The sequence below is a fragment of the Vulpes vulpes genome, chromosome 12 (genome assembly GCF_048418805.1).
Source record: "Vulpes vulpes isolate BD-2025 chromosome 12, VulVul3, whole genome shotgun sequence".
NCBI classification, from domain to species: domain Eukaryota; kingdom Metazoa; phylum Chordata; class Mammalia; order Carnivora; family Canidae; genus Vulpes; species Vulpes vulpes.
Window position 1 is genome coordinate 57,254,821 of NC_132791.1, and position 121,896 is coordinate 57,376,716.

The 121,896-nt window shown below is 36.6% G+C and overlaps 1 protein-coding gene, 1 long non-coding RNA gene and 1 pseudogene across 3 annotated transcripts; 1 reads left to right on the forward strand and 2 right to left on the reverse strand.

Moving 5' to 3' along the window:
- Window positions 1–2,409: 2,409 nt before the first annotated feature.
- LOC140594587 (uncharacterized) lies at window positions 2,410–6,640 on the forward strand. The gene is made up of 2 exons (XR_011995587.1): window positions 2,410–2,713; window positions 6,089–6,640. It is a non-coding gene; the product is annotated as an uncharacterized lncRNA (long non-coding RNA).
- Window positions 6,641–10,317: 3,677 nt separating this feature from the next.
- Window positions 10,318–121,363, reverse strand: SLC12A2 (solute carrier family 12 member 2). 2 transcript variants are annotated; one of them, XM_025994980.2, is made up of 27 exons: window positions 120,451–121,363; window positions 94,099–94,218; window positions 92,658–92,733; window positions 92,279–92,374; window positions 74,261–74,400; window positions 72,215–72,325; window positions 70,275–70,383; window positions 67,615–67,742; window positions 67,434–67,518; window positions 64,048–64,199; window positions 58,171–58,278; window positions 56,807–56,930; window positions 55,637–55,738; window positions 47,662–47,817; window positions 46,251–46,350; window positions 40,933–41,044; window positions 39,217–39,357; window positions 31,644–31,750; window positions 27,917–27,996; window positions 24,859–24,984; window positions 21,997–22,044; window positions 20,442–20,564; window positions 18,957–19,068; window positions 16,436–16,522; window positions 14,984–15,119; window positions 14,646–14,713; window positions 10,318–13,218 (listed from the first exon to the last, which is right to left on the reverse strand). In XM_025994980.2, exons 1-27 carry the CDS (start codon window positions 121,207–121,209, stop codon window positions 13,083–13,085), a joined length of 3,642 nt encoding a protein of 1,213 aa, XP_025850765.2. In that variant the 5' UTR covers window positions 121,210–121,363; the 3' UTR covers window positions 10,318–13,082. The 2 variants fall into 2 exon arrangements, with proteins under 2 accessions (XP_025850765.2, XP_072584747.1); XM_072728646.1 differs by lacking the exon at window positions 21,997–22,044 and having other exon boundaries at window positions 120,451–121,325.
- LOC112917109 (ferritin heavy chain pseudogene) lies at window positions 34,588–35,381 on the reverse strand (annotated as a pseudogene).
- Window positions 121,364–121,896: the final 533 nt, after the last annotated feature.

Consider the following 121,896-nt stretch of genomic DNA (forward strand, 5'->3'; position numbering starts at 1 on the left):
AACATGGATGAACCCTGAAAATATTATGCTAAGGAAAGAACTTGGACACAAAATATTATATATTATATGATCCCATTCATAAGAAATATCCAAAATAGGCAATTCTACAGAGATAGAAAGAGGATTCATGGTTGCTTCACCATTAGCATTGGTACCTAGGGTCCATTCTAGTTCCCTAGGACTATGAGGGCTAAGGGCTTCACATCTGTGTCTCCCTCTGTCTTCCCCAGTGATCTGGACTGCCATGCCAAGAGAGGTTTGCTGACTTGTCTTTGGCCACAGGAAACCTCTGCCCAACTCAAGCCTGGCATGCAGCTTCCCTGTCTTGTGCCCTTGCACTGTAGGCTAGTTGCCACTTGCCCTTACTGTGCCCCTTTTCCTTGATGAGAGTTCATAATTTCCTTCTCTTCTTCTCTCATGTTGATGGAGCTGACCCATTCCTGGCTTTGGGGTTGATCACATGCCTCTAGACTGGCTAGTCAAAGTGATTGGTACAAAACCAACATGGTCCCAGATAGACCAATGGTAGACAGCCAGCCACAGGTATTGCTGGGCCTTTTGGGAGACAAGTGTGTTTTTTGTCTGAATTTGCTAAAGTGATTGTTATGGACTGACCGTCTGTGTCTCCCTCCAAATTTGTATGTTGAAGCCCTAGCTCCTAATATGAACTTAGGTATCACCCGATGCCCTCATTTGAAAAAAAACATTTTCCATGAAAGGAGCCCTCCCCATAGCTCATTTGAAAAAAAAAATTAAAAACTAGTCTATAAAGGCAGATATAAGGCAACTTGATATGAGGATCAAAGTGGATTTCGCATCGGGGTGCCTGGCTGGGTCAATCAGTGGAGCATACAACTCTTGATTTTTGGGGTTGTGAATCTGAGTCCCACATTGGGTGTAGATATTAAGAAATGAAATCTTTAAAAATATAGATTTCACAGAACTAGATGGGGAAGAAAATCCATTTGCTGTCATAATCTCCCTCAGCCTCACTTTATGTATTATCAGTAATGATGATTATGATGATTATTATGATTATGATTATGATGATTATGTATTAATTGGTTGTAAGAATCTTTTCACACTGTAAAAGTGTCTCAAATCATCACAATATATACTTTAAATATCTTGTAATTTTAGTTGTCAATTATATCTCAATAAAGCTGAAATTAAGAAAATAATCTCATAGAACTGTTTTCAAGTTTCAATATGAAAATGCAGCACCATTTATCAATGCAGAGATCAGAAGTGACACACACCACAGTCACATAAATCAGGTGAGTCATACCGATGTGAGAGGTTCCTGGACCTGAAACAAGGAACTTTCTCTGGAGTTTGACATCTCAAGAGAGAGGGAATTAAGTAGCAAACTCTCACCTCCTGTAGGAGTTCTCATTAGTGCAAAGCTCTGGAGTCCATCACGTTACAGTATGAACCGTGGCTACATCAGTTTTAGACCCTGGGCCACTGGGAACCTCAATTTTGCCTTCTGTAAAATGAGACTAGTCCTAGCCAAGCTGGAATATTCTAAAGTTCAATAATAATGTAAAATACCTGGCACCTAGTGTATTCAATTCATCTAGGTCTTACCCCTTCCCTTTCCCTCATTTTCATGGCAAGAATAGCCCTGGGGCTTCCGGCAACAATTCTACCCCAAATTATTTCCCCGGTAGCGGTTTGGTTAAGTCGAAATTGGACGTCCCTAAATTCCTCTGCCGGGGTCCATGCCACCCTGAGAAAAGCTAGACACTTTTTCTAATATTAGGGATGCAAAAATGTGCTAAAAGGAGAAGAAGCGGGATTCCCTGGGTGGCGCAGCGGTTTAGCGCCTGCCTTTGGCCCAGGGCGCGATCCTGGAGACCCGGGATCGAATCCCACGTCGGGCTCCCGGTGCATGGAGCCTGCTTCTCCCTCTGCCTGTGTCTCTGCCTCTCTCTCTCTGTGACTACCATAAATAAATAAAAATAAATCTTTAAAAAAAAAAAATAAAAGGAGAAGAAGCTCTTCTTCTCCTCGGTCAGTTCACGAGGGCAGGACCCGGGTCTTGCATCCTGAAAAGCCGAACAGAAGGCTCTGTTCAAGTCCCAGAAGTTGCTGTGCCCCCGGAGCCACAAGGGGGAGCCCCGCCTCGCGGGCCCCGCAGCCTGCGGATCTCCCCGGCGGCCCGCGCCCCCATAATACAACTCAAGTCAGAATCAGGAAGAAAGTCTGTTTTTAAAAGTAGAAAATATTTTCAGGCCACATTCTTCTCTTCAAAACACCCGCCCTCCCCAGTAGATAAAAGGGTGAATGAAGCTTGAGAAAAATGTCAAACCAGACAGAAGGGAATGAACGAGGCCGGGACTACAGGTGCAGCGGCCGCCAGAGGCCGCAGGAAAGGAGGCGGAGGGGCGGGGCCGAGTCGGTCCTGCGGCTCCTCCCTCGGGTCTGGCCGCCGTGCGCAGGGATCCCCGCTCTCCGCTGCGCACCCCAGAGGTGGCCGAACCCGAGTCACCTGTCCCGGAAAAGGACCGCGCAGGAGACTCGAGGTTTCACGTTACACGAGGAGAGAGAGGGGTTGTCTCCATTCGCGGCCTTCCGGGCGCAGAGCTTTCTCAAAACAGCGGACACCTGCGAGGCCGAAATGCTCACTCAGCCTCAAAGAACAAAAACCACCCAGGAGCGTTTAAAGGGCATTTACGATAACAGCCGGTGCCCGAACTTGGCGGAGCAGGTGACTAATCCCTTAAGCAAACACTTAGACACCTAGCTAAACCCCGGCTCCCTTTCCTCCGGGCTCGCCACGGTGTTCCTGCACCAGCCCTCCCCACCCCCCTGCCTCCGCCCACCCCCCTTCCTCCTCCCCCCCATTCTCTCTCTCCCCACCCCCTTTCTCCCCCTCCCCCCTTCTCCCTCTCCCCACCCCCCTTCTCGCTCTCCCCACTTCCTTCCTCCTCCTCCTCTCCCAACCCTTCCTTCCTCCTCCTGCCCCCTTCCTCCCTCCCTCTCCCCACCCCCTTCCTCCTCCTCACCCCCTTCCTCCCTCTCCCCACCCCCTTCCTCCCTCTCCCCACCCCCTTCCTCCTCCTCACCCCCTTCCTCCCTCTCCCCACCCCCTTCCTCCTCCTCACCCCCTTCCTCTCTCTCCTCACCCCCTTCCTCCTCCTCACCCCCCTTCCTCCCTTTCCCCACCCCCTCTTCCGTCTCCTCCTCCCCCCTCCTCCCCCCTCCTTCCCCCTCCCCTTCTTCCTCCTCCCCACCCCCCTTTCTTCGCCGCCGCTCTGAGGCTCAAGCCCCATGGGAGGGGCCCTTGAAAGACGACTTCAGGGAGGGCACCTGCCCCCCTCCTCTGCCCACCAGCTGCTCTCCCCGCTCCCTCCCCAGCTTCTGTCACCCTGATCCCTCCCCCGCTCAGTTCTTCTCCCCACTTCTGGTTCCACCCGCTCTCCCTATCCCTCCACCCCCACTCCACAGCCTCCACCTCCCCTCGACCACTTTCCACCTCCTTGCTGCCGACCACTGGCTCCCTTGCAGAATCTCTTTTTCTTCCAGCGCCCAGGCTCTTCCACCAGGTCTAGGCCAATCACCCCCGAGGCTGCGCAGCAAGTCTCAAGGTTCTGCTCACCTCCCCCAGGCTCAGCCTCTGAAATACTACGTGGCCTGGCCCATCTGGGCTTCAGTGTTAGGACCCCCTTAAGGGCTGGGTTCTTGGGCATGTGCTTTCTTCACCAGGTGATGGTTTCCAGGCTTCCTGGTCTCATGTCACCTGGAAGCACACTGTACCTAATTTTTCTCTGAGGTGGAAGTAAGGGTCCTTGGCAAGGACATCGCTTAAAATCTGGAAGCCTGTTCTGTTATGTAAAAAGGGGGATAATAATAGAAACTAGCTTATTGGAGATTTGGGGATTAAGTGAGATGACACATGGAAAATTTGCCAACTATTACTGTGAGGTCCTTCATGATAGGCACCCATACCCATTGGTTTCTTTGCATTCAGCTCAAACTTGGTAGACAGAAAAGGTATTGATGTGTAATTTTAAGTTCAGTAATAGCCAATAGTGGTGACCTTTTATTCCAGCAAATGTTTTTCTAGAGCATTTCCAAAAAAAAAAAAAAAACCTGCTTCACTTTTCTTGGATTTTGGCTTGCTTCGCAATTAGTTATTTACTACCACAGATGGCTGTGAATTCCTCTAGGACAGGGGCCATGTCCTATTCCTTTTTATGACCCTGGAACGGTACTTGGGATGGAGTAATTCAAATATTTGTAATATTAATTATTTGTCTTTAGAGGTCACTTATAGTCAGAAATGGTCCAATAGTCTAGGAGAGGAGATACAAAAGGGAGTATGAGAGGACCCCATCATACTGCCAGTGACTAGGCCCATTGCCCCACCATTCTGTGTGCATTTTCTTAACCAGAACGAGCGAGGAGGTGATCCATTAATACATTTTGGACAAGTGATTGACATACCTAGTAGAAAATCAGACCCTGTTTTTAAGCAAGTTGATTCTATTCATTTGCCCCATAAATATTTACTGACAACCTAGGAAGTGCCAGGCATTAGCTAAGTATTAGGGAGAAAACCACAAATAAGTATTCACTGAATCAATAACTACTTATTAAATGATTCTTTCTTCAAAAATAAATGACCCTTTCTTCAGATAATGATATCCTAATGATTAGCATGAAGGAAACACATTAACAAACAGAAACAGTAGTGATTTTAAGTTTGGCCTCAAGAACTCAAGCACACATGAAACATTTTACAGCAGGCAAATCATATTAGTGTGTGGTTGCTAAAACTGGAGAGCCCTAATCTATGTCACCAGTTCAGGAAGCTGCATTCACAAAAGGCTCCATGCCTTAATTTCATGTATCCACTTCCCTGTCATCATCAGGCTTCCCCTTTAAATAATTGATTTTTTTCATTGCTTCATTCATTTGAAGATCCTGTATTGAAACCCACTACCCTCAACTAAGATAAGGTACTGGAGATTTGAAAGTATTAAGGAAATTACTCAATCTAATTGGGAAATCGAATAACAATGGGACAGCCTCAGAGAACAAGTAGGAGGGCTATAGAAGGAATCTGACAATGGGTAAAGCAGGAAACCAAGCAGGTTTGGGAAAAGGTGTGGGTAGGGGATGAGATATTCAAATAGGAATTAAACATAAAATACTGGGATCTGGAAGTTGTGACAATTAGCTATTGAACCAACGAAATAAGGTACCAATAAAATCATTGGGACCAGAACCTTCTTTGGAGACAGTACTTAAATTATGTTCATTTCCTTCCATGGTTACTGTTTGAGCTTTCTACTTCTTACTGTGTTGATTTCAATAATCCTTCATTAAATTTCAATCCCTATGCATTGAATTTTGAATTTTTTTAGCGATTAAGTAGAGCATGCTTGTATAATTTCAAAATCTGTATATTTCATATATTCCTTTCCTTTTTTTTACATTTTTTTCTCATTTCTTGATTGGATTTCTGTTTCCTACAAGAGACACATTATTTGAATGCATTCCTCACTTCCATTAATTTTCTCAGTTGTTATGGCTGAAGAAACAAATGCGGAGATGCAATGTTCTGTGTTTTAATTCCCCCCTCCCATTAGAAATAACCTATATCACAGGGAATTTTTTTTCATAATGCTATAAAAGTACACCATAAGGTATTGACCTATGGAGATACTCATTCATTTCCAAAAGATACCACTATCTTGCACACAGCAAGGAAGGAAGTGTAGATAAAGGAAAAGTCATGTTCATACCTCCAACAGGCTTAAGTAATTCCAAACGTCAAAGTAACTCTTCTATTTGTAAAACCATGGCACAAAATTAGCTCCTTGGCAGAAAGCTGCGCACCGAGAGCTCAGGTTGCGCAGAGAGCTGACATGTTCTGTTGGATGAACCTGTACTAGAATAACTGAGAAACAAGAGCTAACTCTTGGACTCTGGGGCTCAAAGTCAACAGCCCCAAGATCAAGGGTTGCATGCTCTACTAACTGAGCCAGCCAGGTGCTCTTGAACTTTTAAAAAGTGACCTGGAAGTAAGTCATCAGTATAGCTCCATGAAAGGGATATGATTTTCTGTTTACTACAGGAGGCCATGTTTCTTCAGAGAAGTTCAGGAGGATAAAAGTACTGGAAGGCGCCCCTGGGAGAGGAAATGAAAATACTTTCCAGAGGCTGACCCAGTTTCCTATTCTGACTCCACTGCTCACCGTGATCACAGCTCCTCTAAGCCTCGCTCCTCAACTCTACCATGAGGATAATCATAGTTCCCACTCCAGAGGGGTGTGGTGAGAGTTAACTAAGGTAAAACATGCAAATAGGTAGCAAATGGGAGTCCTCTTTTCTCCCCCATTTTTCCTGAATTAGGAATAAGACAATACTCAACTCATCAAGGCACCGTGAGTGACTCCATCTTCTCCCTCAACACACAGGATAACCTGTCACTCAATCCCATTGATTTTTTTCCTCCCAAACATCTCAGATTACTGACTCTCTCCCATTTTAGTCTGGGGACTAGTATCTTCCCAAAGAGAAATTAATCCTGTACCATGCTTCTTAGATTTGTCGGACTTGGTATTCAAGGATAATAAGGTGGGGCTGTGGAGAATTTAATGCAACATAATAGAGAAAGTTAACCAGACTGATTTCAATTATTTTAGAAAAAGTATACTGTGCCTGTTTTGGTGAGGGAAGACTCTGCTGTTGCATTTCTAAATGGTTATTGCATTTCTAGATGGTGTAGGAAAAGCAGACACTTCTGTGACCTAGAGCCTACTAGCTGAGGTTTCTGCATTTTCCTGAGGGCCATGAAGACTCATTGTCAAGGAAAGGGAAGAGAAAAAAGAGCTGGTTCTCATTCTAGGGCTGGGGAGATCCTGCTTCGTGGTGTGAGTGGGAGTTCCAGAGAGATACAACCCTAAGGAGAAAAGACAAAACAGGTGCCAGAAATGGAGTTACCATGGACAAGGGGGTTAGGAATGCTCTGCCAAGTGCCCTCTGAACACACACTTTGAGTTGGGCATGGCTGTGTGACTACTGGGTTGGATACAAAGTGAGGAGAGAAGAGATACTAAGCATTTAGCTGTAGAGTGTTGGGAACCTAGTGAGGGTATTAGCATACTAGGTTTGGCCTGTTCAACTGTCCACCTTTGAATCAACTGCTCAGCCAAGTTAGCCCAGATCAGGAGCAGCAGCCAGCCTTGGCAGTGTGAACATCTGAAGCCCTTCCCTCATTTCCTGGGCCACATAAACCCCAGGCTCTAAGGGCAAACCCAAGGGAGAGTATAGTCTCTTCATATGACATATATGGAGTTATTCTTGCTACCAACATATTGCATTTCCACTCCAGTCATTGCCAAAATTGGGCTGTTTCTTTTATAGAAGGCACTGGGCACTCTGCGTGGTAACAGTATACCTGAAGAGTCAAGCCTAAAGAGGTGAACCAGAGAGATGGTAGAGAGACAGGGCTCTAAGGAGCTACTCTGAGTCTCTGCTTTCACAGCGTCCCTCAACTCAGCTCTCTTCCTGGACTTCCCTTTTTTGTTTGCCTGCTCTGGGTTCTATTCCTGCCACTGACAAACATTTAACTAATATAAAAGGAAAACTGTGAGGAATTTGGAAGAGAGGTCATTCCTTAACCTCACAGCCAGCATCAGGGGAGATGGAGACATGTATGCTGTGTGGAAGAAAGGTAGTGGGGCATGTGTAAAGGACAAAGGCAACCATCAAGAGGGGAGGGTCATCCTGAGAAGCAGTGGATGTCAAGGGAGGAATTTCACACAGAACAGGGATTTGGCAGGAGTACAGCGGGGTTTAACTCCAATTCTGAATCACACCACTGTTCTTGTGTTTCAATACATAATACACCTGTGCTTTGTTACTATCAATTTTCTGAAAAGAGCCCACGTGTGAAATTTGTCAAGAACACTGAACTCACAGGTGCATCAACAGTAAACAAAGGATTATGGTTACTGATGGGAAAGTTGCAGATTACCTGAAGGATGGAGGGTATACCTCTGAGACTGGTACCATGTAGCTAAGAGTTGCTTATTATGATTAAAAAAAAAAAAAAAAAAAACTTTTAAAATTCAGAGAAAATTTAATTCCCGTCCTCACAATCCACTGCTTCCCAGAGGGAAGTATGAGTGTTAAGTAAGAGTTTTAGCCATGAAGAGGCCAATCTTTCCCAATTCTCGAATCTTTCTTGGAGCCTAACTTTCCATGCTCCCCACACCCCCTTTTCCCAAATTATCCCTGTCATCTTTTAAATTTAACTAGTAAAGTTTCTTAGGAACTTGGGATTTTTCTAGACTTCCATTTTCTAGACTTCTGCAAAAATGTTGTGGGCTTAAAATAAAAATAGCCTGTGGCTTATGGATCATTCGGATAGCTCCTATAGCTCCCTTTTCAAATTGTGACTACCTCCTTAAAAAATGGCTTAATGGAGGCTAAAGGTATGTATCAAAGGACGAGTAGAATTATCTCTCACAGAAGTTGTTATAGGCCTCTATGTGTACTATATGTAAATCAAGAACACTGCTTGCTTCATTTCAAAACTTTTTTGATCTGTTACTAGAGATATGATGCATAAAACGACCCTGTAAACTGCTTCCTTTTAGACTGGGTAAGTGAACACTTCTAGCACAAGATCTCCATGTTTCTCCTTGCCCCCAACCTCAAAAGCTTCAGCAGTTATCTAATGACTGCTAATAAAATTTTTGACCAGGTCTGAGTCCTGAGCCTCTACATTTGCATTTGGTATCCACGGATCACTGATCCTACTCTGTGGATCAAAAAATCTATTTTCCTTTGCACTGTGATCAGAACATCTTGGTAATCAGCATTCATATCTGAGAAGAGTGGAACCAAGGGTATGTGGGGATGAGACATTTGTTTCTGGGGATGAGTTCCTGATTTAGGAGTATAGCAGGTTTGGGTAAACTTGCACATTAGAGGATGACAGATTCAGAGGCCTTCACATTTTCCCTAAAACAATACTTTCTAACTCTTGTCTAACACAAAATTCAACGGTAAATTCAAGAGTAAAAAATGGGCTCAAGTTCTTAATGCTCCCATTTAATAGTCTACTATTTATTTAATGCCTGTCACATGTGAAAGAGGTCTCTGACCACTATCTCCAGATTCCAAAAAGATCAACAAGACCCTTGGTCTTTAGGTATTTGAGTAGTATACAAAAACAAGGATGTCCAGTTGGTTAACCCAGCAACACAGATTCTGTGTATGTACTAAACAGTCCTTTCTGACAAGTGTTTCCCAGGACTTGTACCATCTTGACACAAACAGTTAAGTGTTAAACTACCACCTCTTTGCCCTGAACCTACATCCTGTTGACACATAGAATTGCATCAGAGGCATTTTTTTTTTCCTGGTGAATGAACAAAAAAATACCTGCTGGCTCAAAGGTGAACCGCATTCCTGGTTTGAAAACCGTTGGATGCTCTGATATTAGGAAATGGCACATTCACAGCTGCGTTTGAATTCTCTTTTAACTCCCCAAAAGAGTAACTAGCTTGAATGGATTTTGGAAAATAAGCAAGAAGCAAAGAACATGCAATGGACACTTACATTAGGTTTCAGATCTGTTAAGCCAGCCTGTAGCCAATCTATTTCTAACTGTAACTTGCATTACCTGAGCACACACGCATTGGCAATATGGGTGACTAGTTTGGAAATGGCCAACCTATCCCAGTGCTCTTCGTTATGGATCAGGCAGCAGTGACTGCATAATAAAGATATCCCTGGAGATGAAAGATCTGGGCTCTGGGCCAACATTCTTCACTGATGTGCCACATGACCTCGGGAAATTCCCTACATTGCTTCAAGTTGCTTTCCCAAGACTAAGAGAGAGAGAAAGTAACTGTCCTGCATATATTACACACTAACTATAATGTTCAAACGAGAAAGTGAAAATGTTTTATAAAATTATAAATAGGCATAGCCAAAAATCTTCTAAAGAAAGACAGGGACTATGGATCCATTTTAGTCCAGTTTCTTCATTCCTAAATGCATGATTTGACCCAAAATAAAGAATTAGATAAGTAAAATCAATTTTTTTTTTTTAAAGTCACAATGAGCAGTATCTTACATGGTTCAATCACACTGGTAAATGTCAACAATGATTATTTCAAAGGCTTAGGAATAATGAAGTTTCAAACAATTTTTCTAAGGTATGAATATTAAGATAAAAGCCACTAAAAAGCTCAGATATTGTGAAATAAGTTATATAAATGGGGTATATCACAAAGATATATTTATAAATATAAATTTACAAAACAAATAGAAGAATAGACATTTAGATAGTTTTAATGAAGCCACTTCCTTTATTGCAGTAACCTCTGTACAAAGCAGCAACTGCAATACTCAACGTTAAAACATTAGAAAAGCATTTGTGTGACAGTTATAGTACAGTATTATCAAAATATTACATTTTCAAACTTAGTAGATAAACATCCACCAGAGCTCAAATCTTTAAATTATTTCCATAGTCTTTAAAAATATGTCATGTCAGAAAGCATATAAAAAGAATGTAAAAGGAAACCTAAAATACAAATGAAATAATGTAACAAATAAATATTTGATTTAATTAACCATTAATCAGCTTAACACCACCATTCTCTCTAAACCCAATGAATATTTACCTATAGGAATAATGAACTGTCAAATGCCACTGCATATTTATTTCCAAGTTATCACCAATGATTAGAACGGAAAAAAATTGGCATTAAAATAATCAAATTCAGCATAAATAAAATAGACTAGAATAGCTTCAACGCTAGCTAGCATCTCTAAGAATTGTTGAAATTTATTAGAGTACTACAACAACCTTGAAAATTTTGACCTGGTGTCTAGTGGTAAGTGAAAGTAATGCATTTTTTTTAAAAGTGAAAAGCTTCTTACATTATTTCACAGACAATATTACCCTCCCCCCATTATGCATATTTAGATATATCTTATGTACTTTATACACATATGTATGATGCATGACATTTGGTTCCTGCAGTATAGATCACAATGATGGGTTCCTGAATGGGAAAAACTTAAAAAAAAAAAAAAATAAGTGTACCTGTGCACATTTCAAGATAGCAGCACTTAGTTCATGCCCTATTATCCATTTAAAAAGTTCAAACACGGTATTTTTTACTGAACAATATGACATTTCTACTGTCTTTCCCCCAAAACACTACAAAACCTGCAATAAATGGAACAATGCTGTGAGTTATAATGTAGAAAAAAAACCTGGAAAAACAATTACTTCATTTTAACACTCTGAATTCAAAATTGTTATCAGATCTCCACTTTTCTATTCATTTAGTTTATGCTCATGCAGCTAAAATACTGCACTATTGACAACAGTAGTGATTCTATAGATATCTATCAAGATTCATGAAAACCTGCATATATTCTTCACCACTGAAATTTATACCAACAAGCTCACTAAACAGTACTGTACGGGATGTGTTTTCCATTTCTCACTGAATGCTTAACTGTGTGAAGTTACATGCCCTTCAAATGATCACCTTTGTTCTCTGTGAACCCTGTATCTTTCAATCTAATTTTGAACTTATGTTTAATAAAACCAAAAAATGTTAGTCGAATGAATCTTGATCACTTTAAAATGCAAAAACCCAGCAACAAAAATGTCATTATATATACACACATGCATCTGTGTATGCATCTACACATACATACACACATACAGATGTGTAGACATATATCCCTTGAAATGTTTTTAGGAAATCCTTCCTTGAATAAAAAATGAAAAACTTCACATTAATAATTGTATATAAAGCTTTTAGTAACAGTACGTATGCACTGTCAAAATTGTACTAGTAGACTATGATGTCAAAACAGACATTCCAAAAGCACAAACTGGCAGTTTTTCTTAACACAAAAGTTTTAAAGTATTAAGAATGGATTAAATTCAAATGTTCAGAATAATCTGTTCAAACCTGAGTATATTAATTAAGACTAAGTGTACTTGACAATTGAATGAATTAAGCCTAAAAACATTTCACTAAGAAACCAGTGGTCCATTTAACCATTTGATGAAACATTAAATATTTTAATGATTTATAAAGGATGTGTATAGTGGAATTCCACATATTGTTTATTGAAATACTCTATTTAATGACATTGCTTTGTCTAATTTTCCTCAAGAAAAATCTTTTAGTATTTCTTAAAAGTCCCTAAAGATTTGAGGAAAACTATAAATTAGGACAGATGTCTCTTCTCACAGATACAAATGATTTTGAGGACTTTGCCTAAAGAATGTCAACAGGAGATTGTTCAGCATGGTATACAGAAGTACTGAACAAATCTTCAACCTTCCCCAAGACTTCAAATAAGAATACAAATAACAGCCAATTAGAGATTTTTAAAAAAAAGGTTTATTGGGTCTTTTTCCCCTAGATCTACATTTTATACATCCCATACAAACCAAACCTTGGGGTCACTTTTTGGTTACCATTTTTTTTGTTTTGTTTTTGCATTTTTCATTAACTTGCCCTAATTCTCACCTTTAGTATCTAACAGATACCTTTACAAAAGTAATAGAAAACATACAGTACTCAACACTAATTGGTCAATGGAAGAAGAAAAGCAGTGTCCATTTCATTTTAAGGTGGAAGAGACTAGAAACAAAAAGAACAGCTGAAGGCAAAATTTGACATTCTATAAATTTATAAAAGAGGATATATGGATGAAATTTGGTTAATTTCAGAAGGCACCTCAAGGCTAAAGGCTTTTTGTACTCCTTTCATCAATCACAAAATAACACACTTTTATTGCTATTCAAGTAGCAAAGAAAACATTACTCTCATGAACTTTAGTCCAACAACAAGGAATCATCATCATTCATTAAGATTGAAATACAGAACTGACTAAAACTGAAGTCTCCATACACATGTCAGTGGAGCAACTTCCTTCTGTGCTTTCAAATTAATGAAACAGTGAAAGAAAAGTCACAGTTCGCCATTGTGATGTTAATGTGTCATTGAAGATTTCAGTTACTTCACCAGGCACTCAAGTACCATCTGGAGGGCTTATCCACTGTACTGGGGCATTTAAGAATAGAAGGTAAGGACGCTCTGATGATTCCCACGGACTAAGAGAATTGGTGGTAGGTCTTTTGATAGAGCTTCTAACCATGCCATATAGAGAGCACTAGACACAGCACCTTTCCGTGCAACTGGGAGACTCCTGGTATCCAAAAGAGAAAAGAAATTAGGCAATGCATTTAAGTTGAGAAAAATAAAATGTAATAAAAATCATATATTGAGTCACTAGTAATAGTAACTAAGAAGTACAGTGGTTACACATTATTTTCGAGTGCAAATTTTAAACATTGGGGTAGCAAGGACTATACTCATATCACTATTCCCCTTTTTTCATGTTGGAAGAGAAGATTTTTAAAACTTCATAAGAATAGAAATGACTATTTCTATACACTGCAACATATTTGGTATCTAACATTAAACCTCCCCATTCCCTTCTTCAGTAAGGATAGAATTCTTCTAGGAGAAAGGGATGCTTCTACCTGAATTAAGAAAGCAGAAACTACACATGGATAAATGAGATTCAAATATAATTCTATGTATTAATTTTCAATTTTCAACTTCTCTCATCTTTCTGGGCTTTCATTTTTTATTTGTAGATAGTGGTAGTGGTAACCAGCTGCTCCATAGGGTGTTTTTCTCTAGATTTCTGTGTTTTAATGCATTCCATTACAGATATCTGATCATTAGCAGCAAAACTTGAAATTTTCCACTGTACTGTTTTTTATTAATCAAAGTAACAATCCTTTGGTATTACTTTATTTCATCATTTGCCATATTTTTGGAGGCCTGAGCTGGTTTTACCTGTTTAAGGACCCCAGTTCTATGATGGAGAAAATTTGGGTTCAAGTAATATCTAACTAATCTGATTTAGTGAATGAAAAGCCAAAGAACACCTATATTCAATGGAGTACAAAATGTCTGTATATAAAGTTTGTGTGTGGAAACTTAGGAGTACAGATTCAGACAGGAACCACTTTATAATTTGACCCCCTCCAAGATACCCCCCCCCCCCAAGATAATAATGGCATTGTTTCTGTAAGGATGTTGTCTGGGGTCCAAACTTTAAGATTTTTAAAAAAATTATTTTAAATACAGTCTACCCCCAACATGGGGTTTGAACTCATGACCCCAAGATCAAGATAAAGAGTTGGGTGTTCTAATTGACTGAGCCAGCCATGTGACCTGCACCTCACCCTGGGGTCCAAATTTTAACTTAAGGACCTTATCTTCCATATATGCTTAGTAGCTATGCTGTAGTATCCTTAAAGCCAAGGAATTTTTAAAAGGTGGGGAAAAGGATCGAGAAAAAATTCCAGAATAAACTATTATGATAAAGAATTACTTAGATTCATATAAGCTTAAGGTTAGAGTTTTTTCTTTCCTCCTACCTTAAATGATTTCTCCATATGCTTAAAGCAAAGTCTACTAACAAAAGTTTATTTTTTCTTCCTTATAACTGCTAAGTCATTACTAGGATTTATATGGGTATGTACTTCATATGGAAATTGATCCTAATTGCATTGTCATAAAATAAAGGCATAAGAAAATTTTAGTATAGACAGTACTTACATGACAATGATATTAGCTGTACTTGAATGTTCCTTTAATAATTCATTTAACCTGATCTGTCGATAGGTCTGAAATGAAACAGGACAAAGTCATTCCTGGACCAACTGAAAAGTGGAATCTAGTGTAGTTCATAGAACTATAAGTAAACAAAAAGAAACCAACATAATTTTGGCATAATAAAAATATTTATTCTTTAATTCACATACAGATCCAATTTAGAGGAGACTGAATTTTGGTTCCTCCCATAACAAGTGACAGTTTTTTGATACTTAGGTCTTATTTTTTAAAACATCAGTAGAAGGTTAAGGAACAGAAAGAAAGCAGAAAAGATAGAATACCTTGGTCTTATAAAGTTCAAGCTCATTGTCTGTTATTCGCCATGGTTCATCTTCTTTCATTTTATCTGCAATATCTTGTTCTTTGTCATCTTCATGAAGTCTGTACGGCTCAATCATTTCATCAAAAGCTACAATACTTAAAAAACAAAACAAAACCAGAAAGAATACTGACAATTAACCTCAGTTTGAATTCCTTTACACTAAGATCTTGAATGCTAACTTAGAACTTGAGAAGTTAGAGTTTTCCATCTATAATGCTCACCTCCATACCCTAATTTATAACCACCACTTTGGCAACTTATTCAGAAAACAGCAATCACTAGTTTCTCAAACTGCTAAGAAATTTATAACTGTATTCACAATAACAGAATTGCAATTTTAATTGCTAACACTGATGTCTCTGTATTTAACCCCTGCTCCAATGTCCAGCCCGCTCAATGTACATATATTTTCATCATCACAGTAGCTAAAATGATCCTTTGAGCAATACATCAAATTGTATTGCTCCTTTGCTCAAAGTATTCAAAAGCCTTCCTGGTTCAAGTAGCAGTGAATAAAAAGAGGATGAGGAGGAGGAGGAGGAGGAGGAGGAGGAGGAGGAGGAGTAGAAGAAAAGGTACTAGGATATTATGAAGAGAGGAGCAGGCATATCTAGAAGATTCAAGAAGATGCAGAACTAATCTCCAGATCCAAAATGACTTAATATGATAAAAGACAGAAAAAGAACAGCAACAACATTCTAATCCTCTGTGAATGTGAAAAATATTTTCCAGTATCAAGTCTCATACAAAGCTCCTGGTGTATATTATTTTATAAAATGAAACAAATCCTTCCCTGATAATAATAACCTTACAAAGTATGCTTTATTATCTATTTAAAATAAATTCTTTATATCAGCTTCATTATTTATTCAACATTTATTTGAAAATAATTAAAGTCATGCCTGGTAGTATAAATATGTTACTCATATAACATCCTCTGTGTATCATTTTCAGGTAGACTATTCCATGAGTATACATTTCTTTGACTCTTGAGAATTCTGAGTGCAACTATTATTATAGACAAATTCTTAATTCCCCTGTTTTAGTAATAAAGCAAAACAGTAAAAAGACATACATAACATGGAGTGGGATTGTGTGGTGGTAACGAATACAGGCATGAACAGTGGAAATTCAAAGAACCAGGGGGAATTTCTGTGGCATTAGCCTTTTCAGAAATCACTTGCAAAACAGTAATTGAATGAAACTGAAAATGGAAAGCCCTTTAGACTTACTTTGCTATCTGCTATAGGCATGCCAACTATCAGTGCCAGATTAAAAAAAAAGTTGACTTCACATGTAACTAACAAGCAGGCAATTAGTTGAAATTGAACGATCTGTTACTGGAATATCTGAGTAGGTCATCCATAAAAGGATCAGAAATCTATAAAGAGTAATTTATCTAACAACTTACTTTTCCTTCTTTGGTTTAGTGTTAATATCTCCTAAGACCATGATATCAGAGAAGTCTATCCGGAACTTACTAAGCAAAGTAGCCATCCTAAAACAAAAATGAATAACATTGAGATACATGAAAGCTGTAGATAAATATTTTTATTCTATTTCAGGCTGAATCAGTTTACCTGAAAAGCATGATTTATAGGAAAATTCTATCAGGTGCTAAACAAAGTCCATGTGAATTAATTTACATCGTACATTCAACTAAGTAGACATCTCAATTCCCTGAGTAAGAGACTCCTGTTATATTCTTTTACTTTCCCTGAATCTCTCCTTAGTCTCTTTCTTCTAATCTTTCCCTTAATCTCTTCCAATAACGGGTAGAACAAGACATTAATAATAAAAATTGATGTTAACTAGTTTTTAAATTTAATTTCTGTCACGAGAAGTGTGAGATATAAACCTTCAGTTACAGAATAAACAAGTCATGAGGATGAAAGGTACAGCACAGGGAAGATTGTCAAGGGTATTTTAATAATAGTGTATGGTGACAGATGGCAGCAACACCAGTGGTGAGCACAGCATAACGTACGGAAATACTGAATCACTATGTTGTACATCTGAAACTAATGTAACTCTGTATGTCAACTCTCCTTCACTAAAAACTTTTTTAGATAAATTATATTGGTTAGTATATGGGTTTCAGCAAAAACCAGTTAATATTTTAACTTTAATTATTTTTGGATTATTCTTCCATCCATGAAGAATGCCTATCTCAATGTCCAAACAGGACTTTTTAGGGCCAAACTAAAGCTGTAACAGATGGCAAATAAAGTTTACAGAATTTGTGAGGCAGGGACTGGGACAGACATGAAAAAGGAGCCTCAGTAAGCCTTTATTTTTCTGTAAAGAAATACCTTTCTGGAGGCATAGTTGGCAATGAAGCCTTGGTGGCAACAATAGTGAAGTAGAAACATACATATAGGAAAAGCAGTTAGCAAAACAGGATTCTATTTTTAATAAATTGAGTTTTCTAAATTAAGATATGAGAAAAGAGACAAGCTACAGTTTTAACTTTTTATTACTTTTATTTTTTTATTTTTAAAGATTTTATTTATTTTTTCACGTGAGACACAGAGAGAGAGAGAGGGGCAGAGACACAGGCAGAGGGAGAAGCAGGCTCCCCTGATGTGGGACTCGATCCCGGTTCTCCAGGATCATGCCTCAGGCTGAAGGCGCTAAACCGCTAAGCCACCAGGGCTGCCCCAGGTTTAACTTTTAAATTATTTCTTGCATACTTCACTATTTGCGATGAATCAACACCTAGTTGAATTCCAGTGTAAATCTGCCATGTGCCTGCTATGTGTCACAGGGCCCACAAAACTCAAATCTAAGACATTAAAATCAACATAAAACAAACCGCAGAACACAGTGAATGGTACCAAATATATTTTACTCAGGAAGGAAGGGTAACAACAAATGGGGAGACAAGGGTAAAAAAAAAAAAAAAGAAAAAAATCAGGGAAGGTGTTATGACAGTGATGCTGGACTGGAGAGGATGGAGTATTTTAACAGAGAAGGGAGCCAAGTGAAGAGCTATTTGTAGTAGAGATGAGGGTAGAGTAGGAAGGAGTACAAGTCTGAAATCACATGCATGTTTAGGACAGGTGCAGAATTGTAAAATGAAGTTAAGTACAAGTCATAGTTGGTATGGGTATGTAACAAAGCCCTTTATAAGTGGTAGAGGGAGCACAGACTTTTTATGATATGTAACAGAGAAGAAATTAAAAGTATTTTGGCAAAGGGATCCTATGATCAGAGATCTAGTTTCCAAACATGAACTCAGGAGCAGCATGTACAACATATGCTGAAAAGGTAAGAGATAAGACACAGGGTACTTAGTAAAGTGCTGAAGCCAGAACTAGAATGGTGACAGTATAGAGGAAATAAGACAATGGGTGACAAAGACATCCTGTGTTTCTGTTGTCTTCAAATCTACAAAATGTATCTCATATACGAATATGTAATTTTGGGGCACATCCCCTCTTCTTTTAAAAAAGGTGTTTAACATTTTGATGCTGTGAATTTTAATTATTTTTTTTTAATTTTTATTTATTTATGATAGTCACAGAGAGAGAGAGAAAGGCAGAGACACAGGCGGAGGAAGAAGCAGGCTCCATGCACCAGGAGCCTGATGTGGGATTCGATCCCGGGTCTCCAGGATCGCGCCCTGGGCCAAAGGCAGGCGCCAAACCGCTGCGCCACCCAGGGATCCCCAGATGCTGTAAATTTTAAATAATGACTTTCTAAAATGTCAAAATTTGAAAAAATAACAGGTATCTACAACTTAAATATGAAAACTAAATTAAAGAGCATTTTTTTTTAAGTAGAAAATTCAGCTTCAGTATGGAACAGGGCAACATAATTGACATCTTCTGGATTATCTCTTTTTCTATCATATATATAATGTAAATACACTGTAATAATGAAACATATATTGTAATAAGATAAATGTTCTTCAATTTAAATAGACTTACGCTCTCCGGTCATGGTCTATTCGATTTATTTTCCCACCAATGAATACTCTGATCTTACAGTCTTTCCACTTTTTCTTCGTAGTCAGAAGATAAGGTATCAATAAAGTCAAACCTGAATCATAAAAATACATAAAATTATTTACTAGATGCTAATTTCTCAATTAAAAACTTTTAATTCAATTTAATCTCTAAAAACATGTCCACTACAACTCAATATTACACAAAATTTTTCTTTCCATCCTTCCTTAATAGTTCAGTCACAAAGCCATGAGGTAGGCCTGAACAAAAAGAGCAAAGCCCAATAAAGTCAGGCTTTGCTTTGTGAAGTGGGGGACTCCTTGCAGAGTCAGGAGATCGATCTATCACATACAGGAGGAATGAGGAAATGAGAATATTCATTGAACCTAATGGGAGCCAAGTTTCTCACTGAAATGAGAAATACAAGAAGAAATACAAGAAGGACTGAGCCAAAGAGTGAATTGGAAGTGGTTTTCAGTCCATACCTACATGTATAAACATGTATAAACATTTCTCAGTACATTTTGAGAGAGCCTGGGAGCAGGGACACACTAATAGCAACAAGCATAGCTAATGCCATGATCATGGTTCCAAAATACTATTCTCCACTAAAAGCAGTCCAGGCTCCTTGGGTAGACAGTGACTCCATGGCTAGGGCAGGCAAAGTACAAATGAACACACCAATCAGCCTCCAGAGGATCTTGCTGGCCAAATATGGGAACAATATGAACATCTAAACAAATAATGAGAATGACAAATGGTCTCCCAATGAATACAATGGGAATCGATGAGTCTGCAAGGATAGAAATAATAAGACACTTCCTTACAATAAAATGCCAAGTAATAAATGAGGAAGAAATAACAGGACTGGAAAATCACCATTTGACAACTACAAACACACCACACTAACAGTAACAAACGGCAGAAATACCAACAGATGCTAAAGATGGTGGTAAAAGTTGCAGTAATGATAACACCAAGTACCTTCCCATCCCCTACTACGTGTAATTATACGAGAGGAAACAGTAATTTTTCATTTTAAAAATCTAGTAAAAACCACCTTTCTCAGTGGTCAAAGCTAACTTTACCAGTGGTGAGGCAAATCAACATCATGTGCCACCTGATGAGATTTAGACAGAAGAATAAGGCAACACTTCTGCGAGATTTCTACCAAAATTACATAACTTGAACAACTTCAAATCTAGTGACATTCTAAAAATGGTCAGTAATAATAATAGAAAAAGGGTCATGAGTTCAAGGAAGAACTGGGAAAATTCCAAAGTGAAGGACACTGAAGAAATAACAATTAAGGCTGACACCTGATTCTACAATCAATCCTGTTGCTCTGCAGAATGTTGGCAGAACTGGCAAGAGGGTCTATAGGTGAAGCATACATGCCATTTCTCAGTACTTTTCCCACAACTTCAGTATCTGTAAAATTGTTAAAAAGTGCATTTACAACCTTACCTCCATCATCAAAAAGCCACCAGACATCAATAGTATTCTTTCCTTGTTTTTTCTGAAACTGTGTACTAGCTTCAAGAAGCTTTTGGTCAGCTACATTTAAGGGGACAGCAGGGCCTTTGGATTCTAAAGGATTAAGCAGAAAAATCAGATGTAAGGGAAATAAATACTCAAGTCCTTTTTGCTGAATTCCTATAGTTTCCTAACCTTTGTGTATCTAAATATTTATAATGCAGACAGTTGTGTATGGAGTCCATCATAAGTGTTCAGGTGTTTAAAATTTAAATGTATTTTTAAAAATGGTTATAGATAAATAAATCTTTACAAGAGGTAAACTCATCCAAATTATCTTGCTTAATTTCTAATATTTTGAAGCATTCTGAGTGAAAGAATCATAAATACCCATGGTCATAACTGACTGCTAGATTTTAATTTTTGAGAAGCCATTTTAGGCTAACTGGACAAATTAAGTTTATGCCTCCTCCATAAACATATTTCTTTGTAATCTTATTCCTCAATAATTTAAAGATTAAAAAAATCTTAAACATAATGTTACCAGTAATATATAAGACAGAAGGAAGTGGAAGACAAATGAATACAATCTAACAATTATCACAGTGAAACCTCCAAGTCTAAAGAACACCCTCATCTTGACCTAACTTGTCCCCTTGGTATGTGATGCCCAAAGCTAAAGCCATATAACCACACATCTTTCTTTGAAGCACAGAAAGATGGTAGGAACTCCTTAGAAGGACATGACCTGCTGCAGATCTCAAGACCAAATATCAAGGGAGTTCCCATTTATATTCCCAAGAATAAAAAAAAAAAAAAAAAAAAAATCAGCACTGACTCTATGAGCAAGCAAATGACTATTATGAGACTCCTACACTAAATTCTTAAAAGAAGGAATCCATAGGCGGAAATCTGATCACTTCTGCAGGAGGTGTCATTCACTTCTCATGCTGCCATGATGCACGCAAACATGACGAATGATTTTGCATGATGACATAATATGGCTGCCAAACCACACTGCTCCGTAACTCTCACCTCTATCTCCTTCTCATAAAAGTCATGCACGGGGACATGACTGTGTATCTCCCAAACGCAGCAGGGCTGTGAGAAATATTGTAATTTTTGAAATGAAAAATATATTAGTATCAAAATTAAGGGCTTGGCTGGGTACAACTGATGGTAAAGAATGCAAGTGACACTGGCAAAGAGACCTATTTCAGTGTCTCTGCTCATCATCTAAACCATGCAGTTTAAATTTAAAAAAAAAAAAAAAAACTAGTATTAACATTCAGGGTTTGAATATTTCAGAAATGCTATGATAATGTAAAACAATTTGTCTTTGATATACTACCTTTCTCTGGGATGATTTAACTTTTTGGGGTTAACTAAAGTTGATCTTTTTCTAATCTGCATTCAACAAATAACTGTAACATCACCTTGCCACGGAAATAAAAACTAAGGTAAAAAAAATAAAATAGCAGAGTTGGAGTTAAAGAGTTAACAATATGAAAAAGGGGATTAAAATAAAATGATGAAAAATGCCTGCCTTTTTTCAACAGTGGTTGAGTTGGAGTCTTGCCATCCTCTTCCTCATCTAGATTATGTTTAAAAAACACAAAATATAAGTTAATTGCCTTTATATTAATAAAATAATGAAAATGTAAATAGAGCACATTTATAAACAAAGCACAGTACAAAGAGACAGTCTGTGAAAAATAATCAAGACTGAAGATAGATATTTGCTACACTGAGTGTGGAGGATTTTTAAAATCAAACATAGTTTTAGACCCCCTTCAAGAGGGCCACTGATTAACATTCCACCCTTAAATTTTATTCCTGTAAAACTGATAAAAACTTTAGTAGGATTTTTAAACTTTTAAATTTTCATACTTGAAATTGGTTGAAAAGTTTCTGAATGGCTTATAGAAGAGAAATATGACATTAAAACCTGACATTGCAGATAATACATATAGTTTAAACAGTGCCACTGCATCACTGTGCCAATGACTGAAAAGTAATTTTAGAAACATAATGGACATTTGGTATTGGTAAAAATTAATCACTTGAAATAATAGGGAATTTAATTAGAGACAGTCTTTTGGTTTATATAAAATACCAGGTTATACAGGTCTACACAAATTTATATATATATGTATATATATACACATATATATACATATATATAAAATATAAGCATATATATTTGTTTATGCATGTACATATGTATGTATGCCTGTACTGGTCCATCTATATTTAAATATTTGTACGTATTTTCTTGGGGTTACCAGTTTTCCTTCCTGGTTTCAGTTTTTTGATTCAGATAAACTTCTAGTAGTTGTCTGATGCACATACAACTCCCTACTTGGACAGGAAAGAGTACACTGCTCTTGAGTCAGTGGCTCCCAGGATTCCAGTATTACCTTTAACTCTTTTTTTCTGGCTGTATGAGCTTGAACTAGTTAACTCCTTTCTTTCCTCATTAGAAAAAAGGGTGAACAATAGATACCTACCTCTTAGGATCGTTATGCTTCAAGACTTAAAGCACTTAGCTCAGTGCCTAGCACAAAGTAAGTATTCAGAGGGTGCTCTTTTTGTCTCCTTGCATTCTGTGTGCCACAATAACCAAGACAGACATACCAAACATCTATGATTATGTAATAACTACACAAGAATGTTTATAATATTCTGAAGACTTTCCACATTGTATAAACTTTTCTATAGTTTCTATGCTAATTTTGGAAAAAAAAACTGGCTAGAGAGAAAATAAACAAAATAAAATTAACGCTATTTTTGAATACTAATTTCTTATGCCTGTGATGGAACAAGAAACATTTCAATGATTACATTTGATTTTATAGGATTAAATATTATTGTTCCTATAAAGTAGGTATTTGATACTATCTGTCTTTAATGATAGCAAAAATATACGGGCACACTGTGTATTCTTTGCAGAGCTCAAAAAATGTCAAGGAAATCCTGACACATAAAAATGACTTGCACTAAGGTATTTAAAGGTATTAAAGGTGTTTACATTTTTATAATAAAAAGGTGAGTAGTTTCCCATTCTGTAAAAATAATGACTTCACAAGATTGTGACATGCAGTAATGAGGTAACATATGGATAACACCTACTGCAACGTGGGAGGCACAGAGCAGATACTTGATGATTACTACTACTTAGCTTCCCATCATAGTTTTACCTATCAATTCCTAACAGATTCTGTAAAGAAAGGATCTGCTTTAGGAAAAAGAAAATGGCAGTAAAAATAAAAAGGATGAAATGAAAGTATGTGTACCATAAACTAAAAATAAATGCAGGAATATAAGAACAGTTACCAAATCTTTTAAAGAGTTTTGAGATGAAAAAGGAAAAAAAAATATAATCAATACAGCAAAGAACTTAAAGGGGAAATGGGTATCAACTAAGGCCTCAACTACCACTACTCTAAGCATACAAGTTAAGAAAGGAAAGAAATAAAAAGCAACAGCAACGCTTCTGCATAATCTGGAAAAGATCAATTTCATAAGACAAGATTTGTCCACAGTAATCAATTTCAGAAAAAGAATGGTTAATTCTTCGATAGGAATCAAAAAAGTATGATATGGTTTGATGATTTACAGTGCAGATTTTTCTTGTTGCGTGCCAGCTGGGGCTAGGACAGATGGAGATACTGGACTGAACAGAGGTAGGAGAGTGAGGGTGGGAGAGTAAGATTTGGAAGTCATCCCTCTTTGCATTTTATAACCATGACATAGATATATGGATGAAATTATCTGGAAGCCTCATGAAATTTGGAAACCTTTGTGTGGCCTAAACCACAAGAGCCACCAGGGATAATATGTCTGCAGTTACGGCCAAACAGTTTAGTAACCAAATACCAACAGCTCATTCCTTCAGAAAGACTAAAATTGCATTTGATTTTTTATTACATGATTTTACCTCAAGAACTCCAGGTGCAGTAGAGGTAAAAACTATTCTGAATATCTCAGCACATAAATAAAATCCCTGGTATTTAAATATCTTGACTTATAGAAAAATTAGGTAGATTAATTTTATCAATTTCATCCCTTTCAGCATTAACTTATACTCTATCACAGACTCTCAAATTACCATGTTTCTTTCCAAGTTCAGATTTAACTTATGCTTCCAATTAAATTGTTCAAAGTACAAATAAAAACATACAAGAACATATGAGTATATAACTGTCATGTTTTCTGTTCTACAATCTAGTTCAATACCTGAAAAACAACCAGTCATTTTATAGCCAGCCATTTTACCTAATCAACTAGAAATGAGCAGTACAAATTTGAGAAGGGATTACTTAATAAGACATATTATATAATAAAAACCATTTCTCCCCCAAATTAAACATTACCATGAATAACATCTCGTTTGAATAAAAATTACCTTTGTGTTTAACAGATTTTTCATCAGATGGTTTCGAAGTATCTAAATCTGATTTTTTACTATACTCCATACTTAGTACCACATCCTTGACACCAGGAGATTTCTCTTGTGAGGATAATAATTCTTCTATGGACATGAAAATAAACAAAATATGATCTCAACATTGTTTTAATCATTAATGAAAGCACTACAGTATATTAATTGACAATTCACACCAAAGTTTACTATGAAATAATAAGTTTACAATAAATGATTTCTTATGTTAACCTTTGTGATCATCTGTTTTGAAAGGACTATTCACTCAAATATCTGGAGTCACAGCCAACCATCAGATGTTTGAAGCAGGTGCTGGGGAATTCATAAGGAGTGAGATTCAAGGAACATTAAAAATGTGGCAGACCAAAGACTGATATATAAAATGTGAATGAACTCTAACCTCAAAGTCATTTACACGTAAAAATTGTAAAATGTGACTAATGTTCACATACATAATGTTCACATAAGATGACAGACAACAATGAAAAATTATACTCCTGACTATAGAGCTGAAACCAGGAGATAAGCTCATGGTAAAAGTATCAGTTCTTCATTTTTATTTTAATTTTTCTTTAAAGATTTTATTTGAGAGAGAGCAAGCACAAGTAGGGGGAGGGGCAGAGGGAGAGAATCTTTAAGCAGGCTCTCCACTGAGTATGGAGCCCAATGTGGGGTTCGATGTCAGGACTTTGAGGTCATGACCTGAGGCAAAGGCAGACACTCCAACTGAGCCACCCAGGCACCCCCATTTCTTCATTTTTAAAGCACTTTTCCCATTTTCTATCTGTTGGGAAGAAGTTAGTGAAAAGTTAACTTCTACCATAAAAATACACATCACAAGGACATATGAAAATGGACCATGGACACATAATCCTCATCAGTGATTTGTGTGTATGATAAGAAAGAACAAGAGGAACTACATGACCAGAGGTACCAACACTGTGCTAAGAACTTCAAAAGCTATGTCTTTACAACAACCCTTATGAAATAACTACAATTTGGGTTTTCTTTTTTAAGTTTAAGTAGTCTCTACATATAAGCGGGGCTCAAACTCATGACCCCAAGATCAAGCACTGTATACCCTTCAGACTGAGTCAGCCAGGCACCCCAGTGATCATGTTTGAAGAGATGAGGAAACAGAAGCTTGGAAGTCGGCAGATGTGCCCAGGCTACAGGACTATTGTACTAAGAGAAAAAGCTAGGATTTTTCAAAGGAGATCTGACTCCAAAGGCTGAGCTCTTAATCCTGTGCTGAACCAAATTCCTGCCTCCAAATCCTGATGATGAATAAACAAGACCTTCCAAACAATTTTCATAATGATTATAAACACACGAAAATTATTTTCTTAAAGTTCTGATCAATTGAAATCTCAGTAAATTACAGAATTATATATAATTTACTAGTCAAACTGTGATACTTTTGAGAGTAAAAGGGAACACTACTAATTATGCAGTGTTAACAGGTACCCTAAACCTCAATCACTGGTAGCACAAGAGAACTGAAACAGTGTTTTGCAAGGCCTACTCCAGAGGAAGAAAATGCATTTTCAGCAAGCCATACTTTTGTGTTACATGGATAAAGACCTCAAAGCATTCCTTTCAAAACTGCACAATACCCTTAAAATGGTGGGAGGAGGGGGAGGATTACAACTGTTTAAATACATAAACAGATGACAAAAGTTCATGATGGGCTTCTCAGCTATTTAGGCTTAGCTATTTTTGATGATTTAGTTAATTAATTGATAAGGGTAAAATATTAGGTATGCAATTTTCTTAAGCTTATATTTGTTAAACTACTAGGAAATCATTAGAGGGTATGGAATTTTCAACAGTTTTTATTAAGGTAGGCAGAAGTAACCAGTATACCTTAATTAGATTTTAAGCTTCATCTAAAAACATTTTTTAAAATGCTTTAAAAATCACATAGTCGGAGAAGAGATTAGTGAGTGTCAGGGGTTAGTGACAAGGGATAAAGAGTATGGTGGGGGCATAAAGGGGTAGCACAGGGAGAACTTTGTGGAGATGGAACAATTCTGTATCTTGATCATGGTGCTAATTACATGAATCCACCACATATGTGATATATGGCACAGAACTATACACATGTTCATGCATACATGTACACACCAGTGTAGGGAAAACTGGTGAGATCTGAATTAGGAAGGTAGATTGTTCCAATTTACCTGTGGTTATGACATAACCTGTGGTTATGACAAAAAATAACAGATACGCAAGATATTACCACTGGGAGAAATGGATGAAGGGTAGGTACATGGGACCTGTCTGTGATTTCTTTTGTAACTTCTTATGAATCTATAATTATTTCAAAATGAAAAAAAATGATTCATAATTCATTAGGTCTTATTTCAAGACAGAATAAATGATATCACCAAGTTTAGTTTTTCATTATTAGTGTAATTCTGTGTGAAAAAGTAAGACTTTCACGAACATGAAAATGTCTGATGATTTAGCAGTCATTAACATTTTATCCTCTATTTTATTTATCATCTGTTTTTACAAATTTGGCCAATCTAAAACCATAACTAATGCTTCTTTTTCTTAAATTTATGATTTATTTATTTTTTTAATTTTTAAATTTTTAAAAAGATTTTATTTATTTATTCATGAGAGACAGAGAGAGAGAGAGAGAGAGAGGCAGAGACACAGGCAGAGGGAGAAGCAGGATCCACACAGGGAGCTCAACGCGGGACTTGATCCCGGGACTCCAGGATCACGCCCTGGGCCGAAGGCAGGCACTAAACCACTGAGCCACCCAGGGATCCCCCTAAACTTAGGATTTAGATTGAATTTTATTCTCTTTATTAACAATCACCAGCCATCATCCAGGCTGGTACATACTAGTGGAGCCAAATAGATCTGATCTTCACATGCTATACAGTAAGTACATGACCTAGAACAGATGGTGAATGTTAAAGTTGAAGAATTTGTGAGAAGGACATACAATTTTCTAACAAAGTCACTTCTATTTTTAAAGTAAAAAACTTATTCAATCAAGATTTACCTTGTCCTTGAAGATGAGATATATCCAGACCCTCTTTTAAGCGGATAACCACTACTCCATATTGTATGTCAAAGGCGTCACTATAAGAGGGGGAAAAAAAAATCAAAATCACAAAAATTTTTATGTCCTCCTCTACAAAATGATGGCAATAAGAGATGACTTCTCTTTCAGCTTTAAATGTCTAGTTTTTAAAATATGCTTTTAAAGATACAGTGAGGCCCATATGATGTCAGTTTCCAATTTTATACCATTCCCTTTCCTTTTTTCTGTAATACACTCTTAAAAACCACTTACGTGTAGATCTTTATAGTACTGATACTCTACTTATATCAGCCATTTAAAGCAATGCCTGTACTAATATGCTATCAGAAACAAACTAAAATTATAGAAAAATAACATAGTTCTCCTACCATATTGTATTTAGGCTTATACCTTTAAAGCCAAGATAAACACATGAAGACAAAGAAAACAGATCCTACTGAGAATGGGAATGGGCTAGAGAGTATAAAGGGATCTCTTCTGAAAGAAGCCAGTGTATTTTTAAGTAATTCTTACATTTTACAAAAACAGTTTTAAAAGTAGTCTAAAGAATTTATATGCATTTGCAGGCATGTATTCGTATGTCCTTTCAACTTTTTAAAACACAAATGGCAGTATCCTATAACACAAAATACATTAAAACCTTAAAGACAACTCTAAAACCACACTTCAACACTGCAAATTTTGTTGAGACCTGAATCATGCAGATTCTTCTCAAATCTACTGAGAGATTACAAATTCCTAAACTTAGATTGTTCCCCAGGGTGGAACAGGCTTAACTTTTATCTTTCGTTATCATTTTTAATTATATAAGCAAAGAATATTCATTATATACAAAAAAGTGACATATAACCTACAGTTATATATAACAAAAAGAAAAGGCTAAAAGCCAAAGAAAATCAAATTTTGATTCCTCATGATGTACAGAAGATCACAGATCATTGTAAAAGGTCTTTTCTTGGAGTTTTTTTAAAATCATGGGGAGACAATTTTGGCCTCATTCCTATAATGAATTAATATTTAAAGACACTCATTAGAAAAAGAAATTAATGGATGAAACAAATACATTCACAAAAATAAATTAGAACATTAAGAGACTAAAATCAGAAAGAGAAAAAAAAAAGTAACAAAAAATAAATAAAAAGAATTCACTAAACAATCCATACAAGGGCCCATAATAATTTACCTCAGCCATTTTGAAAGACGTAACACTAGAGAAGAGTGGTGTAAGTATTTTAAAAATAGTTAATAAATCATAAGTGATTTAAAATCAATTCGATTACAGAAAAACCAGGGAATATAGCTTCCTGAGTTTACTTTGGATTAAAATAGTTAAATGTTTTTGCTATCAACTACAGGAATTTCTATAAGCTATATAATTCTCTAAGCTATAAAAATTAATTTAGAGTTTCAGACCCTACAAGCTGTAACTAGGCACAGTAAATAAAGTAAACCTCAATTGCTCAAAATATTTATAATCACAACCAAAACCAAGTGTCACAAGATAAAAGGACTGCTTTAAAACTGCCATCAATCTCTATGGCCCTGCCACGCAGAGAGCAGCATTTTACCTATCTTTTAATTGCCTGCTCTACAATACTTACAGGAATGCTTGACTCTCAGAGCAAACATTCACTTCAGTTTCTACAAGGTCAGAGCCAGAAAGACTCCTTTCTTTCAGCATTCCCATATGAGCAACAACAACTGTGTAAGAATTATTTGCAAAACGTCACTTTTTCTATTTTTTAAGATAATTATTCCACCTCATTGGTCTTGCATCTTGAGAAAAAAAAAAAAAAAGCATAGTCCATGGAGGAGGGCCCACATGACCTAATCTTTCTTTCACACTGTCCTTCCTTTCCTAATCCTCATATATACAAGAGTACACATGACAGAATTAGAAATTAAGGATGAAATCATGCTTACAAAAAAGTAATAATCCCAAAGTTAAAGAGCAGCCACAGCACCTGAAGAACCAGCGGAGCTTTAATTTTACTAAAAGCATTTAAGAATTACTCGGGAGAACTTATTCATCATATATACTTTACTAATCAATATAAGGAGATGTTTTAAAGGGTAAAGTATGACATCTGGTTATTCCTTCAAAGTTATTTCAAGGTAGCTATGAAAATAAAACTATCCTATGGGATAGGTAAGTATATATGGTTCCAACAGGAGTTCCAGTAAGGGAAATAACTCTAGTGAGTTAAAGGTAATCAGATCAAACTTCAGAGAAATAAGATTTGAATCTGGTCATAAGGGCTTCCTTGCCAAATATATATATATTTTTAAAAGGGCAACTATTTGTATATAAAGAAGGAATACTTTATTTTTTTATTTTTTTTATTTATTTTTTTTTTTTAAGAAGGAATACTTTATAAGAACAAATGAATAGTTCTATTTCATCAGCAGCTGGAAGAAGAAAAAACAATTATTCAATCAAGAATGGTGGTGTGGAGCCTCTGGCTGGCTCAGTGGGTAGAACATGTGGCTCTTGATATTAGGGTTATAAGTGGGATCCTGCGTAGGTGGAGAGATTTCTTAATTTAGAAGGAAAAAAAAAAGTAATGGTATGATGGCCTCTTAACTATCAAGAACAGAGAGTTACCAGAGGTGAGTTCCTGGAGGGATAGGAGAAAAGAGGTGATGGGATAAAGGAATACACTTATCATGATAAGAACTAATATACAGAATTATTGAATTACCATACTGTATACCTGAAACTAATATAACACTGCATGTTAACTATATTGGAATTAAAATTAAAAACTATGGTAATGTGAAAGGGAAACTTTATCCTTTATAAAAAACAGTATGAAAGAGATAAAGGGATCTGTTAAGCAAATCCCAGAATACCAGGAAAAGGAAGTACTTCAAAATTAAGGAAATGTGGCAAAAATAAGAAGTTTTATTCTCTTTATTAAATAACTGAGTTCCAAAAAGCATTTGTGGTGGATGAAACAAATACATTCACAAAAATAAATTAGAACATTAAGAGACTAAAATCAGAAAGAGAAAAAAAAAAGTAACAAAAAATAAATAAAAAGAATTCACTAAACAATCCATACAAGGGCAGGTGAAGTCATGTAAACCAACACTAAGCTCTGATATTCATTTGAACTACTACTAGGAAGTGAATAGCAGACTCAACAACTTACACTGAAGAGGGCTAAAAAGCAAAGTATTTAAGTACATTAAAAAAAGAAAAAGGAAATGTAAATGACCTAACGCATCAATCAAACATAACTGCAAAATCAATTTCAGAGGAGAGCAAACCAAAACCTGAGGGTGAGATCAGTGAAGAACTGTGTTCCTCAGCACCGGATATTATAATGACAAAACAGAAGGTGATGGGTCTGACACTGGTTAATCTACTCAGCTAGGATTACAGGACACGAGAAAGCTTCCTAACTTAAAAGAGAAGCCAGAGTATATAGCTGTGTGTTCATTTGCACGTGTGAATGTTTGAATGTATGAAGAGATACAGGAAGATCAATGAAGAATTTTTGCCACTAGCTCATCAATTTAAAACCCAGATAACCCCATCTGATTCTTTTTGTTCTTATGTTTCTATTAAGAAGAGATTACTAAGAAACAGTATAGTCCATTCACAAAACAGTACAGGCTTCACAAACCAGGGCAAGTTTTCATTTTCTGAGCCAAGCTACTGAATTAAAAGGATACTTACTGAAATATGTTTATGTACATATCCACATCCCTCATATCTGCTTGCAACCAATCTTTTTTAAATCCAAGGACAAGTGTGTTTGGCTTCATACGCCCAAGACCAGCAGCCTAAAATACAGGAAAAATACAACATTAAAGATATACTGTTCAGCAAAATATTTTTTAAAGGATCAAAACCTCCAAATGGACAGGCTATAAACATTTTTAAAATGTGCATCCTTATTAGCAAAGATTCTTGCGCATCTAATACATGCATGTTTTTAAATTATATATACTACATTACATGTACTAAACACATTTAGTCACACATTTATGTTGTGTCATTATGTTAGTCATTACATGACTAAACATAAAAATTGAAGATAAACACTTTAAAAATTCTAAATGAACATTTTTATACTCGTATGATTTACTAACATTTTCATAATTTTAGTAAGAAGAAGATAATAGAATATATCTAATCTTTCATAAAAATCATAATGATACAGTGGTATTCTTCAGTATGTATTGTGATAGCTATTAAAACCGAGAAGCAAAAGAGCAAATGGAAGACAAGCATTATTGGTTGCAGTTCTGAATTACATCAACATTAAATTTGACTTCATTCTACCAACCATGTGCAAATTTCTCCTGAAAAGTGGTTAATTTCCTTCCTCAGTTTTCCATTTTTTTGTGCAACTTCATTATGAATTGGAATTCAATATGCTTAACATATCCCCAAATCCAATGAATCTCTTCTAAGAGTAAAGCACACTCATTTTTGAACCCCATTATCTATTTACGAAGCCCTCTCAATGCCCCAAAGAAAAATTCTATAACCACCAAAGCAGTAATTACCCATTTCTTGTCTCCCTCCAGGTCCTGTTGACATTTAATATACTTCTGCTACTTGAATTTGCTTAACCTCGATGTTTCATGTAAGTATAATCATACAGTGTTCGTCCCTTGTGACTGGCTTATTTTATTTAGCATCATGTCTTTCAGGTTCATAGGCATTACAGCATGTATCAGAACTACATTCCTTTCTGTGGCTGAATGGTATTCCACTGTTTGTAAATACCACATTTTGTTTATTCATTTATCTGTTGATGGGAAACCTGCACTGTTTCTACCTTTTGGCTCCTGTGAGAAACGCTAAGAACACTGGCATACAAAAATAAGAATCTCTGTAATGCCCTGCACCAATATCTTTGTGTATATGTCAAGGAGTAGAATTGCTGGTCATATGTGGATTCCACATTCTGCTTTCTGAGGAACCACTGAACTGTTTCCCAGAGCATATTATGTTCCCATCAGCAATGCACAGGGCTCAATTTCTACACATCCTTAGCAACACTTTTTATTTTTTTTTATTTTTTATTTTTTTAGGGTAGGGCAGGGTTGTTTTAAATTATACATATCCTAGGAGTGAAAGAGTATCTCATTGTGATTTTGATATGCGTTTTCCTAATGATTAATGATATTGAGCATCTTTTCATGTGCTTATTAGCTATCTTAAGATGCTCCTTGGAGAAATGTTTACTCTCTTGCCAATTTTGAACTGGGTTGTCCTTTTCTCCGTTTTAGGAGTTCTATATATTCTGGATATTAAACTTGATCAGATGCATGATTTACAAATATTTTCTTCCATTCTGTAAGTTGTCTTTTCACTTTCTTGATGATGTCCTTCGATGCACAAAAGTTTTTAATTTTGATGATGTCCAGTTTATCTACTTTTTTCCTTTATTGTTCATGCTTTTGGTGTCATATCTAAGACTCCACTGCCATATCTAAGGTCATGAAAGTTTACCTTTATGTTTTCTTCTAAGACTTTTATGGTTTTAGCTCCTATATTGCTGATATATTTGGAGTCAATTTTTGTGCATGATGTGAGGTCACTTTTTTTTATTTTTTAAGGAAGCTCTACTCCCAATGTGTGGGCTCAAACTCATGACCCAGAGATCAAAAGCAACATGTTGTACTGACTGAGCCACGCACCCCCACAGACAAGTTTTTAAACATGACATACATAAATTATATTTTGCAGATTAAATTAATTCAAATATTTATTAATGGCTGACCATGGGCTACACACTGTCCTAAGGACTTGGGATAATTAGAAATATTCCTAAGCATATAAAGCTTAAATTCATTCTCAAAACATTCTTACTATGCACATGTTTCTTTCAAAAAATAAGATTTTTTTCCCATTCAATATTGAAAACAACTCTTTGCCTTGAAGGGACAGTTAAAAAATATTCATTATTATTATTATTTTTTACAATTATTAGGTATCAAGATGGCCACTAATCACAAAGTTTTTTAATTTTTTTGTAAAAGAAAAGCAAGAAACATCTTTAAGTTTTAGAGCTTTTTAAAGAGCTAAGCCACAAGAGTACCAGTAACTTCATGATGGTACATCACAAACTTCTGTTACCATCTTATAATTAAAAAGTTTTATAAATTGTATAAAATTAACAATAACATCCTGCTGCACTTCGTGCTGTTTTAACTTCATTATTTCAATAACTTTGCCTTGAATGACTGAGCAAAGAAATTTCAAATGTACCACTCATCCCTAAATCCTTTGTAAATTCTAATCAAAGTGGCTATTCAGTCAGAAGTAATGTTTTCAGTTTTCATAAAACATCATGTGTTTTAAAGAATAATTTATTACTGAAAATATATCTTCTCTGGAACAGATTTCTCTAATGGTTCATAAAAAAATCAGTTTTTCATGAAATTCCATAATTGAAACCAATTAGGCAAAATGCAATCCTTTGAAGCTTATCTCTAGTTTCTTTCTTTTCATTTGGGGGGGGGGGTGTTCCAAATTACTTTATTTGAAGGAATAGTACAAATGAAAGAAGTAGATGTTTTGGTACAACTTATAGAAAAGGTAAAGGTAACCCCAACATGCATGCACTGCCTCAGTGACCAGGGAAGTCACCCTTATGGCTACGGGAAGACAGCCTTAAGGCTTAGCTCTCACTATCACTGTTTCCCAAGGTATGCTTGTCAAAGAGATCTCTGCCATGCCAGATTCGGGAGCCCCCATCTTGCTCAGGTTGGTTACTGGTCACCCAATTCTTTGATGGATTTCACCTGCTCGTTCAGGTAATGAGTCTCAATGAAGTCACACAAGTGGGGGTCATTTTTATCAGTGGCCAGTTTGTGCAGTTCCAGTAGTGACTGATTCACGCTCTTTTCCAAGTGTAATGCACACTCCATTGCATTCAGCCTGTTCTCCCAATCGTCACAGTCTGGTGACTTCCTTTCCTGAAGGAAGATTCGACCACCTCCCACCTCGTTGGTTCTGCAGCTTCATCAGTTTCTCAGCATGTTCCCTCTCCTCAGGGGATTAGTGAAGAAAATATTTGGCAAAGTTCTTCAAAGCATCATCGCGACAAAGTAATAAGACATGGACAAGTAGACATAGGACGCGCAGAGCTCCAGGTTGATCTGGCGGTTGATGGCGGCCTCTGAGTCCTCCTGGTGGTAGTTTCTGGTGCACCTGTGAGGGGGACGTGGTCATCATGGCTGCAGCTGAGGAGAGGCAGTGGCGGTGCGGCGGTGGCAGTGGCGGCGCAGCGGTGGCAGCGGCCTTGGAGTGGTCGGAGAGCGCTGTGTGGAGACAGCAGAGGGCTGGCTCTGAGCGGCGGGCCCGGGTAGGGGCAACAAGTGGGGTTCCGTCCAAGCACTGTTGCAGCAGGAAACCTTGGCGACTCTCAGTGGAGACTGTCATCTCTAGTTTCAAATATTACTGTGTTATTTGTTTCTATGAAACGTTAGCAATATTTTCTGTGCATCTTTCACCAGAATTTGCTGATGAGTAATGTTTTGTTATATTTTTTCTGAGCATTAACGTGTTTTTACTGCAACAGAAAGAACCACTTACTTCCACAATGGTACAAAGCTTTCATTTTTGCCTTTCAGTGTTAAGTAAAAACATTTCCAAATATTATGGTTATCTATTGAAGTGCAGTTATGGGCTGCTGTGTGATATATTATTTTCAAAATCAATGAAAAATGGCCACCTGGGTGGATCAGTCATTGAGTGTCTACCTTCAGCTCAGGGTGTGATCCTGGGGTCCTGGGATGGAATCTTGCATCAAGCTCGCCCCGCAGGGAACTTTACTTCTCCATCTGCCCCTGTCTCTGCCTCTCTCTGTCTCTCGTAAATAAATAAAATCTTAAAAAGAAAAAAAAAAAAGTATCTACGAAAAAAAAAAAAAACTTGTAGTATTTTGGCTCCATGTCCTGGATGGTTAAAATGTTCAACTAATAGTTATGGCTAAAATTAGTCATTATCTCATGATTCAGTATCTATTTAGGACTTGGCTATCTGATCAGGACATAATTTATATTTCAAATATTCTTATTGTCAATGTTAAATTATTTTGATCTACTTATTTTAGAATAGTTTAAAGGAAATTACTGTTTACTTCAAAATGTAGCTGATGAGGGGGAAAACTGCCAGAAACTCTCAGCATATATTACAGAGTATAACTTGAGGCTATTTTGTTCCAGAAAAAGGTAGAGTCATATTTATAATGAGACTCTGAGATCCACTTGATTTATAGGCCATCATAATGTAATTTGTAATCTGATAATCTGAAATTTTAGTAAGAACAGTGAGTTTTTTGCTCTTTGAGATGAAGGTTTAAAATTGGACAATTAGGTGGCTCTTGCCATTAATAAAAAAAAAAAAGCAAAGAAAAGAAAAAACCAAATATATAAACAAGTCAGCATTGCTAATATGTCACTGCCAAAGGGCTCCTTAAACAAGCTACTGGTAATACTGCCTCTTTTTAAAATAGTGAATCTCAAATTTTATTGTGGAAGTTGGATATTTAAATGCTAATTTAATGATAAATGCTTATCATTGGTAACTAGATAAAAGAGGGAGAGAGAAGAGTCAGAGAATAAGGTACGGTAAAACCTAAGAGAACCATCTAAAAACAGCATCTCTGGAACTATAAGTCACTAGAGAAATCAACATACAAAAAACTATTTTGACAAAGATTATAAACCTCTAATAGACATACAGGCATTTGCCACTTTATGTAACAAGTTTCCAGAAGGTACAAAGGAAATACTTCCAGTGGCAATTTACACTAAGATGTCAGTGATTGATTCTATTTGTAAGTTTATTTTACACAGACAGCTGTCTGCAATTGCAATCTAGCAATCTAGTAGAATCTATGCCCCACACTGCTGAAATTGTCAGGACCCACTGGAGTGAGCATATTAGGTAGCGGAGGAGGGTGGTGAGGATAATGGACCCTAACTCTCAACAATATTGTTTTTATAACAGAAATCCTTAATGGCAGAGGTCCTCAAAATATAGCTGCTAGGTCACACCAGGAGCAGCAGCACCTTTAAAGTTTCAGAACTGCAAATCCCTCAAACTGACTCCAGACCTACTCAATCATTCCAAAGGTGGAACCCAGTGGTCTGTTTTAACAAGTTCACTAGATGATTCTGATGCACGCTGAAGTTTAGGAACCGCCGCTCTAAGGAAGTATTTTCCTTCATTTCCTATATAATATACATAATACAGAAATATTATAGAAATGCTTCTATAAATTATACTAAAGCAAATATTATTTACCCATTAGAAATAACATTATGACCAGAAGTAGAATTTTACTTGAAATAATAAGAATTTTGCATAGAAAAGTGAATAATCATGTAACCACTATCTAAAGAAAATAGACATTTCAAAAACCCTATGTTTCCTTCTCATGTTCTCTTTGTATTTGTACTACATATTCCATTATTTAGGCATACATATATATACATTTTTAATTTATATATATTTAAAATTTTATGGCATCTCCATATTGTCCTTATCATTTTAGCTTGCTACTTTTCCTTAATACTTTGTTTTTGAGGTTTATCCTTGTTGCTATGTAGAATTTCCTTTTATCACGAATTCCACTGCATGATTATACTATGATCTTTAAAACTTTAATTGATGGTTATTAAAGTTACTTCCCGTTCTTTGTCACTACTACAAGTAATGCTGCTCTGCAGGTTCATATAACTTTCTCTACACGTGTAAAAGTTTCTTTAAGGTACATACATAAGAATGGGATGTCCTAGAACACCCACACTTTCAAATTTGCAGGACACTGCCAGGTTGCTGGACCAAAGTGGTTGTCCCATTTAGGTTATTAAAGCAGTGCAAAGATTTCCAAGCACTCTTACTGTTCTTAATACTTGAAAGTGGCAGACCAAACTCTGGTCAGTCTAATGAGTATGAAATAAATGTGTATTGTGGTTTTGATTTTACTTTTGCCCTTTATGCTTCCTCTTCTTTTCCTATATTTTTGCTCCTTTCTTTCCTCTTACTGATTTCTTTACATACTCTGAGCTGTATTCTTTCACTAATAACATGTTGTCTCTTTCTGGTCTACGGTGTCTTTCGTTTTCCTGTTTTTTTCAGAAACAAAACATTCTAAATTTTAACTAAAGAATAATCTCTCTTCTTCTTAGTTCAACTTTCTTGGGTCTCATTTTAAAAAATCCTTCCCTAGCCAAAGTTATAAAATTATTCTGTATTTTCTTTTTTATAGTTTAAAAATTTGCCTTTCATGTTTGAGTCCTGAATCCATCTGGAAGTAGTTTTTGTGTAGTCTTTGTAAAGATCTATTATATATTTTTTTCACACAGATAATTAATTGGCCCATACCATCCTCTTAATGCTACCTCTATCATATATTAAATTTCCTATATGAGTGGCTCTATTTCTCCTCTCTGTTTTATTCCATTAACCTAATTACCACTACTTCAATACCACTATGTCTTAATTATAGTAGTTTATGATAAGGGCTTCTATCTGCCCAAAAAAGCCTACTTCCACCCCTTACTATTTATGAGGATCACCTAAGATATTCTTACCCTTGTGCTTGTCAAGTTTGAAAAACGTGAAACATCAAAACAGAATGGGCACAGATGATAGCACTCTGAGCCTCCCACTTCTGCTTCAACAAAGCAGGTCCACAATTAGCACAGTGACTGGGATTCTAGTTAAGCTTTCTTTTGAAGAAAGGAGTTCTTATAAAAATAAGATGTCAAACACTATCTCAACCCATTTATTTCTTCCCACAACCTTTAGGGCTGATTAAGAAAATTTTGGAGAAGTTGAGCAAAACTTCATAATGAAGAAGTGGCAGGGCTAGCATTTAAGTTCAAGACTAATTCCAAATCCCATGTGACTATTGTGTCATACACAAAACTGAAAGTGAAGTCTTAGTAAATAAATAGAAATACAGAAAGGAACTAGAATTTTTCAAGAATCAAATAAGGCCTGCCATTACTTACCACTTATAAAAAACCTCAGTGAGGTATAGCAGAAAATGAATGGGAAATATCTTAGTGAAATAGGTTAAGATAATTTCTAGATAGGTTCTCACCTGTTAGCCAACAGCACATCATTTTCTCTTTAGTTGCTTAAGCTCTCAAATTACATGTTAGTGGTAATAAATATATCTTAAAAGATAAGTCATTTCTATTAATATGAAGAATGACACCTAGAATGGCTTACACAAAACTCAAATTTTGTTACATGAAAGGTCTAACATATTTACCTGCATCAAATACTGTGCACCTTCTCTCAAATCATCTGCATGTACTGGAGCATAAAAAGCCTTCATCTTGTTTTTGATAAGCCACCGTTGATATTTGGCTTGATCAATAGACATCTCTTTCATGGCTTGTCTTCGAGGGCCCTTTTGGATAAAAATATGAATAATGCCTTTGACTAAAAGATAATGTACTCCCCATTTATGGAAATCACCCTGTTGTACGAGCTTCAACAAGGTGTTTCAACCTTGGGGATGAGAGAGAAGTATGACATTTCATTTTCAGGTCAATGAGTTCTTTCCAGTGTTAAAGATTATGACAAGATACGGTTGATGGAACCGTTAAGGCCCAGGGGGCAGCACTAAAAAGAGCAAGAAATACACAATGAAGTATCAATAGGAAATTTTCAATATACCAAGTAAATGATATCAATTAGAAATTACTGAAAATGGAGATCACATGGAGAAAGAGCAAGCCTTCTGTTTTTCTACAAAAAGTTTCCCAGCTTATTTTTCATTTGCCCCCAATGTCTGAGTTATTAATTCTCAGGAGCCTGAAAATACCACTTGAAATGCAAGTTTGCTGTAAAATATAAATGCATTTTTTTCTTCATACTTCTGCTAAATGGTAAAGAACAGAATTAAGGAAATGAGAGTTTTTCAACTTGCAATTCTATTTTGATCCTTGCAAGCAACACATGATATGTGTTATATGCAAATGTATAAAGCAAAAACCTAAAAGTAGGTTTAAAACTACACTTTAATTGTTCATGAAAAAGTAAAGGAAAACTACAATTTGTTTTTCCTGGTAGGAAAATTGTCCCACTTGTAATTTCTTGTGTTCAAAACTCCAACTTGAACTGATCAACTTGTAGACAAACTGAAAAACTCCACAGGTCCTAATGGGGGGCCTGGGGCCAGTGTCTCCATCTTCTCCACCAGACATGGCTTTGCCTTTGCTACTCCCAAGCAGAAGAGCAACTCTAGCAGGAGCTGAGACATAGGGCATCCAACACACACTTCTAACAAGATGAACAAAACAGTTTGGCAGTTTGGGACAAAAACTGATCTGACAAATACTCCCAATTTCTCAGGTATAACAGGTGACCCATCATCTAGCAATTCTTTTCAATAGCCAGGATGGCTAAAAACAGAAAACTGCTTTTGTTTGAAAAGTTTACCACTATTTTTTATAATGTTAGTACTCATGGTTAAAACATAAGTGAACAGGTAATTAGCAGTGTTTAAACTTGGAACTTCAGTATTCACTCTGCTCTTCTCATATATAGGGTACTAGATATTTACCATGATTTAGCTACCTCCTCCAAACTCTTTTTTCTTCTTGTAGTAAAAGTTTCCAGTGTGCTCAGAACATTATGAAAAATATTAGTAAGAAAATACACATACTGTATTTCATTTAGACTCTTCAGTTATCAAGAAGCTTTTCTTGGACAAACCACTTTATAAGAGAAGAATAGTTTGGTAAAATCTCATATAAATAAGAAAAACAAAACTCTAAATTATAAAATATTTTCTAAAATGAGGTTTTGAGACAGTTTAGAGGCAAAAAATAGTTTGAAGAAAATAACTAACTTCAAAAAAACCCCCAAACTCAACAGATTTATCTTGTCAAATTGTTTTAGACCAGGAAAGCACAAGTTACAAATTATATACACAGAGCAAAAAAATGTTTTAATATAAAAAACAATACAAAACACTTACCATATGTACATGACTACAGATCATCAAACCAACATTTTTTGTGAAATCATGAACAAGATGAAGTAAAGCTGGGCGTGAGTTTGGAGCACCTGTCATAACAAGACACTGTGGCCTAATTTAAGATTAAAAAATAAAACAAAATTAGAGAAATTTAGATTTTTGAAACATGGACATGTTTTTAAGTTGCTTCTCTTCAGAATATATTACTATACTAGAATCTCCTTTATGCAACTGTCCTCAACACAAAGGCCACAGCATTCTCAAAAGAAAAGGAATTTTAACCAGGGTTTCTCTGTACATGAGAAATTCGGAAACAAAAACTTGGAGCAGGTATCATGCCAATTGTCCTTCTAAAATTATAAGTAATATGATATATCAAGATTCTGGTAGGTATTACAGGAAGAAATGACCATGCTAGCTAAAATATACGTAACAACTTTTCATCTTCTAAAAGTAATAAAAATCCCAGTTCTTTCACGGAGCTCACAAAACTTCCTAGGAGCATGGTCTTCCCTTCATGTACAAAACAGATCACCTTCCTTGTTAGCTTGATCGCATCACAGTGATTGTTACTTCATAATATCAGCCCTCTCTAATCTAGCCTAATTTTAATGACAATTGTCATATCAGTAAATCACCTACTATTGATTTGAAGGTTTCTATTTGAAGTAAAAGTTTTAATTCTAATTATAGTGAAAATCAAAATTAAATTCAATGGCCTCTGTAGACACAAGACAGTGGCATGACTTCCACATATTCTTAACTCTTGGTTTTAGCTGACAAGAAATGGAAATCAATGTTGTTTTATGAAAAAATACTCGAATATCCATTTTATAAGTTTAAATATTAGAAAAAATTATTTAAAACAACATAATTATAGCAAACCTTAACAAAAAGTAAATAAACGAAAATTTCTGACTTAAACACTTCAGTGTTTAAACTACCTAACTACCTTACTTAAACGTTAGGGTAGTTCCTAACCTCACAAAATAAGCATGGAAACTTGAATAAAGACTATAAAGAACAGAACAAAATAAAAACTAACCTATTCAGAATTTTGGAAAGCTATCTGAAAAACCAATCCTGTCTGGATGAATGGCTTTGGGGGAATCCAATATGATACCATCCTCTGTGACACAGACTGCCTGGTCTCCCCAGTCTGAACTGTAGCAGGTTAATTAGCTTCCCACCTAGAAGTTACCAAAGTCCTAGTCTTTTTAGTAGCTTACAGTTGATCCTTTGAGTGACTTACAGTCCACTTCCTCTAAAAAGGAAGCCGGCTACCCTTTACACTTTGTTTCCCTTTCCTGTAAGCTATTCCATTTCCTGCGGCGATGACTTTCTAACACAAAAACAACTCCTAAGAAATGGCAAACTGACAAGATACAAGGAACATGGGACCTGAATGACCAAGTGCAGCAATCTGCCACAAACCATCCGTCTCTTGACTATCATGTAACAGTGATGTCTGTCTTGTATAGCCACTGTATATTTCAGCTTTTTTAATGGTACTTTAACCAATGCTCTAACATAACCCAGCACTATAGTTAAATAACTAGTTGTATCATGTCAAAAAAGTATAATATAAAATATATTAGAGATGACAATGAGTAACAATGACAGAGTGTAAACATCTGCCTTCATTTAAACTCCTTCCTCAAAAAACTCCATTGTTTAATAGGATTTTTAAGGCATAAAACGCACAAAAATATGAGCAGAAGAAAACACAGTAGTATGGAAATACTGAAAGCTTAAAAGCAGATGGAAGAACAAGAAAGGATATGGCAAATAAGGAAGAGGCCAAATCCTAAAGCCTGTAAAAAAGTTGTGAAGCTACCTGAGTTTGGACCTAAAAAAAAATCACCAAGATGCATACATTAGACATCATAGGAGCCTCTGGAAGTGGCAGGGACAATGTATTAAAGAAGTCAAAGTAAGAAACACTGGTTTAAACTCTGCCAAATTATTTCCATAACTATGGTGAACAAGTATCTCTGTCCTTCCCCAATTCTGTTAGGCCAGGGCTTATTTGCTAAAGAGAGCCTCAAAACCACAATGAGATATATCACATTATAATATTCAGAATGGCTAGTACCACAAAGACAAAAATAAATGCCAGTGAGGATGTGGAGAAAAGGGAACCCTCATGCACCGGTGTCTGGGATGTAAAGTGGTGCAGCCACTAACGAGAGAAGTACCATAGGATCCCAGTAATTCCACTGTTGGGTATTTACTTGAAGAAAATGAAAACGCTAACTGGGAAAGATATGTGCACCCATATGTTTATTGCAGTGTTGTTTAGAAGAGCCAAGATATGGAAGAAACTCAAGTGTCCAGTGATAGATAAATGAATGAAGAATATGTGGTACATTTAGCCACACACACAAACAAAAAAGAAATCTTGCCATTTACAACATGAATGAACCTAGAGGGCATTATACTAAGGAAGACATGCCAAACAAAGACAAATACCATATGATTTCACTTACATGGGGAGTCTAAAAAACAAAAGAGAAAACGAACACCAAAAAAGGGAGAATAAAACTCACAAATATTGAGAACAGACTAGTACAACAACAAAGACAGAAATAGACTCATAAATACAAACTGATGGTCACCAAAGGGAAGGGTATTGGGGAGATGTGCAAAATGAGCAAAAAGGATTAAGAGGTACAAACTTCCAGTAATAAATCTTTGGGATAAAAAGTACAGTACTGGGTAGAGCTACTACTGTAATACACTTATCTTGGTGAGCATTTTGTCATGTAAATAATTGTTAAATCACTATGTAGTATACCTTAAACTAATTTAGATTTTTAAAAATCTAAAATTTATTTAATTAATTAAATTTTAAATTAATTTAATTTAATTTAATTTAATTTAATTTAATTTATTAAATTTTTAAAGTAAGTTCTACAGCCAACATGGGGCTTCAACTCATGACCCTGAGATCATGCTCTACCCACTGAGCCAGGCATGTGACTATAAAACTAATTTAGTATTATATGTCAATTATACTTCAATTAAAAACATTTTTTTAATTAAAAAAAAAAAAAGGCCTTTGGTTTGTGAGACACCAGCAACACTTAAGGATAGAAGTAGCTACTTTAATCAGGGGAAGAATGAAGAAAACATTTACACACTGAATCCTGAGACAGCCTGACCTTGTTTCCCACGTGACTCCTAGAACTCTGAGAGCCAGAACTTTTATCAACAAGCAGAATATTAACATATTCTTTTCTGGGCAATCTAATTACATCAAAAAAAGAAGTCTTCAAGATGACTTTAATTTCTCAAAGAACCAGTAAAACCACATGAATCTACATTAAGGGCTTCACCGACAAGCCCCACCTCCCAATGCAGTTTCCCTGTCCATGGACCGTAATTACTTCAGACAAGGCTAAATCTAAGAATCCAAATGAAAGAAATAAGAAATGGACGCTTGAAAGAAAAAGAAACTATGAAGTGAATAAAACAACATCTTTCGCTAAGTTTGGTGAAGAGTGAGATGGTGATATACATGAAGTTAATTTAAAAAAAAAAAAGAAAAAAAATTGGCTCCAGAGAAAACAAGAAAGCTGTACAGAAAAGAAAAAGCAATCATAATTTACTACACAGCTCAGCTCTGAATCATTTTAAAAAGTCCTAAAAATACAAATACCAAATGCAACCTAATCAAAATAATGACATAAAAGTATACTGTGAGGATGGAATAAAGGGAAGGGTGCATGTGTATGTCACATGTGGATGAAGGGCATCAACAGACAAGGCCTAAAATGAAAAATCGAAAATATAGCAAAATCAACTATGATGTTTGGGAATATTAAGTAACTAAATGAATCAGCTAAGAGTTGAAAATGGTTGCCTGTGGGTATGTCACAAACAGGGACAGAAGGTGGGCAACTAGAGGTTTGACAAACCCAAGTTTTTCCTCTCTCAACTATGTTTATGTGTAATTCTGATAGAATTAAAAAGCCATTTTGGAATAAAATATATCTTTTTAAAGTTCCCATTACTATAACAAAGCAAAGCAAAAGGCTTTTATTGATGGCAAATTAACTCTGACTCTTGGTCATACTCTCAGTTCTGGGACACAACTTTTTACACAAAGGACTGATTTCTAGTTTCTGCCATACTTGGCATCAACTATTCAAAATGTGCTGAAATTAAAGTTTTTCACCCAAAACTCTCATTCCTTTTTGTTTTCCCAATTTCTTTCTACCCCAGAGCTGAAGATCTGTGGTCTTGGGGAATTTTTCGTTCTAGAAAAAAAGGGAGCTGAGGGGGAGGTGCAGGATCCAAAAAAGTAACAGAAGAATACATAAAGAATTTCTTACTGGGAGAAAATTGGTAGAGCAACTCTTCTCTGTCGCTTATTCACTCCTTAGGATTTTTTAAAACAACATCTCTCCTTTTGGTTTACTGACAGACATGGGATATATTTCTTTATTATGCAGAAGCCAATGAGAGGTGATTACTTATGACTGCAGAAAGTCACCTGCTTAGAGCCACGCTTAACTGAACAGTATGAGGAAGACTGCTTAATGATCAATTTAAAAAAAAATGACAAGCCTACATTAAGCTAAGTATAAATAATAATCTAAAATTACTAAGAACATATATAGGAAAATAATAACATTTCTTCATGATTGTATCATTCCTTCATGACACAAGGATGTATCAATAGTGCCTTAATAACTGAATTTCATCAACTATGTTGATGTTAAATGTTAATTTAAGGAATATGTTAAATTAAGGAATAGTTTTTAAATGGATTAATAAACTAATATAAAATATAAAGCCATTTACTGAGGAAAAAGGTATAAGTACTCTTTTAAGACACCGACTCTTTACCACTAAAACTGGTTTCTAGTCAGTCACTAGTGAAAAAAAAAAGCAACTCACATGAAAATATTTAGTGCCTTATTAAAATTATAAAATAAGGTATGTCAAAACTCCTTAAGAAGTTAACACTTAGTAGTTATATAGTACTAAGAGAATTTTGATGGCCACAAGGGGAAGAAACTGTTCATTTTATGAGAGCTGACATTTAAAAGCCTTCAAATGAGAGACTAACACTTTCACTTTCATAACATTTTTCTAAGTTAGATCATTCACCTCTTTGTCAATTTCTGATAATAAATCTCATCCCTGTTTTTGAATTAATGGCCCAAAGTCCAACCAAAACAAACAAACAAAAGCAATATTCTATGCTTTCAGGAAACTTCTCATGAAATAACACCATATGAAAATGTTACTGAATGGTAAGAACTGACGGCCACCTAGGACAAATGTTCCTATATTACCTTACTGCTTACCTAAAGTTTTTCACATGGTCTTCCACTCCTGAAAGACGAATCGAATGCTGCAGTGCATTTAGATAAGTCAAAGCTTGTGTAGAGGATCCCCAGTTGACATCTGTGAGAAGAGAGTATTTATGCAGCAACACATCAAAATTTTTGCTGTACTTTTGATTTGTTGATTAGCCAATAATCAATTTGATACACAGAGAAGTAAACAGTGCTTTCATATTTTAAAAAAACAATTCTAAAATAAACCAATGTACTCAGAACTTTCAATGGTTCAAGTCCATAGCACGACGCTATGATAACGCTAATTTGAAATGTAATTGCTTTTAAAGTAAAATTTTGAAAAAACTAAGGTGACAGGGCTCCAGACCTGACATGCATGCAACTTAAAAGTATTCCACAAATAATTTTAAAATTATTGTTTATATAGCCAGTGGCCTAATGGAAAAGAGGCAGATTCCTGACTGAAAGATTTCAAAACTCTGAAAGAAAACTCTGAAAGTACCATTTATAGCACTTAACTGTTTAAGTTATCTGAACAGGCAAATTTCAATCTGTATTGAATAAACAGCCTGGACATCAAATATGATTTTTAGACATTTGTTATTTTAGAGAAATAATTGTTTCTAAGATGGTTAAAACATTACCCTTTGTCCATTTAATTTCTAAGGCCAGCACTCTTATCCAAAACCTCATTATGTCATATCTGGATTACAAAATGTTTCCTCATTTTTAGATTACTACACTGCAACCATTCTTGTAATTTCTTTATGAACTATTCTCTTGGGGCCCAACTTGTCAAATCTTTCTCACTGGTTCTTCCCTCAGAGTTAGAGGTCACAATACTACATTGGACCAATCCCAAAATAACCCAGTATCATGATCTTATGTGGAGATACTCCCAACAGTTACTAGTGTGACACCTTCTGGATAGTCTATTTTCCAGTTAAAATACCTTTGTCAAATCTTTCCTGCTATATAGTGATCTAGTAAGATGTTGTCTTTCTAACATACTGTAAATTCCATGGTACTTACTATACAGCAGGTACTAATACTACAGTAGTAATACATAGGCTTGTTTATAAGGCTAACTGCAACTACAGAAGCTATTCCATTAAGTCTAATCCTTTCAAAGAAAAATTTAAAATATATTGTGGGCCAGCAACATGTTAATAATACAAATTTGTCATTTTTCTCTAAGTAGGATTAGTTAAATTTAATTTATGGATAAGTAGGAATTCCAGAGAATAAAGCCCTGTGATAATTATTTCACTAAAACTACATGCATTTGGAAATGAAGTATTTTAGGTTTTACAAAGCATCTTTCAAGTACACAAAAAATGATGCTTAGATATGAAAAGTAACAAGGAACTTCTAGATGTTTTCTAGCTTGAAATTATAAATATAAAAAACTACTGACCTGGTTTTTTGTAGGTAACATAAATATACAGCCCAAGGACTATCACATATGTTAGCAATGCAGCCCACCAGTTAATAACGAACATCACTATGCAACAAAGAATTGCTCCAAGAAGTGATATCCACATGTTGTAGTATTTGAATGCAGGACGCCACCCTAACAATCACAAATAAAAGAGATACATCAAGTCACTCATATAGCTTGTCTGCTTTAGAGAATAGTACATATGTATGCACAAGATAACTTTCTTTGTGGTTGCCTTAAACATTAAGTATAAGGCTAATGTATAATAGTAAAGTCACAGAGCATTATTGAGCATAATTTAGTTTCACCATTTTTGAAGGCCATGAAGAGAGCCCATCTATTTACTTCTATTTTATTGTTACTAGTTTCTGTATTTAATAAACTCTTCATCAAAAAAAGTTGAAGTCAACCTATCTTTGTGAATGGCAAAAACTACAAAAGATTGAAAGAAGGTTTCAAATCCAGTCCTTCATAGTGTAGTTTTATGTTCTGGATTTTAGCATGAGACATATCTATATTCTAATGAATATACAAAAAAGTTCAAACAAAATGTTCTTGAAAATTGTTAAAAGTTCAACTACTTACTAGAAAAATTAACAGTTGAGTATAGAAACTTTATCAATTAAGCTCACTCAAAACAATGCTGAAGACCATGTTTTAAAATGTTAATTCCATAGCCAAAAAACATTTTTATTTATTTTTTTAAAATATTTTATTTATTTATTCATAAGAGACCCAGAGAGAGAGGCAGACACATAGGCAGAGGGAGAAGCAGGCTCCCCATACGGAATCTGATGTGGGACTCGATCCCAGGACCCCAGAATCACAACCTGAGCCAAAGGCAGATGCTCAACCACTAAGCCACCCAGGTGCCTCCCTCCCAAAAAATATTTTAAAATTATAATTTAATATATTTTATATTTTTAAATTTAATTTCACACAGAGTTATGAGAAAGAATCCAGAGAAATTCTGGGGACCTTCTACCTAATTTCCCTCAATGATAACATCTTGCAAAATGATACTACAATATCAAAAACAGGATACCGATATTAATACAGCCAAGATAAAGAAGAGTCCAATACGATCATCTCTTGTGCTGCCCTTTTATAGCCACATATATACTTCTAAAATTTATTCTTAAAGTTCTGAGACACTTTTAGGTCCTTAGAAGGAAAAGTACTTTTTGTTCCCTCAATTCTTTCCCTGATGTACAACTGCTATTTTGGCTGGTTTATAATAAAAAGCCCTCAATAAAGGAACATGGGGCACCTTTTCAGTTGTTAGAGACCCTTTATAATAGAACTCTACAGAACTTACTGTATTAAAAATTTTCTTCTGGGTAGGTTAGCTATACCACAATAATGTTCTCAGAACTTAAACAGAAAGCAGCTAAATAAACAATAAAAACAGGGAAAGAAAAGCACAATAATTCTTTCACAGTGTTAGTCAGAATTTGAGATCAATGCTATCTTAAATGCTCAAAGACAAGAAATAGTACATTACTGGGAAACTTCCTGATAAAGAGATCTTTGAAGACTCACTTAATTTGACTCAACTGAAAAGGCTGACTGAGTATTAATGGGCTAACCACTCATAATACCGTCTTTTAAAATGTGTTAGAGAGAGGGAGGGGCAAGACGGCGGAAGAGTAGGGTCTCCAAATCACCTGTCCCCACCAAATTACCTAGATAACCTTCAAATCATCCTGAAAACCTACGAATTCGGCTTGAGATTTAAAGAGAGAACAGCTGGAATGCTACAGTGAGAAGGGTTCGCGCTTCTTTTTTTTTTTTTTTTTTTTTTTTTTTTTTTTTAGAGTTCGCGCTTCTATCAAGGTAGGAAGACGGGGGGGGGGGGGGGGGGTGGACAAAAAGGCCTCCAAGGGGGAGGGGCCCCGCGAGGAGCCGGGCTGAGGCCGGGGCAAGTGTCCCCAGGACAGGAGAGCCCCGTCCCGGAGAAGCAGGAGCTGCACCATCTTCCCGGGTGGAAAGGGGCCCGCAGGGAGTCAGAGCAGGACCCAGGAGGGCGGGGATGCCCTCGGGCTCCCTGGGACACTAACAGGCACCTGCGCCCCGGGGAGATGCGCCGAGCTCCCTAAGGGCTGCAGCGCGCACGGCAGCTCAGAGGGGCTGGGGCGGCAGCTCCGCGGAGGGGGCTGCGGAGCGCCGGGAGCAGCGCGGCGGCGGCGGCTCAGGCAAAGGAAGAAGCTCCGCGCAGAGGGGGCGGTGCGGCTCCGGGAGCAGCTCGGAGGGACTTGGGCGGCGGCTCCGCGGAGAGGCGGCTGCTCGGCTGGGAGCGCGAATCCAACAGCGCAGGCCCCGGAGCACAGGGCGCCGGGACACAGCCCAGGATCCGGCCTCCCCCAGGGGACAGGCAGAGGCCGGGAGGGCCCAGGACAGCAAGGACGCTCCTGCCTGGAGCTGAGCAGATCAGCGGCCCGCACCGGAGCCTCCAGGCCCTGCAGACGGAGAGCCCCGGAGTTACGGCAGGGCTGAATCCAGGGCTCCGGAGCTGGCCCCGCCACTGGGGTTGTTCCTCCTGGGGCCTCACGGGATAAACAACCCCCACTGAGCCCTGCACCAGGCAGGGGGGCAGAGCAGCTCCCCCAAGTGCTAACACCTGAAAATCAGCACAACAGGCCCCTCCCCCAGAAGACCAACTAGACGGACAAGTTCCAGGGAAAGTCAAGGGAGTTAAAGTATACAGAATCGGAAGATACTCCCCCGTGGTTTTTTTTTTTTTTTTTTTTTTTTGCTTTTTGATTTCTGTTTGCTCCCCCCACCCTTTTTTCCCTTTTTTTCTTCCTTTTTTTTTCTTTTTCTCTTTTCTTTCCTTCTCTCCTCTCTTTTTCTCCTTTTCCCAATACAACTTGTTTTTGGCCACTCTGCACTGAGCAAAATGACTAGAAGGAAAACCTCACCTCAAAAGAAAGAATCAGAAACAGTCCTCTCTCCCACAGAGTTACAAAATCTGGATTACAATTCAATGTCAGAAAGCCAATTCAGAAGCACTATTATACAGCTACTGGTGGCTCTAGAAAAAAGCATAAAGGACTCAAGAGACTTCATGACTGCAGAATTTAGATCCAATCAGGCAGAAATTAAAAATCAATTAAATGAAATGCAATCCAAGCTAGAAGTCCTAACGACAAGGGTTAACGAGGTGGAAGAACGAGTGAGTGACATAGAAGACAAGTTGATGGCAAAGAGGGAAACTGAGGAAAAAAGAGACAAACAATTAAAAGACCATGAAGACAGATTAAGGGAAATAAACGACAGCCTGAGGAAGAAAAACCTACGTTTAATTGGGGTTCCCGAGGGCGCCAAAAGGGACAGAGGGCCAGAATATGTATTTGGACAAATCCTAGCTGAAAACTTTCCTAATCTGGGAAGGGAAACAGGCATTCAGATCCAGGAAATAGAGAGATCCCCCCCTAAAATCAATAAAAACCGTTCAACACCTCGACATTTAATAGTGAAGCTTGCAAATTCCAAAGATAAGGAGAAGATCCTTAAAGCAGCAAGAGACAAGAAATCCCTGACTTTTATGGGGAGGAATATTAGGGTAACAGCAGACCTCTCTACAGAGACCTGGCAGGCCAGAAAGGGCTGGCAGGATATATTCAGGGTCCTAAATGAGAAGAACATGCAACCAAGAATACTTTATCCAGCAAGGCTCTCATTCAAAATGGAAGGAGAGATAAAGAGCTTCCAAGACAGGCAGGAACTGAAAGAATATGTGACCTCCAAACCAGCTCTGCAAGAAATTTTAAGGGGGACTCTTAAAATTCCCCTTTCAGAAGAAGTTCAGTGGAACAATCCACAAAAACAAGGACTGAATAGATATCATGGTGACACTAAACTCATATCTGTCAATAGTAACTCTGAACGTGAACGGGCTTAATGACCCCATCAAAAGGCGCAGGGTTTCAGACTGGATAACAAAGCAGGACCCATCTATTTGCTGTCTACAAGAGACTCATTTACCATTCAAGTGGTCCTGAAAAGAAAGCGGGGTAGCCATCCTTATATCAAATAAACTAAAATTTACCCCGAAGACTGTAGTGAGAGATGAAGACGGACACTATATTATACTTAAAGGAACTTTCCAACAAGAGGACTTAACAATCCTCAATATATATGCCCCGAATGTGGGAGCTGCCAAATATATAAATTAATAACCAAAGTGAAGAAATACTTAGATAATAATACACTTATACTTTGTGACTTCAATCTAGCTCTTTCTATACTCGATAGGTCTTCTAAGCACAACATCTCCAAAGAAACGAGAACTTTAAATGATACACTGGACCAGATGGATTTCACAGATATCTACAGAACTTTACATCCAAACTCAACTGAATACACATCCTTCTCAAGTGCACAAGGAACTTTCTCCAGAATAGACCACATACTGGGCCACAAATCGGGTCTGAACCGATACCAAAAGATTGGGATCGTCCCCTGCATATTCTCAGACCATAATGCCCTGAAATTAGAACTAAATCACAAGAAGAAGTTTGGAAGGACCTCAAACACGTGGAGGTTAAGGACCATCCTGCTAAAAGATGAAAGGGTCAACCAGGAAATTAAGGAAGAATTAAAAAGATTCATGGAAACTAATGAGAATGAAGATACAACCGTTCAAAATCTTTGGGATTCAGCAAAAGCACTCCTAAGGGGGAAATACATCACAATACAAGCATCCATTCAAAAACTGGAAAGAACTCAAATACAAAAGCTAACCTTACACGTAAAGGAGCTAGAGAAAAAACAGCAAATAGATCCTACACCCAGCAGAAGAGAGTTAATAAAGATTCGAGCGGAACTCAACGAAATCGAGACCAGAAGAACTGTGGAACAGATCAACAGAAGCAGGAGTTGGTTCTTTGAAAGAATAAGATCGATAAACCATTAGCCAGCCTTATTAAAAAGAAGAGAGAGAAGACTCAAATTAATAAAATCATGAATGAGAAAGGAGAGATCACTACCAACACCAAGGAAATACGAACGATTTTAAAAACATATTATGAACAGCTCTACGCCAATAAATTAGGCAATCTAGAAAAAATGGACGCATTCCTGGAAAGCCACAAACTACCAAAACTGGAAGAGGAAGAAATAGAAAACCTGAACAGGCCAATAACCAGGGAGGAAATTGAAGCAGTCATCAAAAACCTCCCAAGACACAAAAGTCCAGGGCCAGATGGCTTCCCAGGGGAATTCTATCAAATGTTTAAAGAAGAAACCATACCTATTCTACTAAAGCTGTTTGGAAAGATAGAAAGAGATGGAGTACTTCCAAATTCGTTCTATGAGGCCAGCATCACCTTAGTTCCAAACCAGACAAAGACCCCACCAAAAAGGAGAATTACAGACCAATATCCCTGATGAACATGGATGCAAAAATTCTCAACAAGATACTAGCCAAAAGGATCCAACAGTACATTAAGAAAATTATTCACCATGACCAGGTAGGATTTATCCCCGGGACACAAGGCTGGTTCAACACTCGTAAAACCATCAATGTGATTCATCATATCAGCAAGAGAAAAACCAAGAACCATATGATCCTCTCAATAGATGCAGAGAAAGCATTTGACAAAATACAGCATCCATTCCTGATCAAAACTCTTCAGAGTGTAGGGATAGAGGGAACATTCCTCAACATCTTAAAAGCCATTTACGAAAAGCCCACAGCAAATATCATTCTCAATGGGGAAGTACTGGGAGCCTTTCCCCTAAGATCAGGAACAAGACAGGGATGTCCACTCTCACCACTTCTGTTCAACATAGTACTGGAAGTCCTAGCCTCAGCAACCAGACAACAAAAAGACATTAAAGGCATTCAAATTGGCAAAGAAGAAGTCAAACTCTCCCTCTTCGCCGATGACATGATACTCTACATAGAAAACCCAAAAGCCTCCACCCTAAGATTGCTAGAACTCATACAGCAATTTGGTAGCGTGGCAGGATACAAAATCACTGCCCAGAAATCAATGGCATTTCTATACACTAACAATGAGACTGAAGAAAGAGAAATTAAGGAGTCAATCCCTTTTACAATTGCACCCAAAAGCATAAGATACCTAGGAATAAACCTAACCAAAGAGGTAAAGGATCTTACCCTAAAAACTATAGAACACTTCTGAAAGAAATTGAGGAAGACACAAAGAGATGGAAAAATATTCCATGCTCATGGATTGGCAGAATTAATATTGTGAAAATGTCAATGCTACCCAGGGCAATCTACACATTCAGTGCAATCCCTATCAAAATACTGTGGACTTTCTTCAGAGAGTTGGAACAAATTATTTTAAGATTTGTGTGGAATCAGAAAAGATTAGCCAGGGGAATAGCCAGGGGAATTTTAAAAAAGAAAACCATATCTGGGGGCATCACAATGCCAGATTTCAGGTTGTACTACAAAGCTGTGGTCATCAGGACAGTGTGGTTCTGGCACAAAAACAGACACATAGATCAATGGAACAGAACAGAGAACCCAGAAGTGGACCCTGAACTTTATGGTCAACTAATATTAGATAAAGGAGGAAAGACTATCCATTGGAAGAAAGACAGTCTCTTCAATAAATGTTGCTGGGAAAATTGGACATCCACATGCAGAAGAATGAAACTAGACCACTCTCTTTCACCATACACAAAGATAAACTCAAAATGGATGAAAGATCTAAATGTGAGACAAGATTCCATCAAAATCCTAGAGGAGAACACAGGCAACACCCTTTTTGAACTCAGCCACAGTAACTTCTTGCAAGATACATCCATGAAACCTAAAGAAATAAAAGCAAAAATGAACTATTGGGACTTCATCAAGATAAGAAGCTTTTGCACAGCAAAGGATACAGTCAACAAAACTAAAAGACAACTTACAGAATGGGAGAAGATATTTGCAAATGACATATCAGATAAAGGGCTAGTTTCCAAGATCTATAAAGAACTTATTAAACTCAATAGCAAAGAAACAAACAATCCAATCATGAAATGGGCAAAAGACATGAACAGAAATCTCACAGAGGAAGACACAGACATGGCCAACATGCACATGAGAAAATGCTCTGCATCACTTGCCATCAGGGAAATACAAATTGAAACCACAATGAGATACCACCTCACATCAGTGAGAATGGGGAAAATTAACAAGGTAGGAAACCACAAATGTTGGAGAGGATGCAGAGAAAAGGGAACCCTCTTACACTGTTGGTGGGAATGTGAACTGGTGCAGCCACTCTGGAAAACTGTGTGGAGGTTCCTCAAAGAGTTAAAAATAGACCTGTCCTACGACCCAGCAATTGCACTGTTGGGGATTTACCTCAAAGATACAGATGCAATGAAACGCCAGGACACCTGCACCCCGATGTTTCTAGCAGCAATGTCCACAATAGCCAAACTGTGGAAGGAGCCTCGGTGTCCATCAAAAGATGAATGGATAAAGAAGATGTGGTATATGTATACAATGGAATATTACTCAGCCATTAGAAAGGACAAATACCACCATTTGCTTCAATATGCATGGAACTGGAGGGTATTATGCTGAGTGAAGTAAGTCAATCAGAGAAGGACAAACATTATATGTTCTCATTCATTTGGGGAATATAAATAATAGTGAAAGGGAATATAAGGGAAGGGAGAAGAAATGTGTGGGAAATATCAGAAAGGGAGACAGAACATAAAGACTCCTAACTCTGGGAAAAGAACTACGGGTGGTGGAAGGGGAGGAGGGTGGGGGGTGGGGGTGAATGGGTGATGGGCACTGAGGGGGACACTTGAGGGGATGAGCACTGGGTATTAATATGTATGTTGGTAAATTGAACACCAATCAAAAATAAATTTATTATAAAAAGAAAAAAATAAAATGTGTTAGAAGTCTTATTTTCTCTAAAATCAAAGACATTTTGTTAATTTAGAAGATTTTTTAAAAATATAAAATCACCTGGAGATTTTGCAAGTGATGCATGGAATACCGAAAAATTGATCAATGCATATGATGCAAGGAAGAAGTTAGAGATAATTGGAGCAATAACATTCAGTTCAGCTGAAAAAGAAACATAAGGTAGATTTATCAACAGATTATTTTTTGACATTTTAAAAAATTAAATTATCTTAAACCTTTAGAATACAGCCTAAAGAATACCCCCATATCCACCATTCAGACTTAATGAATACTTAGAGTTTGTCATATATATTTCATGCTTTACTTTTCAGAAATCAAACCTTAAGTTTACAGCTGAAATCCTTTATACCTCATTCTTCTAAAGTTGGTATATTTTTTCCAATGATATTATATAGTTACTAAACACATATATAGTCCATAAGCGTTAGGCAGTCCTGTTTTGGGTATTTTAAAAATTAAGACAAATAATATCACACTATATTTATTATTCTGCAATTTGATTTGATACATATTATACTTCAGATTCATTCATATTAATACATGAAAATCAATTTTATTCATTTTTTTTACTTCTAAATATTATTCTGCAGTTTCATTCTTCTGTTAGTATTTAGATTGCTTCCAATTTTTGCTTATTATAATTAATGATACTCAAAATCTCTTACATGTGGCTCTTTGAGTGTACATGCAAGTTTCTCTAGAGTAAATACTCTTAAAGAGAATTGCTGGATTCTAAGAAACTTTACTCAACATTGCTATTTTGTTCTCCCAAACTAGCCTTACCAAATAGATATCTAGCAGCATTACATTAGAATTTGTTTCCACACTTGGTGGTATCATCAAACATTTAATAAAAGCCCATTATCATTTTTAGCAGTGGAAGCCTCATTAGCTCACAAGTGCCAAAAAAAAAAAAAAAATAGCTCAGTGGAAGCTATACCTTTGAATGGGGCACTGAAATCCTGTCCTTTATGCTATTATTTATTTCAGGGACAAGAACGTAGGAGTTCCATCTTAGGAGGTTAATGATGGTAGTAATTTTCACAAAAATGTACTGAGTATTGGCAGTATTTTCTATATACTCTTTCAATTGATCACAAAGAAACTAACTTAGGCCTAGTAAGGTTTTATCATTTAATAATTCAATGCTTAGACCTAATACTATAAATACTCCAAAATCTATATTAGCACATCATTTATATGACTAACCAATTAAGATGAATCCAAGGGCAATTAAGAATGTTAGGATGTAGCCACGAAGAGGTTCATTATTTTTCCCATAACCTTTAGCAAACATCTGGAAAGCTGGGTAGATGTTGTCCTTACAAAGAGCCTAATGAAAAAATGTAAATATTAGAAGGAAATATAATGAAATTAGACATACAGATTTCCTTAGAGTTTTAATAAGTTATTCAGGAATAGAACACAAGTTTCTAATTCTTGGTTCCTTTAACTTCTCCCATATCACACCGCTTTACTTACAATCTATAAAGAAAACCAAACATTTCAAGAATCAAAAGGTAGTTGGTTTAGAATACCACTGAAAAAAAAAAAAATAGAATACCACTGAAGATTGTTTTTTTTTTAATATTATTTATTTATTTATTCATGAGAGACAGAGAGAGAGAGAGAGAGAGAGAGGGGCAGAGACACAGGCAGAGGGAGAAGCAGGCTCCATGCAGGGAGCCCGACGTGGGACTCGATCCTGGGACTCCAGGATCAGGCCCTGGGCTGAAGGCAGTGCTAAACCGCTGAGCCACCCAGGCTGCCCCACCACTGAAGTTTTTATCTGCCTTACCCCATTCTCATATTGAAATTCCCTTATAAAGCAAAAAAATCTAATAAGTACATGAATAAAAGAAATTTGAAAACTTGATGAGTAGGACATGTGTGACCTACATTAAGAAAAAGTCTCAATCGTAGACTTAAAGTAGGTAAACATCCTAATTATAAATTTAACCACTTATGTATATAGTCTACATTTACTGTACTCACTGGCTACAACTAAATATTAAGAACGAGGCTTGCAGAATCAACATGTCATTTTTGGACTCAATAGTATAAAGTATTTCCTATTCAGTATCAGCTGTTTATTTAATGCTCATTAAAGAGCAATAATGTCTACCTTATCTTTCTATCATGTGGTATATGTAGGCATTCATATATTTGTAAAGTAAAACATAAAGGCTGACATCATGCTAAGTGGGACAAGATCCTTTAATTCTTCTGATTTATGCCTGGGATGCATTCCTTATTCTTGGTAAGACATAAAAATTTGAGCAACGAGATTATGTCGAAAAAAGCAAAAATCTATCACCACTTCCAGAAAGACAACTCAAGGACTACAGCCTGACAGTAGGTAAATGCACTAAAGTTCATATGAATAGAAACACTCACATTCAAACACACAAAGTCAAACATACCTGGCTCATATATGTGTATATATATATATAATATACACATACAGGGTTGATAGAAGTAAACAAATGATTTGAAAAAAAATAACAATCCCAAACTGAAATATATTACCATAAATTCCCATTCAATAAAGTCTATAATGTGAAAATACCTACCTGAAATATCTTGGGAGCACTCACAAGGGATGCTAATGCAGAAGAAAGAGTAGCTGAAAAGATACCAGCAGAAATTAAAGGTGCAAATCCTGACACCATGCTCATTACCTTAAGAAAGGGAAAAAATGGAAAATTAAGTCTTACAAACAACTCAAAAAAAAAACAAACAAACCACAGTACTATATACCTTTATTATGCTAAGGAAGGAGACTCATATTGGGGAAATATAGCAAATAATGAACTGGAATAATGGGTATGTGCATTACAAATTTCTGAAACAGATTTATCACAAGTCCTTACCTTCGATCTTTTTATTTGGTAAAATTTTAAAGACACACAATGACAGGATAGCATAGTGAACCAATCCTCACATCACTGCAAATCAAACCCCAGATATCACTTAATGCATAAATGTTTCAGTATGTACCTCTAATGGAAAAGAACCTTTAAAAACCCTAACTACCAAGTCACTGTCATAGTTTGAAAATTAAGTAATTCCTTAACATCACCAAATACCCTATTGGTATCCAAGGGGACACCCAAGTTGTCCATCTTTTCTTGCCTTTAAAAATAGTTTAAATCTAGGTCCACAAAGGGACTACACATTAAATCCGGCTGATATGTCTCCTAAGTATTTTTCAATCTACAGGTTCACTGTTTGTCTCCTTTACATTTTATTATTTTTAGGTCACTATCCTGTAAAAGCCTCACACTCTGGATTTTGCTGACTATACCTCCAACGTGTGTTACCTGTTGTTTTCACCTCTGTATTTCTAGTCAACTGACAGACTAGACAGTTCATCAGACTGAAGTATAAGTTTTCTGGCAGGAATATTTCAAGATGGTACAATACACTTCTGTCAGGTAGGTTTCTTTCTTTCTTTCTTTCTTTCTTTCTTTCTTTCTTTCTTTCTTTCGTTAAGATAGAAGATTGGTACTATGGTTATGTTTCTTTCTTTTTAAAAAGAGACCTTAGAGCTAAATGTGGAAATATTTCTACCTGAAAGGATCTAAAGTCTATGATCTGTCTTTAAATAATCTGGAAAGTAGTAAGTTATAAATAAAACAAAGTCAGCCAAACACTGGTAATTGTTAAAACTGGAAAATATATGTTAGGTACATTACACTTCTTTTCCTATAATGTTCAAACATTTCCCTAATGAAGTTTTAAAAAAAATGGATTGATCACTCACATCATGAGACGGCAACCAGATAAATCCAAACTAAAGGGCAAAATGCAAAGTAACTTGCCTGAACTCTAAAATATCAATGTCCTGGAAGGTTAACACAGGCAGGCTGGAAAGTCCTAGATTAAAGGATTTTTAAAATAACATGATAACTAAATGCCATGTGTAACCAGATTGTACCTTGAATCTAAGAAAAACAGCTGTAAGGGACATTACTGAAACAAGTAAAGATGGAAGACGGAATATACATTTAAAAAACAGTATTTTGCCAACATTAAATTGCTGAAGTGGGATAATTATACTGTGCTCATGCAGAATATTTCAAATACTTCAAACTGATGGGCATTTTTTGATGTGTATAATTTATTCTCATATGTTTGAGGAGAAAAAGAATATATATATATATATATACACAAAGATAAAGCAATGGGGTAAAATATAAACAACCAGTACATTTAAGTGAAGGAGAAGGTATACAGGTATTAACTGCCTTCACATTTTTGAAAATTGTGAAAAGACAAAATTGAGGTGGAAAAGTTGTCTGGTGGATTCAAGTACTGTCAACTTGACCCAACTATTATTAATTTCACCAGTAGTAAATGATGACTATCACCTAAATTCATTACGTCTTTAGTAGAGATTTGCTTTCCATATATATGGAAATAAACATATATATTTTTAAAACGTTATTTGAGAGAGAGAGAGAGAGAGAAAGGAAGAAAGAGACAGTACAAGTGGAAAGAGGGGCAGCAGGAGAGGGAAAAAGAGGATCTTAGGCAGTCTCCATGCCCAGCTCAGAGCCACCCAACCTAGCGCTCCATCATGATCCTGAGATCATGACCTGAGCCACAATCAAGAGTCAGAGGCTTAACCAACTGAGCTACCCCAGGTGCTCCTACTTTTCATTTATATTGACCAAGCCCATGCCAACTGAGACCAAGGAGAAAAGGAAATATGGTTTTAAGTGGTTTGTGACTATTTTACACTTTATTTTGATTTCATACTTCAAACTAGATGTAAATTTAGTTACAGGAACAATCTCTGCCCATAATGCATGAATCTGAATACAAGTGTACATAATCCCACCTTGTTTTACTTAAGTATCTCCCCCTATATCTTTCAAAAGACTCAGTGTTAAAAATGAAGAAAACATTAAAGTGTTTCAATGAACATTACCATTTTCCCCTCTAAGCATTTCAAGGAGAAAAAAATACCTTGAAAAGATTATTTTCTATTCATCTCTTTAGTAACAATTTGGTAGTTAGGTATATGCCATGTGTTTTTCACAATCACCATGTTTCACAGCTATTAATGCTAGATTAGCATCACCAATCCTGTCTTTAGGAAAGGAGATTATAAAGGACACGTAAGATGGATCAAGATAAAAATGAGCAGATTTGATTTCTGCTATATACTTATGAAACACAAAATTCTGTGCCTGTCTATAATGACCTCAAAGATAAGTGCAAAGATGGGAGATACACGAAGAAAACAAGAGAGAATAGGATACATCACTGGATTAAGGCAAAAAAGACACCACAAGCATTATATAACCATAACCTTTTATCTATCATGTTTTGAGGAAAAAATTTTCTTCTTCCGTCACCTCTGAACTGAGGTTGATAATGCCCCGTGCTTAGCATCTTGAAACATTATGCTACTAGAATTTGCCACGTTCCCAGTTTTCTAGTTCTATATTTACCAATAACCTCTGGATTTCCCAGCATTTAATGATAAAATATGAGTAGCAAGGACAATGATCATGAGTTTAAATAATGGTAACATCAGTGTTGTTCAGAATACAGAGTGAAAACAAAGATGAAAAAACCAGAGGTCTTCTCTCTAGGGGGGAGAAAGGGTGGGTGTGGGGGAGACAAAAATCCAATAAGGTAGAAATGTAGCAAGTAAAATGAATGGTAAGATTTCATGTGGGAGATATGTGTGTTTGTATGTGTTGATGACTGGCAGTGGAGGAAATTCTTCATGGAACTGGGTTTCCTTGAAAGCCAGCAGATTTTGACAAATGTAAAGAAAAAAAGAAGGTGCATTCCCAACAGTGTGAAGCACCAAAAAAACCCCCCAAAAAACAAAAATAGGGTAAGCATGTACGCATGTGTATGTACACAAACATGCAATCACTACAATTCACTACAGATAGAAGGCAATGGGACCCAAGTCTGGGTATGAAAGGTCTTGAGTGACAGAGCAAAGAGGCTCACACTTTGTTTATTAAGTAATGGTGAGTCAAAGGTTTCAGAGGACATTAAAATGTAGAACTAGGGATGCCTGGGAGGCTCAGCAGCTGGGCACCTGCCTTTGGCTCAGGTCGTAATCCCGGGATCATGTCCCACATCCGCCTCCCTGGAAGGACCTAATTCTCCCTCTGCCTGTGTCTCTGCCTCTCTCTCTCTCTCTCTCATGAATAAATAATCTTTTTTAAAAATGCAGAACTATATTAAGACTATATAAGTAAAATAAAAAATTTAAGTAAGGTGACCCAAATCACTTTTTCTCCTAAAGTATGAAAAGCCAATTACATGCAAAACACGATGTTATCATGTGTGACTTTGTATAGATTCCATGATCAGACTCCAACTTATTGTTTCCTCAGATATGTTCTATGTATTATTCTTCATTCTCCAAATGACAAGCAATTTGCATATTTACAGGATGTTTTTTCCATTTAGTTTCATTTCCCAAAACATTTAAAATTTTTTTTAAAAAACTTACTTAGTTATATTAGAAAAGCAGCTTTATATAAACCAAACTCCTTTTTGCTTTAATGAGTCCATACTAGACTTGAAAAAGACAACACACTTTTGTATTTTAAGGTAACCACACAGAAATCTGATTGGCATTTTCAGTCACTGGGCAGAGATCAACATTTGTGCTTTTCATACACAATATCAATGTCAGAATTGGCCTGAATCATTAGCTGGATATGAATACTTTCTTTCATTCCTACAACTATGCCTAGTCTTGTGACTAGAACAAACAAACTTCTATTACATAATTGAGTTCAATATTTATAACCACTGAAAATGCAGTCAATTGCCTGAAACTATAAAATAAAAATAATGCCATTAAAAATTTAAGTCACAAATTTTATTATAAAATCTAAGTTTTGTATATAAAATGTACATGGTTCTAAAATACAGTGAACTTTCAATTATTCTGACAACCTGTAAAAACATTAGGAATCAAAATTTTTAGTTTTCACTTTGAATTAGTATAATCTTCTCTGTAAAAACCCAAAATTTCACAAAAATTTCATTTTGCTTTCAGAACCTTATAGAGGCAATAAAAAGAAGGGCTGATATTTTCTAAACACCAGACTAGTAGTATTTTTTTTTTTTAAGATTTTATTTATTTATTCACAAGAGACACACAGAGAGAGGCAGAGACATACGTAGAGGGAGGAAAAGCAGGCCCCACAAGGGGAGCTAGATCTGGGACTCGATCCCGGAACTCCAGGATCAAGCCTGAGCTGAAAGCAGACATTCAACTGCTGAGCCACCCAGGTATCCCTAGACGAGTACTATTATCTTTTACATAGTTCATATGTTTTAAAAAGTCACAAACTTTTCGATATCCATTAAGAATTTAATTACATTATTCAATGAGGGTTTAGCACAGCATGACTACATGGGCCTTATCTAAATAATACTAGTCCTACTCACCAATACCTTTTCAAAAGGAAGTTTATAATATAAAGCAATTATGAAGACATCTCTCATTTGAAAACTCATTTCAATCAGTACTGAACTAATTTAAAATAATGGATGAACATGCAATTCAATTGGTGAGCTCTTCAATTGGTAGAGCATGCAACTCTTGATCTTGGGGTTGTGAGTTACAGCCCCACATTGGGTGTAGAGATTACTAAAACTAAAATCTTTTAAAAATAAAATAAAATTACTCAAAATAAAAATGAAATATTTAGGTGTAAATCTAACAAAACATGTAGAGTTCTGAAAACTACATAATGCTGATGAAAGAAACTAAAGATCTAAATAAATGGAGAAACATACTGTGTTCATGGAATGGAACACTCAACATAGTGAACATATTAATTCTCTCCAAATATATACATACGTTTAACATGTTCCTATCAAGATCTTAGCAAGACTTTTTGTAGGCAAATATTTTTCTAAAATTTGTATGAAAAAGCAAAAGGAAGTAAAAAAGCTGAGAAAATTCTGAAAAAGGATAAAGTGCAAGGAATCAATCTACTTGACTTCAAGACTTATCAGGGAACTACTCTAAATAGGAATGTATGGTAGTGGTGGTTGGATAGATGGAAACGCCACAAGAACAGAATGGAGAATCTAGAAATAGACCTAACAAACATGACTGCGTGTGAGATGCTTCCTTGCTTTCAGAAACTATATGCTATATATATATATATATATATATATATATATATATATATATATATATATATACACACACACACACACACTATATATTATACCCTATCATGAAAGTTTTGCCCCCGGGAGCCCTTTTGCTCTTGAACAGCTTCAGATTTTACCTTTTCATTATTTTTCTATTTGCCCAATCTACAGACTTTTTGAACAGATAATTGGGTAAAAAGTAACAATGGTCTTCCCTTCTAAGCACTCTGTACTCTGAAAGCAGTCTGACCTCTAGATATACAATGTCTGTATAACATTAATATGAAGCTTACCTGGAAATTGTTCATTAGGCCATAGTAACAAGGATTGCTTTCACAAGATGAAAAGTCAAAGTTTAATTTGCAGGCTGCAGAAGTACAGTTTGTTAGCTCTGTTACAATAGTGTCATTAACGTTCCCAGTGGCATCTCGAACAACACAAGAACCTGAAGTCAAGGGACAATAAGAACATGTAACTAAAATTTATATTCATTTCAGAATTATATATATCCATAAAGGAATTTATGGTACTGATCGAACATCTACTAGTTAACAGTATTTACATTTTTAGCCATTTCCATATACCATTTATGGTTTTTTTTTTTTTTTTAAGATTTTATTTATCCATGAGAGACACAGAGAGAGAGGTAGAGACACAGGCAGAGGGAGAGGCAGGCTCCATGCAGGAAGCCCAATGTGGGACTCGATCCCAGGTCTCCAGGATCATGCCCTGCAGGCATGACACTCAACGGCTGAGCCACCCAGGCTTCCCACATTTATGGTTTAAGTAATTTACATGAACAGAATTGGAAAAGCATCACAGTCCCCAATATTTACGTAGTGAAACAAAACCTTACAAAAACTAGCAATGCACACATGTATATTTAAAAACCCTGCACATTGTGGAAAATGGTAGTGAGCAAAACTATTTCCAGGCCTATTTGGTTAAGTAAGCATATAAAAATGTTGTGTTGAAAGAGTTCCAAATGGTAGAAATGTTTTCCTGTATTCCAAATATTTTATATGCAAAACATGCCAAAGATCAGACCTCAGGTAGTATCTATCTTTTGGAAGGGTAACAATGTAAACATTAATGAATTATAATTCTATTTAAACCTCTGGCTCAAGTAAGTCTACCCTGATAAAAAGACAAACCATGATAGCTGAGGTTGGCTTAAAAATAATCCATGGGGCAGAAGGAATGAGGACAGATGAAATAAGATTAACCATATAATGTTACTTATTGGTAACTTTGTTAAAACTGAGTGACAGTTTGTTAGAGCGCGCTACTTTTGTGCAAAATTGAAAACTTCCACTCTGTGATAAAAGTTTTCTTGGAAAAAAGCACTTCATTATTTGGAACTTATGATGTATAACTACTAGTAATTACCATCCCTTGGACTTTTGAAGTATGATAACACTCCTGTCTTATCATATAGGAGGCAAAAATTATAAATTACCATCCCTTGGACTTCTGAAGTATGATAACACTCCTGTCTTATCATATAGGAGGTAAAAATTATAGCAGCCAAAAGTGAACAAACAGAAAATTAAGTTTGAAAGGAAGAATATTTTAATGACTAAACAGACTGCATTGGGTTTTCTTCCTAAATTTCTTCATCTAACTCTCAGAGAAGTGTTTGCAAAGCCGTGTTTCCTTGAAGGTACTTATGAAACCATTTGGGGTGAGGGGAGAAGAGAGCCCTGTCTACCCTAAAGCAGCTATGCTTTTATGTGTTTCACCCTCTAATATTCTACATTGGAAGTGATTGGGGGAGAAAATATTCCCTTAACTCTGAACCAGTTACACATCCACTGGTGTAGATGCTGGCCCTGCTCCTGAGTGTCGGGAGAAAGAGCTACTCCTATTGCTCCTGTGGCCAAGATGAAGTCAGTACGACAACTCACAGTGTTAGAGTCAGATACAAACTGAAAACATTTATTTGCTATAACTAATTATTTTACAATTTGAAACATAATCAGTTATATCACTCTTTAAATTAAAACTAAATTTCCAGGAAATTTTAGGGAACACAAAAATATTTTGCTAAGCTTATATATATAACTTTTTTCCACACAAATTTCAGAGATTATACAAATTGCCTTGGTGGTCAGTCTGTTAGGCATCTGCCTTCAGCTCTGGTCACAATCTCAGGGTCCTAGGATGGAACCCCATGTTGGGCTCCCTGCTCAATGGGGAGTTGGCTTCTCCTCTCCCTCCCCTTCTGTGACTGCTTGCTCTCTCTCTAAAGTCTTAAAAAATGAAATTCATTTCCTTTTTTAAAAGTGAATTTAGCACACCATGATGATAATATTAGCATTTCTCTCATTTAATGAAGTTTCAAAACTATATTTACACAAATTAGCAGTAGAGTTTGTAAATAGTGTTCTGTCATTAATTTACAATGAATCACTGGGTTTTTGACAAAAATAAACTTTTCTTACAGAAATACTATGAAAACCTTATATTCTATGGTCTATGATTTTGGACTTTGATCCTTTAGATTGGTATAAAACTAAGTTTTATTTTTGTAGCATGCTTCAAACATTTAACTGTAAAAACAGGACTTTTTGAGATTAGATTATAAAACAATGCTTACAATTCAGGAAAATATGTTTTACGGGTATAGTTTTATGAAAGTATAATAAACTCGATACAATTTATCTATAGTGATTGCATGTAAATGACACTTTTTTCCTGGGAATGTTTTAGCTAAATAAACTACTTTATTAAGAGCCTTTAAAGAATTCACTAAAAATCAAAATAAAATCCCTCTTTGCCAAGACACAATTCTTTAAATCAAGTGTCAGTTAACTGGAGGGAATCTCAGTTTTCATTCCTTCATGTATAAAAATAGTGATTTAGAGACTAGCTGACCATTGCGGTCAGCAGTTCTAAAAGGCTATTATTTCATGTATGTAGTAAAAGGTTGAAAAATAGGTTCATTCAGTTTAGTAAGACTTCAGTAATACTTTTCATTCAAATAATATGTCCTGTCTGCCAAAATCAGTTTTTATGGTAAAAATGCCAAACATTGCTTAAATGTCTTGAAACAATATTCTCATATACTAACATTATATATGCAAACATAAAAGAATCATCATCAACAAAATATTAAAAATTTCATAAAGATCACAGAATAAAATGCACCTACTTTCTACTGCATGAATCTTCTATAAATTATAGCTTAGGGAAATTTAAGAGTCTACAGTAAGACTTTACATAATTTTGTTTTACTTTAATTAATAAAAATCCTAGAGAAAAAAACAATACAGCATCTGGTGGTTTAGGTAGTATCTATAAAACCACTAATAGTTTACTGAAACTCTGAATTAAAACATGCAACTTGGGATCCCTGGATGGCTCAGCGGTTTAGTGCCTACTTTCGGCCCAGGGCCTGACCCTGGAGTCCTGGGATCGAGTCCCACATCGGGTTCCCTGCATGGAGCCTGCTTCTTCCTCTGCCTGTGTCTCTGCCTCTCTCTCTGTGTGTGTCTCTCATGAATAAATAAATAAAATCTTTAAAAAAAAAATTAAAACAAAACATGCAACTCTTAACCTTTTTATTGAAATATTTCTGAAATTAAAAGTTAGAAATATAGTATCATGGAAATAAATATTTAAAGTATGTACAACATGAAATTTTTGAAACATGTAAAAAAAATTCAAGGCTATTTACCTACAGATACTGCAATTCCTATGTAAACCACCGTAGTAATTAAAATGGCTAAGAGTGTTCCTTTGGGTATGGCTGACTGAGGATCCTAGAAGACAAGAAAAAAATTTTAAGTCTACCTTTAAAAATAAATGTATGTATACCCTTTCTCATACAAAATTGATACAATACTTTTAATACTTACTGCAAGATCACCTGAGATATTTGCTCCAGCAAGAATACCAGTTGCAGCAGGAAAAAAGATGGCAAATACAGAAAAGAAAGTCTCTTCCTCTCGAAAATCTGGTCCAAAGTTCTCATTAAATATTTCAGCTGTGGAGAACAAAATATCTTTGGCAATTAATGGATAGCAGATTAGACCATTATAATTTATGTCATCTAAGTGTTATGTATATATGATCCCTAGGTTTTCTTCACTTCAAGTAACTGGTAAATTCTTATCTTCTAATGGAACCATGGCATTCCTCTTTATTTGTATGAGGGAAACGTTTAAAACAAAAATGATTTGACCTGGGTCATGCCTAGTATTTTGTATACCTTACTAATTATGTTTCAAGTACCTCTAGCTTAATTATTATGACTAGTACAAATGCCAATCACCGTGTGGATAAACTCTCAATGTCTGGGGTCAGTCAAGGAAATAAGTAAGAAAGGAGGTAGAAAAAAAAAAAGATCATACTAATCTGGACCCATTTTTTTTCTTACATCCAACGTATATTCTATCTACACAGCTTTCTCTATTTCCTCGTAGTGACTTGCTTAATTTTTGATGCTGAATTATTCATCAGGCTTTCATAGCATTTTTAGCTTAGGCAAACTAGGTAAAGTCCCTTTCCATTTTAACAATGATGAAAGCTTCAGCTGGTTCTACTGTTGCCATCTATCCTGATGGGCCCTGACACTGAAACAACCAATTTGTTATTTGTCCATCCATCAATCCAATATCTGAATAATAACTACCATGTGCCAGGTCTTCTACTGGAGCAATTAGGTATCTCACTACCTTAGTAAAATAAATGAGAAGACAGCAAACGGTATCAGCCACTAAAAAAGAAAAGTCACATCCCAAAGTATATTTAGATTTAGTTACTTCAGACTAAGATAAACCCAGATATGCTACTTAGACAATATTATTAGATATCAATGTAATACTTTCATAAGTTGCCAAAGATCTGAAAAAAGAAAAAGGCAATGAAAAATGTGGCTTAGCAGATATTTGCAGCTATTTTTAAATTAACTGAAGTCACAAACAAAATATATAATTACTTTAGAAATAATCCTCCACTATAATTATTAATATTTCACTTAGAAATATAGTTGCAAAAAGAAATGTTCAAATTTACAATATAAAAAAAATTAAGTAAAAAATCAGTTATTTGGAACGTCTGGGTGGCTCAGCAGTTGAGCGTCTGCCATTGGCTCAGGTCGTGATTCCGGGGTCTGAGGATCAAGTCCTGCATTGGGCTCCCTGCAGCAAGCCTACTTCTCTCTCTACCTATGTCTCCGCCTGTCTCTCTCTGTGTCTCTCATAATAAATAAAGTCTTTTAAAAATCAGTTTTTATTAGAAGAAATGTCACAAATATATTTTTTGAAAGCATAAAATATAAAAAACTATGTATCTAAGTGATGCTACTAACTTTCACTGCTGGCAGGCGTAGTAGACATCTCTTCCCCCAATCCAGAAAATCAGGAATTTAAAGGCCAGTTTATAAGTAAGCACAGATACTGGTAATAAGAACGGATATCACACTATCAATCCAGGACTAGCAAGCACAAATAATAGGTGTCACTGGTTAAAGTAAAAATCTTGAAACAATTCCTATGAGAAAACTATGCATGCAACTAAATTAGGGTCTGAGAGAAGCCAAACCAGTGCTACTCACAAATGACCTAAGGACTGGTACGTTACCAGTGAGCAAACAGATTAGAAAGCTTACACCAGAAAGTACACCAACTAGGTCTCTAAGATCCACAGTTGGTCAGTTGATTTCCCCCCCCCCCCCCCCCCAGTAAGATACTGTGAAGGAAGAAGTGCGCTGATATGCATTCTGTGTCTTTTCATAGATCTGTATGAGAAGCTCTGGGCTAAACAACTAGGGAGTACCACAACTGAGCCTCTTCTTCTAGGGCTTCAAAATGAGGAGTTTTTTTGAGGAGTTTTTATCAACTGAAGACACATCTATTACCCCTATATTACCCCTAAGTGGGAAGCCTCTCTGATGCTACCACAAGTGTTCTTTCCTGCTTCATTTCATCCTTTGGTGATATAGGAGCATGGCAATGGTGGGGGAAATACAGATAGAGACTTAAGGAAATAACAAATGACAAGTAAATTTCACCGATGACAGCGGTGACAATAGGAAGCAGAATGAAAAGAATCACAAAGATGAAAACTGTGGAAAATCCTCACAATTTATAATGTAAACTGTAGACAAGTTGAAGTTGCCATTATACTATGAGTATTTCCTTCATAAGCGTAAGCACTTTTAGACTGTTGTGTTGAAATACAACTAAAAGAATGAAAAAGGCATGTGAGGAAAGTCATCATTTCAGTTACAAATTCCCAAAATGACAGAGAACAAACGCACCTTTCCTCAGGAGCACTGATTTTTCTATATTCTATCATATTTTGATGCTAAGAATGAAAATGACGTAAATAGAAATGGTACTTTACTCTGACCATCACATATATAAAGGAGACAATATGAAATTGGATTGTCAATTAATATGTCATTCCACCAAAATCAATCCTATTACAAAGCATCTGCAATGTACTAAATTTATTTAATAACAGAATGCTATAATATGCACCTTTAAAAAGAGATTCTATCTTTTTTACTTACATTTATAACCAAAGAAACCTTTGGGCTTCTTGCTGTCCAAAGGGATAAATGTTCCTATGACGAAATCAGCAATAGCAAGTAGTAGAATCACCAAAAGAACAATCTGAGCCTGGAATTTTAAACATGAAAAATCAAAATCAAATCTCTCATGTCTCTACAGTGATTCAGTTTCACTACCATATAATTTTATTTCTGTCTCATTTCCCCACTGCTTCAAAAAGTGCTAAGCACAAAGAAGGTGCTCAATAAACTTCAATTACATGAACAATCTTTAAAGAACTATCCTAAAATGTTCAATATATTGAGGCAAAACATGGATAGCATAAGTAGGATCATGGCAAATATTTCTGAAATGAATTAAAGATGTGCATGCCATCCCACAAATCATAAAGCAGTATATAAATTCCATAACACTGTAGGTTTTTCATCCTTTATCATTATTACTGCCTCCACCAATGTAAGTACAATATTGATATGGAAAACCTATTTGCTACGAACACAAGTTTTATACCGAGTCCAAACATAACGTTTAATGTCTGACAGCCACAGGAAGAAAAGAAGAAAAAGTACAGAAAGAAGAAGACAATATCCAGGAAGAGGATTTAAGTAGCAATGGGACTTGAAGGAACAATCTTTTAGAACTACCATCTCCTCTCCATCACTCTTTTTGTTTTGTTTTCATGGGATATAACTGATATATAACAATGTATCAGTTTCCACTGTACCACATAACAGATACAATATTTATACACACGTAATTGTGAAATGATCATACAAGTCTAGTTAATATCCAGGATCATAGTTAAAGAATTGTTTTTTCTTGTGATGAGAATTTTAAGACCTACATTTAAAAAAAAACAACTTTCAGATATGCAATACATTATTAACTATAGTCACCATGCTGCACATTACATCCCTGTGACTTTATTTCATAACTGCAATTTTATACATTTGACTACATTCACTATTTTGCCCCCTTCCCCCACCTCTCCTTCTCCACTCCCAAACTCCCAATAAAGTTAAATAGATACTCATGAAAAACCTGTGTCATCCATGGGAATAAAAACTGCTTAAATGCTAATCATGTCAGGTAGTATGAAATTCTATTCTTTTCAGTAAAGTCAGCTACTTAAATACATAAGTAAATGATTTAATTATATACTTTTGACTTAAAAAACAACCTTGGGAATATTATTCTTTACAATTTTTTCTAATTTCTGACCTAGTAAGTATCACAGCTCATATATAGCAGAAATATGTGGTCTTACATGATTTATAAGAAGGAACATGAAAACACCTAGAAGGGACTTGGAGATCCTCAGCAGCATCCTTGTGGATGGATATGCATTAGTCAGGAAAGCAGAGGTGTATTAAGGAACATTCTCTTAAACACACAGAAATAATTGCAAGTGCTCTGCCTACAGGTTAACATGTGACTTCAGCAACTTTTCCCAGAAACAGTGGTCCGGGCTTTGGTAGCCATGATTTCTGAGACTTCAACAACAAGGAGCAAAATGAGTGCCTCTAATCTCTCATGGGAACTAACTTGGTAGTTTATTGTCCCTGCGTTTATTTTTGAAGTTGAACTTTTAAATAAATTACAAAGCCAAGAGCTTAATTTGGCCTACCTAACATATTGACCTGAGTGATTCTAAATAACTTCAAACAAGATTAAGAGAGGGGAGGAGGGAGGAAGGGAGGTGAGAAGGGATAGGAAGTCCAAAGTTAGAAAGTACTGTGTTTAAGTAGATGCTACACTGTTTTTGCCAAACATTCCTTTCTCTGCCTTGTCTGATACATAAACTTCTCTGAAAATGAACACTTAAGGAATCTTCAAAATCTAAAAATACTACCACACTTTAGAGTGGTCCATAAACAAAAGCTCTAAAAGTTCATATGTTAAATATTTACAGATATATTCCAGTGAGTTCGTTACTTACTTTCGCTTCCCACTCCATTCCAGCTACCGAGATACCTAAAAGGATCACCACCGTAATGGCTCCGATAATTCGGATATCATTGATTTCATCTATCATAAGTATGGAATGTTCCTAGAAAAAGAGAATTATAAATGTAATGAACAATATTAGTTATTCAGATAAAGTCTTTAATTCTTTTGGAAACACTTCAGAGACATCAGAACTTCTTACATGAATAAGTGGAATAAATGCCTATGTAAGGAATGAACAGGGAGACCTAAGAAAAAGTAACAAGTATGTACTATTGAGGCACCATTCGAGAATCTCAAGAAATCAAAAAAATTATCAAATTAATGCTACACTTAATACAGACTCAATAAATCAAAAATGAAATTTCTAACAAGCAAATAAAAATCATGCTGTGCCTAAGCAGAACTCACAGTACTTTTTAAAGAAATGTATTTTGTATCACTGTGATTAGCAAAGTCATGCTTTTAATGGTCTTTTAAGTTGCATAAGAAAAAGAGATGAATACACTTTCATGCAGTTGTCCAAAAACACCCACTGTTCCTGCTCTATAAGCAAAAATGTTTGTGGTTTAATATCAGTGACATTAAAAACATGCTAAACTAAATAATGGAAGAGTATTAACTCTTAATAGTTATACTGCTTGCTTTCTCAAAGCCCTTGCTTTTCCCATCCCTTTGGCCTATACAGATAAGGTCAATGCCAATGCCAGTGCCAGTCCCTCTCAAATCTTATACTTCTTAACGGACCGCATATGACTACAGAAGAAAAGAGTTACAACCTAACCTAACATGAACAACCATAGGTGTCTTTCAAGGTCCCTCTCAGTTAATAATGCTGAATTCTATTTCACTTCTACTGCTTTAACTACACATATTCCAATGACTCTTTTCAAACAAATTATCTTCTAAACTCCAGAGTAGTATTATCAACTACTTCCTGGCCAACTCTATTTGGATATACCAATCGTTCTTCAAATCAGACATCCCAAACTAAACTCTCCTATGCTTCTACTTCACAGTGAATGCCATTACCCTTCATTTAACCCTCCAACTCAGGGATGCCTGGGTGGCTCAGTGGTAGAGCGTCTGCCTTTGGCTCAGGATGTGATCTTGGAGTCCCGGGAGTCCCCATACCGGGGTCCCTGTAGGGAGCCTGCTTCTCCCTCTGCCTATGTCTCTGCCTCTCTGTCTCTCATGAATAAATAAATAAAATCTTTAAAAAAAACCTCCAACTCAGAAATCTGTATATAAACCTGAAATCCTCCCTTCTCTTTCTCTAATTTCCCATATCCCAATAATCATCAAGTCTACTCATTTAACATTTTAAAAATCTCTCCAGTTCACCCACATGTCTCCAGCTCCACTAGGCATTGTTTGAATGTGTGCCACCATCCCTTTCCCAGGATAGCTACAACCTCCTAAATGGTCTCCCTCTCCACCTGTGATTCCTCAGATCCATGCTCCATATATACTGTGATCAGGTGTTTCTTCAGGCCCCAATTTGATCATGTCCCAGCCCCTCACTACAATTGAGATTAAGACCACAGTTTAACAGCAAACAATACCTTTCCTGATTTGACCCTCCCCCCCCACCCGCCCCACCGTCAGTCAGTCCTAAATCTCTCTCCTCTTTGTGCTCCAATCATAGAGAAATATTTACAGAATGTTTTTTAAAAACACACTGTACTCTACCCTTTCCAGGTCTTTTTTCCCCTTTTCTCCCCTATCCCCTTCATGTCATACCCTACCTTTCCTACTTGCCTAACACCTAGAATCCCTTTCTTGGAAAACCTTTCCTCACACTTCTTTGTGATCCCCTTTCCTGGTGGTAGTAAGTTGAGTGATTACCCTTTGTGTTGCCTAGGTCTCCTACATGCATGACCCCACTTCTGACAATGTCTCAACATTGTCTCCTACACTAAATTTTTTGAAGGACACATTTTGTGTCCATCACTGCTTTCCTAGGATCTAATATGGGAAGTGGCACATAATCCCTCAATAAAGATTTGGGAAATAAATGTTTAGAAAGGGAAATTACCTTAAGCAACTCCACCACAGTTTCTGCAAATCCAACCACATACATAGCAACTGCAACAGCATTGGCAAAAGCGAAGATCAGTCCAATTGCACCACCAAATTCTGGCCCTAGACTTCTAGATATTAAATAATATGCTCCTCCTAAAGGAAAGGGGGGAAAAAAAACAAAAATACTGAAGTTAGGATTTTAAAAGTCAGAAATCACATGCCTCCAGTAAGCATAGCAGTTAAATTAATAAGCAAGTGGGTGAGCATATTTTCAGAAATAAACATCCAAAAAGAATTCTTTACAACCCACTTCATTCATTAACAGTTCTCAACACTCAGAGAATTCTGCCCATATCAAATATAAAATCATCTGGCTTTTTAAATCCCTATTTTCTCTTCTAAAGCTTAGACTAGAATGAACAAAAGCCTCCTGCTCATATTCATAAATACCAATATCATTTCCTAATGGTTTTCTAAGTAGTGTTTTTAATCTTAATGTAACTTTTAAAGTTATATTTGAGATGATTTCAGTAACTTATATTGGTACAGTAATTTGTTGGTAATGTGAATAATAAGACTTAATTTCCTAAGAAACTGCAAAGAACAGCAAGCATAAGGTGGTATCCTAAGTAAATACAGTTTATATTTAATAAATCCTGCCTAAATGTCATAGTCAACAAGGACATTAAATGAACTATCATGAAACAAGTATTTTTCTAACTTAAGTATTAATCAGTATTATGATTCTGAGTCAATCTAATGCTTAGTTGAAATCTCTAATAATTCTTCCAAACTTCTTTTTGTTTTTTCTTTTTTTTTTTTCTTCCAAACTTCTAATTTATTTCTGGCCTCTAGGTCATAAATAAACTTAGTTTTAATAATAATTTAGTTATATGAAATTATATACATTTTTTTCAGATACTGATGAACTGTTTAATTAAGACCGTATAATAAAATGCCGTTTAACAGCTGAGCATTTCTCCTGTTCTCTCAGTATAATGAAAACAAACACATCAAAAAATTCTACTGCTCAATAAAGTATGCAAACTTCATTTTGAAAACACCTGTAAAAGGTTTTATAATTAATTCTATCAATTCTCTCAAAGTATTCTACACTTTAAATCTATCCACCCAAAACTTCCTTATATTACTAATTAATAATTTCTACCACCTTGGAGAGCCTAAAGAAAAAAATGCAACCTAATCATTTGTAATAATTGGTCTTATGGTTTTTAATCAGATGAAATTACTTTAAAATTTCCGAGAAATATTTCTGAACACTAAAAAATTCTAATAGATTTATATGAGGACAATTTTTTACATCAAAGATTTTAGCATAAGACATTAAACTACATTATAATTAATCACAAGGAAAATCCTTGGATTATCTAATTATCAAGACTATATTTAACATATATGTTCTCAAAATCCTATATGTTCTCAAAATTGATTTAAACTATTTCATTTAAGGGGGATCCCTGGGTGGCGCAGCAGTTCGGCGCCTGCCTTTGGCCCAGGGCGCGATCCTGGAGACCCGGGATCGAATCCCACATCGGGCTCCCGGTGCATGGAGCCTGCTTCTCCCTCTGCCTGTGTCTCTGCCTCTCTCTCTCTCTCTGTGACTATCATAAATAAATAATAAAAAAAAAAAATTAAAAAAAAAAAAACATTTAAAAAATAAATAAATAAATAAACTATTTCATTTAGGGATGCCCGGGTGGCTCAGCAGTTGAGTATCTGCCTTTTGCTTAGTGCGTGGTCCCAGGATCTGGGATGAAGTCCCGCATCGGGCTCCCTGTGAAGAGCCTGCTTCTTCCTCTGTCTGTGTCTCTGCCTCTCTCTCTGTCTCTCATGAATGAATAAATAAATCTTTAAAAAACATATAAAAAATAAACTTTCCATTTATGCCAATATCAACAATAAATTACATATGTATCCTGATTTCATAGATAAGAAAATAAGGTCACCATGAAAGGTTAATTGGAATCATTCAACTACTCATGTGTTTCAACAGTTGACAATATAAACTTGAGAAGGAGGGGCAACTGGGTGGTATAGGCAGTTAGGCCTGACTTCAGCTCTAGTCATGATCTCAGCATCCTGGAATTGAGTCCTGAGCTGTGGGTTCCCTGCTGAGTGGGGACTCTCTGCCCTTTTACCCACTCATGCTTGTGCTCTCTCAAATAAATAAATAAAATCTTAATAGTAAAAAAAAAAAAATAACCTGAGAATGAGAAACATCACCAATAGGACCTATAAAAGCAACTAATTCATTCATGATGTGCTTTCTAGTTTTTATTTCAAATCTATTACCAAGAAGAAAAAATATGTATCTTAAGGTGCTTTAATTTGGTGAAACATAATAGAAAGGGGAAATTCACCTTAGGAATGATGATTATAAGTAGGGAAATTCTGCCATTTCAAAACAATTTTTTTTAAAGATTTCATTTATTCATGAGAGACACAGAGCGAGCAAGCGAGCGAGCGAGGCAGAGACACAGGCAGAGGAAGAAGCAAGCTCCATGCAGGGAGCCCAACGCGGGACTCGATCCCAGGTATCCAGGATCACAACCTGGGCCGAAGGTGGCGCTAAACCACAGAGCCACCCGGCTGCCCAATTCTGCTATTTCAGAATGGCAATTTAAATCTTCTGCAACTTAAATACTTAACCCTTAAAACCTCACACCTAGTTTTGTTAATATTTCAAAGATTTGTATTTTTTCCAAGAAAATAAAGAATGTGTGGGTAATAAAGAATACTCTGAGAGTATCTGCTAATCTCACTACACTTTTACTCCCGATGAAAAGGAAATACTCTCTGCCCTGTTTCTTTCACTTCCACTCCTGCTTTCTACAGGCAACCAGTTTTAAATGTAGTTTTCCTTTATTTATTTATTTTTTGTTGTTTTCATCAACATCAAATGATAGTATTAAAGACCTACTCCTCAGACAGACTGGTCTGGTGGTTTTACTAATAAGCATAAAGCAGGTATTTATCTTCAATTTATAATTTGTTTTGTTAAAAATTACATTTTACTTAATTCTAGCTAAATACTATTATCATTCCCATTTTATATATGAGAAAGTGAAGGCTTAGAAAAATTAAGTAAATTGAACAGGGTCATACAGGCAGCAGGGGAAGAACTGGGCTTAAACTCAGGGTCTGGCTGAAGTTGTTATCATACAATATGCATGACAAAAATCAGACTTTTTGTTATCACCGAAAATGATGATGAGACAGATAAAGAATTAGGAGTGATTAAAAGGCATCAACAGACAAGAGTAACTACTTTCTTTCAAAAAAATCTACTTGTCAAGCAAACACAGAAGTTAACATTGAAAAAAAAAAAATTCCTCATGGGGGAATGGCCATAAACTACCCCAAATCCTGAGTACAGAAGACATAAATGAGTCAGATACGAGAGTACTAAGTACTGATACTTACATTCCACTTTTATTACATATTGATTTAGGGATATATTTCCCTATAGCTCTTCCTAAATTTCACATCAATAACCAAAACCGTGACTAGGTTAACCAAGAGCCTAAGATTAAACATGGATTATTGACAATAAAATAAGTGTCACTAAATTTCAAAAATATGAAATCATACAGTGGATATTACTGACCACAACAGAATTAAATTAAATGTATGGAAGATCCCTAATATCAGAGAAACAAAGTAATAAATAACAGAAGCCACTGATACATAAAACAATGAAGGAAAATTAACAAAGCCAAAAGTTGTTTACAAAAACATTAATAAAACTGGTAGACAATGAGACAAGACAGAAAATATAAAGTAACAAATCACTAATTAAAAAAGGGACATATAATTATAAATCCTACAGTCATTAAGAAGTTGAAAGGTAAGATAGTAATTTTATTGCAATGAATATGCAACTCAGATGAAATGGATGCCCAAACTGTGGTAAGAACAGGAAATTAATAATATAATCCTATAGCTAAGTGATTAAGATTTATAATAAAAAACTCCACACAAAAATACAAATACAAATACACATTTAAAATAAACTACAAGCATAGTTTCACTGATAAGGAGGAGAAAAGATCAATTTTACACAGATTCTTCCAGAAAACAGAGGAAATGAAGGTCAACATCACTTTTATGAGCATAATCGTGATACCAAAATCCGACAAAAGTATAGAAACAAAGATTTCCAATGAATATTCCTCATGATCCTAGACTCAAAAATCCTTAACAAATGTAGACAAATAAAATGTAGCAGAAAACATAACATCTAAGCAAACAGTTTATCCCACAAATGCCAGGTTGTTTTAGAATTCAGAAAACCCTATAATTTGTGACAGCAACAGAATAAGGGAGGAAAACCATAAAACCATTTCAGAAGATGTGGGAAAAGCATGGCAAAATTCAATATCCATTCAGGATAAATATTTTAAACAATTCAGAACGACAACTTCCTCAATTTGACCAGTGACATCTTCAAAAACCCTGCAGTTAACAATCCTGTTAGTTGTGATATATTGAACTCATTCTACCTAAGACTGAAAACAAGGCAAGGTGTTTACTCTTATCATTTCTATTCACCACTGTACTGGTAATTCAAACTAATTTGAAATGTTTTAAACAAACGAAAAAAAGAGAAAGAAAAAAAAAAAACCTAGAAAACCCAAAGGTCTCCACCCCAAGATTGCTAGAACTCATATAGCAATTTGGTGGCGTGGCAGGATACAAAATCACTGCCCAGAAATCAGTGGCATTTGTATACACTAACAATGAGACTGAAGAAAGAGAAATTAAGGAGTCAATCCCTTTTACAATTGCACCCAAAAGCATAAGATACCTAGGAATAAACCTAACCAAAGAGGTAAAGGATCTATACTCTAAAAACTATTGAACACTTCTGAAAGAAATTGAGGAAGACACAAAGAGATGGAAAAATATTCCATGCTCATGGATTGGCAGAATTAATATTGTGAAAATGTCAATGTTACCCAGGGCAATTTACACGTTTAATGCAATCTCGATCAAAATACCATGGACTTTCTTCAGAGAGTTAGAACAAATTATTTTAAGATTTGTGTGGAATCAGAAAAGACCCCGAATAGCCAGGGGAATTTTAAAAAAGAAAACCATATCTGGGGGCATCACAATGCCAGATTTCAGGTTGTACTACAAAGCTGTGGTCATCAAGACAGTGTGGTACTGGCACAAAAACAGACACATAGATCAATGGAACAGAACAGAGAACCCAGAAGTGGACCCTGAACTTTATGGTCAACTAATATTCGATAAAGGAGGAAAGACTATCCATTGGAAGAAAGACAGTCTCTTCAATAAATGTTGCTGGGAAAATTGGACATCCACATGCAGAAGAATGAAACTAGACCACTCTCTTTCACCATACACAAAGATAAACTCAAAATGGATGAAAGATCTAAATGTGAGACAAGATTCCATCAAAATCCTAGAGGAGAACACAGGCAACACCCTTTTTGAACTCAGCCACAGTAACTTCTTGCAAGATACATCCACGAAGGCAAAAGAAACAAAAGCAAAAATGAACTATTGGGACTTCATCAAGATAAGAAGCTTTTGCACAGCAAAGGATACAGTCAACAAAACTAAAAGACAACTTACAGAATGGGAGAAGACATTTGCAAATGACATATCAGATAAAGGGCTAGTTTCCAAGATCTATAAAGAACTTATTAAACTCAACAGCAAAGAAACAAACAATCCAATCATGAAATGGGCAAAAGACATGAACAGAAATCTCACAGAGGAAGACACAGACATGGCCAACATGCACATGAGAAAATGCTCTGCATCACTTGCCATCAGGGAAATACAAATTGAAACCACAATGAGATACCACCTCACATCAGTGAGAATGGGGAAAATTAACAAGGCAGGAAACCACAAACGTTGGAGAGGCTGCGGAGAAAGAGGAACCCTCTTGCACTGTTGGTGGGAATGTGAACTGGTGCAGCCACTCTGGAAAACTGTGTGGAGGTTCCTCAAAGAGTTAAAAATAGACCTGTCCTACGACCCAGCAATTGCACTGTTGGGGATTTACCCCAAAGATACAGATGCAATGAAACGCCGGGACACCTGCACCCCGATGTTTCTAGCAGCAATGTCCACAATAGCCAAACTGTGGAAGGAGCCTCGGTGTCCATCAAAAGATGAATGGATAAAGAAGATGTGGTTTATGTATACAATGGAATATTACTCAGCCACTAGAAATGACAAATACTCACCATTTGCTCCAACGTGGATGGAACTGGAGGGTATTATGCTGAGTGAAGTAAGTCAATCGGAGAAGGACAAACATTATATGCTTTCATTCATTTGGGGAATATAAATACTAGTGACAGGGAATATAAGGGAAGGGAGAAGAAATGTGTGCGAAATATCAGAAAGGGAGACAGAACATAAAGACTCCTAACTCTGGGAAACGAACTAGGGGTGGTGGAAGGGGAGGAGGGCGGGGGGTGGGAGTGAATGGGTGATGGGCACTGGGGGGGGGGCACTTGACAGGATGAGCACTGGGTGTTATTCTGTATGTTGGTAAATTGAACACCAATAAAAAATAAATTTATTAAAAAAAATCCTAAAAATTGGCAAGTAAAAGTATAAGCCATGTGTATTCACAGATGACATGTCTGTTTGTATTAATCAAGATCAGACAGTAATGGTGTCAAAATACAAAAGTCTATTTTACTTCTCTAAACAAGAAACAAAAACATGGAAAATAAAGTTTACAAATACCATTTATAGCCAAAGAACACGAAACTCTTAAGGATAAATTTGATAAAATACGCAAAACACCTATACTAAAAAATAAAAAAAACACTCCTGTAAGAAACAAAAGATCTAAATAAATGGAGAGATATACCATTTTCATAAACTGGAAGATTCTATATTGTTAACATTACCATCCTTCCCAAAAAAAATGAATTACCAAACTCCATCAAGATTTTATGGTTTTTTTGTTCTGTTTAGTAGAAATTGGTATGCCCAATTCAAAAATTTAGGTAGAAATGCAAAGGACCCAAAAGAGCCAAAACAATGTTGAAAAAGAACAAAGTTGGAAGACTTAGAAAGTATAGAATTAAACAATCAATAGTAATTGGCATAATGGGAGAAACAAACTTATCGATGGAACAATATATAGTTCAGACAATAAACAGATAATTGATTTTTCAACAAGGGCATCAAAGTTAATTCAAAAGAGAAAAGCTAGCTGTTTGAACAAATGGTAATAGACCAAGTGGATATCTAAGAAGGGAGAAAGGGAGAGGAGAGAACCACAACCTTTGTCTCACTAATAAACAAAAGTTAATTTGAGACCATTGACAGTCAAAAACCTAAGCTAAAACTATAAAGATTCCAAACAAAAACAGAAAAGAATATCTTAATGATCTTGGGATAAACGAAAAATTTCAGGCCAGTACAATAAAAGGAATCCCAAGAATCTGGATTTCATCAAAATGGCAAACTTTGACACTCTGAAAGACAGGATTAGGAAAATTATAAAAATGATGAGTCAAGTCAAAAACTGGGGAAAGAAACACACACTACTTATGTTAGACAATCAACTATATTCAGAATGTACAAAAAATCTCGTACAAATACACATGTCTCTCATGAATAAATAAATAAATTAAAAATATTAAAAAAAATAGCATTTTAAAACTTAAAAACTACCCTAGTCAAAATGATATATAGCAAAAAAAAATCTTCATGCTTTAGACTTCAAGAGAAGATTAAATGGGTCCTAAGCAAGTTCATCAGCTCACTGCTTATATAATGAAAGGAGTCAAGTTACTTTTAAGCTGGACTATGTGTTAAACTGGTTTTCCTTTGGTTTTTCTTTGAGAAATTTTTCTTAAAAGGCAATTAAATCGGGGAGTCTAGGAGATCAATCCACTAAGCATCTGACTTTTTTTTTAGATTTATTTATTTATTTTAAAGATTTTTTTAAAAAAATATTTATTTATTTATTATTTATGATAGACACAGAGAGAGAGAGGCAGAGACACAGGAGGAGGGAGAAGCAGGTTCCATGCAGGGAGCCCAAAGCGGGACTGGATCCTGACACTCCAGGATCACGCCCTGGGCTGAAGGCAGGCGCCAAACTGCTGAGCCACCCAGGGATCCCCCAAGCATCTGACTCATTTTGGCTGAGGTCACAATCTCAGGGTCATGAGATGGGAGCCCTGCAGTGGGCTCCATGCTCAGCAGGTAGTCTACTGGTGAGTCTCTCTCCCAAATAAATCTTTTTTTAAAAAGGCAATGAAATCCAACATATTCTCTCTCTCTCTCTCTCTCTCTCTCTCTCTCTATATATATATATATATATATAAAATTTTTTTTTTGTAAAAACAAAGAACCCAACCCAAGTTGGGGATTAGTATGGAACATATGCAAAATGAACAGAGTTGTGACCAGATTCATCATCACCACCTAGCACACTCCCTCTCCATTTACTTCTGTGATTCTTAGGTTGTAACCTCACAGGATCCTAGCACAATAAGGCAAGTCAATGGTCATCAGGCTTGACTCTTCGTTTTACATGAGGACACAGAGATTTGGATAAATTGTGACTTTATGTAACAGGTGACCACGAAAAGACCATGTGATGTGTTGATTAGTCTTACAAGTAAAATCAACACTAAAATGACTGTTTTAACTATTCTTACTGTTCTAAGAATTAACCTGAAACTCCTGGGAAAAATAAAGTTTTATTACAATTCTATTTTAAATTTGAGCAAAATACTAAAAATCGTTTCCTTGCCTATTACCTAAATTACAGAACTTCATGAATGGTGGAAGGGTAACAAAGGTTTTTTGCTAAGTAGACATTTTATTAAAAAAATCAACCAAATCCTGTTTCTTAATCAGGAGTCAGTAGATTTGACAGCTCACTTTCTAGTGAGTTCTGTCTTGCCAATTTTTGTTTTCAAGCATTAATCAATGATCACCTAGTTTTTTCTAATAAGAACAATAAAATGAAAAACCCATAATTAACCAGTGCGAATGTGCATGGTCAGGAGCAATTTTTGATTAGAGCTCCATTTACTAATCAATTTTTGTAGAAAGTAGGATTATCAGATACAGCTATTAAGAATATTCAGAACAAATGAACTGAACTCAAATTAAATGGGACTTTCAAAATAAAATACACAAAAACCCACACACAGCTAGGCAGGAAGGGAGGAGCAGTACTTACTATCCTTTTGAACGTGCACTCTGGATGCCACATTACCAATTATGCCACAAAAGAGACATTTCTTAAACCACACACAGCTCTTAAAAGTTCTCTTCACAAGGAAAATAACATGTTTTTTTTCTTTTTCCCTTATATCTACATGATATGATGGATGTTATCTAAACTTATTATGGCAACTTATTTACAATATATGTAAGTATAATCATTCTGCTGTAACATCTCAAACTTACTCAGTGCTGTATTTTAATTATATCTCAATAAAACTCTAAGAAAAAAAATACACATGGTTCAATTACCAGTCAATACGTAGCTCTTTTTATCTGCTAACATGGAATAAATGTTGCATATTAATGTGAAAAAAGTTTTGATATTTAGAAATACCAACAAACCTGTCCAAGTCCAGGTTAATTTCCTCTGAACTATTTCACCTTCTTTTATTATAACTATTGCTCATCCTTGGTAAAAACTGCACAAGAAATCTTATTGTCCAATATGATCTTGAAAAATCAGTCAACATGTGATCCAGGTATGGGTAAGTAATTCTGAACAAAATCAAAGTCTGACACACATTTTCTACCAAAATGAACTTCCTTCAAAGAGTAGCTTGAAAGTAATTCAATTTAGAACACAAATGGATCCAACTATAAGGTAGGAAAACACATAAAATGAAATTTAAAGGGTAATGGACTCCAGTTAAAATAAAAGTTAATTTGGGATGCTTGGGTGGCTGTCAGTTAAGTGTCTGCCATCAGCTCAGATCTTGATCACGGGGTCCTGGGATTGACTCCCACGTGGGAAGCTTGCTTCTCCCACTCCCTCTCCCTCTGACTCTCCCTTCTGCTGGTCCTCTCTCAAATAAATAAATAAAATCTTTAAAAATAAAAATTTAACAAGGTGACCACCAGAGTGTCCAGTGTAGGGTCAACTAATATTTTTCCAGCTTTACTGAGATATAACTGACATATGATATTCAGATACACAATGCAACATGCACCTGTACATGTTGCAAAATGTTTACCAAAATAAGGTTAATATATCCTTCACCACACAGAATTTCCATTTTTGTTGTTTTATGATAAGAACATTTCAGATCTACTCCCAGGAATTTTCAAGTATACAATACTCATGATGTCTGCATGCTGTATATTAGATCCCCATAACTACTTCTTATAAATGAAAGTCTCGTCAACATCTCATCATTTCCCTTACCTATCAACCCTGGGTAACAACCTTTCTACACTCTGTTTCTAGCAGTCTGGCTTTTTTAGATTCCACATATATGTAAGATTATATAGCATTTGCCTTTCTCTAACTTATTCCACTTAGTATAGCGCCCTCAGGTCCATCTATGTTGTTGCGAATGGTAACACATCCTTTTAATGGCTAAATATTTGTGTGTGTGATTTTTTTTTTATTCATCCATCAGTGAACACTTAAGTTGTTTCCATGTCTTAGCTATATGAGTAATGCAATGAACACAAACATTGCACAGAGAAGTGCAAACATCTCTAACAAATAGTGATTTCATTTCCTCTGAATAAATACCAAGGAAGTGGGACTATTGGATCATATGGTAGTTCTGTTTTTTGAAGAACCTCCATATTGTCTGCCAGGGTGGCTGTACCAATTTTCATCCCCAATAGTGCACAAGTGTCCCCTTTTCTCACATTCTCACTGGCATTTATTATCTCTTGCCTTTTTGATAATAACCATTCTAACAGGTACAAGGTGGCAACTCATTGTGGCTCTGATTTGCATTTCCATGATGATTAGTGATGTCGACCACCTTTTCATGAACTTGTCTTCTTTCTTTAGAGAAATGTCCATACAGGTCTTTTGTACATTTTTTAATCAGATTATTTGGTTTGTTGCTATTGAGGTGTAATTCCTTCTCTATTTTGGGTATTAACCCCTCATCAGATATATGATTTGCAATTATTTTCTGCCATTCTGTAGATTGTCTTTTCCTTCTGCTCACAGTTTCTTGGGCAGTGCAGAAGCACTGTAGTTTGATACAGTCCCATTTGCTGATTTTTGCTTTCATTCTTCTGCTTTTGGTGTTCTATCCAAAAAAATCACTAGTGAGGCCAAAGTATAGGGCTTCACTCCTATAATTTGTTCTAGGAATTTCATGGGTTTAGGTCTTAGATTTAAGTCCTTAATCCACTTGGAGTTAATTTCTTATGAGTGGTCTATGACAGGAGTCTAATTTCTTTTGTACGTGAATATCCAGTTTCCTACTGAAGAGATTATCCTTTTCACATTCAGTATTCTTGAGCTCCCTTGTCAAATACTAGATTAGTGTATAGACCTAAGTTTATTTCTGGGTTCTTGATTCTATTCCACAGGTCTATGCACCTTTTAATGCGACCACCATACTTTTGATTACTATAGCTTTGAAACATGGTTTGAAATCAGGAACTATGATGCCTCCAGCTTTGTTCCTTCTCAAGACTGCTTGACTATTCAGGGTCTTTTATGGTTCCATGACCATTTTTCCTATTTCTGTGAAAAATGCTCTCAGAATTTTCATAGATATTATGTTGAAGTAATATGGAAGGAACCTAAGTGTCCACCAATTGACAAATAGATAAGGGTGTGTGTGTGTGTGTGTGTGTGTGTGATGGAATATTACACAGCCATAAAAAAGCATGAGACTGTGTCATTTGAGGCAACATGGATGGACCTAGGCAGTATTATGCTAAGTAAAATAAGGCACAATGAAAAAGACAAAAAAGACTTTGATTCTTCTTAAAGGTGGAATCTGAAAAAAAAAAAAAAACCCTCAGATGAAAAAGCAAATAAAGAGCAGAGTCAGACCTATAAATACAGATAACAAACTGATGGTTGCCAAAGGGGAGGGGACTTGGACGTTGAACAAAGTGGATGAAGGGGAAAAGAAGATAAAGGATTCCAGTTACTGAAAGACTAAGTCACAGGAATAAAAGGCACAACATAAGGAATATAGCCAATGGTACTGTAACAGGGATGTAATGGGACAGATGGTACCTATACACTTACGAACGTAGCATAATATATCAACTTGTCAAATCACAAAGTTGTATCTGAAACTAATGGTAACACTATGGGTCAACTACACTTAAAAAATTCGAAATTTCTAACTAATAAAAAACTTCAAAAAGTTGTTACCCAAAAAACAGAGGAAAATGAAAAGTTTGTGACCAGACATCCTGTATTTCCCATGGATGAAAAGATCAATATATGTAAAATGAATCATCTATGTATTTTACAGTATCTGTGGAAATTGTGTAAAATAAAGGTTTTGTTGGTGTATCAAGGAAGAAACAAATCAAAAGGTGAAAATAACAAAAATATAACATTATCAATGAGAAAATAAACTAACAATTGCTACTCAGAGTTCCTATAATATGATTAGAAAATACACCAGAGTTCTTACAGCAGTAAACTACCTACTTCTATACACTCATTGAATAGTTTATCCAAAGCTACCTTATGTAAAATTCCAAGGAACCATTTTCTATAACCATACAACAGAGTTTTAAGAGATCCAAATGGATCCTATATCCATCTTGTTTATCGTTCTAGGAAATACATTCTAATACCCTGTTTACCAATATACAATAGTTTGTTTGCCTCTTAACATTGGGCAAATTTCCTCTATTCTGTTGCCATCATTAGGTCAAGTAGAGAAAAAAATGTGTCAAGCAACATGAAATCTTCAAACTAGGACTAGGTGCTGTATTATCACTGTGACTGGTCACTTGAATTAGTTAATCTTGAAGAATCAGGGTATATAGCCCTAATTTAGAGGCAGACAATTTCGGAACCAAGTTAAAGTATTTTTAATCATTAAAGACTGGCAAAATTGAAATGCCACCAAATGAGTCGAAGAGAAAACTATTTACAAGTATTTACAATTGCTTGCCAGATTCACATTTGGACTACTTGTGGCTTATAAGTAGTGTTTTTTTGTTTTTGTTTTTGTTTTTTTAACTAAACCGAAAACACAATATTATGCTTAAGTCTAATAAAACTTCAAAATATAGCTGTTACAGAACTGCTTATTACAGCTTTTTCAGACATTTTACTGATATAGAAAGTTGTAATTTGAAATAAATTAGCAATAAAAGGGAAGAACTATGGAGTTTAATTCTGTTACAACTCCTTGTTTGGTGATGACAGGAAGAACAGTTATATAATGGACTAAAAAAAAAATCTGACAAATGATAATCTGATTTTACCAATACAGAAAGCACTTTGTCACTTACAATCCATGCAAAAAATGTTATTAGTATTACTTTCAATGTTTAATTTTACCTAGAGAAATGAGGAGGTGTTCAATTATTTCAGAGAAATGAAAAAGATAGGAGTATATAAACACAAATCTGACATACTACAGAATCTTAAAAAAGATTCACCAGTAAAATCTGCATGAAATTTAAATTTGTTGAAAAAACAAGTATAATTGTTTCATTTTTGTTCTCCTCATCCATACAAATTATACCTCTGATTAACAACAATGTTGCATGAAATGCCATAGGTAATCTATGGCAAAACTACATTATCATTCCTAGCAGTTAAGTTTCATGTATCACGCCTCACAGTTAGATTTCAAAAAATAATTGCCACTATTATCTGAACAGGGCTCCAAGAAAATAGGATCTTGTCTTTCATTGTTACAAACCCAGTGCCTGTCACAAAGAGCTCAACAATTATCTGCCAATGACTGAAATACAAGATAAAATTTCGTTTCCATTATGGAATAGGCAGGTTTATATTAATTTTACATTTCAGAACAACATGGATTTTTATTTGAAAGTATACTGAACCTAATGCTCAGCGTATATAATAAAACATGATTCAAAAACACAGTATTTACTATTTTATAAATGAGTCCATATTCATAAGACTCATTTATGAAAGAGGATGGAAGAACTCTGATCTGTGACATCTAGAAAATGCAAATCTAAGTAGAAGTGGCTGCTGGCCAGCACTCTCTTCGAGAACCTGCTGCATGTGGCCCACACGTAAAATGCAGCTCTCATATAAGGTTTTGCAAAATAGTTAAGAGCTCTGGGCTCCTTGCAGGCTACAATCATCTGTAGAATGTATCTGTCTGTTAGGCCAGGGACTGTGGCAGAGAAGAGGTGAAGAGGTACCTGCCCAAGTTACTTGGTACTGCTATTCTTATTCTGCACAAGCAGAGAACTGAGGACAAGATTCTCTATTTTAGCACCCTCAAATCCTTCCTAAAAACTAATCAAGCCTGAAACTACCCATCTTTTATCTTCTAAGTTTTGATTTTTTTAGAAATTTTGAACATTGCCATATTATTTTTATCCTAGACTTCATAATTGGACATTATTATATTTGTTTACAAACTAGCAGTCACTTCATATTTTAAAAAATGACTATACTTTTCTAGATTGCTGTTTAATTTCTAAAATGTACTGTTAAAGCCAATGTTATGATTACTTGGTAAAAAGCACACAGTGCTAAGAAAAGTATGTATTTCACTTACTGCCAAAGAACTAAAAACATACCCTATAAACTGAGAATAAAATATTATTCAATATTAATAAAATATAAATAAATGTTATGATTAAAAATCAACATCAACAGTTGAACACAACCTCAAAACAGTCTTTATATTAATAAGATAGCTAGGCAAGTTCAAAAGGAGCTCTATAAATTGAAATTACTATACAGACCAACCACAACTTTTAGGTAAAATATTTATTAATTCTGTTAATAATCAACCTCCAGTTCATAGAAAATTGAGATGGGTCTCCAGACCTCACTATTCTCATGTTATCCCTCCATTTCTCCAATCTAAGCCTTTGGAACCCTGACCCTGTAGATTTTTCTACCTTTACTCCTCTCTTCATCATGTAAACATTTTAAGAAAACAAGTAAAAATCAAGTCCTCAGTGACTGGGATAGAGGAGATCCAAATCTGACATTCTTGGTCCCATCCCACTTAAAGACAAAAGGAATTTACTGTTACGAATGGCAAATTCACACCTATATGAGTCTCTTCCAGTCTGTTTTAAACCTCAAGTCCCACTCTTCCTCCTCCTTGGAAAATTACATTGAACAAGGAAGGATTCCTGGGGTGGCATGGTTGGTGAAGCACACAACTCTGGATCTTAGGGCTGTGGGTTTGAGCCTCACATCGGGTATAGAGATAATTTAAGGAAGAAAAAAAAATTCCTTGTTCCATAGAGATTCCTAGTCTGGCATGTGCTGCCAGCATGCTGTAGTGTAACGCATTTTTTAAAATTTCATTTAAATTCAATTTGCTAACATATAGTGTAACACCCAGTGCTCATTTCATCATGTGCCCTCCTTAATGCCCATCACCCAGTTACCCTATCCCCCCACCCATCTCCTCTTCTACAACCCTTTGTTTCCCAGAGTTAGGAGTCTCTCATGGTTTGTCTTCTCTCTAATAATATAGTGTCATTTAATAAGTTCTTTTCTCCTCTGGATATTCTATAAAATGCTTCCTGGAGCTACAGGCATGATATAATTCAGATTTAATTTCTTCGGAAACAATACATCACAGGTACTTTTACTGAGCTTACAAAGTTGGAATGTTTTAATTCTCTTTCCTTCTCTTGCTATGTGCAACAGTTATCAAAGAACAGATCTCATCAATTTCTTGGTCACACTGAGTTTAGGTAAAAAAAACTTTCATCCAGGAAAACTTTATTCAACATGAGATTTCTTTACGTTTATTTATTGATTCTCTTAACAAATTAGTTCCCTAGCATTCTTCAAAGGTAAAAAATAAAGATTTTTTTGTGGTGTTTATGAACTTAAGAAGGATTTTACATTATGTCTTCATTCAAATCACTTAGGAGTAGTAGTATTGCTGTTCAAATTATCCAAACTTAACTCAGCATCAACATCTTCAAGTTGGATCCTGGTCCTTTTTACCTTAAACTAGTAGTCTTTATCCTACCTTCTTTACTTTTCAATGTGAAAAGATGTTTAGGCTCTTCTACACTTCCAGCCCAGATCTGGAACCAATCATTTCTCCAAGGTCCCTTGGCTCCTCTGAATGAATATATACCACGCGAGCACTAGAGGGGCTCACTGCTACTGGGATGATCATGTTATACATAATTTTTGTGTACAGAACTAAGCAACATGCACTTTTGGTATAAAATGTGTAAGTCACACCAATAGTTTCAATTTAGAATCATGACTACAGGGTGCAATATATTCTTGCCAGATTTAGACCTGTATCTACTTTCTCACACGTGGAAAACGCTGTTTTTTCATGACACCAAAATAAATCCCTTTAGGGCTGTCCAAGTCCATAAAGCAGATAAAGAGGTGACAAAAGGGGCTTACTGTCATTGAAAAAATATCTTCAAAAAACTTTCACTGCAAATGTCTGTAAAGGATTAGCCAGGTTTCCAAAGTCACCAACTGACAAATGAAAAATGAATGCCTTCTAGCAAAGGTTCAAAGTACGTGGTCAAAGTCTCTGAAGTAGATGTGTTTAAGAATATATATGAAAACTACCGGTAGTATTGAAAGATGAAATGGCTTTTTTAGTCACAAGGCAGGAAAATCTATGCTTCTCCTAAGTTTGTGTTCACTTGGAGAATAATCCCTGGGGTTCATGCCACCAGCAGCTTCATGTCCCACTGCCCCCATTACAATCTAGACTGGAAAGCCTGAAGATAAGGAGAAATACTTTGATAATTTGCTGGTCTAACATGTCCATTTCTCATTTCACTTCCATTCCCCAACAGTAGCAGAAATAAATGAAGCACAGGGCACCTAGTACATAGACAAAAATTATCTCTTTGTGTTGTCTGATTAACTCTTTGGGGCATATCCACATCTTACACCCCAGTATAGCTCAATCTAGACTCATGTACACATACAACTTCAGTCAACAGTCATGCACGCTCAGCATGGTCATATTGCTACCAGTTTCCCCCAGGACCATAGTGATCTGGATAGTCTGGTATGTAAGAAATATGAAGACAATGAAGAAAAATGAAAGGCTCAATCTAGTTCTCTAAATATCTGAGACAAAACAGGAATTATGTATCTATAATGTCAAATACGGATCTGTTAAACAGGTGAGGCAGATGTTACAGGTAGATGCTCTTCTCAATTGATCTGCAATGACAACTGTACAGGAGCTGGTAAAATCCATTTTCTTTCCTTTCTCTTGGGATCTCCTCACTCCAGCTAAATGATGAATTGATTTAGAAAATGTATTTCTTTTCTTTTTGTTCACAGGGGTTCCAATGCCATTCTCCTGTCTCCTGGGTGCTCTCCCTGGGAGGGTTAAATCTCACAAGACTGATCTTGTGACTCCAATGAAAGAGGCCCCAAGGCACCCAAAAAAGAAAGCTAGAGTTGATAGCTTTCCCAGGTAGAACTCACACAAGCTGTCAGATCACAGAAAAAGAACTCTGCCTATGTTTTCATAAAGGAGGAGGAATGAGGTTACACCTATATAATACTGACTATATACAGGATGCATGCTACTGATCCAAGGCCTGTAACCAAGGAGGAGGTAAGGGACAACCCAACTGAGAAGAAACCTAGTCAGAAGTTCCATTCTTGCTACCAAATACAATGAATATACTAAGTAGTTTAAAGCATACATGTTTGTGTATGGGCCAAAATTAAATTCTATTTTCAAATACGCCAGGTTGAAAGCGCTTAGCAGCAACTCTCTCACCTTTATAGGCTTATGTTGCTTTTTTTAAGATAAAAATAATTTAAAATTTAAATCTCAATTTATTTATTAACTGTAATCTGGTGACAATGATATAAAAATACTGAATTTACCTCCACGTACAAATCCATTAGTAGCTATTGCTGAAGTAGACAATCCTGTGATAGTTGTCACAACAGTGGCCATTATAATTACAACAACCGAGAGACCTTTAGGGAAAAAGAAATGAGATGAGAATACTTCTATTTATTTCAACCTGCCTCATCTAGAACTGGTTAGTACACAAAATTTGCATTATATTTAATAATTATCTTATTTTTATCCCATTTTAGAACAAATCAAAATTATGAAAAAAGTAACATTAGGACAATAATCTGATACCAACCAGAAAACAAATTGTTCACAATTTATGAGGTTCACAGCCTAGAAGGGCACACGGCTACTTTCCTTTTTCATTCTCAAATGAAGCAAGCAGTATGTAACTTCACTTACCTATTCCAGCTTGACCCACAATCCATGACAATCTAATGAAGAGCATCACACCCCAAATGTTTAACATACAACGTACCTAGATACGAAAAAAGGACAAGTTACAGATGAAGCCAAGTGATGGAACATAATACAACAGTAAATGCAAAACTAGCCAAAAGGAGGACAACATATATTTAAAATACAGAAAGTCATTTTAAATCTCTTATCCTTCTGTTTGGAGTAGCTTTTTAAAAGAACTTAGTGAGAGCTAAACTGTGATCTAACTTAAGTATAACACAAGATCACAATTATCTGAAGCAGCAAAAGGTACTAACCAAGGTAAAAGAAATATTTTAACACTTCAACCCTAAAAAAGTAGTTCCTGTTCTTATGTATCAATGCAAACTAAGTTAAATTTTTGCTTATTTTCTAATAAAATCCTTATTTTATGATTTCCTTAGAAGATTCAAGTATTACAAATTATCTGTCAAAACAAAATGCTACTTGTTCACACATCTTTTTTTTTTAAGTTTATTTATTTATTTATTTATTTATTTATTTATTTATTTAAGTACCCTCAATCCACTGTGGGGCTCAAACTCAAAACCCTGAGATCGAGTTGCACAGTCCTTTGACTGAGCCAGCCAGGTACTCCTCACCCATCCTTTAAAGCTTTTAACTATTTGAGAGAGTTTCCCCAATTTATTTTTACTTTTGTGTATTATGCTTATACATAGAACACAGTCTTCTAGAATACTAAATTCTAAAAACAAGCAAACAATAGTACCTGGAGCTTCACATTTACCCTATTGATTAAGTAATGTAATTACTATTGGAATTGGGATTTTCCCTCTGCCTCTCCTCTAAATGTCAACATGACTAATTAAGTGCTCCAAAGTTCCAATGGGAGGCCATTTAGTCTACCAGTCTACTCCAGTCAGTTCCTTAGTGACTATTCCAACACAGAAAAACAGAACTAAATCTGAAACTTAAATCACCTAAGCCTATTTATTGAAGTAACCTCAACACTTAATAAACCAATTTCTCCTTCATTCTGTTCCTTAACTTTTATACTTTGCTCTAAAAAATTATGGGATAGCAGAAAAGGAGGCAGGAATATATCAGCTTTATTTCCTCATTCAGCTTTCTTGATTCTGATACTTTCATCAATTTAATAGTTTTATATTTAATTGTGGAAAATGACAATATGTAAGATTTACAAGAGGTAATAAAATATAATTTAGAGGAAATCAAGTATAATGATTCTGTTAATACATATATCCTGTTTCCTTTCCTGAATTTAATATCCATAAGAAAAGGAGGTACAAGTTATTAATTTGATCTTCTACAACACTCAGATAAAAAGAAAAAGAGCTTTCTTAAGAAATGATGAGAACATTAGGAAGATTTTATAATAAACAGAAATTTTGCTACTCTCAAATTAAAATCTATAGGTACATACTAATACACCCTTGATCCAGCCAAACTTCACAACTCCTTTACTTTCCGCAGTATATGTGACCACAGCATCTCTGGTTGGAGTACTTTCTTCCCCATTGGCAAAGCCATCTTCAAAAGGTTCCTGGTTATAAAAGGAAATATGAATTATGCTTAATTATGAAAAGTTTAAAATCACTTGATAAAGACAAATATCACCAAATACATGTTTAGGAAGATACAGATTTCCAAGAATCAAAGATGTCTATATATTTTACCTTAAAAAAACAAAGTAAAATAATAAAGTGGAAGAAAATCTTAACTACTAGGTTTTTAAAAATCTTAAATCATATGACAGCAAACCCATTTTAATAATTCCAAATTTTAATTACACTTTGATGGTGTCTGGAGAACACAATAAATAAGTATAGGCTTAGCTAAAAAAGTCAGTCAGTTCAGACCTTGACTCTCCAGCCACAACTTTCTAGTATCTGGTTGGCATCCCTCCCACAAATGAAATTTCAACAATCACAATTTAAAACTCCTCTTTATCACCAATTAACACAGTTTTCCCATCATCCATTACAGCAGGATACCCACGGATCCCAAGACTGAATCCTAACTGTTGCTTTTACTCTCTCTCTGCACTTGGTCAGTCACTTAATGCTCTTCACTGTTCTCTTTGTTATTTTTCTTAGATTCAAACATAAACTGGTTTTAACACTTCATGTCTCATTGTAGTCTTAGTTTTTCTCTTTTTAGCCTTCTCTCTCTCTCTCTCTCTCTGTCTTTCCCTCTACCTTTAGTTCTCTTGTTCACTCCCAATACACCCAGGAAAAATGATAGAATTTCCAAACCAGCAAGAGTATGTTAAATAGGTCATGAAGGGCGAAGGGAGGTGTTTGGGCAGAGAAAATGTCGTAGGTCTAGAATCATATCCCTGATGCTATCCCCATAGCTCTTCTTTACCCATATATCAAGAGTAGGGAAGAAAATACAGCTGTGTTTCCAACATCTTTCTTTAAATGAAGAAAAGCCAACTAAACCAATTATCATTTAATCCTGAAAATCATCAAGATTTCCTACCATATTTTTTAAAAACCACTTTCAGTGGTTCATGTCCTCTACTGAATTCCTAATGTAATTTTTTTTATTAGAAATGAGCTATATACCAAATTCTGTGTTACTGGAGAGAAAAGTCTATGTCATAATCCAAACTTCCCTTTTTCCCTTGACTAGTATCTGTTAGCCAAATAAACTCATTTAAGTCCATTTAATGTATTAATGCTATATGCATTTTCAAAGCACCATCCATCAACCTGTATCAGCTCTTAGATTCCACATTTCTACAGTTGAAAGACTGCTAATCCTTATGCTTTTAAGCCACAAAAGAAACACTGTTAGACACAATACCTTTTACTCTATTTTTTGAAAATTATTTCACCTACTTTTTAAGGAAAAGAAAAAAAATTTCAACTGTTTTAGTGTTTGCCTTGAAAGACATGACAGTAACTTCAGCTATGTGAAACGCCTGGAAAACAAATCATTCTGAGATCACTAAGAACTTAAAAGATGAATGTTAACATTAACTATTCCTGATAGTCTGGAGATTTTTAAAGACTCTAAGGGACACAAATTAAAATAATTTCCCTTATAACACAGTTTCATAACTACTATCTACTGCATCAATGATTACTGTACTATAAGAGGAATGCCTCAAGCTCAGGGTATACGGAACCAACCATTCCCATTAACAGAATTAACGAGCTCAATCTGCTATACTTAAACAATTTGAGATATAATTCATATAATTATTAACTCACTCAATTAATGTGCACAAGTCAATGATTTTTAGTATATTCAGCAAGTTGTACAATCATCACAACAAATTTTAGAACATTTTCATCATCTCATAAAGAAACTCCAAATCCATCAGCAGTCACTTCCATTTCCTCTTTTCTCCAGCTCCTGGCAATCACCAACTTTCTATCTCTATGGATTTATTATTCTGACATGTCATATACATAGAATGGGACTCACATAATATGTGGCCTTTGTATGTGGTTACTTTCACCTCGCATAACGTTTTCAAGATTCATCCGTGTTATAAGGTGTTTCAGTACTTCACTCCTTTTTACTGTCAAATAATATCCCATTGTATAGCTACACTACATTTGTTTAACTGTGCTTAAGGTGATGAACATGTGAGCCTGGTTCCACATTCTGGCTACAATGAAATATGCTCCTGTGAACACTGGTGCACAAGTTTTGGTATGGACACAAGTTTTCATTTATCGTGGAAATACCCTAGGAATGTAATTGCTGGGTCTCATTTTTGAAATGACTAATTCTGGTCACTTCTTTTCTTCTTTTGTATCAGACTGCAGAGTGCCACTCCTTATTTCAGTCAATTCATCTGCCTACTGTTACCCTTCTTCCTCACTTAGCATCTGGTATAAACATAGAAATCAGTAACAGGTAAAAAATGTGACCACGGGCCTGTGTGGTTTAATCACAGCACATCCCACTTGGGCTTCACTTGCACTCTTGGAGGTGCTCTAGATGGCGATCTCAAATTAAAAAAAGAAGAAAAAAAAAAAAAAACCCAGACTCCTCATAGGCATTGATGACTCAATAGTTCAATAATTGAAATAAAGCCAGAATAAAAATTTTTGCCTGTTGATTCAATTAACTTTAAAGAAGAGAGAAGTTACTTTGTTTTCACTCTAGGATATGTAGTGTTGTAATTTGTAAATGAAGACTTTAAAGTATTATACAATCTCCCAAGTATTACAAGAAAATATAATGTCCATAATATGCATAAAAGACCTCTTCCTTCTAATCTCTATTAAAATTAAAGATGCATATATGGCATAGACTATCTTTTCTAAGGCTAAGTATTAATGTGGGTGTCTTTCTAACAATCCCAAAGCATGCAGGCATTTTAAAATTTTTGCTATGGGTGCTTATCAGAATTCCATCGCAAAGTTGAAGATCTAGAGATAATTACACAATTTTCCACAATACTACAAACAACAGTATTCAAATATGGAAGATTTTTTCCATCACGTATTAAAGTAGTATTTTAAAATAAACATGAGTCCATAAAATCAAAGTTTATCTTCCTCTCCACATTCCAATAGCTCTATTTTTAAAAACTATGTTATCAACCTCTAAAGTTAATTCAAAAATTACAATCAAATATTACTTATAGTTCAATCAATAGATTTAAATATAGCAAAATTGGGTTAAATTGTATTAATTTCCTGCAAGAACAAGAACCCAAAGTAGAATACACACGCTTTATTCCTTTAAAAACATTAATTCAGGATAAATAAGGAAATTGTCAGTGTGAGATTTTGTCTACATACAAGAAAAATAGTTTAAAAACCTTATAATCAGGAAGATTTTACATTTACTATTATGAACTAAAATTACACTAATACAAAGCTACATAAATAATATCTTCAACCTACCTAACATTTTCAATGAAATAAAATTTCTTGTTTGTGTTTCTAAATGTTTTTCACATAATGGACAACATGAATGAATCTTATGGATAATATTATATTAAATGAGTGAACCAAATGGACCAAATTAATTTGGATTTATTTTTGGGGAAAAAAATCCTTCCAAAAGCAGAAGGGTGATTCTGAGTCTACCAAGCAGGGATTGAGGTTGGGGTAAGAACAAAATGGGGAAATGAGGAAAAGACAGTAAAACAATGGAAGACCCCAGATAGTGAGGCCCTCAGTAACTAGAAGGATTTCTAAATGAAAGAGAGAGATACTAGTAGATTTTGGCAGCCTGAAAAGGAAATGATAAATTCAGTTGGACATGCTGTATTTTAGGAGTCAAGAGACAATTAAAGAGTTCTATCAGGCTGTTAAAAAATTCACTACTGGAACTTAGTAGAGGGGTCAGGGATAAAGAGCAAATGGGTGAAGCTATGGAAACATAAAAGAGAAACAAAGAGAAAGCATGAAGAATTGAACATTTTTCTGAGGATATAGAAAATACAAGAATGAAAAAGAACACTAGTCTCCATGGCCATTATGACTTTGCAGAGTAGAGAAAAAGTTTTTGCAGTATCTTCTTTCTCTCCTGTATACTCAAATTTCCACTTGGTCATTCTTTCCCCTTTAACCATGGTTAACTTTTTACTGCACAGTGACTCCCCTCACACACAACCACCACTACCATCAATAAATGCCCAAATTTGCTAAAATATTACAGCACATTCCTCAATGACCACCCACCTGGCTTCAACCCACCACAACACCAAAATAGTTTTTAAGACATTTCTAAGACTTCTCTGCTGCCAAATCTAATGTACATCTTTCAGCCTCTGTTCCACTGGACTTCTGAAATGGCATAGGACACTTCTGACTACTGCCTCTTTCTCTAAGCCTCTTCTAACCAGCAATTAAATGCGAACATTTGGTCCTAGACTCCTCTCCTTTTGTTATCCTGTATTTTCTTTCTATGGTCACCTCACCAGATTCATAGCTTTAAACACTATCTATATGTTAAGTAATAAGTGATGGCTCCTATTCATTTCCAGATCAGACTTACCCTTTGAGTGTGAGTCCTGAATGTGAATATTGATGTTGTCAGATATTTTTTTTCCTATTCTAATTCCTACCAAATGAGAAAAATAAATTGTCAGTGCTAAAAACAGCAACTTTCCTCTAAATGAAAAGGAAACAATTTCTCTTTCTTCAATCAGTTTCAGTGAATACTTAACTATCAAAAATAGTATTTGATGAGAAAAACGGTAACTTCTTAATAATTAAAATCCCTTATAATGTAATGTATGTTAGATTTCTCAATGGATATCTTAAAAATTGTTATGAAGTTTGTTCAGTTTCCACATCCAACAATTAAACTCATCTTTTAATTCACCCATTTAAAGTATCTTTTACATAACAAATGTCCTTTTTCAATTCTGTTTGACCAAAGACACGACACTACCTGTGATACATGGAGTTTGATCATTTTTCAGTTAAAAAAACCTTATGAAATCAAGCTGTTTCTTCCCCAAAAGAAGAATTATTTTCAAAATTTTAGAACCAATGTATGATGAAACCAGATTTGTTTTCAAAACACTGGACAAAAATCAAGCTTGAGGAAAAAAATACTTGACCAAGATCTTTTTTTTTTTTTTTTAGAATGCCATTAAAAACTTTAATACTGCTTTAAACTAGCTCTGTAACCTAGAGTGCAAGGTTGTCATCTGTGTATATTCTTCTCGTGTCCCAAATGTACACATCAATTCGCTTCTCATTGTTAATGCTTTAGTTCACATTACATTACAATGTCAGTGATTTCTCTTTCTTTGCACATCCCAGTCACTAAAGCTAAAGAATTTTCATCTCCAGCATAAAATGTAGTATAGGTGGTCTTTACATCAATACAGGCAAGGTGTTAATACTCACTGAAGAGGACTGTGTGGTGATAAGAATGGATTCTGATCACATTTTTTGCAAAGTTGATAAAGGTGTTTATCATTGTGCGGAGAAACATCAAGACTGTTTAAACAGTGCATACACTGGATACAGTTAAAATACTAAAAAAAAAACCCCACATCTCTAGCAATGTTTACTACCAATCTATTCATTTTAATACAAATTCAATTTTTACAGTTAAACTGATAAAGACTTGGTAAAAGTGTCTGTGCTCAACAATTTCAGGTCACATTTTAAAAAACTAAGCAAATCTGTATTGAAGTGTCTCTTTAGGCCTAAGGCTGCCACAATACTGTTTCAAGGTAGACTTAAGGATGCTCAAATATGGACACTCCACGAAAAAAGAAATGTTCCAATCTCTTAACTGTATTTAATAAACTAAAAAGCCCAAAGTAACTTCTAATATTCTTATTTGAAGATTCTACATTTGCAAAAAAGCACAACTGCATTCTCTACTCATTCATTAAACAAATATTCATTAATCAATGTTATCAATCACCGTATTAGGTACTTTGCAGCCCTCCTGGACTTGTTATTTTTATAGTAGAGACTAGAGATGAAAGGCAGGTCTTCCACCTTCAGTGGCCACTATTTACCAAAGTAGCCACTATTAAATTAAATTCTTAACTCAGTCAAAAAAACTGAGTAGGGGGGGGGTGTCTTTTCATTACTATCCTATTCCAAGTCACAGCCTCTCCTTATCAGTAAGTTTCCCAATCTGCAAAATGGACACAGTACTCCTTCCTCACCAGTACCACCCTCTTGGAGTCTTGAGGATCTCTAAATAACCATCAACTTGTAGTAATGCAACCCCAGAAAGCAGTTCATGCTTCTAGCTGGAGGCTATATAAAGCCAGCTGATACAACTTGATTATAATATAGAAATTTAAATTTAAATGCCAGTGCTATGTTAGAAATGTGAGATTATGACTCACCTATAGTTATATATTCCAAAAGAGTTAGAAAACTTATTCTTAGATGCCCTGGTTTTTCAATGCCTGACCACTTTTCAACAAGAACAAGATTACATTCTCAGTAATCCCTAACAGAGCAAGGGCAACAGGTTCCCTAGGACCTCATAAACTCTCAGTGCCTAAGAAATGATGTTTCTGTGGCACCTGTGACCTATCACAGCAAGGGAAGACCAAAGCCTATGCCAGTGAGCATCACTTAACTGCTCTTGCAACTAGAGATCTCTTCCTTTTGTCAGCCTACTGACTCCCTGAAATATATACTCCATTAAATCTTAATCATATTTTATGGACCTATTGTGAGTCTATGCTTCTGTGTAAAGATCCATTTATTTACAGGAACAAAATTTGCTCTTACCATACCTTTGCAAACAGAAACTGGTTCTTAAACTAATACACTAATTTACATAATTAATGTGAGGATCACATAAGCCATTGTTTTACAAAAAAACCTAAAAAACAAAACCCACGGCTAATTATTCACTGAAGATAAAGAAAGCTGCAAAGAAAAAATAGAATCTATTATGATACAGTTTTAATTTTTCAATAAGACAAAGCTGTATGTACTACTAATCAACCATTTTCTTGCTGCCACAAAATAGCAGTCAAAAATGCATTTACCCTGCCAAATACAGACTAGCGAACTATTATGCTTTCTAGCATTTTGACCTATGAAAAAAATTTGGGTCTCAATCACAACTGATGTACCTTCTTATACAGTCAATCAGTGTTACCAAATAATCCCAAGTGATTAAAAGAAAAAAAAACCTAACATGAACAGGAAAAGAATGTGGAGGCAGGGGTGGGGGTGTCAACACACACCTATAGAGTTTTTTTGTTTTGTTTTGTTTAAGATTTTATTTATTCATGAGAGACACACAGAGAGAAGCAGGGACATCGAGAGAGGGAGAAGCAAGGGAGCCTGATGTGGGACTCAATCCCAGGACCTGAGATCACTACCTGAGCCAAAGGCAGACACTCAACCACTGAGCCACCCAGGTACCCCCACAGCTATAAAGTTTTAATGCATTTAACAACTGCTTACTCAGAAGAAAGTGCTAGGTATAGTGTAGTAGCTACAGTAAAGAATACAGAAATTTAAAAATATGCAAAAATGTTTACCCTTTAAGTTGTTCAATTTCAAATTATTCTGGCAGACCACACCACCTAAATGCTAAAAAATTCTAATTACAACCATCGAAAATGTCACAATTCCAACATGAAGGGAGATCTCACATAAATAAGACTAAAGCAATAATCCCTTTGAAAAGTTCAGTTTTCAATTCTATCCCACAGTAATGCTTGCACTACAAGAAAAACAAGATGGGAAAGCTTATTTAGCAGTGTCCCAAGCTGCCTTAGTACACTGATTTCCCTTTATTTCCCTGTTGTTGTTTTTTTAAGATTTTATTTATTTAGTCATAGAGAGAGAGAGAGAGAAAGAGAAGGAGAGGGAGAGGGAGAGAGAGAGGGAGAGGCAGGCAGAGACATAGGCAGAGGGAGAAGCAGACTATCCACAAGGAGCCGGATGTGGGACTCAATCCTGGACCCCCGGATCACACCCTGAGCCGAAAGCAGATGCTCAACCACTGAGCCACCAGGCATCCCTATTTCCCTACATTTCTGAGCAACCTTCTTACTATTTCCTCTAAGCACATCAACATTTGGAAGAGATAAGAGAGATAATGATTTCTTCCTAATAATTACTTTTAAAGAAGAGTTCAATTTTGGATGAGAATTGGTTTGTTGGTTAAGAAATAATTTGATTTTGTATATTTGGGGGTGAGGTGAACCCTGGCACTGAATCTAACTCAATTCAAGTCTACTGTCATAGTCACAATGAAATAGTTTTTCCTGTTTTCAACAAAATTTTCTCATAAAACATGAGTTGTACATAATCTAGGTCTGTTTACTCACTACCTTTGGAATAAACTAAGAATTCTTAGAATGTGAGACCTTCATAACCTGTCTTACTTTAATAACAGCCACCATTTACCAAAAACCCTACTGTGTGTGTCAGTTCCCTAAATTACTTACGCGTCCTATTTTCCTAAACTGGCACACCCTTGAGAGGTAGATATTATCTTCATTTAAAAAATGAGGAAACAGTCTTTTGAGAGGTTAACATACCCCAGACCACCCAGCTAGACATGTGTCAGAGCAGAAAACTTTCTAAATGGTAGAAGTCCACGTACTACAGTGAGCCAGTTAAGATACTTGGGGCAAGGAGACAAAAGACAGACACATCACCCAACCTGGGAAACTGCCCTGGGGATTTTACAATTTCCCAGCCATTTTCACTCTTCAACCTTGTTTCCTCTCTCCCTCCTTCCTCTGCTTCCAAATCTAAGGAAGCTTTAGACATTGTCCTAACAAAGACAAGCTCTGCACTGTATGGTACCACAGGGGATTATTTCTAAATCTATTTGTGCTTTGCAGAAATTCCCCCAGGGTCTACAATATCTACAGAACTCTTTGCCTTACACAATTCTTACGGACAGCTGCAGCGGACCACCGATGGAGAAGAGAGCCGGGCTAGCGCCCAGACAACATCTATCTGAGAAGGCATGTCAAATGTTTAAATATGAAATTATTTACTACCTAGGGGTTGTGTGTGTTATATAACTTTGGAAGTGTATTCGGAGCCTACTACGGTATGGAAGATAGATAAAATAGGGTTATCATTCAGTTTCTACATTATCTAGGGACTTTTCTTTTTCCACTTAAAAACCAAATTAGCTGCTCCAGCTTGCAACTCCTTCCAAAGGCTCCAGGTCACACAAGTTTCTTTCATCCTTTAGATACTTTACCACTGTAACCTCTTGATCCCTAGGCTACCTACACATCCATGCCTTTTTAGGAAAGCTTGAAAAATAAAATTACCCACCCAGAACATTTAAGATTTGTCATCAATGTTTTTTTTTGTTTTTTTTTTTGTTTTTTTTTTACCACATACAGTAAGATTTGACACAATTGGAGAAAAGGTAAGTATTAGTTTTTTTTTTTTTTTAAGATTTTATTTATTTATTCATGAGAGATAGAGAGAGACAGGCAGAGACACAGGCAGAATGAGAAGCAGGCTCCCTCTGGGAAGCCCAATGTGAGACTCGATCCCAGGACCAGGGATCACACCCTGAGCCGAAGGTAGATGCTGGACCACTGAGCCACCCAGGCACCCCATATTAATTGGTTTTAGACTTACTGTTTTTCCAGTCCCAGACCACTTTCCTCTTTCTGTTAATTTTCCTTGAAATTTTTTGTACAAACTTCATACACCTTCAAACTTCAATCCTCTAAGTTAGAAAATTATTGACAGGGTTTTAACTAAAATATTTAATATGATATCATATTGCTTCATTGCTGGAATACTGGTTTTAAAGTACTTTCTTCTGGGGAGCATTTTGCTTGTTCCCTCTGCCTGTAACAAACTTTGAAGATAAATGTCTCCCTCACATCCTTTAGGTCTCAGATTAAATGTAGCATCCTCCTTCCTAGGCTGCCCAACAGTTTCTCCTCATCAGTGCCCCTTGTACTGTCTTCACAGCACATATGGTACTCTGTGATTATCTTTGTTATTCACTCAGTCCTTGTAATGAAGGCATCCACCTCCACTCCTGCAACAGCTATTAAACTGAAGCATCCAAAGGACACAGACTCTTCCTATGATTTTATTCAAAGATACAGTGAATGAATATTGAGTCTTTACAGGCCATCTCTGTTTTCCAAAAACTGCCCTGAAATGGCAGAAGTGAAATTTAACATGTCTGTTCCCAAGTTAGATCTAGGTTCAAATTCCAGCTCTGACACTCAATTTAGTACCTACGTAAACTCTGGCAAGTTATTTAACCCTTTTGGCTGTCAGTGTCCACATCTGTAAAATGCAGATAGTAAGACCTACTCCATAGTGTTTGAGAAGATGAAGTGAAAATATGATGACTGATAGAACACAAAAATTCTCATACACTGCTGGTGGTAAACAACTTTGGAAAAGAAAATTGGGCATTATCTTCTCATACTGAAAACATGCATACTGATCAACCCAGCAATTCTACTATAAGGCACAGCCCTATAGATATAAAATACCTGTATAAAAATGCTCAAATCAGCACTGTTATAATTGACAAATTTTTATCTGGCAAATTATATAATAATTGCCAAAAACAAGTAACAGTCCAAGCATCCATAACTGCAGAATAAATTATAGCATTCCATACAGTGGAAGATAAATAGCAATAAAAATGAATGAATTATAAATACACACAACCATAATAGTGAGCCAAAGATGATAGATAAAAATATACTGTATGGTTCTATTTCTGTGAAGTTTTAAAGCAGGCAAAATTAGACCAAGAGCCTTCAGGAATACATAAAAATGATAAAAGGCATTAAAAAAAAAATCAAGACCAAGTCCCAAGAAAATAATAAGTCAGGAGAGCATCTACTTTCCGTGGCACAGGGAAGAATTGAAAGGGGTGCATCGAGGGTAGCTGGGGTACCAGCAATGCTCTATTTCTTGATCTGGGTTATGACTGCATAGGTGTTCACTTGATTAAGTTACACATTTATGCTTTATGTTTTTCTCTGCCATAGTCCACAATTAAAAATCAAAAGACTTGGGATGCCTGGGTGGCTCAGTGGTTGAGCACCTGCCTTTTACTCAGGGCATGATCCCAGGGTCCAGGATCGAGTCCCACATCAGGCTCCTGCAGAGACACTGCTTCTCCCTCTGCCTCTATCTCTCTCTGTCATGGATAAATAAATAAAATCTTTTTTAAAAAATTTAAAAAATAATAAAAATAAGAAACAAAAGACTTAAAAGATTCAACTAAGATTTTAAGTGCTTGGTGCATTGTCTGACACTGAAAGTAATTACTCAGTACATTTTGGCTATTATCATAATAAGCAATCTTTATTGCAACTGTCCATGTTGCACACTTTAATACCAGATGTCGAATGAATAACACAGAATAGCATTAATCTAGACTCTACTACACAGCTTCTCATAAATTGCTATTAGCAGGGCTTCAAATTGCCTCTGGAAGAAAAAAAATATAAAACAATTGTTACATACAAATAGATCACCATTCTGCATGGTGGTAAAAGATATAACACCTACACCATCTGCAACTTAGTGAGACACAGCACAAATAACGTGGTTTGATAAGGCTCAAACTGCTAAAAAAAGTTTTACAATTTACCTGGTACTAAAAAATGTGCTTATTAATTTAGATAGCTTCTTCTCTTCACTATTTCCACTAGTTGCAAATGATAACCACTTTACATCAACCAGGGTTCATGTTAGATTGCATGGTCTGTGAAGAGAAGCAAAGTTCTGGGCCCAGCTTTATTTAAGCAAATCAAATCATTAATGACAGGCAAGAGTAAAAACCTTTATTTCAGGACACTATTAATAAACAAGAATTGTTCTTTGTTTAAAAGCAGATTATTGATTTAAATAAACTCATAATTACATCTAAAAAATGTTAAAATTCGCCAAAAAAATGCAATTTAAATCTTAAAAACTTCTGAACTAAGGTGTTAATAAAGCATTTTAGAGATGATAAATCTCTCATATAATTTAATGGCATCTGCTTACTACTGAGATAAATATTAAATTAATATCCCAAAACATGGCCAAATCTGTAGCTAAAAATGGACGTACACATAGGCACATTTAGATGCCAAAGTGGCTGGGTTTATTCTAACAATTTTTTCATCAAGTACTAGCCAATTATATCATCCCAAAGCTACCAACATTTCCTATCCGTGCTGTCACTGATTGGTGTATTCAGTGTAATGCTCCCCATACAGACTACTCTCTCAAAACAAAGTATTGTTTTACAGGAATCCAATCTGCTCTGGTTAACAATGGTCTATTAATATCCAGTGGCATTAATGCAAAGCTCAAAACTCAAGTGCGACAGATAAAAGTGGATGGTGTAACCATGTGACTTTACAATGAACCAAGTCAGAACTGCTGATTACAGTCAAAGAATTCAGTACTCTACCTAGCCCATCATGTTCTTTACTATCCATTCAAGACTGAGTTACAACACTGTGCATTAAAAATAGCATAATGTATGCCTTATTCAAATCCCACATGACTTGCTAACTTCAACAGTTTGAACCTAACTCAAATTACCAGAAAACTTATACCTCCCACTATCAATTAATAACATGACTCTGTGATCTACATTTCAAACTGTCTTATTTTTAAAATAAGAAAATTAAAGTTGTCAAGGATATGAATACATGACCAGTAGCATTATAAGTGGGTAAAATATTAGAAAAGAAATATACATAGAGGTATGTATCATGTGGTATTTTGTTATACCACATGATAGCAAAAACTACAGTAAGGGCATGGCGTGCACTTGGAATTTCATGTATTTTTCACATGAATATATGGTATTTCTCACTATAAATTATCATCTTTCTCATTTTCTACAGAAGGAAACTGAGAATCAAAGAGGGCAAGTCCTTTTTCTAGAGGTTACACAAGTACTAAGCAGAAAGGCCAAGATTTAAATCCCTGACTCCCTAATGTCTCAACTACACATGCATGGTTAAAAACAAAACAAAACAAAACCTAGGGCAGATGTAAAAAAACAAAAAACAAAACAAACAAACAAACAAACAAAAAAAAAAACACCAGAGAGGACACACTCTTGATAGATACAGCTGCACTCGGTGAGATCCCTCAGTATGATGCCTTTTTTGATGGAGATCATTTCCCACCTGTATGTAACTCAAAAGGATGGAAGCCTTAGTAGCTACAACTATCAGAGAAGACAGTCCAAAGCAGAGAGAGAAATTGGAAATGAAGTGGCAATCTCCAGAGAAAAAAATGGAATGTCAAGGGCTAGCTTTGTATCTTAGCTAACCATTAAATTACACAGGTATAGATAGTGGAGACCTCCTTACCCCAAGGAGGCAGGCTAAAAAACCAGCAGCTGAAAACCATAAAATAATAAAGAGCTATATCAGCTACTGCATAGCTGGGAAACAGGAACCAGTTTGCAGTCTGAACCCAGGCAAGTTAAATACCTGGTGGAACAAAAAGCAATAATCCTTAAGAGAAAACAAAACCAGCATTACCACCCAATGGTGCTACAATGTATTATCTAAATGTTCAAGTTTCACTTCCAAAAAGTAATAAATAGGGAACTATAACTCATAACTGGGAAAAAATAATTATTATAAATTAATGCTAAATAGGTCCAGATGTTGAATTTAGTTGAGAAAGACTTCAAAACAGTGGCACCTGGGTAGCTCAGTAGATTAAGCGGCCAACTCTTGATTTAAGCTGAGGTCATGATCTCAGGGTCCTGGGATCCAGCCCAGTGTGAGGTTCCTGGCTCAGTGGTGAATCCACCTGAGATTCTCTCCCTGTTCCTCCGTGCTGGTCCTGCTCACTGTCACTCAAGTTGCACTCTCAAATAAATAAATAAATCTTAAAAAAAAAAAAAAAAGACTTCAAAACAGCTATAATAAATATGTTAAACTAAAGATGAATATGGTATCGGTGAATAACAGGGAATCTCTAAAAAGAAATGGAAGCTATATTTTAACAATTAGAAATGCTAGACCTGAAAAGTTCACTAGAGATGGACTCAATAGCAGAAGAGAAATGGCAAGAGGAAGGAGAGACCAGCATTAACTTACAGACAGAAGAAACTTAACAACCCAAAAAAGGATACATACACACAAAACAGCCCCACACACAAATGCTGAAATCCACAAGTAAAGAGAAAATGATATGGTTAATGGCCTCATCAGAAACAATGGTGGCCAGAAGACACTAGAAGTGCATGTCCAAAGGGCTGAAAGAAAACCCTGTCAACCAAGAAGACCCATCCAGCAAAACTATCTTTCAAAAGTGAAGTGAAATAAAACACTTTCCCATTAACTGAAAAGAATTTTGTTACAAATTGACTTCCTTTATAAGTACTGAAGGAAGGAAAACAGTACCAGCAACACAGATCTACAAGAATAAAAATGAACAGAAATAAATGATTATGAAATACCACACATGTATTTATCTTTTCTTTTCTAAAGTCATATGATTGTTGAAAGCAAAATGGACAATGTTGTACTAGAGTTTCTAATTTATGACAACCAGTACGCTAAGTAAAGGATTGTTTTTAAAGTTCCTGTATTTTTACTGAAGAAATTCAATATTCTAGGAGAGCAACCACTGAAATAATAATGCAAAGACATACATCACTGTAAAGTCAACAGAAGAAAATGGAATACTAAAAAATACCTGATTAGCACAAAAGATGTCAGGAAAAGAGGATTAGGAGACCATGAAACAAGTAAGAAAACTATGAACAAGTTTCAAAAATACCAAGCCTATTACAACCAAATCACAACAGATGTAAATGGACTAAATAAGTCTCTAAGAGAAAATGCAAGTTATGGCATATATATCATGTGGGTACATGTCTGAGAGTATTACCCAAACACTCAAACAGAAGATTACTGTGGGTGACAGAAAACTTTCATTACTTATTTACTAATGATTAGTTAGTTAATGCTAGGTGGGAAGAGTCAAATAAAAAACTGTAGTTTTAAAATGCACATAAAAATGCAAAAATTTTGTATACTTTCCCTATTTTCCAAAGCTTCTGTATTTTTTCAAAATGAAATAATAACATTTTAAATAAAGTACAAAATGAAACCTCTGAAATACCTCTCTAAAGTGCTAGTTTTGGGCAGCCCGGGTGGCTAGGCGGTTTAGCGCCTGCCTTCAGCCCAGGGTGTGATCCTGGAGTCCCGGGATTGAGTCCCACATCGGGCTCCCTGCATGGAGCCTGCTTCTCCCTCTGCCTATGTCTCTGCCTCTCTCTGTGTGTCTCTCATGAATAAATAAATAAAATCTTTTAAAAATAAATAAATAAAGTGCTAGTTTTTAAAAGGATTAATCCTTAGCTTCTTAAAATTTGATACTCTAGGATGACTTAAGACTGAAATTTCCCCAAAAATGCATAGTTCATTGACTCTCTTTTTTTTATTAGGATTTAAAACACAATTGTAAAAAAATTTAAAAATAAAACATTGTTGTAATTTTGGCCAGCATTATACTGGATAGAGATGCTACAATAACCAAAACTCAAGTGCTGTTCTTTGCATCCATTCTAAAGGGCTATTCTAGACTGCTATTTACTGACAACTTTGTTTCTGCTTTTCATGACTTTCTTATCTTTTGTCTCTACCACATGCTGGGTACTTGTGGATCCACCTCTGCCATGTTTTGTTTTCCCTTCTAATTTACTTTGGTTCTGGAACCAAAGCAACATATTTGTTATAACTATGTATAATCATACAGTCCATAAGTGTAGGTATAGTGAACTCTCTTACATGAAAGCCTTTATTTTTATTTATTTTTTTGCTTTGTTTAATTAAGAGATCAGCTTTTTTTCAGGTCAGCAAACCTTCCAAATACTTGGGATGGAAACAGGTGAGACAGTTTAGAAACTTCTCCAAGCCTACAAATTTACATATTATTATTTCTAGAAATGTACAGATAAGTCAATGCTGTGAGTAATTTATCATAAAGCTTCATTTCTAAAATAGAGAGCCTGACTGTTTCTGTCTGAAACCATTAGGTTCTATAAAAGAGAGGTATGGGACATTTGGCTGGCTCAGTCACTTAAGCATCCAACTCTTGATTTCAACTCAGGTTGTGATCTCAGGGTCATGCAATCCAAGCACCACCTCAGGTTCCCCACCCAGCACGGAGTCTGCTTGTTCCTCTCCCTCATCCCACTCACACTCATGCTCTAATAAACAAATAAAATTTAAAAAGAGAGAAAGAGAGAGAGGTAGTACCTAAGTCCAAGTATTCCAATGAACTTTTCAAGATTCAGACTTATCCCTTAGTACTAATGTATGATTTCCCTACAGGATTTTAATAGGTCACTGAATAAACAACATACATACTTGTCCTAATACCTCACATGTGAGCCTTCCATTAATGTGCGCAGGTTTAAAAGCAGTCATCTATCACTTACTGGCTATGAGAGGGACAAGTTGCTATCAGCCTCTGAATTGTCTATCTATAATTTACCTGGTTTGGAAGGTTCTTGTGCCGAGACTATTGAAGCTCCTGAAACATGGCAGATATCCAATCATTGGCAACCTAATGCAATTCAGTGGACAGTTATCGAAGGGTTAAAGCCAGGGCTCCCATAGTTACCACTTATCTATATTAGGGTATTCCAAAGTTGAGTATCACCCCATTAAAAAAATAACAAATGTACTACTGTTGTAGGCATAATCAAAGTTTAAGTAAGACTCTCAACACGTTCTGGGACACTGGTTCTCCAACCTGGCTCTCTGGTAATCACCAGAAAAGCTTTCTAAAAACTACATATATTCTTTGGAAGAGAAGAGTCTGTAATTTTTCTCCAGGTGATTCTTTAAGAAATGTGGAAATCACTGGTCATAAGAAAACAATAGAGAGAGAGAGAGAGAGACTAGTTTCAAAAAGATTCAGCCTCCCCAAGTATTAGTTGTGTGATTTTAGGAAACCACAACCTTGTCAAATCAGACTGCTACTCTAGGACCTTCTTAAAACCTACTTCCTTCAAAGATAGATCTGAAGACCAAATATAAAATATATAAGCTAAGAGTGCCTTGGAAACTTTAATACTTTTTACAGCATTAAGAAATTCTTCATAGTCTTTCCAATTAAAGACTCAGATTTCCATTCTCAGATGGAAACAGGTACATTCCACTGATTCAACAAACACTCATGGATTGACTAATAAGTCTAAACACCGTTATGTGAGGAATGATCCTATGCAAAATTACAAGAAAATTTGACTTTAATAATTTTAAACTAGTGATGATGATTTTTAATGTGGAAGAAAGGAAGAAAGAAAAGGTTGGAATGAAGTAAAAAACATACCCTTAAATATCACTTCCCATCACAGCTCTGATTTTTCTGCAATGATAATGTTCCAGGGATGCCTGGGTGGCCCAGTGGTTGAGCATCTGCCTTCAGCTCAGGGCGTGATCCCGGGGTCCTAGGATTAAGTGGTATATCAGGCTTCCCCCAGGGAATATGCTTCTTCCTTTGCCTATGTTTCTGTCTCTCCCTCTGTGTATCTCATGAATAAATAAACAAAATCTTAAAAAAAAAAAAAAAAGCTCCAGCTCTCCAGTGGTCCAATATGATAGCCATCAGTCTCACGTGGGTATCTGAGCACTTAAAATGTGGCTCTAGTAACTGAAAATTGGAATATTTAACTTAAATTTACACTCAGTTTCACAGCCACATGACTACTAGTTACAGTATCATAAAGCCCAGCTGAGAACATTTAAATATATAGGTCTTTTGGGAGATATGTATGGATAGGGAAAGGCAGAGGAAACAAACAAAAACTCAGTAAGATTCTACTTATAACAAACTTTCTTAGGGGCACCTGGCTGGCTTAGTGGGTAAAGCATGGGACTCTTGATCTGGCGATTATAAATTCAAGCCCCATGTTGGGTGCAGAGATTACTGAAAAATAAAATCTTAAAGAAAAAAAAGAGGCTTTCTTATGTAATTTTTAAGATTTTCTGACTAGAAAATGATACATTCATGCAATAAAACTGAGGATTCCATGTTTTCTACATTATCTTCAAAGAACTAAAAACCAACTATCATGGGTATTTAAAAAAAGAAAACAATAAAAAAATAAGAACTTATACAGTATTAAACTACAGGATACTGGAATCACCAGCTGAATTACAATATTTGCTCCAAGTTCCAACCCTGGCTCAGGCAGTTACAAGTGCTACGATTTTGGACATGTTAGTAAGCTTTTCTGCTTCTCAAACTCCAAATGTGCCTATCAGGGTAATCTACCTGCCAAATGTCCTTTAGAGATTCTAAATAACAAATATAAGGTTTATCTTTAGCAGTCCATTAATTTACAAAGAATGAGTTCTATTATTAAAAATGTATTGATTGAAGGTCTGCTAGTTTTCTATCCTCTAGCTAGGACAAACCACTTTTTCCCTGAGAGCCCTTATTTCAGTTAATAATAGTCTATTTATTAATGTGGTTTTTTGAGTTGGCTTGAGTTGACCTCAAGGTCCATGAGAAGCAGACTATATCTGTGGCTACTTATCATTATGTGTCCTTAGTACCCTGTATATACAGGGTGATTAAGCCAAGGGGTAATATATCAAGTCTGTTTTTAAAATATTCTGGGCACAATAGTGATGGGAGGGCACGGTAAATACAGGGAACCCAGTTAGAAGGCTACAGAGGGAATGTTATAATTTGGTTTAGGATGGCAGTAGTGAAGATGAAAAAAATACTTAGGAAATAAAGGTGATAGAACTTGGTGATAAAGTGGATGTGGAAGAAAGAGAGAAAGTGTTAAGGATAACTCCTATAACTTCTCACCTGTGTAACACAATGACTAGTGGTACCATCCATGCAGACATAGGGCATACTGGAAAAGACAGCCTGGGCTGTTTTGGAAGGGGAGGGAGAAAATCCTAAGTTTGTAGTATAGGATGTCTTTAAGATAAGAAACAAAAACCCCAGCAGTCACTGGATGTTCTGAACTCAGTAATGGGATGTGGGTAGGACACAAAATTTTGGGATTCACTAGCCTATAGATCATACAGCATAGGAAGACAAAAAGGAAGACAGAAGAAGAAGAAAAGGCAGAATCAGGCCTTGAGGATGGCTAATTTAGAGATGAAGGAGATCCCTGAGACACTGGACTGAAAGAACTAGAAAGTTAAAAGACAAAATGGTGTTATAGGAGCCAAAGAAGTGAAAAGAAGACCTCAACAGAAAATCAAATTCTGCTGGAAGGTTGAATGCTGATGGAGGTTTGGGAATAGTTTTCTGGACCTGATAATAGGGTGGAGGTTACTGCTAACTTTAACAAGAACTATTTAAGTAAAATGATGGTGTAGAAGGTCAGGGTCCTCATGGGTCCTTTAAATCTCCCCTGGAAAAAAATCAAAAGCTCCAAAATGACTCATATGCTGAACTCCATTAGAAGCCATTGTTGAAGGAACTAATTCACAACAACCTAAGAACCATACCAGATGTTTTTATGATTCTTAACCTAGATGAATATCTAATTAGTAATGTTCAGGAAAATTTAAAGCAAGGAAATTTTAGAGCCCAAGGGCACCACAAATCACCTGCCAGAATTAGCTTCTGCAGAGAGACAACATTCCACTAAGCTATTTTTTGCTTTTCAGATTTTCCTTATCTCTAATTAGAATTCTCCTAGTTCTCTATCACTAGTAAGTTTCTCATAACAGGTTTTAAAAAGCACTGATACAAATTCTAGTAAAAAATCAAAGGATAAAAAAGTAGCCAGTGGCAGATAAAAGCTTCCATATTTTAAATGAGAAACTACTAATACCCTTTTTTAAGATATAGAGTTGAGAGAGAGAGAGAGAGAGAGCATGTGCACATGCACAAGCAAGGGGAGGGTGCAGAAGAAGAAAAGAGAGAGAATCTCAAGCAGATTCTTGCTAAGCACAGAGCCCGCTGTGGGGTTCGATCTCATAACACTAAGATCATGAGTTGCACCAAAATCAAGAGCTGGATGCTTAGCTGAGCCATCCTAGGCACCCAACACTGATATATTTTTAACTTTAGTATTTCAAGTTGTTTTCCTTGTTCTGCATCCCTCACTCTTTCACCTTGTGGAATTCACTCGTTGCCCACCCTTTTGTAACTTTTGAAAAACTACTGGTTTTCATGGCTTTCCCTAAAATTGAATAAAAGCACATTTTTATGCTAAAATGAAGACCTACTTTCTTAAATACTATTATTTCATAAACCAGTGGCTGCCATTTTATTATGTTTGCCCTACTGCAGAACTAATTTTTAGAATAAAACCCAACTCTTGAGTTCACCTCCAAAACCTGCTCTTCCCAGTCTTTGCCATCTCCATAAACATCAACTCTAGTCTATAGAGCGGAGAAACTCTGGCATTAATCTTTCTGTACACCCCTCATCCAAAATATCAACAAATTCTAACAATTTTACTTTTAAACATACCCAGCATCACCTCTCATCATATCAAACACTGTTACCTCAGGTTTGTTCCTCACTATTGCTCTGACCTCCACTCCTATCACTCTCCCTCTTGTTCCTCCAATCTTACCAGCCTCCTTGTTTCTCAGTCATGCCCAGCACACTTCCACCCCAGGGTCCTGATGTTCCTCATTCACTGCCTGAACTGCTCTTCTCTCCCTCATTCCCCTCTTGTGTCTGCTCGTGCATCAAAGGGGCCTTCTCTAACTACCCTTATACAGCACAACACAAGCCATCACTATCTACCCACCTTTAATTTTCTTCACAGTAGTTACTTCTGACCTATTTGCCCACTGACACCTACCACCAGAATGAAAGCTCCATGACTTAGCTGTGTTCATGGCTGTATCTCCAGTACTTAAAACAGTACTTTTGCTGGTGCTCATTAAGGCTTTGTCAAGTAACTAAACCCATATTCATTTCACCTCAGCATGGAACCTAAAGGATTAGTACTTTGGACTTTCCAAACATTTAAATAAAACATGTAATTAAAATCATTTAAAACAGGACTCCTGGGTGGCTCAGCGGCTGAGTGTCTGCCTTTGACTCAGGTCATTATCCCAGAGTTCTGGGATCGAGTGCTGCACTGGGCTTCCTGCAGGAAGCCTGCTTCTCCCTCCACCTGTGTCTCTGCCTCTCTGTGTGTCTCTCATGAATAAATAAAATCTTAAAAAAAATAATTCTTATATTTAAAAAATAAAAATTATTTAAAACAAACACACTCAACACACGAGTACCAAGAGACACTGTTCTAGTCTCATAGGAATGGGAATGTGAGTATGGGAATACAAATATACATATAGAAGACATCATTATGAAAGGAGGTACAGTTCTGTCACATTTTAAATCCCAAAGTTTATCTTTCCTTCTACCCAGGCAGTCAATTGGTATATAGCAGGGTAACTGCATACAGTATTATGGATAAAGCAGAGTTCACCTCAGGTGGCATGATTTTGTTTAGCAGGGTGAAGCCCCTACCAAAAGTGCGGAATCTTTCAAGTTTGATTTTGCCATGTGTAAATATTTCTTATCAGGATCCCACCTTATTCGGTGCTAGAACTCCTCTACTCTACACCCCCTTCCCAAGATGTGACCCATTCTTTCCTTCAGGAACCTTCAAGGACCCAAGTTATGTAATAAAATCATTATAGTGGGTGGAGTTTCTTGTCCAAGAATCAGTAGAGTCCACTCAGAGAAGCAGCTACATAAGTTAGTGGAAATAACACTGTTTAAAGTTTTATTTAAAGTAAAGAACTGCCTACCCTGATACATCCAAAGAACAAATGTTTATTAAGTACCTATTGTATGTACGGAGATAAATGAGACACAGGCTTAGATTCTATGTAAGTGACAGTTGTTTTCATCAATAACCACATTATCACAAGCATTCCTCCTCATTTCTCTCAGTTACATCATCATTCCACTTTTATGAAGTCAGGACAGCGGGGTAATGTTGGTAATCCCCAGAATGTCCCCCTCAACATCCCTGCCATCTCAGGGCAGGTTCAGGCAACAGGTAGGAAGATGAAGAGATAATAAGAAAAAGAAGCTACTATGTCCTGACGTTAGAGTCAGAAAACTCTGGGTGTGATTTCCAGTTGTACCACTTTCTATGAGTGGCATTAAGCAATTTCTTCAGCTTCTATGAACCCATTTTATCATGAGTAAAATATGTGTAAGACCTGTTTCTTAGGAATTGTATGAAAAACGAATAAGTTCAGTAAGACATAAAAGATACTGAATATAGTTCCTCCCTCTTTTTATTAACGAGAAAGGCTCTAATGGAGAGGCCATATGCAAAGGCAACATACCATCAGCAAAAGGGTCCCAAGCCTTGACTATAGGACAACTGTGCAAATGTAATTCTACATTTAAAACTGTTTTAATAATGCTTTAAATCCTGTAGAAGCAATTATGGATTGTCTACCACTCAAATTTTCCACATTTGATAATCATGCTTCCCATCATACATGTTCAAATTGCTCAGCAAATACTAATTTGTTTGACCTCCACTTTTAAATTTCTCTTTGTAGGGGCAAGAATCAGTACTTTGGACTTATTTTTTGAAAAAAAAAATTAAAAAAAATTAATTTCTGCCATCAGCCCTGAGGAGTTTCTGCCTTCTTTAAAACTCCTCTCTCAGCTTCCCTGACACTGCTATCCTAGCTCTTTCTCACCAGCCTAGCAGATCTTCTCACTTTCCTTTGCGAGTGTCTCCTCAACCTTTAACAAACCTTTACACATTCACTATGCCTAATCTCAGATCCTATTTCTTTTCTGTTATTTACCCACTCTTCCTAAGTCGTCTCAAGTCCATGACTTCGGACTCTCCCTATCTCTCTATACATGCACACACACACACATTTATTTCTATGTGTTAGATGTACACATGTATATATACACATGCATGCATATACCCATGTGTGTACATATACAAAGAGATATACATGCACACATTTATGTAGATATAACATGTATCCTGGCCTCCTCCCTCAAAATGACTCTTGGACTAAGATGTCTTATAAACTACTACTCAAGCACAATTCCTTCTCAAATTCTTCTCAAATCTAGTCCTCCTCTTGTGTTTGCCATCTCAATGGCAGCAACATCTGTTCAGTTGCTCAAGTCCAAAACCTGGGAACCAGCTCCTCTTTCACTCCCACATCCAACCCACCTGCATGCGGTTCATTCTGCCACCAACTCTTATTATCTGTAACTGAGTAATAGCTTGGGTCTCCCGGCTTCCATTGTTGCTCCTGCCAATCCACTCTTTATCCAGCAGCCAAAGATGTTAAAACAAAACAGATCATGTTGCTACCTCATGAAAAATCCTTCAACAACCTGCCACTACATTTATAATAAAATCCCCTGGCCTCCTTATAGTTCTTTGGACATATTACTGTCTCCCCTCACTACATCCACATACACTGTTTCTCTGGCCTGGAATGCTATTCTGCCCTTTCATTAACTCATTCTTTAGCTTTCAGCTTCAATGCCACATTTCTCGAAGAAGGCCTCCCCAAGCCCAATTACAAAGAGGTCCCGTTATATCCTTATTAGTATCCTACACTTTTCTCATAGCACTAAAAGTAAAATTTGTAACTATATTATTATTTGTGCAACTATTTGGTTAAGGTATATCTAGACAAAGTCAGCATATGTTTTGCTAACCACTCCATCATCCCACAGCAACAGCCAGGTGGCCAACACTTCAGAAACTCCTTTCTCCAATAAATATTTGATAAATGGAAAACTCATGAGTCCTGGCTCTACAATGGCTGCATAACACAGCAAGACGCACCACGGAAGTGCACTATTCTACTTCATTTGGATTTTCAGGGAAAAAACTTTAGTCACGGTGGTGGACAAAGAAAGGAATTCAAGTAGAAGAAAGGCTATGTAAGCCCTTTCCCCTAACACGTTTCTAGAGTGCTTGTCTTTTACTTCTTTTGCTCTTTGATAGAACCTAGCACTGAGTCAGATCCAGTTAAGGTGGATATTGAAGCACTTAGTGATCAAAATAGGCCATGGAACATCAATCAAGTGTTAGAATTAAGTGTTACAAATTCCTAAATATTATGATTCACTGAGGGCTAGAAACATTAGAATAGTAAATTTAGATCGAGTGAGGAACAATTTTGGGGGATCAAGTAAAACCATGCTATAACCTTCTCTGCCCTCCTTCAACAGCGGTATGTCTCTATACTCAGATTGGTACTCCTTAACAGGACATGTTTCTTCAGTCCATTTGCTAAATTCTAAACAATTCTATGCTTTTTCACTGACTATAAAGGACTTGAGTGGCATAAAGTGTAAAAAAAAAAAAAAAAAAAAAAAACTACACAGAATTCACTATACCACCTGTTGCATAAATGGAGCTATGATGGTAACATTTTATATACTACATTCATCATGCAGGAATTAAGAGAATCTAAAATTTGAAATCCTAGAGTTGATGCGCTACCTGAAAGACCAACATAGATCAAAATAATAACGATACAAGCCATTATGCTCTAGGCACTGAACATGGGTCTTGATGTCCCTTTTTTTTTTTTTTTTCTAATCTTCAAAATAACCCTGAAAGCTGAGGAAGAGGAGGCTCATAGGTTGGGTAGTTGCTTCAACTATACAGCTAACAATACAAGTGTTCTTTTTAAGACACTGTAAACTGATCAAAAATGCCAAAAAAAAAAAAAAAAAAAAAAACCTCTCAAGTTTTGGAGAACCTGGAAGTGCTTTGTTGTTCAAACTTGAAGTACTTTGTTGTGAGAGAATTTAAAATAAAAACTTTCCTAGGATGTTTACAAGTTCAAGATATTTAACATCCTTCAATTTAAAAACCCTTTTTAAAACTTATGGGTAAATATAGACTGACTACTTAACTACTCAGCTTTGGTGCAATCTGAGATACAGCTTTGTGATGTTTTTAATAATAAATATGCTATATCCTGGAAGGGAAATTGCCAGCTATACATCTACTTTACAGAGACTTAGAATTTGGCAAGGATAAAAATAATAAATTTGAAAGAAACTAGAGGAGGATAAATAAGTGTTTTAAAAATTGTCTTCTGACATGACAAAATACCATAATGGAGTAACAGGAGTAGTATTATCCAAAACTAAATGTCAGGCTTTTAAAGAATCAGCAAGCTGCAAGAATTGGGACCTCTGTAATTATTTCAAATTGTATGAATGTTACATTATCAAGCACTAGGACAAATACAGTCTTGAATGAAACGACTGTATGAGAGCAAATAATCACCTACAAAGAAATTACATATGTTCTGTATTTAAACTTTTCCACCTATGATCATCATCCTATGTGGTACCAACTCTTTCCATTCACAAAATTTCATCAGCATAGTCACTTAGACACTTGTTAAAGTAGTCCCAACTCATAAAAGTTAAATATTAATCAAGTTTCAGAAGCACTGAAGTTATCTCAAAACAATGATTTTATACCCTGATGAAATAAAAAGATGATGTGGCCATAAAAAAATAGAACCGTATAAATCAATAGACTTTTGGGGATGGTTTTCTGTTCACAAATATAACTACTTATGCAAGACCCCAGAAGGTCTTTCTGGACATTCTCCACACACGCAAAACAGTAACAAAACCCCCACGTTTCCCTTACTTCTCTCTCACCCTATTTTGCACTTTGCCCACCCTTCCAACTTTTTATATAGTCCTCTCACAAGAAGTCTACGTAATAAAATACAGACTTATGCCACGATCAGGAACATCATATCCCAAGATTTGTTTGATCCTTTGCATATTCAAGATGGCAGGAATTGAGCTTTAATAATCCACAGACCACAAACACACCGTGTTAAGATCTTCCTTTCAAACACTGCGGTTCCCACTCTCGGGACCCCTAACGGGTGCACGTACGTACATAAGCCATAGGACACAACCCCTCAAAAGGGCACAGACGGTAGGTGCTGTCCACTGTCTTCCCCAGAGAATAAACCCTCACCTAAACCATCCGCACACACCGTTCCCGGGCCCACCAGCACACCTGTCACTCAGAGGAGGGATGGCTGGCCGCTAAGCGTGGGGCAGGAAGCCAGCATACACGAGGGCCACGCGCGAGTGGACGGTGAAGGCTGCGCAACCCGCTCCTCCCCTGTCCCCTAACCAGCTCAACCCGCTGCAAACTTTCAAGAGGTTGAGTTACATTCCTCCGCAATTCCAGCCTTGACAGCTGCCTGCAGAGATGCCAACAAGCCGCGCACGGCCATTCCCGCCACCTCACTCACCCGTGGCGGGGCGGCGGCCACATCCCGCGGTCAGCGAGGACCAGAGGTTGGGGGATGAGGCAGGGCTGGTAGAGAGGGCTGTAGGGACGGGCTGCGCGGGCTCACCTTCTCCAGCTCGTCGTGGAGCTCGGCCAGGCTGGGCCGGAGCAGCTTCTCGCCCAGCTGCGCTGCGGTGTGCCGGTAGTGATCGATCCTGGGCACGGCGTCCATGGTGTTGTGGCCAAAGGTGCGCAGGTAGTAGGTGTTGGTGTGGGTATCGTAGTAGTAGTGCTGGTGGTGCCCGCTGCCGCTGCCGCTGCCGCCGCCGCCGCCCGAGTGCAGGCTGCTGCCCTCGCTCAGCACCGTGTCCCCGCCGTTCTGGAAGCTCACGTTGGGCCCGTCGCCCGCGACCCCCGCCGCGTCCGACAGGCTCTCGTCGGCAGACGAGGAGGCGGCCGGGTCCACGAAGTTCACGCGGAAGCGGCCCTTGGCTTCCTCGCTGCCCTTGCCCGGCCCGCTCTCGCCGCTAGCTTTCCCGGCCGCCGGGGTCTCCCTGCCCCCGGCCCCGGCCCCGGCCCCGGCCCCGGCCGCCGCGGCCGCCGCAGCCCGCCCGGCATTCTCGGAAACGAGGTCCACCTGGAAGCGGCTCTGGCTCGGCGTGGGGCCCAGCGGTCTGCCCAGCCCGTCCCCGGCCGCCGCGGCGCCCTCCCCGCGGACCCCGCCGCCGCCCCGGCTCCCGGCCGCAGCATCCTCCGACACCGAGGGCACGGCCGTGCCGGGCAGGTCCACGCCGGCGCCGGCGGCCCCCGCGGCAGCCGGCGGCGTCTCCCCGACCCCAGCCGGCCTCGGGGCGCCGGAGGAGGGCGCCGTGGGCCCGGGTTCCATCGCCGCCCGCCGCCCGCCGCCCGCCGCCCGCCCCCCGGCAGACTCGGAGAGCCCCGCGGCCGCCGCGGGCTGCACGCCCTCCGCGCCCCCCGCCGGCGGTGCCCGCGGCCGCAACGCCAGGGGACGAGCCGCCCGCCCCCGCGCCGCCGCTAGCCCGACCCGCACGGACGCCGCCGGCAGCCGAGTCGGCGCGCGAGTGCAGGGGGCGCGGGGCGGGCCGCGCTGTTTAAAGCCTCGGCGGGGCCGCAGCGGCGGCGGCTCCGGCGGCGGCACGCGGGAGGCGGGGTCGGCGGCTCCCCCGCCCCTCAGCCCGCCCACCCGCGGTCCCGCAGTGTCGCGCGGCAGGCGCTGCCTCGGCGCCCCGGCCCTCCCGGGCTTCTGCCGGAGCCCACGCGAGAGCGGCCTGCGCGAGGACCGCGTCGGTCCGGGCAGCGCGGGCAGCGGGCAGCGCGGGCAGGAGCAGGGGCAGGGGGCAGGGAGCGGGGAGCAGGCGCGGCGGCGCGAGCCTCAGCGCCGTCGCCGGGATCTCCGCGCCGCTACCTCCTCTTCCGTCGCCTTCCTCCCACCCCTCCACCTCCTTCCCCCGCCTCCTCTGCGGCGAAGAGGAGAAGGCCCCCCGGCCGCCTCCCTCTCTCCCCGCCCCTGGGGCTGCACGTCAATGGGCCGACGGCCCGGGCCTCGTCAGAG

What these genes read in the sequence shown, in the direction of transcription:
- SLC12A2 (XM_025994980.2), bottom strand. Translation starts at nt 121,209, where the DNA reads ATGGAACCCGGGCCCACGGCGCCCTCCTCCGGCGCCCCGAGGCCGGCT. An exon ending in GCTGGATCAAGGGTGTATTA is followed by an intron (nt 92,734 to 94,098) that starts GTATGTACCTAT and finishes TTTCGTATCTAG; the next exon opens with GTACGTTGTATGTTAAACAT. An exon ending in TAATGGATTTGTACGTGGAG is followed by an intron (nt 74,401 to 92,278) that starts GTAAATTCAGTA and finishes CCTTTCCTTTAG; the next exon opens with GAGGAGCATATTATTTAATA.